We start from the raw sequence: 110,540 nt of genomic DNA on the forward strand, positions 1-110,540 counted from the left end.
AGTTTGGTTCTTGAGATAAGGGCAACTATCATAAGATAAAAAAATGCAGAATGGAAAACTTGTAACAGGAGAAAACTTGGTGTAGCCAATGGAATGTAGGAAACGGAAAAAAAGGAAACAAAGTACTGTTAATGGAAAGTCTGGAATAGGTTGGGAAATAAGCAGTCATATAATATTGCAGCAAGTAAAACTGGGATAAACACCCATCAGACAGAGCCTCTCAGATCATATTTTATTTATGTGTGTGTGAGAGAAATTTGTATCTTAAGCCGTTTTTTCAGTTTTCTGTTGTTTACAATTGAAATTGATTCTCACTTGTGTACTTCCTTAATAATCAAAAGATTTCAAGATTTTCTAAAGGGTTTTGAATAATGAAACAGGGGACACTATAGAAAACAACAAAAGAGAAACTTGTGGTAGAAGAATTCTCCCAACATTGTGAAGACTTTCAGAAATGGGTGGATACAGAAAAGAAAAAAAAAAAAATCTAGGACTGAGCAAACTGAAGACAACTTGGTCCTTCAGATTCCATGACAAGGAGATCTGTGGACGGAGAGAATAGTGTCAGCATAAGCCAACTGCCTTGCTGTACGAAAATTGAAGGAATACTTCAGACACCAGCGTATCCTTCAGACAGACTCCACGTCACACAGCACAGGATCAAAGCGGAAGCTGGTACAGTAGGAGACCTGATCTAGTGCTGATCAAAGGCTTTCATTTCTGGAAGTTACACTTTCTGGGTGTGGTAGAGACAAAGTTTCACCCTTAGGTGGCCAAAATTCAAGGGTGGAGAATGAAAGCGATTCACAAATAATACCATTTGCAGCAACGTGGATGGACCTAGGGATTATCGTACTAAGTGAAGTAAGTCAGGCAGAGAAAGACAAATATCTTATGATATCACTTATGTGTGATATAAAATACGACACAAATGAACTTATTTATAAATCATAGACTCACGGACATAGAAAAGAAACTTATGGTTACCAAAAGGGAAACAGGGGAAGGGACAAATTAGGAATTTGGGATTAACAGATACACATTACTATATATAAAATAGATTAAAAAACAAGGACCTACTGTGTAGCACAGGGAACTATATTCAATATCTTTTAATAATGTATAATGGAAAACACTCTGTAAAAGAATATATATGTATACGTATAACTGAATCACTTTGCTGTACACCTGAAGCTAACACATCTTTGTAAATTAACTATACTTCATTAAAAATAAATAAATTTAAAAAATAAGTGTTAAAGAAAAAGAGGCCGCTGTGCTGTGTGATGCTCAGAATCTGCTCTGTTTTCCTCTGCACACAATCTTCAGTGGAGGAAAGCACGCCACCGGCCATGGCTGAAATATTAAATGAAAGTTCTGTGAAACATGTGAAGCAATAATAAATAAAACTGAAGTTAAACATAAGTGAATAAATAAAGATTACTTCTCAGCTGAAGTTTTGAGGAAAAAAAAGAAGCTTCTGGAGAAGGAAGAAGTAATTTAGAATGAAAACACTTGAAGAAGGTATAGACACGTTGAAAGATGTAGGTTCTTGGGATCTGTGTGAGAACAGAAACATCAGTGTGTCTGAAGATGGCCTGCCCATCACAGAAGTAGCCGAAGAAGTGAATATCGTCAAAAATTTTGCCTCAGGGGTAACTCCAACAGAAGATACACCTCTAGACAGGGAAGACCAGCTGAAAAGTATAGTGGAGTTACCAAATCTCACAGCTGTGAAGAGGGATGTTCTTAGAATTAAAAAACTTAGTGAAAAAATATACAAAGATGCTATATTCAAGTATCTGCGGACCTTAAGTGCAGGTTAGGTTTTCATGAATTGCTCGGATTTGTACCATCTTATTTAGAATTGGTTCATTTTCCGTTTTCTTTGGGGAGTGTTCCTTTCTATAAAGAATAGAACACATCAAGTGACTGAAAAATGGTTTACACAGAGCTTAAAAATAATTTGAAAGAAAATAGAAGAAATTTTAAAAAGATTTGAACTACATGATCAAAGAAGCAAATCAGTATTTTATGAAGCCAAGACACGGAATAAGAATCTCTCTGAGGAAATACCTGGGCCTAAAAATACATTCAGAGGGCTTGAAGAAACCAGTAAAATGCTAGTGGAAAATTGAGAACTAAGAAAGAATAGAGTGTTCAGAAATAGGACAAGACAAAGTTGGGACAATCTGAGAACAAAGAAAACTGCAACAGATTGAAACACATCAAGTATATTTAAATCCACAAGTTCCTAATTACACACCCCTCCCCCCCAAAAAAATAGCCTTTATAGGTTACCATCAGAGGATGCTGGTAAACTAATCCATCATTTAGAAAACTGGTAAATAAAAGGGAAATAATCAGACATTTATTCTGCCTTTCCTATACACACTCTGCTACTGAGTAACTAAACAGTAGATGACAGGAAGTTATTTTTTAGAGAAGTATTTCAGATAATAAGCAAAGATGAAATAATTGAATTGGAGGTAATTCATTTGCAATAAATTAATGGATCTTACCATTGATTATCAGTGGCTGCTAACATTACACACAAAAAAACAATCAAACGTTATGTGCCTCTTGATGGAAGAACACAAAACATAAAGATTTACAAATAAATAAAACTTCTTATAGCTCTTAAAATACAACCAATAGAGATGTTTCTGCTTGACTAGTTTTATTTACTGTATGTAATTTGAAGGCAATTTTAAATAACAAGAAATAAGCAATACATATGAAAAATAGCTCTTCACGGTTTGAGAGCGTGTTTTCCCTGCCTCCTTTTCCTAAAAGCCTGTTATCAGCATAAATCAGTGGCTCACAGAGGGACTGGTAAAGAAACATACTTGTTATTCTATTTCTCTATTATCTGTTCCAAAAGACCAAAACAAAATAAAAGGACTCTAAAAATATTTGTTGATAAAGATAACAGCCACAATTAGACTGACAACCAGACTGAAGGAATGCAAGTCAGAACACAATGGCATGATATTTTTAAACAGCCGAAAGAAAATAACTACCAACTTAGAAAATATCCTTCAACTGATAAAGAGCAAATATTTTTAGACCAAGAAAAATTGAGACAATTGACCATGAATAGACCTGCACTGAAGGACATACTAAATGGTATTACTCAGGCAGATGAAACTATACTCCCAGGTGGAAGACCAGAGATGCAAGAAGCAATAAAGAACAATGAAAATGGTAAACATTGGAGTTAATCCTATCAGTCTTCATTACCTAAACTAATAATAATAATACCTTGTAGAATTTAAAATAATAGGAAAATTTACAACACGACAACAATGCACATACACCAAAAGGAGGAAAATGGTACTTCTGATGCTCAGGAGGTGGGTAAAAGTACCGAATGGCATTAGGTTCTGATTAAGTCTAGGACGCACGTTGCAAACTTTAGGAAACCACTAATAAAGGAGCTAAAAGAGGGTATAATACAAGGCTGAGAAATGGAAGAAGGGCTGGGGGAAAAGAACTGTAAAAAACTAAGTCAGTCCAAAAGGATGCAAGCAAGGAGGGAAGGAGGGACACGGGAAATGAAACAAATAAAAAGCAAATAGAGAGGTGGTGGATTTAAACTGAATGTACCAGTAATTACATTAAATGTAATTAGACTAGCTGGTTCAATTGAAATACAAGGATATGGAAAAAGACACTATGCTAACTCGAACCCAAAGAAAGCTGGTTACTTCTATATTAATATACGTACAAAAAGTTGATTTTTAAAGCAAAAACTCTTAAGGTAAAGAGGTTCACTTCTTAAAGAAAAATAGCAAATGTTAAACCAAGATTTCAATTTAACAGGAATACACACACACACACACACACACAATTTGCATGTAAAACATAATTTGTGAAGAACTAATAATTAGGTGGAATATAATTGTATAGAACTATATATACGTTGTTTTACTGCTCACTGGGTGGTCAGGCTGTGCCACAGGATGGAATGTTATGCTATTAGAAGTGTGGTCAAGGTTAAAAGGAGGATAAGTGCCACCCAAGGAAGAAACCAGTGCATGATTCAAAGTCCCTGAGAACAGAAAACACAAACACCAGGCTCGAGTAGTCCAGTGTTTACTTATAGCAAGAAGAAAGAGTGATAAAATGTGCACAAGATCCAGCCTCCTGCAATGCTTTGGTCCCCCATGACCAGCGGATCTGTTCTGCAGCCAACCAGGGGACCACATCATCTCCCAACCCCTCCCACTCAGGGTCTAAATACAGAAAGCTGGGGGCGTGCCTGATGGCCACTGACACACAAGCTTAAGCAGAACAAAGGAGTACATATACATCAAGCTCAGAACAGGAAAAGGTTCTCACAAGGCCAAGAGCCCAGCACAGGCTGTGTTGGCTTTTTATGTCCTAGTAAGGAAGTGTTCCAGGACCACGGCCCATTCTTACGCAGCTGAGCAGGGGCTGGCAGACTGTACGTACATGACTGCCTTTCCCAACATACACACACACACACACACACACACACACACACACACACACACACACACATAAATTGACAGAATTATAAGGAGAAATAGGCAAATCCACAATATTAGATTTTCATACACTTCTATCAGTAACTGATAGAATAGGAAGATTTTTTAAAAATCAGTAAGGATATGGTCGATTTTGAACAACACAATGAACAAACTTGACTTAATTTATATGTATATACCATTGCACTTAGCAATTATAGAACACAGTTTCTTTTCAAAAATGCAAGATGAAGTAAAAATTTGAATAGTCTTGCAATTATTAAAGAAATTCGATCCAAAATTTAAAACCTTCACACACACACATACAAACACACAACTCATGGACTATTTCAGTGTAAATCCCGATATTTCAGGAATAAATGATGCCAATATTACATGAATTCTTTCAGAGAAATAGAACAGGAAAAGAAGAACCACTCCCTAATTTTGTTTTATGAACCCAGCATCACCTTGATACCAAAACCCAACAAGGAAATCATAAGAAAAAAGTTAAAGGACAATCTTTCTCATAAAGATAGATGCAAAAAATCCTAAACAAAACAATAGCAAAGCAAATTCAGCTTTGTCTAAAAAGATGATGGATTCCAATAAATTTGTATTGATTTTCGTAGTGAAAGCTTGGTTTAACATTTGCTATACTGAATATTAAGACTTCATAAATAGTTATGACAATTTAGACAGTGCAGTGTGAGGATACATGATTTATGACAAAGGTAACACTACAGAGCAGTAGGGAAAATGAATTTTTAACAAATTATACTTAATTGGATATCTAAATTGGAAGAAAATGAAATTTAGCTCTTACACTATACTCAGTAATCAATTCTAAGTGGATTGTAGCTTTAAGTGTGAAAGGCAAAATAATAAAGCTTCTAGTAGTTGATATAGGAAAATATCTTCATTACTTTGGGATAGGGAAACACTTCTTAAAGGTGAAGCAAAAATCCTAGCCTTAAAAAAAATGATTTTAAAAGTAAAGACTTCTATTCTTCAAAAGACACAATCGAGAGAGTGAAAATTCAGTCCAAAGAGTTGTAGAAAGTACTTCAATACATATAACTGGCAAAGAACTCGTGTGCAGAATATACCAAAAAAAAAAAAAAAAAAAAAAAATTCTACAGAGTAATAAAAAAAATAGAAAATCCAATTTTAAAATGGGCAACAGGCCCTTCATGTGAGAAGATACCCAGGTGACCACTGAACATATGAAGACTTATTTCATCATTAGTGACTAGAAAATGCAGATTTAAATCACAATGGAATATCATCACACACTTTGCAGAATGATAAAAACGTAGATAACAATACCAAGGGGTCTGTAAGGATGTGAAGCAGCTGGAACTCTCATACACTGCTGGTAGGCATATGAATTGACCCAAGAATCTGTTAAACATTTTGGCATTTTCTTTGGAGGTTGAACCTATGCATACTTGATTACCCAGCACTTTTACACTTGGTACATTCATGCACCAAGAGGTCGAGATAAGAATGTTCATAGCAGCATTACTTGCAGTAGCCAAAGATTGAAAAGGACTCAAATTTCCATGAACAGTAGAATGGATAAGCAAATTTTCAGCAATGAAAACGAACAAACTACAGCTACATTCATCAACGCGGCTGAATTTCACAACTCTAATGTTGAACAAAAGAAGCCATACATAAAAGAATAAATATTCTTTTATAGGAAGTTTGAAACACAAAAACTAAACTAAAAAAACTAGTGGGAGTCAGGAAAGCCAGTGATTGGGTGGAGGCAGCAGGGAGGGCTTCTGAGGTGTTGATGCTCTACTGCTTGACTGGATGGGTGTCACATTGGATAGATGTTACACAGGGGGTTACAATGGATCCTGCTGTACAGTCATGAGGAATGTATTGTATTTTGTGTATTTTCCTCTGTATGTGAGTTATATTTTTCAATTTAAAAGGCTTTTTTGAAGCAAGAAGTTATCTCAGAAGGGAAATCTAAGATTCAAGAAGATATGAAGAGAAAGGAAAGTGGTAAAAATGAACAAACTGATGGTATATAAGAAGATAATAAGGGGCTTCCCTGGTGGCGCAGTGGTTGAGAGTCCGCCTGCCGATGCAGGGGACACGGGTTCGTGCCCCGGTCCGGGAAGATCCCACATGCCGCAGAGCACCTGGGCCCGTGAGCCATGGCCACTGGGCCTGCGCGTCTGGAGCCTGTGCTCCGCAATGGGAGAGGCCACAGCAGTGAGAGGCCCGCGTACCAACAAAAAAAAAAAAAAAAAAAAAAAAGAAGATAATAAATTCTAAATTGTAGGAGTTAGAAAAATACTAGACAATGTATGTAACACAATGTAATGTAATACAACAAAATACAATGCAATGCATGTAAGTCTGGAGGGAGGTGATTGGAGTTAATACAGTGTATTTCTTACAGATGAAGGATAAATTTTTTGATAGGGATAGCAGTACACATCTACTATCCTGGCTCAAGATATGAGCTCTTATTCTTTGCCACATGTGACTGACTGACTGCCTTACTATTCTTCAGGGCTGCACATGATGTATAAATATTACAATTTCAAGGAAAGCTACCAGGTATAGACATATACATCTTCCAATCCAGTGGAAAAGAAAGGTACAATGAGAAAACCCATAATCAATTTTTTAATAATGGACGTAAAGAGAGAAGAAGATTAGAAAAATTTAGAAAAACAAAAAACATAAAATAATTTGGTAGAAATAAATCATATCAGTAATCATAAATGTCAATGTACTTAACCGTCCAGTTAAAATGCATATGTTGTTAGATTGGATTAAAAAAATAAAAACTCCTTGCTGTTTATAAGAGATACTCCTAGTACCAGAAAAAGGATGGAAAGTAAATGACGAAAAGAAAATTGCAAGAAAATCAAAAGAACGCTAATATAGCTCTATTAATTTTTGAAAATAGAGTTTAAGGCAAAAAGGATAACTAGGTATAAAGAGCACCTATGATAATTACAAAAGGCAATCTACCAAGAGGACACAATAGTTCCAATTTTTTATGCACTCAATAACATATCTTCAAAAATCAATAGAATAAATTTCGGCAAAAGTGTAAAAATGAAAAAGTGATATATCTATCATCATAGGAGAAGATTTTCATACACTTCTCCCAGTAATTGAAAAGTCAAATAATCAAACAAGCAATAAGTAAGGGTACAGAAGAGTTGAACAAGACAATTAACAAGCTAATTATCATGAACCCTGTAGAACCCTCACCCAACAGTTGTAAAGGACACAAAGCATTTATGAAAACAGAAGATGTATTAATTATAAAATAAATCTCAACAAATTTTAGAATTGGTCCGAGAAAGACCACCTTTTCTGACCAGAATGCAATTAAATTTAGAAAACGATAACAAAAGATAGCTAAAACAAAAAATAGCATACATTTGGAAATATTTTAAAAAAATAAATTGATTTATTTATTTTTGGCTGCATTGGGTCTTCATTGATGTGCTTGGGCTTTTCTCTAGTTGCGGCGAGCGGGGGCTACTCTTCCTTGCGGTGCGTGGGCTTCTCATTGCGGTGGCTTCTCTGATTGCGGAGCACGGCCTCTAGGCACGCGGTTTTCAGTAGTTGTGGCGGCGCACGGGCTCAGTAGTTGTGGTGCACAGGCTTAGATGCTCCGCGGCATGTGGGATCTTCCCGGACCAGGACTCGAACCTGTGTCCCCTGCATTGGCAGGCAGATTCTTAACCACTGTGCCACCAGGGAAGTCCCAGATTTGGAAATTTACAAGTACATTTAAAATAAATAACTAACAGGCCTAAGAAGAAATCACACTAGAAATTTAAACTGCATCAACAGAAAGAAGTGAAAAATTACACATGAAATTTTGGGGGATGCAACTAAAGTGATGCTTAGTAGGATACTTGTGTCATTGAATTCAAACGTAAAAGAAGTAAGACTGAATTTTTGTGAGCTAAGCAGGTGGTTTCTTTGAAGAAAAAGGGTCACTTGCTAAAAGAGGTTTGATCTTCAGGCCCTGTACTGTGACCTTCCTGCTGTGAGTCACAACAGCTTCTTAGAGCATCTGAGTTAACTCAGTTCTTTGAGGAGCATTAGACCTGCTGAGGCAAAAGGCCCAAGTACCAGAACTGTGTGTATTGTAGTCTGGACTAGCTAGAGAACCTCTTTGCTCTGAGCATAAATCAAACCTGGCAGCTTTCTCAGTCACTTGGCAAATGTACTGGAGCAGGAAAAGGGAAATTATAAATGCCGCCTCCAGAATAAAAAGAGGTCCAGCAAATATTGTACCACCTTCCCTGTGGTTGTTAGTGAAAGATAGAATATCTTTCTGTGACACGAGTGAAAATACCTTGACACATTCTAACCTACTAAAGGCATAACTTTTGTAATGTGGCAGGATCTTGTATTTTCATGGATTTTTTATTTTCGAATGCTGTAAATTTGAGTCATGCAGGACATCTCGGGTGCCTGCTATTTTCAGCTCTCTGGATCCTATTGGCATGCCATCATCAATGTAGTGAATTCATGTGCAGCCCTGAAGAATAATAAGGCAGTCAGTCAGTCACATGTGGCAAAGAACAAGAGCTAATATCCTGAGCCAGGATAGTAGATGTGTACTGCTATCCTTATCAAATGCAAGCAAATGCTTCTACTGTTTCTTTTTTTTGTTGTTTTAAGTTATTTACAACCATTAAAAACAATCAGGGACTTCCCTGGTGGTCCAGTGGCTAAGACTCCACGCTCCCAGTGCAGGGGGCACGGGTTCAATCCCTGGTCGGGGACCTAGATCCCGCATGCTGCAACTAAGAGTTGGCATGCTACAACTAAAAGTCCTGCATGCTGCAACTAAAATATCCCACACGTGGCAACGAAGATCCCATGTGCTGCAACTAAGACCTGGCGCAGCCAAATAAATAAATAACTAATTTTTAAAAACCCCAAACAAACATACCATCCTTCATGATTCCCACTTGTACATTCCCTTTAAATTGGCTCATTGCAGTACCTACCTGGTTCCCTAGAACTTCACTCTCAGAGGGCACACAGTCCCAGATGGCCACAGTAATAACATTTTGCCATTTTGTACTATGAGCTGCTACCTTCCCATCATGGGATGTAAAATATGATTCTCTTTTGCTTCATCTTATCCTTATAACCAATACTGTGCTCCCCACGGTTCCCTGCAATCCAGGCTGTGGTTATGATTTTTGAATCAGTTAAAGTTCTTATGTGGCAAGCAATACAAACTGACTCTAATTAAAAAAATATGAAAGAATTTTTCTGAGATTCTGGAGAACAGCCAGCATCAAAATAAAAGATGAACAATGGATCCTTGGGGAGGATAGGAACCAGGGCAGTTTCAGGGATCGTATTCTTGGGAAGCTGTGGACCTGCAAATGACTCAGCTAAAATCACTTTTCCTCCCAGGTGTGTCTGTTTGAAAGTCAAGTTCTGGGAGACAGAATAGATTTATTTAGGATTATATGGCATAGAGAAGAACAAATGCCTGAAGGAGGTGATATTGGGCAGGGCAAAAACAACATATTATATGATACAATAATATCATAACATAATAATACATTCCAATCCAAGCCCATTTTTGGAAATACAAAAAACGTAGAAAATGGCAGCATGGGAACCTACCATGTTTCAGTAACCAAAGATATTCACTGTTATCATTTTTCTAACGATTATTTTCCTTAATAGAGTAGGAAAAACACTACGGATAATTTGAAATAATTCAAGGTATACAACACATTAAAATTGCCAATAAACCTGCAGATACAAACAATCTTACATTTTGGTGGTATTCATGCTTTCATTAAAAAGTTTAAAGTTAAAAGGTTTTTTTGATTGCAAACCTAATCCATGCTGGTTACATTGCAGAAGTTATGCAAAAGGTGAAGCAAATGTTTCTTATAATTCTGACTCCCTGGGCTTCCCTGGTGGCGCAGTGGTTTAGAGTCCGCCTGCTGATGCAGGGGACACGCGTTCGTGCCCCCGTCCGGGAAGATCCCACATGCCGTGAAGTGGCTGGGCCCGTGAGCCATGGCCGCTGAGCCTGCGCGTCCGGAGCCTGTGCTCCGCAACGGGAGAGGCCACAGCAGTGAGAGGCCCGCATACCGCAAAAAATTAAAAAATAAAAAATTCTGAATCCCTGAGATAATCACTGTTAAATGCTTGAGATATATCCCCCTCATTTCTATATGTGCATATATGTTATTAATTTAATGAAAATTGAATTCTTCTGTTCTTTCACTAAATCTTATTAAATATTTCATTAAATGTCACTTAACTCGGTATCTTGGCAAGTATTTCCATGTTAGTACGTTTACTCTGACCTGATTCTTTTCAACAGCTCTATATTATTCTATTGAATGGATATGCCATAATTTATTGAACTAATCCTATTGATAGACATTTAAGTCATTTCAGATTTTTTACTATTACCAACAGTGCTTCACTGAAAAATCCTTGACCTATGCTGGCTTAGGTCTCTGAGTCAGTCTTTCTATAGAAATACACATATTTAATAGATTGACCTCATAGTTTATGTTAATTTATATCTTGCTTTATTAGTTAGCATATCACAGACTTTTAAAATAGTATCAAAATGTGAGTTAAATGTAATCTTTATATAATATTCCATTTTATACAGGTGTCATAATTTACTTCATGTAATGCTTCCTACATTTGAGGGTTTTAAGTTGTTCCCAAGTTTGGTTAATAAAAATAATTCCGCATTGAACATTTTTGTTTCTAAAGCTTTAGCTGCATTTCTGAATAATTTTAGGGGATATTCCTTGAAGTGAAATCCTTGGCACAAATAATATGAACATTATTTAAGGCTCTTGATGTATACTGACAAATTATTTTTCAAAAATGTTGTGGAATTTACATTTACATCAGCAATATGAGTGCTTTTATTGCTGGACCCTTACCATTGATTATATTGTTAATAACTTTTTCTGTGCGTAGTTACATTGTATCATTTATTCACTTAATATAAAAAACTTGCGGAGGCATTTCAAGCTCTTCGTAAGTTTCTTTTCATGATATAAGTGAAACATGATTTGGTTCATGCCCTTGTTGTTGGATATCTAGACAATTTCTTGACTTACTCTTTTTTTTTGAAATTGGAGTATGATTGCTTTACAAAGTCATGTTAGTTTCTGCTGTACAATGAAGTGGATCAGTTATTTGTATACATATATCCCCTCCCTCTTGGACCTCTCTCCCACTCCCCCATCCCACCCATCACAGAGCACCAAGCTGAGCTCCCTGTGCTTTATAGAAGGTTCCCACTAACTAAATGATGGAGCTCTGAACATCTGAAGACATTTAAAAACGTTATTTAGTTCCTGTTGGCATGATGATTATCTCAATGGGTAGACCAGAGCTATGTCCTATGTGAGACAGTGAGAGGAGTAAGATCTCTGCAGACTGGATTCTTGCACAGACACAACCTTGAGGTAGGAAAGTGAGTGTGCTCTGGCGTCCCTGTGAAGCGAAAGTAAACAGTCAGATCAATGGCTATGATTTCAGGTGCTGGGGGAGGCTTTGATTTGCGTTAGAAAAGAGACCATATTTGAAATAGCAGTGGCAGTTTGAGTCACCACCTGATTACAGTTATGATAATCCACTCTAACTATCCTAGACGCATTTTGCACTGGCAAAAGAGGGAAGTTAAACAGGATTGTGCTAAGAATAATCAAGTCTCTGATGGTGATACAAGTCTCTGATTTCCCTAGAAATGTGGTATTGCGCTGGCTTTGTCTTTTGGCAGGAAAAGCTTCAAAGACTTCCATTTGGCCCTTCCTACAGTTATAGTATATACTTCACAGATCACAAGGTCAATGTGAAAATTCTGCCAGTGTTGAGTACTTGTGTTCCAACTATCCATTTGTTTATTCAAGAAACAACTATGGAATGGGCTAGGAGTCCCCTTGAACCCAGCATGAGGCTGACTCAGATAAAAACTCTTTAATCACCTAGTCCCAATAAAGCCCCACACTTACCAGTAGACCATAGTCTTCTGGATCCCAGGTAGTCTTTGCCGTAATTAATCCTGGTAAGTGAACACAAGTCCCTTAAGGGAAGACTTAGGGGGATAATTTACAGTATGTGCCGGTGATGTTATTGCTGGAGTCTTCTTCAAGAGTATCTTACCTCCCCTTTCCTTCAAGAAACTCTAAGTCAGTAAACTTACTCAGGATGGGAATTAGGTGAGGGGCAGTGCTATTCGATCATGGATACTTAAGTGAAGCCCCTATTTGCTAGGAAATTAGTGGGCCGTTTGGTCCTAGGGTCTATGTGATCTACAACCAGCCTGATTATTGTTCCTACCGTGCTGTCTATTTTAGTAATCATGCCCACTTTGATTTTTAAGTGTTTCTTCTGGGCACTGCCTAGGATTCCATTAACCCTGTTGAAATTAAAAAGCCCATTTCAATGGCAGAATTACCTACCTGCGTCCGCAGATTATAGAAAACTGTTACTAGATCGCTTTGAAAAGTCTGATGTATCCCTCACCGTTGTACTTCTGAAGCTGTAATCAAGAGAGTGTATTCAGACTCCTCTTACTGGATGTAAGTGAAGGATGAGTGAGTAGATACATTTGGTAAATCCATTCTAGCGTTCCTATCTCCCCTCCTCTGTTTTATAAAAAGGAATTCTTGCAACTTTACTCCATTTAGCACTGGCCACCACTGAGTTCAGGTTTTAGACAACTGAGTAAGCAAACTATTAGAATCACTCCCATCTGCTTGAGCACCCGTCAATAAATTCATTTCAGTCTGAAAGTACTCCTCTTTCCCTAGTCTGAGACTCATTGAATGCATTGTCATTGACGTCCTTCAGGTTTTTGCCGTATAAATGAACCAAAGTCTTTTGTCGTGTGCGGCTTCTCCATTAGGGTTTGACTTTGTAACTGGCTTCTGGGTGGCTGCTGGGATCTGACCCTGTTTGTAGACACAGAGGCAAATGAGAAGTGATAGAAAGGAAGGATGAGGCAATTTGGCCACCACTTACAAGGTGACTGTCTGAGGCAAGTTCGTTATGAGATCTCCAAGCAAAGCAGGAACATCTCCATCAGATGTGTGGGGTGGGACACTCCACTTCTGCTTGGAAGGAATGCTCAGTGGAGGGCGGAGTAGCCTAAGCCATCCCATTGCTCTCCTATTTTCCCATTTCAGTTATGGGGTCTTCCATTCTGTCTCAGTTAATGCCCTAATATTGCATGAAGTCTGCTGATGCTGTAAATGCAACTGAACTTTGCAATTTTGCAATCCACAGGATCAAGTTTTATTTTTTTAATGTATTTTTTATGTTTCTGGTGTACAGCAAAGTGATTCAGTTATATATATATATACACATGTATGTGTATATATCTATATCTATCTAACATCTATCTATATACTGTGCTATACCCTGTTGCTTATCACAGGATCAAATTTTGATTCTGATTTTATGCAACCTGGGTTCTGAGGCTAATAACCTAATAGTCCTCATAGCACAAAGACAGTTCCTGGTTCTCTACTCTTAGCCAAGAATTCGATCTTAAGCCTGTCATTATCTTTCTTTTACGTTCTTCAGCATTTAAAGAAGGGGCTTGTTGCCCAAAGCCTTCCTTTAACGGACACTTCATAGGTAATCACTTAAGTAACTCTTTGGCCTCTGCATGCCTTAGTCTACCTGGGAAATACTCACTGAATCCTCAGTGCCTTCAGATCCAGCTAAGCCCAATAGCTTTTTCCTTGAGGATCTGTGACCTACAACTATTCATCAGAACAATGTCTGCAATCAGAGTTTTTCTTTGCAACTGTACAATTCCTTCCAACTAGTTTATCAGAAAAGGAAATTGTTAAGGGATCCTGGACTGGTCTCCAAAATTGAAGGAGTAGTTTGTGTAAGAGGAAGATACTTTTTACTCAGGCACAACCCTTGAAATCTGCGTGATTTCATGCTTAGAGATTACCCTGAAAATGCAGCTGTTAGCTCCTTCCCCTTCCCCCAAACATTGCAAAACACATTTATTGAGTAAAGTCTATTCTTCATTGACGGTCTTCTGAAAGTGTAAAATACTCCTACCTGATTTGGGCTTTATTAACATTGACTTTTTTTTCTGTGAAAGTTATCAATGAGATTCTTAACTCTCTTTGCCTATCTATCTGCAGATACTATTTTTTTGTCTTCTGTTCTTTTTTTTGTTTGTTTTCTTTTCTGCAGCGAAAGCGCGGAGTCCTAACCACTGGACTGCCAGGGAATTCCCTGTCTTCTGTTCTATCCAAAGTTTGTGATTTCTATTCTTAGGCACCTAGAGAGATGCAATTTCTCAGGAAATTCTTATTTTGAATTTAATTTTTGTGCCACTTGATAGGACCAGGAATAAAAAATATCTCATGTGACACTGTGGGCCACTGTTCTCTGAGTCCAGGATCCTCTTAGGTCATTTCTACCGTTCATTGACAAGTTCATGGTCAATACCTTCTCCATACTTGTGGAAAAACAATAAATGTAACAACCACCATTACACCGTAGATGCGATAGCATGGGTAAAGGAAAGGAAAGAAAAATTTTTGTATAAGATACGGCAAGCCAGGAGGTAGAGGTAGAGCCCACAGTGCTCGCTTCGGCTGGTCTTGCCATTTTCCTCCCCGCCACTGATTCCATGTTTTGCCTTTCTTTGACTAACACTGTAGTTGGCTAAAGTTCTCTGCCAAATGGGGCAACCTACACCTTTATTTCTGGGGGGCTTAAATCCTTAAATCCTTATTGGTCCTGCCTGTAAATTTAGTCTGCTGATAATTTTGACCCTTGCACACAGTATACAACAAAGGACCTCTGGGGATCTCCTGTGTTCCTGCTGTACTTTCCCAACATCTATTGTGAAACAGCAACCCTATTTCCTTTTGATAGTCAAGGTCAGTTAGTAGAACTGTGCCCCTCCCCCATCCCCCTGCACCTGTTTGTTTAGTGCTGGATTTCTCAACCTCTGTACCGTTGACATCTTGGACTGGATAACTCTTTGCTGTGAGGAGCTGTTCTGTGCATTGTAACATGTTTAGCAGTATTCCTGGCTTCTACCCACTAGATGCCAGTAGCAACTATACTCCCACCCCTCAACCGTGACAACCAAAAAGGTCTCCAGACATTGCCAAATACTCCCTGGGAGGAAAATCATCTTTCTGTTGAGAACCATTAGTTCAGTGGTTTGAAGAGCCCCCAAGGGACAGGTGAGAGTCTCAGCCTTAGCGATGCCGAAGGTCTCCCTTCGTGAGTGCTCTTCTCTCGTTACTATCACTGCTTGACCAGCAAAACCTATGCTTGGAATGTGGAAGATCCTCCAAATAGCAGCCACACCGCAAGTGTTGGAGGGCAATTTACCACTGGAGTGTGAAGGGGTAATGCACGCAAGGGACGCTGGGCAGAACAAAGGAATACAAGTTCATTGCATCCATTTTACATTAAGCAATGTACTTGTTATAGTAAATTTGAAATATACAGAGAGAAGGGGAAAAACCTCCACACACCAATATTTGAAGACAAATACTATTAATACTTTTAAAAATAACATATTCTCCCTTATTATAAATATATGTATATTTGCCATAAACAGTTTGGAAGATGAAAATGAAACTTCCCAGAATCATATCATTCAGAAAAAAAAACCCACATTTAACACTGAGATATATTTGCTTCAGTCTGTTTTCTTTTTTAATTTTTAAAATTTATTTATTTTTGGTTGCATTGGGTTTTCGTTGCTGTGCGCGGGCTTTCTCTAGTTGCAGCGAGCGGGGGCTACTCTTGGTTGCGGTGTGTGGGCTTCTCATTGCGGTGACTTCTGTTGTTGCAGAGCATGGGCTCTAGGCGCACGGCTTCAGTACTTGTGGCTCGTGGGCTCAGTAGTTGTGGTTCGTGGGCTCTAGAGTGCAGGCTCAGTATTTGTGGCACACGGGCTTAATTGCTCCGCAGCATGTTGGATCTTCCCGGACCAGGGATCAAACCCGTGACCCCTGCATTGGCAGGCAGATTCCTAACCCCTGCGCCACCAGGAAGCCCCTCTATTTTCTTTTCTATTACAAAGTCATACTTGGTTAATGTAACGAACATCCAAGCATTAGAGAAATTTATACTTTAGAAAGTGAAAATTCTCCATATTTCTGACTCCAGATATAACCTCTGTTAACATCTGGTGTATTCTTTCTCATATTTTTTCCTATATATAACCCAAATTACATTTTTTAAAATTATGAAATAGGATCTCACTCTAAGTACTGTTTTGCAAACTTGCCTTTTTCTCCTGATGATATATCTTGAATATCTGTTAATGTAAATACGTAAGTCTATCTCATTCTTTTTAAAAGTTGACAAACTATTCCATTGTATGAGTGCATCCAAATTTAGTTAACTAACATACTGGTGGACAATAAAATAATTTCCAATTAAAAAAATTTTTTTATTGAAGTATAGTTGATTATTGATATAATAATTATATAAGTTACAGATGTACAACACAGTGATTCACAATTTTTAAAGGTTATACTCCATTTATAGTTATTATAAAATATTGGTTATATTCACTGTGTTGTACAATATATCCTTGTAAGCTTATTTTATACATAATACATGTAGTTTGTACCGCTTTATCTCCTGCCCCTATATTGCCCCTCTCCCCTCCTCTTCCAATTTTTTTTTTTTTTTTTTGTGGTACGCGGGCCTCTCACTGTCGTGGCCTCTCCCGTTGCGGAGCACAGGCTCTGGACGCGCAGGCTCAGCGGCCATGGCTCACGGGCCCTGCCGCTCTGCAGCATGTGGGATCTTCCCGGACCGGGGCACGAACCCGCGTCCCCTGCATCGGCAGGCAGACTCTCAACCACTGCGCCACCAGGGAAGCCCCTTCTCTTCCAATTTTTAAATATAAACAGTGATGCCAGGAGCAGCTTGCATGCATGTATATGTATGTATACATGCATGCACACAAACATATATTTGCACAGATCCTGGTGCTTCTTAACTAGTCTTTATAAACATACAAACATATGTTACACCAGTTGTCTATTTTCCAGGGTTGTGTTTCAGTGAGTAAACTTGAGAGATGACACAACATCTCTAAGAAAAATGCAAGCTTGCTTACTGCTTGCTATAAAAGCAGTGGAGTCTCCAGTTCAGTGTTCCTCAGCTGTGATAAAAATCCGCTATGTGCACAGAATCCATCTGGGCTCCTCTGTGTTTCTCCTATGTAACTTGGGGAGCAAGGGAAACCAACGTGACACGATATGTTGCTTGTTGTAATTCAGGTCTTTATCTCTGACCTACGAGGCTTACCTTCGCTGCCAGCATCCATGAAATAGTAAAAGGCTAACATTAGCTTGTAAGTAAGGTAAAATTTCAGGCCCTGACAAAAGTAGTATATTGTAACTGTGTCAGAAAAACACTAAAGTATTTTTGTCAACTGTGTTTATAATGGTTACATAATTACCCTCCAGATGGATGCATCATAATTTATACAACTTAACCTCACCTATTCTTATACAGAAAATTGTTTCCAAATTTTGGTAATCTCTAGTATGTTGAATTCATATCTAAGTCTTCGTCTACATTTCTGAAAAGCTGCCTAGGATAAATTTCAAAAAGTAGAATTGCTAGGTCAACTGGTATAAACATTTTGGTCTTTTTTTTTTAATTGAGGTATAGTTGATGTACAATATTAGTTTCAGGTGTACAACATAGTGATTCAATATTTTTATGGATTATACTCCATTTAAAGTTGTTACAAAATACTGGCAGGCTTCCCTTGTGGTGCAGTGGTTGAGAATCCACCTGCCAATGCAGGGGACATGGGTTCGAGCCCTGGTCTAGGAAGATCCCACATGCCATGGAGCAACTAAACCCGTGCACCACAACTACTGAAGCCCACGTGCCTAGAGCCCACGCTCCGCAACAAGAGAAGCCACCGCAATGAGAAGCCCGCGCACCGCAACGAAGAGTAGCCCCCACTTACAAGCCCACGTGCAGCAATGAAGACCCATCACAGCCAAAAATAAATAAAACAAATAAAATATTTAAGATGTTAAAAAAAAAAAACGTGCCCTAATCAAACTTAAAACAAACAAAAAACCAAATAATGGCTATATTTCCCTGTGCTGTACAATATGTCCTCGTAGCTTATTTTATACATAGTAGTTTATACCTCTTAATCCCCTTCCCCTATCTTGCCCCTCCCTCCGACTCTCTCCCCACTGGTAACCACTAGTTTTGTTTTCTTTTCTTAATTGAGGTGTAGTTAAGTTACAATGTTGTGTTAGCTTCAAATGTACAGCAAAGTGATTCAGTTAAATATTTTGTTCTTTATATCTGTGAGTCTGTTTCTGTTTTGTTATATTCATTTCTTTTTTAGATTCCACCTATGTGACAATATACAGTATTTGTCTTTCTCTGTCTGACTTATTTCACTGAGCATCATGCCCTCCAAGTCCATCCATGTTGTTGCAAATGGCAAAATTCATTCTTTTTATGGCTGAGTAATATTCCATTATATCACATCTTCTTTATCCATTCATCTGTATTCTGTGTTGATGGACATTTGGGTTGCTTCCATATCTTGGTTATTGTAGATAATGCTGCTATGAACAGTGGGGTGCATGTATCTTTTTGAATTAGTATTTTCATTTTCTTTGGACATATAGCCAGGAATTAGATTGCTGAGTATATGTCATATGGTCATTAAATTTTCAGCTTTTTGAGGACCCTCCATACTGTTTTCCATATCGGCTGCACCAATTTACATCTCCACCAACAGTGTATAAGGGCTTCTTTTCTCCACATCATTTTTAAAAGTCTTAGTACAAATTGCCAACGTGCTTTCTAGAAGACTTGCTCCAAAATATATTCCCATTAACTTTATTGTCTCCAACTCAATACATACGTGTGAGCAACACACATTAACGTTTTTCTGTGTATTTTTTAATACTTAGTTGTGATCAAACTAAATACAACTTTTTTCCACTTAACTAATCATACACTTCTCTGTGTTACAATATCTTAATGCCATTTCCAAATACCCACTTTAGTCATTCATTTATTGTTAGACACTCATTTTTTCCCTCTGTTGTAATGTAGCTATAAACATCTTAAACATCTTAAAAGTGTATCTTTGTGCATAATACTACCCTTGATACTGCACAAGATAACTACACAGACTTAGTATTCAGGCTTTGCTGGCTCAAAATAATATCTACTAGTTAGATAACCAATTTAATACATAAAAAATAGAGATCCCACTCATAGTACTTCCAAATAAAAACTATAACGAACCTAGGAATAAATCTAATGAAAGTTAAGCGAAAGTCTATTTATGAAGAACTTAAAAAAAGGAATAAATCAGGAGAGATTCCCACAGTTTACAGAGCTAATAGAAAACTCATTGCCATAAATTCTTCCCCCAATTACTCTATACATTCAGTGCATTTTAATTAATAGATTGACAAGGTTTTTCATAGACCTTGGAAAGCCAATTCCAAAATAGGTAGGAACCAAACGACCTAGCAGTTCTGCTCCTAGGTATATACTGAAGAGAACTGAAAGTTTATGTTCACACACAGACCTGTAGGCAGATGTTCATAGCAGTACTACTCAGAATGGCCAAAAAGTGGAAACCACCCAAATGTCTATTAACTGGTGAATGGATAAACAAAACATATATCTTTACAAGGGAATGTTATTCAGCCATGAAAAGGAATGGAGTACTGATATATGCTATGAGGTAGATGAATTTTTAAACATTATGCAGTGTGCAAGAAGCTAGACATTAAAGGCCACATATTGTATGATTCCGTTTGTATGAAATGTCCAGAATAAGCAAATCTGCAGAGACAGAAAATAGATTTAGTGGTTGACAGGGGCTGAGGAGGGAGGATGGGGTATGACTGTAAATGGGGTTGGGTTTCTTTTTGGGGTAGAGAAAATGTTTTGGAATTAAATAGATGATGTACAACCTTGTGAACATACTAAAAACCACTGAATTTTACACTTTAAAAGGGTGACTTTTATACTATATGAATTACATCTCAATTTTAAAAACTGTTAAAACTGATAAGAAAGAGTAAAGACCACTTGCAAAAACTGTGAAGAATATTGTAGGGAGAGGAGGCTAGGGGAACTTGGCCTTCCTGAGATCCAGCCATAATACAAAGCTATAGTGATTAAGAGAATGTGCTATCGGTATATAAACAAATAGACCAGTGGAACAGAACAAGAAACCTAGAGACAGACCCAGGCATATATGGAATCTTGATATATGACCACTGTGGTGTTCTAAATCAGTGGAGAAATGATAAAAGAGTCAATACGTGGTTGTGAGATAATCATTTATTAATATACACATTGATTCCAGGTAGATTAAAAACCTAAATGGAAAATGCAAGTTTTATACTTTTACAAGAAAGTATATGGCGATATTTTCATAACCTAATGTAGGAAAGGCTTTATTAAACAAGGCATCAAATACACAAATCTGAAGGAAAAAGTTGATAAATTTGACTATACTAAAAATTTAGGGGACTCCCCTGGTGCTCCAGCAGGTAAGAATCTGCGCTCCCAATGCAGGGGGCCTCGGTTCGATCCCTGGTCAGGGAACTAGATCCCGCATGCGTGCTGCAACTAAGAAGTCCGCATGCTACAACTAGGAGTCCTCGTGCCGCAACTAAGAGCTTGCGTGCTGCAACTAAAACCGAGAGCAGCCTAAATAAATTAAATAAAACAAAATTTAAAAAATGAAAAAGAAGCTACATGGGCTTAAGAATCTTTAAAAAAATATTTAAAACTTCCTTTCAACCAGGTACTATAACAAAAATAAAAGGTGATCTACAGATGGGGATAATGTATTTGCATACCATTTGCTCAATCATTCAACAAATATTGAATATCCATGATGTGCCAGGTGCTATATGACACCAAGTTTCTATGGTGATGGGAATGATGCAGAAGAAAACAAACAAATAAAAAATATATGTAGGAGTGAACAGGGAGAATTACTGGCACACAGGGCAGGGCAAATACTCCAGATATTTGCGTGGCCCACTTGTTCCTCCTTCAGATCTGTGGCCACATGTCTGCTTCCCAGCAAGGCCTTTTCTGACCATCCTCTCTCAACTGCAACTCTTACCCTCACCGCAGGAAACCTCACCCTTCATCTCTTTTTCTTTCCTTCACTTTATTTTTCTTTATAGCAATGATCATTTTCTAATGCCAAATACTTTACTTATTTATTTTGTTCTTCATCTGTCTCCTCTCACTAGGAAATAAACTTCGTAAGATTAGGGATCACCAAGGCTTAGAATAGCACCTATGACATGGTAGGTACTCAATAAATATTTGTTGAATAAATAAGAAAATAGTTGTGCCCTTAATGGCACAAATCAAATTGCCAGGCATAAACTGTTCACAGAAGTATTTGTTGAAGATTATATAATCTGTAAAGGAAAAATACTTTATATTTTATTACAGATTATTAAAAATTAAGGTATTTTGCTTAATGCTTTTCCCTAATAACATTGAAGTATGTCTATATACCTACATGTATATATTTACTGGATTTGAAGATTGTTTCCCTTCACACTTTAAAATTTTTTAACAGCTTTATTGAGATATAATTCACCTATTTACAGTTCATCCAATTCAATAGTTTTTACCACGTTCACAGATATGTGCAACCATCATCCGTCAATTTTAGAACATCTTCATCACCTCAAAAAGAAATGCAATACCCTTTAGCTATCACCCTTCTATCCCCTGTGCCCCATTGCTCTCAGCCCTAAGTAATGAAACTTTGTCTCTATGGATTTGTCTAGTCTAAACATTACAAATAAATGGAATCATATATGTGGTCTTCTGTGAGTGACATCTCTCACTTAGTATAATGTATCCATATTGTACCATGGATAGTATTTCTTTTCTTTTTGTTGCCAAATAATATTCCATTGCATGGATATACCATATTTTGTTTATCCAATCATCTGCTGGTGGCATTTGGGTGGTTTCCACCTTTTGGTTATTGTGAATGGTGCTGCTATGAACATCTGTGTACAAGGTATACATCTAGAAGTAGAATTATTGGGTCATATGGCAATTCCATGTTTAACTTTTTGAGACTGCCAAACCATCCTCTACAGTGACTGCACCATTTTACATTCCTACCAGCAACATATGAGTGTTCCAATTTCTCCGTATCCCCACTAACACTTGTTATTTTCTGTTACTTTTGATTATGGCCATCCTAGCGGGATGTGAAGTGGTATCTCATTGTGGTTTTGCCCATCCCTTTTTACTTCCTCAAATACCAGCTTCCTTCTCCAGTAAAAGATCTGGAACATCAATTTTCTCCTACTACGTCCTAGCATTGCTTAAAAAATAAATCTGTGAAATGGTATGTGTACACTTCACAATACCTCTTCCGACCCTACAGGTATCTTTTAAATATTATGGTTATCATTTTAGAAATGGTCACTCAAGGTTCTGGCAATTTCTCATGATTCCCTGTGCCCGCCCAGCTCCCTGACACCCCGTCCCCAGTTTATGTAATAAGTACATAATAAAGTAAATGCTAGAGCAGAAAATCTCTTGAGGGCCTGTATTTCTTCTCTTACTTGATTATGTGCTTTTTAAAATAACCAAAACCAATTTCGGTATTGATTTTTTTTCTGTAAAGGTGACAAATGTGAGGATTTATAGACTGAATAAAAACAGGTGCTGTTAGAAGGCGCAGAGCTTTAGTCAGAGTCAAATGTGGGCAATCAGAATGCAACGTGAGGAGGAAAAAACACCATCCCAGAAGTGGAATCTTACTGAAAACCTTTACCTTCCTCTCCCCACCTTAAAAACAAAAGAAAATACGTTCCACCAAATTCCGAAACGTACATGTGTGCATTTGAAGCAATACAACAAGGAGACAGGGTGGAGATGCATTCTGCAGGTTGCCACACAGGTTGAAAGGCATTTCCTGACAAAGGAGTAGCTACCGTTGGGCCACCTGGGTAACTGCATATGCAAATGAGTGCTGGGAAAGTGTTCGTGGGCCTCACCTCCATTAAGTATTGATACTTTGCGGAGTCATTACAGGTTGTGCAACTTAGTGTTCTAGGCCTAATACTTAGGGGAAAGCAGTAAAAAGCAGTTCAAGAAGCACAGCCGTAGATGGACAGTTGAACAGGAGTGGTAGTTACTGAAGGAAAATAATGACGGATCCAGGGTTTGGAAAGTTGAGGTCTTGAGAGCTGCTATACGAGTAGAGTGAGGGAAAATACCCTTTTCCCAGACTACAGTTAAAGTAAGCATTAACTCTCAGAATGTTCATAACTTACTGGCTTCCTTGAATGTAAAAGGAGTCACATTACAATGATTACAATTATATGAAAGTTGTCTTTTTTTTTTTCTCCCATGGTCACGTCACCTCTAAGCAAAGAGTAGAAGACCACTGGTGGATAAGGGGTGAGCAGGGTCAGACCTCCTACAAACTGAGAACTTTATGCCCAACATCAGCAAAACAAGAATTCAGCCCAGGTCCTCTGGAGCCTGATTTATCCACAAGGAATCTGGCTAATCAACACATGTATGCAAAGAGCTGCAGAGATGTAATGGGTGGTGCTTCGCAAGCTTCTGGCTCGAGTGGGAAGAGACCCTAAAGATTACCTAGAGCAAACTACCTTCCTATGACACAGGCCTGTCAGGGGCTTGAAATCACTGCCATATTCTAGCCAAGTTGTTTCATTTACTGGGCCTTTGTTCCTAAATTTACAAGGAGGAAAGACTGCGTGTACAAGTGCCTACAATATGGAGTCTATTTAGGGAAAACGTAATAAGATATAGTATTTGTGTTTTCCCAACCAGCCCTAGGCCACCCAACTAACGAAGCCTCCGCCTGAGCTTTTATCTAGAGGATGCTGGCGCGCCAGTTAGCTGCCCATCTTGAGCATGTTCTTTCTGGAAAGCGACGGTGGGACAAGGGTATCATAGCTAGTATTTAACTGAGCCTTTACTATACCAAAGACTGCGCCTTAGTGGTAACTCATTTGGTGATCCAATAATCCTACGAGGCGGGTCCTACTTTACCGCTATTTTACAGATGAAGAAATTGAGCTAGGAGTGAATTACTTTCTCAAGGTCACACAACCACTCAGCGGCGGAGACCACCGTAAAGGTAGGCAGTCTGGCTACGGGGAGGCGGGAGAGGAGCCCAGCGGAGGACGGAGGAGGAGGGAGGTAAAGTGGGACAGGGCGGAGCGGGGGGGCGGAAATGGGACACAGCGGAGAAAGTACCAGCAACGCCTTCCACTGACTGATTTGCGCATTTCCATCACCTAAGCTTCTGGTGTCACCGCCAGGAATGGAAAATTAAAGACTCCTAACTCTGTAAGGTTCCGCCTCGATCCCAAGAAGACCATCCCACAGGACACGCGACGCTGATCCCTTCCTCACCTACCAGCCCCGGACGCTGCAGGGCCGGCTCCAGCGGCAAACTACAACCCCCCACTATGCACCGCGCGGGAGGCGGGGGCCACGCCGAGGGAACGCGAGGGTGCTCCAAAGGTGCCTTGAGAAAAAAAAAAAAAAAAAATCACGTACATCTTTCGTCGCTTTCCCGCCTTCACACTGCTCTCACCCTCAGGGGGATGCATCGTCTTTTTTAATGGACGGCTCATACAGAGAAGCGTGTAAAGTCGTTTCTATCTTCAGGCACAGCAGAGGGCAGGCGTGACAACGGCTCGAGGGCGCGAGGTCCCCCGGGCCACGCGCGGGGCGGAGCCAGCGGAGGCGGGACTGGGACGCGGCCGGAAGTGTATGAGGAAAAGGGAGAAGCTTGAGTGGCTGCGGGCGTGCGCTTCCGGCCGGGGCGTCGACGTCGGCCGGCTGCGCAGGTTAGCGCTTCAGGGTCTTCGGCCGCTGCTGTACGCATCGTGCACGCCCCGAGGCGCGGAGTGTCGTCTCTTCTCGCCGTAGGCCGTGACGACATGAGCAGCAAAGAAGGTGGCGTCCTCAACGGCTTTGGGCGTTATTTATTTATCTCATCCAGCCTTTTGGTCGCGTTTTCCACTTCCCACCCCTTAAAGGTGCCCTCTCCCCGCGCAGGCTCCGGGAGGGGCGGCGGCCCTGGTGATTTCCCGGCCACATTGGCCCTGTTTGCGCCTCTCTGTTTTTAATCCTCGAGCCGTTTTTATCTTAGTTCGGTAATTGCCCCACCTTGTGCCAGATCAAGGTACTTGTTGGGGGAGGCCTGGGTGAGCGTAAGGTTTGGGGGGGAGAAGGCAGGGTTGCTTTTCTGTCGTCTGCTGAGGAAGCCTCTGTGGCGAGGGCCTTGGGGGTGCCTGGTTTTAAAGGAAGGGAGGGGTTTGCCTGTGTCATGTTTTGTCAGCTCCTTGGCGATGGAAGAGCCTTGTCCAACCTTTTTCTCCTTCTCTACGTAAGGATCAGGAGGGTTCAGGAAAAGGAAGCATGACAATTTCCCACATAACCAGAGAAGAGAAGGGAAGGATGTTAATTCCTCTTCACCTGTGATGTTGGCCTTCAAATGTAAGTTCTCTTGTCATGTAAGCTGGCGAAGGGAAGAGAACTAAAGAGTTTGTAAGAAGGATCGATTAGCCATGTTATGCACGTGAAAACAGCCTCTGAGAATTTCCCCGGGGGCTTTGCCATAGTGCTGGGTCTGCCCTCAGAGTTGAGATTACAGACGTCTTGATTCTTTTTCCCATTACAGTTTCGCAGGTAAACATTAGTTAATTAACATCAGACGTGCCACGTAACTAAAAATTACTGTGGACCTGATAAATATATATACTCACCCCCCCCCCAGGGGTGTGTGTGTGTGTGTGTATGTATCAGGTATATATGTGTATTTTCATTAGGTGTATGTTTAAAGTGTATATATATGTGTATATGTATCAGCTATGTGTGTGTGTGTATATATATATATATAAAACAGATGTTTATGTACGTGTATTTAATTTTTCAATTTTTAACGTGTATTGGTTTTGTTTTCCCAGCTAGACTTTTGAAGACAGGGCCTGTAGTTTTGTTTTGACTGCAGCACTTTGCAGAGAGTGGGAATCCATGTACATGTAAATCGTACATGTACATGTGTTCACAGCTCCCCTTTTCTCAGTATATTAACTTGGGCAAGCTGTTGCAAAACTCAACATAAAACAAAATGCACCTAACTCTTCTGCCCAGCATCCTATTTTTTTTTTGGCCATGCCGCATGGCACGCAGGATCTTATTTCCCTGACCAGGGATCGAACCCATGCCCCCCTGCCGTGGAAGTGCGGAGTCCTAACCACTGGACCACCAGGGAATTACTCCAGCACCCTGTTCTTTACAGTTTCTGTAGTTCAGGAATCCGAGAGGGGGCTTAGTTAGCTGTTGGTTCTAACGTGCAGCCATCTGAAGGCTTGAATTGGGTTGAAGGATCCACAGCTATCGGCAAGGTAGGCCTTCTGCCAACAGCCAGCTCTGGGTTCCTCTCCACATGGACCCCTCCATAGTACTGCTTGAGTGTCCTCGTGGCATCTGGCTTCCCCCGGACCGAGGAAGAGAAAGAGACCACAATTCTCGTATGTCCTGATCTTGGACATCATACACTGTCACTTTTGCTACAGTTCTTTTGTTACAAATGAGGTAGTTTTAAAACTCTGCCTCATATTTAAGAGGAAGGGAATTAGGTTCCTCTTTTTGAAGGGAGGGGTATCAGGTGATTTGTGGACATATTTTAGAACTGCCACAGCACATACAGTGATCTTCAGGGGTGTAAGACAACTAGTTGTAATTGAGCAGAAAGCATATTGATAGAGCTATATACTCAGTGGAAAAACTATCGGTACACTGGGGCAAGTATTGAGTTGGCCAGAAAGTTCATTCGGTTTTAAGTAACTATAAAAGGCATTTTTCATTTTCACCAAGAACTTTATTGAGCAACGTATTCATTAACCGAACGAACGTTTTGGCCAAGCCAATATTCCCCACCGGTATGTTCTCACACACCCCATACTGAGCTGCTTGTTTCCAAGCATATTTTGCTGTTTTATGTTTCTACCTGCCTTTGTGCACATAGTTCTTTAAGCTTGGAATTGCTTCTAACTTGGTGACCCGTTGCCCACCTGGTGTACTGTAGCTTTCTTCAAGACCCAGGTCAAGTAGCTTCTTCCCTTTGAAGCCTTTCGGATTTTCCTCCCGAGCAAACTTGGTGACAAACATTGCATTCATTGAACGTCCATCCATTCAGTCAGGAGATATTTATTGAGCATCTATGTTCTGGCATGTGTTGATAGTGAACAAGAGAAATGTAGTTCCTGCTTTACTGAACCTTTTCTATATATTTATTATAGCATGATTACATTTAATTCTTTGTTTACATCTCTGTCTCATACTGGACTGAGCTCATTGAGGGTAGAAATTGCCTTAACTTTGTATTTATAGTATATAATTCACAGTGCTCATTAATGTAGTCAAAATAAATAGTGAATACATTTCATTGTCTTGAAATATTGGGCAAAATCCTAGCCTAATTATTATCTCAGTAATAAAAGACCAGATGTATTTAGGTCTTTGTCAACTACTAATTTGGTTCATAGTTAAGTCAGGTTCTGAATAAACCTTTGTATTCAGAATTCCTCTGTGGATTGCTCCCTATAGGACAGGCAACTTGCTAGGTCTTTGGAGTGACAGTGCTTCTAAAATAAAGTGGTTATTAAGATAAGTAAGTGGTTTATGGGTATTTCAACAACTAGGGCTTGAGAATTCAGAAAGTTGATGTTCTTAAGGGGTTATAAACTTAATTTTATTTTATTTATTTATTTTTTTTTTTGCGGTACACGGACCTCTTACTGTTGCGGCCTCTCCCGTTGCGGAGCACAGGCTCCAGACGCGCAGGCTCAGCGGCCATGGCTCACGGGCCCAGCCGCTCTGTGGCATGTGGGATCTTCCCGGACCGGGGCACAAACCCGTGTCCCCTGCATCGGCAGGCAGACTCTCAACCACTGTGCCACCAGGAAAGCCCTATAAACTTAATTTTAAAATTCCAGTTTATTTTTTGTAGATATTTTTATTGTATATGGTAAGGTAATTAAAAATAACTTTACATAACCTAGCGAGGTAGTTGAAAGTAGTTTTCGTAGGTAGTTATGTGATAATTTTGTGGTAAAAGTCTCATGTTTATTAGAACAGATACTTGTTACAAAATACATGTCTCACTGTGAGCCTCTGAGTGGTAAAATCCAGCGAAGGCGTGCCTCTACTTAAAGAAAAAATACCTCGGTTAGTAGCAGTCTTTGATTTCCAAGTACTTTAAAAGTATATAAGGTGGTTTCTCCAATATTGTTTGATAGGCTTCAAGTGCAGAATAAGCATGCTTATGTTCATAATAATGTGTTCTTAGCATTTCAACAGGAACTTGATGCAAGACATGACAAATACGAGAGACTTGTGAAACTTAGTCGGGATATAACTGTTGAAAGTAAAAGGACAATTTTTCTCCTCCACAGGATTACAAGGTGAGTAAATATCTTCAAAATTTGTCACAGTTGGATACAGTTTCATACGTGTTTTATATATATCGTATTTAATATATATCGTAAGTCAGTGGACAGTAACTAGCTGACTTTTTTTGAACACTGGGGTCAGAGGACGTTAGTAGCAGGTAGATTTTAAGAATAAACATTTTAATAAAAATAGGGACCAATTCTTATTTTCAGAACAGCTAGGGATTTATGTTCTGTTAAGGTCGTTCACCAAGATAGAGCTACTGTTTGTGAAATATTAAATTTTTAATGGCTTACTAGCACCTGTTACATTAAAGCTTTCCTTGGATGATGTGTGCAGAAATTTTAATATTAGATAAATGTTATATTCTGCTTAACTTACTTTCCCATTCATTTTTCAGATCATTGCGCTGTGGCTTTCTGCCTCACAGAATTGAAATTGCCCTTGTTACTTTCACATTGCTGAGTCTAGTACACACTCTTCTGCTTTTTTTCTGACTCACATTTTTGCAGCATGTGATAGTGTTGACTACTTAATTCTTTGAAAGTTCCTCTACCTTCAGCTCTGTGACATTCGTTCTCTAGGACTTTAATATTTTTCTAGGTAGGCTCTGTATATTTAATAGATTTCTTTGTTGCAAGTAAAAGAAGCCAGCTTAAAGTAGCCTAAATTAAGAGGAAGGGAGTGAATTAGAAAGAAGATTCAGGAATATTATATGAATGCAGTTGGGTATCTCCATCTCTTATCGTGGTTTGCTTCATATTTCATTTGACTAGCTTTCTTTGCTTCTCTGTTCTACGTGGGGGTAGAAATCACCCACCCTGTAACTCCCAAAGAGAGATTCTTGTTACATTACCAATTCCAAATGCCTGTAGAAGGATGGCAATGATGGGCTTCCCACCATGTGTCTTTTAAGTATTTAAGAAAGACCAAATATAATTTATGAGCTTTTTATTATTAAAATATTATTGAAGTATTCTATTCACTTATAACTTTTAAGGTAATTCTGAAATGCTTTAATTTTTATTCCACTAAGTGGAAGCAAATTTGCCATATATAGGTTTATTGGAATGTGGCACTGTTAACATTTTCTTTTTCATCCTTGACTCTAAAATTAGTTTTTGCTTGTTTTTTGAACCAGTTTTCACATAGCTTGTACACACTTGAGCTTGTATTATGGAAAGAAGCAACACTGATCTGGTTAGTTATGAACACTTTTTTCCACTAGAAATTGCAGTTTTAAAACAATTGCTCTCAATATTCAGCAGTTTAAAGAAATAGTAGAACTGTGACAGGAGAACTTAATATTTTAGAAAAAGCCATGTTATTGTGTACAGTCATCTTGTAAATATTTGTCCACCAAAAAATAATAAATATGCATTATGGTAAACTTAGAAAATAGTAATCTTTAGAAAAATACAAAATGACAGAAAAGTAAAGCTACTGAGTGAAAGAAGTCAGTGACAATACACTAGGATAGCCACTATCAATGAGCAGATTTCATATTTTATACTTTTTTATCATAATTGTGTCCATATTATACATATATTTTGATTAGTAAACTGAGAAAAGGGTAAACTTCAGAAAAATTATAAACTACAGAAAGTAAAAATACTTTATGAGAGAAATCAGCTAGAGTACATAAAGATAACTACTGTTAATGAGCAGATTTCATATTTTAACTGTACTTTATTTTCTTTAATAGATGTAGGTAGATATCTCTGCTAGTGAGCTTTGGTAGTTTGGTCTTTCAAGGAATTTTTCCATTTCATCTCATAATGTTCTTTTATTATCCTTTAATTTCTGTAGAATCTGTTGTAATGTTCTCTCTCTCATTCCTGAAGTTGGTAATTTGTATCCTCTCTTTTTCCTGATCTGTCTGGCTAGAGGTTTATCAATTTTATTGATCTTAAAGGACTGCTGTTGATTTCATTGATATTCTGTATGTTTTGGTTTTCTGACACATTGATTTCTGTTATTTCCTTCTTTCTGCTTACTTGGGATTCATTTACTCCTTTTCTAAAGAGTTTCTTAAGACAGAAGCTGAGATCACAAAGAAGAAACAGATCATTTCTTCTTTTCTAATATAGGCATTTAGTGCTATAAATTTCCCTTTTATGGCTCTAAGTACACTAGCTACATTCCACGAATTCTGGTATGTTGTTTTTTCATTTTCATTCAGTTCAAAATGCTTTCTAATTTTCATTTTGATTTCATCTTTGACCCATTGGTTGTTTGGATGTTATTTTGTTTCCAAATATTTAGGAATTTTCCAAGCATAGTTTTTATGATTTGAATTCTTTTAAATTTACTGAAGCTTGGTATTGGCTCAGAATATGGTCTGTCTGGACCTTGTACACTTGAAAAGTGTATGTATTCTGCTATTGTTGGGTGTAGTGTCCTATAAATGTCAATTAAATTGGTTGATGATGATGTTCAATCATCTGTGTTATTACTGATTTTCTGTATACTTGCTCTACAATTACTGAGAGAGGTTCAGATCTCTTGATGATACTTGTGGATTTGTCTATTTCTTTTTGCCCTTTCATTAGTTTTTGCTTGATGTATTTAAGCTCTTTTATTTGATGCATTAATATTTAGGATTGTTCTGTTCACTTGATGAATTGACCCTTATTTTTATGATAGTATCCCTGGAAATATTCTTTGTTTTGAATTCTACTTTGTTAATACAGCTACTCTAGTTTTCTTTTGATTAGTGTTAACAGGGTATATCTTTATTTGTCCTTTTGCTTTTAATCTATTTGTGTCTATATTTAAAGAGGATTTTTTGTCTTTCTTGCTTTTTTATCCATTTATCCATTTTATCCAGTCTCTGCCTTTTATGGAGGTGTTTAGACTGTTCACATTTAATGTGATTATTGATATGGTAGGAATTAAATTTATGATCCCTTTTCCACTTTTTTGCCTTATTTTGGGTTGAATATATATTTTTTAAATTGGGGTATCATTGCTTTACAATGTTGTGAAGACTATTTTTTATAATTCCATTTTATCTTATTTGTTGGCTTATTAGCTGTACCTTTTTTGTTTTATTTTTATAGTGGTTGTTTTATGGTTTATAATATATGACTTGTCACAGTCTGCTGTCCTTACTTTGCACAATACTGTGTTAATTGAAACTTGTGCATCTCAGAATCATGTCTGTCTTTTGCATGGTTCTGTGGTAACATTTACTTTGCAAATTGAGGTCATAATATTGATAAGCACACTTTTCAGTTAATGTGATACTGTACAAGGTAAGGACAGCTTGCATATCACTTTGCCTATAGTATATGAACCCTATAATAGTATACTTCCTTTTCCATTTCACCTCTACAGGCTTGGCCTTTGTGCTACTTTGAAATATATGCTACTTCTATATTATTTATAATCCCCATAATACATTATTATTTTTATTTAAACAATATGATTTTTAAAAAATTACAAAATTATATTTTTATATATATATTTCCCATTTCTGGTGTCCTTTATTCCTTTATGTACAGATCCAGATTTTCATCTGGTACCATTTTCCTTTTGCCTAGAGAACTTCCTTTAATACTTTTTGTAGTGTCAGTCTGCCAGTGATGAATCAACTATTTCTGCTCTTGTGTGAGCTCTGTATATCATTTTGCGTGCTCACTTAGGGTGGTTCATTTTTCAGCCTTGGGTAGTTTCCTCACAAGTCTGCACTGATCAGAGTTCAGCTGCAGACTTGAGTGGGTCCCCTGTGTAGATCTCTAAAAACTCTGTGTGTACTTTTCTCCTTTGTTACTCTGCCTTGCAAGTTTTAGCCATCTTTACCAACCTGAACTCCCACTTCCTCCCCCTCTGCTCAGGGAGACTCCCAGGGTCCACCTAAGTTTCTCATCCCTGCACTGTCACTGCACTGCAGGCAGTTAGATGGGACAGTCATAATAAGGCACATGTCCTTTTCTTCACCCTTCTCTCAGGGATCACTGTCCCATGCTGCCTGTTGCCCAACGTCTGAAAACCATTTTTTTTGTATATATGTATTTCTCTTTAGTTGTTTAGTTTTATGGTGGGATGATAAATCCTGTCCATGTTACTCCATCCTGACTAAAAGTAGACGTCTCCAGATGTCATATTTTTATGAACGTAATTTTTCTTGTAGTTATGGTCATATTATAAGTACAACTTTTTATACTTCTCTTTTCACTTAATATTATAGCATTTTTCCGTGTTTTTATTTTTTAACCTTTTTTTAGTAAACTATAGTTGTAGTTTTGCGTTAGAAGTTTCCAGATACATAGGATATTTATTTAGCCCTATGTTAATTGATATGTAGATTGTCTCAGTTTTTCACTATCAAAACATCTGACTGATGTTTTAAAAGTTCCCAATATCTTGATTACAGTGCTCCTTATATGGACGAAATACTGACTGAAGCAGAAATTAAATTGGATGGTGTCAGACAAAAGATATTGCAGGTAGCCCAGGAGCTCTCAGGAGAAGACATGCATCAGTTCCACAGAGCCATTACTACAGGTGAGTCTAGGTTCATTGTAGTGGTAACATTAAAAAAAAAAATAGTTCGTTACATGATTTATGTGCATTGCCTGAATTTTAATTGATGCTTGGTGAAATATTACTGGCTTTAAAAAATTAGAACTTCTGAATAGTAATGTAAAGGTAATCTAAAAATGCTTAATGGGCTTTATTTTTCTGTGTAGTGTCAGTCATTGATAGATTTTAATAAAGTAACTGAGGACACAGACTTAATAGATGAACTTTATTCTTGAGTGAGTAGGGTGTATTCAGACAGGGCATAACTCATTTCCCACTATGGGTATATCTCACTTGTGGCTCTAAGTTTCAGTCATAGTAAGTTCATGAAAGAGAATGTATCACTTAGCCAGGTGGACCAGAACATCTCATAGTGTGACTCCATACTGGGAAGTTTAGGGTAGTACTGGGTTTTTTTTTTTTTGGGGGGGGTATGCAGGCCTGTCACCGTTGTGGCCTCTCCCGTTGCGGAGCACAGGCTCTGGACGCGCAGGCTCAGCGGCCATGGCTCACGGGCCCAGCTGCTCCGCAGCACGTGGGATCTTCCCGTATCGGGGCACGAACCTGTGTACCCTGCATCTGCAGGTGGACTCTCAACCACTGCGCCACCAGGGAAGCCCAGTACTGGGTTTTATATATTCATTTAAAATGTTTCATGGAGTACTGGATCTTGGTGATTATCACCATTTGGAAATTAGTTGGCACAAATGTTTAAGGTACTTGATCTGATCCTCTTCATCCTTTTCTTATTGTGAGTTCACTGTGAGGAGAGATATGTATAATTCAGACATACCCTGAAATTTGCAGAAAGACAAAATCAAAGGCTGATGCATATTTATAGAAGTAAATGGAAGTTCTGTATTCCTTTCTATCAAATAGCTGATTCCACTGAGCTCAGGTAAGTTCAGTAGTAGGAAATGAGTTCATTTGGTACCTGGTCAATATATGTTCAGTTTTAGTCTGGTTATCATTTCAGCACTTGTTTTTCAGAAATGTCGACCTGTGGTTGTTGAAACGTGTTGATATTAGTAAGAGAAGGTGCCTGCGTGTATCGGTTAAAACTGGAGGCGTGTTATTATAAACTAAAGTGATAACACATTTCCATGAGGAGTCATTATAGTATATTCTGAAAGGGGGTACATTCCCATCCTCATCATTTATTATTTACTATCAGGGATTTATTTGATTTTCAAAATAATAGCACATATAATAAAAATTCATGAATTCAGTTTATGTTGCCACATGCAAGCACAGCCTTGCATGTGACAGATTTGGCAGGGTTGGGAGAGAAGATCAGAGATAATGGGAGAAAGAAGGGTGAAGTGAAAGCTGAAACAAGCCTCTAGAAGAAAACATACGAGAGTATCTTCGTGACCTTGTGGTAGGAAAGATTTTTTTTTTAATGACACAAAAAAGCATTAACTGCTAAAGGAAAATTGGATCAACAGCTACTGAAGCCCGTGTGCCTAGAGCCTGTGCTCTGCAACAAGAGAAGCCACCGCAGTGAGAAGCCCACGCACCGCAACACAGAGTAGCCCCCACTTGCCACAACTAGAGAAAGCCCACGTGCAGCAATGAAGACCCAATGCAGCCAAAAATAAATAAATTTATTATAAAAAAAAGGACCATAAAAGGTGAATAGGGGCCTTAAAAATGTGAATATTCAGATGACTGAATGTTCACTAAACGGTGTTCAGCATGATTATTCACTAGAGTAATGTAAAGTGAAACCACGGTGAGATACCATTCACTCACCAGCATGACTAAATCATAAATACTGCCTGTACCATTTAAAAAAACTTTGGTGGCAGTATCTAGCTGGGAATGTGTCTACTATATGATTACTTCTGGGTATATACCCAAGAGGAGTGAGGCTTATGTCACCAAAAGACATGTGCAAGACACCTCATAACAGCTGTAATCACAATATCCTAAAAGTAAAAGATGACCCAAATGTCTGTCAACAGGAAAATGGGTACATTGTGGTGTAGTTGTACAATGTAGTACTACATAGCAGTAAAAAGTAACCGTATGCGACAGCAAATATGAATTTGACATTGTGTTGGGCAAGATAAGCAGACACAGAAGAGTATCTAACTGTATACTTCCATTTGTGTGACGTTCAAAAAGCACAGTTAATCTAGGGACACTGATCTTTGCTTTATTTGGCCCAGTCATTTATTTTGTAGGTCCTTCATGGATCAATGAGTAAAGTATAAGGAAAGGCTTTAAATAAGAGCAAGGACCATATGGATAATGACACTAAAAGAAACCTAGGAAGTCATACTTGGCTTTTAGAATAAAACAGAAATGGAGAAAAAGAGGCAAAGGGGACATTTCATTGAGTCAGTAGAGTGTTTCTTAAATCAGGAAGGAAGCACTACATTCTTGGAAAAAGTTTAGATAGGACGTTAGTAAAATGGGAGCAGTCTTTCTTCAGATATTCCTGGTTCACTATCATTGAGGATTGTTGTAAGCACCATATTCTGTTTAAGGCCTTTGTTTATGATTTGTAAGTTTTCTTTGAGATTACCTACCCATGAATTAAAAATTTAAGGATTCTCTGTGTCTCACTTTTCTGTAGGAAGTCTTTAAAATTAAGTGAGGTTCTTTAAATTGAAACAATAAAGATTTTTTTTCTTAAAGTTAAGGAATAAAGCAGTCAAAGAGGTGTCTGGGACTTAAAAATTTGCTGGCAGATATTTTATTTGATAAAATACGGTTATTTATAATTAGAGTAGCATTAACAATGTGACACTTATGAATAGCTTGCTGCTTGTAATTGTTAAATGCTTGTTTTGGTGTTACTCCAAATAGTTGTTCTTTTGACTTGAAGATAAAACAATTCTGGCATTGAACTAAAGGAGTTCTGTGCTTTTCCCCATTAAGAACAGTGCCAATGGCACGCAGAGCATGTCCCTAAGGGATACTTGTGTGAGCTCAAACATTGAGTGTCCTACTAATAATTGAACAACAACAAAAAGCTAGGTCTGTTTTCTACACATTTCTTATCAGAGTGGGTTACAGATTGTCCCAAGGGATGGTTAAACAAATGACAGATAATTAGTTACTTGAAATAAGTCACTTAAAACTTTTTCTCGTGCCCTGCCATGTTTTTGGTTTGTTTTTTTTTTTTCTCGTTGAAAAATTAACAGTTGGGGGAAATGTCCTCCATCTCAAAGAAAAAAAATATTTCTTCCTTTTTTTGGTTTATATCGCTGTGATAATACTAAAAATTGTCATTTAATTTTGAGACATTCAGGTGTGCAAAACTCACTTCAGACCCTAACTAATATTTTAATTCTCTCATCTGAGAATGTGAATGATGGGTTAAGTGAGTGTTTTAGGCCAGTTACAGATTTTTTTTAAAGCCATTGTTCTTTATATATTAAATATTTATATTTATATAACCTTTGCAGTATCCCTAAATCATAAATATTATTTTTACCACTTCATAAGTGGGGAAATTGAGACTCACAGGAGTTAAGCAACTTGTCCAAGGTCATAAGCTAGTAAGTGGAATCATTGCTTTCTTATTATATGGATTTAATTTACCTGTAGACTTCAGAACCTAACCCCGAGTAAAGGCTTTATCTTGCTTAAATTTCTCTTTGCTTAAATATGAAGGTGTTTCTTAAAAACCCAGCACACACAGCTCTTGTGTTGCTCTTTTTATTTTTCCATAGCACTTAACACGTTTTGACTTACTCTGTAATCGCCATATTTATTATGTTTCTTTCTTTATTATTTCTCTTTCCTCTACTAGAATGTGGACTCGACAAGTCTCTACAAAAGTTTTTTACTATTAACTGATGTATCCCAGACACTTAATAACTGTTTGGTAAATGTTGACAGAATGAAGAGCAGAAGTATTTTAAAAGGGCTTTTTTTGTTGTTCAGTCAAATCTTTTATTTGATGATTTGCTTTTGCGAATTTTTGTTTGACTATTTTTTGTTCCTTCTAAAAGGAAGCATGTTTCCAGGGGCTGTTACTTAGACATAAGTGCAGAAATAGGATCAATGTTAATATTTAGGGGCGTGCTAAAGCTCATTATATCAGTACAGAGAAATTTGATATCATTTCAGCAGAGGAGCAAAATTGAGAAGGCTCACTGAAAAAGTGAACTAGGACGTGAAGATCTGTAAGCCTTTGGAATTTAGTGAGGGGAGAGAGATAGCTAAACACTGAATTTTTCTGTTTGTAAGTGAGATTAAATTGTCAGCAGACATGTTAGTTCAGGTAAAGCTAAGTACTGGAACAAATGAATAAACCTGTGACATTTTGGTGGCTTAACAAAATAGAAATCGTTTCTTTCTCATTTAAAGTCCCGGCTTTGTGATGGTGTCTTGAGTGTGCTCTTTGCACTTAGTCATTCAGAGCCCCAGGATCTTGGGGCTCTGCTACTATCAGTACGTGGTTTCCAAGATCAGTCAGGACATCAGCATACAACTGGCAGGTTGTGGAAGAGAGGAGTGCAGGGTCATGCCTGAGGTTTTTATGGGCCAGCCCTCCAAGTGGCATCGACCACTTCTGTCCACATTTTATTGGCCAGTCCACACCTGATTTCAAGGGAGAATGGGGAATATGGTCTCTGTGCCAAAGACAATGAAATATGTTTGAGGAATAGTTAATTTTTCTCTGCCCACTACAGTAGTTTGGTGTCCATTTGGTTTAGTGGGAAATCCAGGCATATGCATGTTGATGGATGTAAATTTTTTTCTGAATGTATTTTTTTTTTTTTTTGTGGTATGCGGGCCTCTTACTGTTGTGGCCTCTCCCGCTGCGGAGCACAGGCTCTGGATGCGCAGGCTCAGTGGCCATGGCTCACGGGCCCAGCCACTGCGCGGCATGTGGGATCTTCCTGGACCGGGGCACGAACCCGTGTCCCCTGCATCAGCAGGCAGACTCTCAATCACTGCGCCACCAGGGAAGCCCCTAAAAAAGTTTTAAATACTATCGAACAAAAATTAATGCCCATCATTCTTATTTTAATAATTCCCACCTCAGTTTAATTCAGTAGTTACAGAGGGCCCTTGTACCAGACACTGACATTATTTTATATAAGTCCTACAATGTAGGTAGATGTTTGTACTTTACAAACGAGGAAATTGAAGTGCAGTAACTTAATAGACTTCCTGGCTTGGCCAGCTGGTTGAGTGCAGATGTTATTTGTTAAGGGAGGAAATGGAAGACAGAATGGGTTTTGGATGTGATTGGTGTGGCATCCAAGCAGCTTCCTAGTAGCAATTGAATATATTGGTTTCGAGAACTCAGGGTACAGTTGTAGCCTTGAAGGCTTCAGCTTATAAGCTAGAGTTGAAGTTATAGACATGGATAAAATGGTCCGGAGAGAGTGTAGAGTGAGAAGAAAGCCGAAGACTGGGTCCTCCGGACCTAAACCAAAGGGAATAGAATGGAATCTTTGATGGAATAGGATCCCTGAGGAATTGGGAGAGGGTGGGTTCTGTAGCATAGGTAAATTGACAAGCCTTGTATGCGATGAAGGCCACCGCTTTGGAGATTGGCATTTCAGGAGGGGTGTAGAGGCCAGCAGGGGAGGACATTCTTGGTCAGAAACCTCTGTCTTCCAGTCGCGTGCTGAGAACGGGCCGGAGGTGGAACAGTAGTTTGGAATTCATGGGGGCCTGGAGATACAAGAATGACTCCAAGGGAGTGGGGGTGGGAACTTAACCAGCAGCATTTAATAGTTATTACTAATGATTTTGGAAAGTTTACCTGATTGATAAATGTGATTGGAATGAATGAGGTAGGGAGTTAGATTCATTCCTGGCTAGCATTTTGCTAGTTAGTTGTAGCACGATAGCAGTGGGAGAAGTCGGGCAAGATATTCAGCTTGACACACTATTATGACCATTTTGGTTGTTAAAACATACTTTTGTGTCTGTTGATAAGTAGTATGTTATTAACTGTGATTAGTCAAATTAATTAATAATACAGATTTCAGCATATCTGATTTATCTCAAAAGCCAAGCATACACTGTGATTCCAAGATGCTATATTAGTTTGCTGGAACTGCCACAGACTGGGTGGCTTAAGCAACAGAAGTTTATTTTCTCCCAGTTCCGGAGGCTTGAGGTCCGAGGTCAAGGTGTCGGCAGCGTTGGCTTTTCTGAGGCCTCTCTCTCTAGCCTAAAGATGGCCGCCCCCAGTGTCTTCACGTGGTCTTCCCTCTGGGCATCCCTGGTGTCTGGGGTGTCCTAATCTGTTCTTATCCAGACACCAGTCAGGTTGGATTCAGGCCCACCCTAATGTTCTTGTTTTAACTTAATCACCTTTAGAGGCCCTATCTCCAAATATAGTCACATTCTGAGGTACTAGGAGTTAGGGCTTCAACATACGGCTTTTAGGAGGGCATAATTCAGCCCGTGACATACTTTTTGGTTTGTGCACTGCAGCTAGGGGACAGGCTGCAGATAATACATTATTTTGGGTGGGGAGACTGGGGAGTTGCTTTTTTTTTTTTTTTTAACGTCTTTATTGGAGTATAATTGCTTTGCAATGGTGTGTTAGTTTCTGCTTTATAACAAAGTGAATCAGTTATACATATACGTATGTCCCCATATCTCTTCCCTCTTGCGTCTCCCTCCGTCCCACCCTCCCTATCCCACCCCTCTAGGTGGTCACAAAGCACCGAGCTGATCTCCCTGTGCTATGCAGCTGCTTCCCACTAGCTATCTGTTTTACATTTGGTAGTGTATATATGTCCATGCCACTCTCTCACTTCGTCCCAGCTTACCCTTCCCCCTCCCCATGTCCTCAAGTCCATTCTGTAGTAGGTCTGTGTCTTTATTCCTGTCTTGCCCCTAGGTTCTTCACGACCTTTTTTTTTTCTTAGATTCCATATACATGTGTTAGCATGCGGTATTTGTTTTTCTCTTTCTGACTTACTTCACTCTGTGTGACAGACTCTAGGTCCGTCCTGGGGAGCTGCTTTAAGTCAAGTCCAGGAGTGGAGTGGGGTGGGTTTGTGTGGTGCAGCTGAGCTGTGCCCCCAAATAAGTGCCCTGTGGGGAGAAGCAACCAGTATTTGGGAGGTCTCCTGGGACCAGGGATATAAACAAGTCTTTCACACCGAGCACATTCCCTCAGGTTGCAGTTAACAGGCTTTGAGGTGGGTTCAGGGAGCTCTGCTTTGTTTGAGACACCCCCCTTGGAGGAGAGGGTAGCGACTGTCTCTGCACGTAGGAAAGAGGTCTGGGGAGGGCGCTCTGCCCTGGGTCTTACTGAAAGACCAAAGGACAGCACACACGCCCAACAAGTGACATCACGAACCTCCTTTTCTCTTCTCTTTCTACTCTCTTCATCCCCCAGTGGTTAGAGGAGAGAGGATGATGAGAACAGAGATTTGTTGAACGGTGGGGAGAGTTGGAAGCTGAAATGGAGGCAGGCCTGTGAATCCCCACGTGGCAGGATCAGTCACCTAGTGACTGTCATTTTAATGGAAGAAGTCATGCGACGTTTGATGATGTTCCCAGTATCAAATCATGGCTCAGTCAGGGGCATCGTGTAGCTGCGGAAAGACAAATCAAACGAAAGATCCTTCCAACAACATCTAAAAATCAAGAAATGATTTGAGAATTAGCAGAATGATTTGATGGATAATTTATGCTGTATCTTAAATCACTTGGGAAGCAGGTTTCATAATAAATGTAATTTGATATCATAAGGGAATGGAAGAATATATTTAAAATGCTAGATTTATGTAATAATTTATATTCCTGTTAAAATATTTTGAATATCACTCCAGGGGACAGGGGAGCTGACGGTGCTGACCAGAACTGTTCCAGGGGTGACTCTGTAGCGACTGAGACAGGAACAGTGTGGTCCTCTCCCCAGGATCCCAGAGTCAGCTCGGGGGGATTTAGAAGATCCCCAGGTGGCTATTAAGTTTTCTACTCATTCAGGTTTGCTTTTAACAGGTAAAATTTACTGAGTGAGGTGAAGCAGAAGAGACTTTGCTGCCGTACAGACCTGGGCTTCTCTGTTTGCTGTGATATTCCTTAGATCTGTAACCTTGGAACATGCGGCCTCTTTCAGTTTCAGCTTTCTCAGCCTGTAACGCGGAAACAGTAACAGCTGCCTCGTGGACTGCTTTGAAAATTAAACGGAATATGTTCGTGGAAAGCATTTCTTAGTCTGGGACATAGCTGTTAACAAAAGTTTGTTCTCTTCCCTCTGGAATTTAGCAGAATTAATCTGTAAGAGTATGCTAAATTCTAAAATTTGTTTTCATGTTAGATAAAAACTCAGGAATACTGATTTGCCCAACATACACTCTTTGGTGCTAAAGTAAAAGCCTTGCTCAGACAAAGTCCAACTTAGACAAAATCCAAAGCAGTGGAATTGCATTTGTTTTACTATTGGTAGTATAATTGCACACACTTATTTTCTATGTACGAGTTATGTGTTTGAGGGTACAGTTTTTAGCAGAGTGGGCTGTGAATCAAACCTAGACATGATTATACTTTTACATTTCAGTGATCTGGTAAAGCTCACTTCTGCAGAAATTCAGGTGGTGTTCTTACAAATAGTTATAAATGCAGTTTTAAAAATTGAGATATAATTTACATGTCATAAAATTGACCCTTTTAAATTGTACAGTTCTGTGGTTTCTAATATAACCACAAGGTTGTACTGCTGTCATCACTGGATAATTCCAGAATATTTTCATCACCCCAACCAGAAACCCCTTACCCATTAGCAGTCACTCCCCAGCTCCCTTCCCCCACCCCAAGGCAGCTACTAAGCTGCTTTCTGTCTCCATGGATTTGCCTGTTCTAGACATCTCGTAGAAACAGGAGTGTGCAATGAGCGGCCTATTTTGACTGGATTCTTTCACTTAGCATAATGTTTCAAGGTTCATCTGTGTCATAGCATCTGTCAGCACTTTACTCCTTTTTATGGCTGAATAATATTTTATTGTCCATATGTACCATTTTGTTTATGCATTCGTCAGTTGATGGACATTTGGGTTGTTTCTACTTGGCTAAAAATAACACTGCTGTGAACGTTCGTACAAGTCTGTGTGTAAACATACACTTTCAGTTCAGTTCTCTTGGGTATATACCTAAGAGTGCAATTGCTGGGTCAAGTGTCAGATAGTATTCTAAAACACTAGAAGCCTGGGAAGAAAGTTGAGACTTGTAGATCGAATTTATGATGAAACCTCTGTATGGTTTTCTGTGGAGTTTTGGATGGGATATATACCGCTTAAATATTATAAGAATAAGTAAAAATAATCAGAAGCCTTTAATTGGGTTTCCCTGTATATGTTCTAATAGTAGAAGAAGGAGAAAAATAACAAATTACATAAAACCAGTCTACAAACTTCTGTCTTACTGGCAGCTGATTTTGTAAATAATTCTAATTGGATTTCATCCAAGCAGAAGCAGAAGCAGAAGGGGAAGCCATTGTTTGATGGAATATGGCAGTAGATTGAAAATTTTCACCTTGGGGATTATTCACTGAAAATAGCGGATGTCCTTTTCATCAAGTTGAAACATAACTTGTTTAAACATCCTTTTACCTAGATGTGACCAAAAATGCTTTCGGTGTTTGGGGCCAGATGTCGTTGAACTTTCTCTATGGTATATACTGAAACCTAATTTCTATGGAGTAGAAATGGCACCGTCATGTTTGGGGTAACTTAATCAAACACATCCCAAGGACAACTTAACTAATGACTTTAGATATACTGGAAAACGTAATATTTGACAGCCACCCCCCTTAATAGAGATTGATAAAAACAGATGAATTTTGAGGGCTCTTGTTCCGTATCTTCTTTTTTCCCCTATAAAAAATAAACCAGATAACCATAAGACCTCTGATTCTGAGCTTCATCAGTTTGAACTCCAATCTTGTAAAAATATGCCTTTCTTAGTGGACTTAAATCCAAAGTACTATAAATAAAGGACAATTAGATAGTTCTGAACATTTGAATACCAAATTTTAGAATAGTTTTGGCAAAGCACCTAGAGTTTCATAAAGCTAATGAGGAGGAACAGGGAGAGATTATTTTAAGCAATTTACTAAGCATTTGAATCTCTTCTGTATGTGAAGTGCTGTCTTTGGGAATGGAGGAAGGAGCAAAGTTGTAACAAAAGGATGATTCTTGCCTTCACAGTTCCAGGGTGCAACATTGGTGATCATACAGCTTTTATAATACAGAGGTTCTGAAACATTTAATTGTAGTATAAGCTTTATGTAGTGGGTTTGAAGAAATGAGTGCTGCCTTGATTGGAGTGTATCAAAACGTTTAAACTTTTTTTTACAGGTAGAAGAAGCTTTGAGAGAGGGCAACATAGGCTAGGCACAGACTAGCACAGAATCACGAAAGAATACAGTATCAGAGACTAGAGAATAAGGTGAACGAAGCATGGAGAAAAGCTGACCTAGGGATTTAGTGGGGAAAAAAGTGAGAAAAAGTGAATATGTTTTATATAGAGTTGAATGTAAAGAAGCAGGCAAGGTGGGAAGGGCTTGATCTTTTGAATTATAGAAATGTTTTTTCACCACTCCTTATGTGACCTGGGTGAACTTCTGAATTTCTTAGAGCCCCAATTTGTTCATCCATAAAGGAAGGATAGTATAACCTTGGTTACATAAGGTTATAATGAGCTTTAAAAAGATGGATGTAAAGTATCAGATACATTGTCTTACATATAATTGGTAGTACCTAAGTCAAGACTTAAGTACTACCAATATTTTATTTATATATTTTAAGAAATCTTGTTGGGGGCTGCTGAGTATATACCCCAAAGAATTGAAAGCAGGGACTTGAGCAGATATTTGCACACCCATGTTCATAGCAGCATTAGTCACCATACCCAAAAAGTAGAAGCAACCCAAGTGTCCATCAGCAGATGAATGGATAAACCCAGTGTGTTCTATTCATGCAGTGGAGTATTATTCAGCCTTATAAAGGAAGGGAATTCTGACACATGCTGCAACATGGATAAATGCTCAGTGAAATAAGCCAGTCACAAAGGGGCAAATACCATATGGTTCCATTTATATGAGGTCCCCAGAGGAGTTCAATCCATAGAGACAAAGTAGAATGCTGGCTGTTAGAGGCTGAGGGGCAGGGAACGAGAAGCTATTTAATGGGAATAGAGATTCAGTTTTGTTTTTGTTTATTTGTGTCTTTTGGGGCCACACCGCACGGCTCGTGGGATCTTAGTTCCCTGACCAGGGATTGAACCCGCGCCCTCAGCAGTGAAAGCACGGAGTCCTAACCACTGGACCGCCAGGGAATTCCCGAGATTCAGTTTTGTAAGATAAAGAGTTCTGGAGATAGATGGTGGTTTTGGTTGCACAACAGTGTCAGTGAACCTAATGCAACACATCTGTACACTTAAAAAATGGCTAAAATGGTAAATTTTATGTTCTTTACCCTATTTGGTGAATTTAATATTTTTCATGTGCATTTATTCATGAGACTGCAAACATTTTAGCAACATCATTCAGGAGTGCTTTGTTGCAGAAGCAAATGGCATTCCTGTTTGCCATATAATTTAGTTTCACTAAGGTGGATTTTTTTGCCATTTCAATAGGAAGAATAGTTCATACCAATCTAAATCTGAAAAGTACCACGGAGATTGTGGTGTCTAGTACTTTTGTTTTATAGTTGAGGCACAGTCCTGGAAGTTGGTTGTACTTAGTTGATTTTATTAACTACAAATCATTTTTTAAAATATATTCATTAAAATGATTTTCCATGTTTTGAATTGGCTCATGTGGATAAAACAATTCTACAACTAATGAATTCAGCCAGATACCTTTTTCCATTCACAAAGAAGTGATGTTTTACCAATATGCTCTCCTGTAGGTAGCATCTTTGTTAAATAAAGTTCATTCAGAATCAGGAATAGTATTAAAAATACTGTCTTGCTTTTTCACTGCTTGTTTTCTTTTTAAAAATTCTTTCTCTTCCATTGCTGAACTTTGAAACTTGAAATTATTTCTTTTTAATTATGCAGGGCATTTCAACTCTGTTGTCCCTGCCCTAAGCTGAGCTCCATTTCTCCCCTTGCACATCAAACACTCCTTAAAGGACTCTGTTAAGCAAAGGTACATCTACTCTGGGATACTTTTCTTTTTTTTTTTAACCGGTACGCGGGCCTCTCACTGTTGTGGCCTCTCCCATTGCGGAGCACAGGCTCCGGATGCGCAGGCTCAGCGGCCATGACTCACGGGCCCAGCCACTCCGCAGCATGTGGGATCTTCCCAGACCATGGCACGAACCCGTGTCCCCTGCATCGGCAGGCGGACTCTCAACCACTGTGCCACCAGGGAAGCCCTTTTTTTCTTTTTTTTTAGTGTAGTTTTTAGCACTTGTTATAATTGGTGGACTTGTTTTTTGGTCTAGTTGCATTCTTCTTTCCTTCTTTTGATTACATTTAAAATTTTTTTAAAAATTATTTTTATTTTAATAACTTTATTTTATGTTATTTCATTTAATTTTAGTTTATCTTTTCCTTTTTTTCTCCCTTTTATTCTGAGCCATGTGGATAACAGGGATATTGGGATACTTTTCTTAAGCATTGTGGGATAGGTCCTGGAATTTAAGTCTTTCCTTGAATGCAATCAAATTCTTAGACATAGTTTTTCCCCAGTGATCTCTGTAAGCAGAATAGCACAGTATAACAGTACTCCCACTAGAATGGTTTAAACCAGCTTGCTTAGAGAGCTGAGGTAATAAGAATCCTTTTGATGTTGTTTTAAGTTGCAAGTTTTTCCTGTTTCCCACTGTCTTTATTTATAATCATAGTGTATATATTATGTTTTAATTTTTACTTATTTCTTTATTATATTTTGGGTTTTTTCCAAAATGGTCATTTTCCTATTTATTAAATGTCCCTATGAAACATAATTTAAAATTACTAAATAGTTTTTCAAAAATGGATCTGCCTTATATAATTATGTTTTTGTGCCTGTTACATTAGGAACAAGGGATAAGCAGTGAACAAGGTAGTCATCATATTGCCCTCCTAGCAAGGGATAGAAATGGATGGTAGATAAGGAATTCTATGTTAATTTTTTAATACTTTAAAAATTTTTATTTTATTTTATTTTATTTATTTATTTCGGTTGCGCTGGGTCTTAGTTTGGCACACGGGCTCTTAGTTTCGGCATGTGGGATCCAGTTCCCTGAACCCGGGCCCCCTGCATTGGGAGTGCAGTCTTAACCACTGGACCACCAGGGAAGTCCTGGAATTTTACATTATTTAAATGCAACTTTGACCTAAATGTCCATCAACATTTAGATGAATGGATAAAGAAGATGTGGCACATATACACAATGGAATATTACTCGGCCATAAAAAGAAATGAAATTGAGTTATTTGTAGTGAGGTGGATGGACCTAGAGTCTGTCATACAGAGTGAAGTAAGTCAGAAAAACAAATACCATATGCTAACGCATATATATGGAGTCTAAAAAAAAAACTGGTACTGATAAACCTAGTGGCAGGGCAGGAGTAAAGATGTAGACATAGAGAATGGACTTGAGGACACGGGGAGAGGGAAGGGTAAGCTGGGACGAAGTGAGAGAGTGGCATGGACATATATACACTACCAAATGTGAAATAGATAGCTAGTGGGAAGCAGCTGCATAGCACATGGAGATCAGCTCAGTGCTTTGTGACCACCTAGAGGAGTGGAATAGGGAGGGTGGGAGGGAGATGCAAGAGGGAGGGGATATGGGGATACATGTATGCATATGGCTGATTCACTTTGTTGTACAGCAGAAACTAACACAGTATTGTGAAGCAATTATACTCCAATAAAGATGTATTTAAAATAAATAAATAAATACAACTTTGATTAGTGCCTCAGAGTAAAGGTACATGGTACTAGGAAAACATATAATAAGGGCTTGACTTAGAATGGGATGGTGTCAGACAGTTTCTTCAAAGGTTCTGTTTGATGGAACATGAAAGGATTAGTAGTAATTAATCAGGTGAAAGAGGGAGGAGGGCATGGAGGGAAGGCTGAGGGCCAGCAAACGAAACCCCTTGAAATCAGAGAAGGCGCAGTGTACGTGTGGAATGAAAAAGGGAAAGCACGGAGAGTCAAGGAGAGGAGACAGGTGTGTGCGTTGTATGCGCACTTAGGTTATGTGAGCACTCTGCCTCACGAGACATGCCGTTCCACTGTTTGACGTCAGGGTTCTCCAGAGAAACCGAACCAACAGGAGTCATGGGGGTGGGGGAGGGAGTGGGATAGGTAGGAAGTAACTTATTTGAAGGAATTGGCTCACATGATTTGGGGGCTAGGAAGTATGAGATGTGTAGAGCAGGCCAGCAGGCTGGAATTTCATGGAAGAGTTGATGTTGCAGTCTTGAGTCTGAAGTCTGCAGGCTGGAGGCTCAGGCAGGGTGTCTTTGTGGCAGTTTTCCCAACCGGTTGCTTGGTTGGGAAGCCTCATTCTTTGTTCTTAAGGCCTTCAGTTGATGGGATGAGTGTCTCTCCCCGCCCCACCCCATTATGGAGGGTCATCCGCTTTACTCTGAGTCTGTTGATTTAAGTGTTAATCAGTCTAGAAAATCCTTCCACAGCCACATTTAGACAGGTGTTTGACAGAACAGCTGGGCACCATAGCTAGCCAAATGGACCGCCACACATAGTGTTACCATGAGAGAATAGATGAGAGACGGGTTCAGTTTAAGTGATACCCTCACTTCTGACTGATTTCTTCTGCCTTGAACTACACACTGGAATTTGCACTTTGTCTGTCAAATCAGCTTGAGATTATAGGTATATAGATACGGCCATCCTCCATCTGTGGGTACACTGGCTTATACCCATTAATCTTGATAATTAATGTTCACATGATGAAATCATCGAGCCTCACCATGAAGCCCTGGGAAAGCTTGTGTGCACCACCTTCAACTGATAGAACCTTAGTTTTTATGCTCTCTCCCCCATCAATTACCACATGTATGACAAGAACCTTGATACTTGTATTTGATTCCAGCATTTAAAACACTACTATTTTTGCTCGACGTGGCTATGAAGTGTAAGCCAACTGTAGGAACTTGGGGGCAGGATTATGCCTAGAAATATTGAAGAAGTAGTGTTTTATATTAACTGTAGGAAAATTCATATTATACAGTACATACAAGCCTTGTACTGTTGTTAATTTAAAGGATATTTATATGGGTTTACATACCCACCTTTGAAATGTATTACTACGTGAGTTATAACTTGACCATAGCGTGAGTTGAGGCTGATGATGGTTGGTGGAGGGTGAAATTAAGCAGGTGTTTATAAACCACGTTAATGGTTTTGCTCCGTATTCGGAGAGCCATGGAAAGCTGTTGAGGCTTTAAGTGGGGGAGTGACGTGGTCATAGTTATTAAAAAGGCAAACAGTCTGTGGTGTGAGAGTGGATAAGAAGAGGGAAGAAAATGGATGGAAGGAAGGGCGGGCAGGAGGCTGTTAGAACTGGCAAAACGAAGAGGGCTAGGCTGGGAAGGAAGATTGTGAACGCCTTGTGGGACATGTTGGTCTTGAGGTCCTCTGATGGGATTGTCAAACACGCATTTGGATACGTGTGACTCGAAGCCAGAGATGTAAAGTTGAGGGATTGAAGCCAAGTATAGGTAAATTTGAGAGCCTGGGATTAATTGAGGCAGAGACTAAGAAGACATGGCCAGAGAGTTAGAAAAAAGGGGAACTAGGAGATGATGCCATTCAAAGGAACCAAAGGGGAGTTTGTTTAAAGAAGGGAAAAAGGGGTCAAAATGCTGAACGCTGCTACAGTTAAGACTGAAAAAATGTCCATTAGACTCATCAACTATGATAACTTGAAGTGAAAGCTGTTTTGGTGTAGAGATGCATTCAGGCTAGAAGGAAGTAGGCTGAGAAGTGTGAGGTGAGCTTACTGAAATTTAACTGAAGGCGAGGAGAGAGTTGGGGCAGTAGGTGTGAGGAAGGTAGGGCCAGTGGATGGAAGAGATCTGAGAGAGTCGATGCTGATAGCGTCCAGTAGGGGACATCAGGTGGAAAACCTCATATGTGGAAGGGAGAATCCACGTTAAGGTTCCTGCTGGGATTGTATCTTGATTCTGAGGCTAGGCTTGCTGGCTGGCCTCAAAGGATGGAACACCTCGTCCATGGTAATAGGGGTGAAGGGGATACGATACCATTATGTATTTTCCTAAGTCCCTGTTGTATTCATCAGTGTCCTGCATAGTGATTTGAACAGAGAAAGTTTAATATAACGAATTAACTGTGTAGGGGACTGCCTTATAAGAGGAAACATGAACTCTGAAGAGTACAGGAGTATCAGACAGGAGGCATCCACTACCCCAGGGCAGAGGCAGAAACACATCTCGAGGAGTCGCCCCTCCCTCCCCCCCTGAAGTCGTGGGCCATTGGATGGCTGAAATGTCGTGCTGATGCATCACTGGGAAGCTGTCCGTGGGGAGGTGCTGGGCCGGGAGACTCCTTGCCCAGGGAGGTGGCTCCCTGGGAGATGCTCTCTGGGTCACAAAGGGAATCTGCCCCCAAAGAGGGGCCTCGTGCTGCTGCCCACCTGGAGCTGCAGGTTCCCCACGCTTAGAAGGCTGCCAAAGACGGGCACACCAGAACCCGGAAGAGAGCTTTCCCTCCTTTGCTGTCCTTCCAGGGCCCTCTACCAGCAAAGCTCACTAATGTGCCAGCTGGCAAAAGAGAAGCGTGTTAGGGTCCACCTCCATTATCTGCACTGATGGAGCTGAGGGACAGTACGTTGACGAGTGGCACTTCTGTTATTGACCTTTCAGGTTTTTTCAGTTTTTGTTGTTGTAGTGATTGTGATGATGAATATCCTTGTCCATAAATCTTTCTGCATATCTTCGTCTTTAGCTCTCATTCTTAAGAGCCAGTCACGTTAGAGCATATTTAGAGATGTGATGAGTGGTTCTTAAGTGTTGCTGTTTGCTTTTGTATGCCTGAAGTATTTCTGGAAGGAAATGAGAAATACAGATTGTCGTTAGGGAAGGGAACTGGGTTTTATGAACCTATTCATAAAACTAAAATGTTACAGAAATTTAATTGTAAATGTTAAGGGGTGTTATCTGTTTTGTTAAACTCAACTTTACTGTTTCATTTCTCAGCATGTTAGGTTTATTAAGCAAAGTGTCCTATCATGTCTTACTCTGTCAGCAGGAGACACTTATTTTCTAACCTTACTTTAGCATCATTTGCTGCTCAAAATGAGTCAGGGTATTTTCATTTAGTTGTTTCCTCTTATTGCTATAAAAACCAGGTCATGCATTTCCTTTTGTGTCTTTGACCCTAGTGTGGCATTTGTGACAATACCACAGTGGCCAGCCTTCTCAACACTGTTGCTGCCAGGCCTGACTTTTAGTGTCAGCTTCTGGGAGGCTCTGTGAGTGCAGGACTCTGTCAGGAGAAGTGTTAGAGAGAGAACTTGAATACTGATGACCCTACCAAGTTCTGAGTTTTCTTTCTGAATTTGTTCCCCTCTTCCTGTTTTTACAATAATGCCTTTAAAAAGAAGACTGAGTTTCTTAACCTGACAGTAATGATAATCATTTTGAGAGAAATACTTTTTCCCTGTGTGTATTACCTTATAGATTAAGACATAATAAAGTAATGCTGAAAATTGTGACGATAAAATTTGGTTGTTTTAAAACACTTGAAAAAGTATTTATAGTACTATTTTCAACCTTTACTGAGCTTTTTTTTTTTTTTTTTTTTTCCCCCCTTCTCCGGCCTTCCTCTTTTTGTTGTGTCCTCTCTCGTTGCGGGGCACAGGCTCCGGACATGCGGGCTCAGCGGCCGTGGCTCACGGGCCCAGCCGCTCCGCAGCATGCGGGATCCTCCTGGACAGGGGCACGAACCTGTGTCCCCTGCATCAGTAGGCGGACTCTCAACCACTGTGCCACCAGGGAAGCCCACCAAGATGTATTTTTAATTCAGTGAGGACTCTGTAGAATTTACATCTGGTACATCTGGTATTACTCATTAGCTTTTTTTTTTTTTAAACGTAAACTACTGAAGCAGAAAGGATTGATTTTGAAGTATGAGGAAAACAGTATTCTGAATTTTGACACTTTAGTCTGCATTATTTACTGTGTTTTTTTACCTATTAAAATTTTAGGAAAGAGCCAAATGATCTTTAATTTTGTCTCATTTGATTGAATCATTGTCTATTTTGCTGCTGAAGGGAGCAAAAAATAATCTGTGTAGTTTCTTCTAAAGCCTATCAGAATTTTTGTAATAGCCCTTTCTTAAATTCTTCAAAAAATATTTCTCTGGGGCTTCCCTGGTGGCGCAGTGGTTGAGGGTCCGCCTGCCGATGCAGGGGATGCGGGTTCGTGCCCCGGTCCGGCAGGATCCCACATGCCGCAGAGCAGCTGGGCCCGTGAGCCATGGCCGCTGGGCCTGCGCGTCCGGAACCTGTGCTCCGCAGCGGGAGAGGCCACAGCAGTGAGAGGCCCGCGTACCGCAAAAAAAAAAAAAAAAAATTTCTCTGAAAATCTTTGCCATTTCTCGTCGGAAAGAGTAGATTTTTAAGACAAATGGGCTCATGAAGCACGAAGAAGAAATTGAACACCTTTGTACTTGAGCTGTCTAAAGTTCAGCCACAGAAGTGTTTGCGTGTTCAGTGTAGTCCCCACCATCTATTCCCAGGTGGTCCCTTGTGTTCTTTCTAAGACCTGAATCTAGGACTGATATTCATAGGAGGCACCCATTAAGCTTTTGTTGAGCTAGGTGATGATTAGTTTGAAGTTCTTTATTATGACTTCCTTATTATTAATTCAGTGGTTGTTCCTTAGTAATTTCTTGGTTGGTTTTTCAGGACTGCAGGAATATGTGGAGGCTGTCTCTTTTCAACACTTCATCAAAACACGATCACTTATCAGTATGGATGAAATTAATAAACAATTGATTTTTTCAACAGAAGACAATGGGAAAGAAAATAAGACTGTAAGAATTTAAAATCATATTTCACATTTATTACATAATTTATGTAACAGTATAATGATTGTAGGCGGTTTATTGGCTTATGATGCTAAGAATATTGAGATGGGAAGGTTCTTTCTACAGTGTGATTTCATAGATTCCCAACTAGGGAAATGGTCTTTTTAAATATTTTAGTTAGTGGCTCAAACAACCGTGGGTATGTTGGGGGAAAACATTACTCTTTACATAAAGCATTATTGAGTAATTACGTTAAGTCCACCTTTGGTTTTATGGTGTATTTTACTATGTGCCCTTTATAAGCACTGTCTCATTTAATCCTTTTTTTAACCTTATGCGGTAAGAATTATTACCCTCATTTTTCAAAAAAGGCCTTTAGGGAGTTTAAGTAACTTACCAAAACCTAGTTAGCTAGTAAGCATGACAGGTAACTTTGAAACCAGGTGTCTCGCATCCAGAGTCATGAGTGTCCTTGTCCACGCTGCCGGTGTTTCTCACCATGTGCCCCAGGGACCCCTGTGTCAGGTGTCTGCCTCAAAGGAGTGTTTTAAAGGATTTGATTTAAAGGTTTTAAATTAGGTAGTATACAGCACATGCCACATAAGTGCTCAGTAGTTAGTTGTCATTATCAGTGTCAATATCAAGTTGTTATTACATAGTGAGAGATATTAATTACTGAGTTCATAATGCTTTTATCTGAAATATTACATAGCTTCTCTAAATTAAGAAAAGAGAAACTTTGGCAGTTCAGCTTTTAAATAAATACTATTTTTTCCCCTGGGTTTCAAGATACAGTATTCAGGCCATGAGGTAAAATTTTGACTATTTGGTAACCTCCTGAGATACCAGTACACATAAAGATACAATTAAACAGTTTTTTTCCTTTCTTTATTTTTCATCAGTTTTTCTTTCATTATTATTTTTTTAAAAATCACTCAAAGAGTTAGGATAGGCAGGCAGAAAGTGGAAGAAGCTATGGAAATCATCTTTTCTTGAATGTTAATAAAACATTAATTTTGAAAAGTGAGATATAATTTGGCATGACAGATATAACTTACTTCAAGGAAACCATGTATTGTCTCAATTTTAAAAATCATGTGAAGTTTATTAAGGAGGAAATTCATCTTGAGAAGTAAAATTCCTTCATACCTTTTATTTATTTAGTAAAGATTGAATTACGGAAAGAAGTAAGGTAAGCCTGTTTGACCCTGCTTCTTTTTTTTTTTTTTTTTTTTTTTTTGTGGTATGCGGACCTTTCACTGTTGTGGCCTCTCCGGATGTGCAGGCCCAGCGGCCATGGCTCATGGGCCCAGCCACTCCGCGGCATGTGGGATCTTCCCGGACCGGGGCACGAACCCATGTCCCCTGCATTGGCAGGCAGACCCTCAACCTCTGCTCCACCAGGGAATCTCGACCCTGCTTCTTAAATATATCAGGCAAATTACCATGCCTCCCTTTCAAAGTTCTCTCTAGTTCAGAATGGAAATATAAAGGCAAAAGGTAGAGAAGCTGAGAGTTAAAACACTATTCTGAGGATTTAGGTAGTAAATTATTGTAAGATTAAGGTGTCATAATATTCATATACATATAGTTCTCAAAATGTGAGGACCACATTCATAAATAATTTTTCCCTTTAGTGCTAAAGTTTGTTCTTGGTGCTGAAAATTCTGGAAATTCAGTAGGGGAAGGTATTTTGCTCTGACATGCCTATTGAGAGTAGTGTCAAAACCATTTAATTTTTTTTAAACTTTTTATTATGAAAAATTTCAAATACACGAAAAAGTGGAGAGAATAGTAGCACATGAACATCCATATACCCACTACCTGGATTCAGTAATGAACATTTTGCCGTATTTGCTTCATCTAAATGTTTTTTGCTAAACTGCTTTAAGTTATGGATGTCACGATGTTTTACCCCTAAATACTTCAGGTCCATCTTGAAAAACTGCTTTTTAAGTAATTTTCTTTTCCCTAGTTTCTAATATGTATTATCGGTAAAGCAGAATTTATTTCCTTGACAATTAGTTGAAATTTGTTCGTTTTTTAACACACTTTTTTCTTCAAAATCAACTTCTTAGTTTATAATCAGGGAACTCCTTCTGTCTAATGAGAGAAACAAAGAACATTAATGTTTTCTTAAGCAAAAGTTACTTTTATAAATGACTTTATGAAAATGCCCGCCACCTCCCCCCCTCCTCTACCCTCACCACCCACAGTCTGTCCTTTCCAAAAAGATGCCAGTTCTCTTAACAGTTAATAGAAACAACACATAGCAGGTCAGGATAATTGGGAATTATGTCAGGATAATTGGGAAGCTGACTTTGTATACTTACCCAGTTCTACCATTAACTAGTTATATTACCTACAGTGTTTCTTGGACCTCATTCTTATACTCTACATTGAGAAGGTTGGAACAGATGGTCTCTGAAGAGTCCAGCAGTGCTAGGATTTATATATTGGATACAGAGCAACCAGAGTCATCTTAATAAAACCTAAATTTGACTCTGTCATTTCCTTGCTTAATTCTCAACGACTCTGTTACCTATAGGTAAAGTTCTCATTTCTTAATGTGACTTTGTCCCCTCGCTCTATCTTTCTAGACTCATCCTGTACCACTTCTTACTTTAAATTTTACTCCAAAGAAATACCTCACTAGTTCCTCAAATATACAGCTCGATTCTCACCTGCACGCCTTTGCAGTTCCCTCTGCCTAAAATGTCCTCCAATATAATTGCACCCCACCTAGCTAAGTCTCATACAGACTTTTAATAACAATTTAGACATTGCCTCTTTTAGACAGAATCCAGTAGAGAGAGAAATTGATGTGGAGAGAGGAAACTGACATAGTGATGGTAATGGTGATACCAGCTAACATTTATTGAGTATTTACTTTGTGTTGGGCATTATGCCAAGAACTTGGTAAATGTTATCTCATCCTTAAAATAAACCTCTGAGGTAGGTACTGTTATCCCATTTTACAGATGAGGAAACTGAGGTTTAGAGAGATGAAATAACTTGCCCAAGGGCATACACCTTATGAAGCAAGGTCCTGGAAGAGGTGGGAGGAGATGGGTCAAGGTCATTTGGAAGAGTTAACCTCAAACAAGAGGAGGGACAACTCATCATCTGAGACTGGAGGATAGAAGGTAAAGATGGATGTGGACATAAATAAGTTTTTTTGTTTTTTTTTTTTAGGGATAAGGTAATTGAGAGAGCTTGTGCCAGGTGGTCTGGCAGATAACGAGGCCAGTGAAAGTAGGCAAGGTTGTTTACTGAGAGTGAAGAGGTTTGGGATTGAGTAAGGGCTGAGGAGGAGAGTGGTGAAGGTTTGGAGTAGTGTTTGAAGAGACTGGAGACAACCATCTAAGAAATAAGCAAAAGGACTGGTGAGTAATTTGTAGTGGTACAAACGCTATACAGTTGTGAGTGTTATCATTTTTTAGCCCAGTGGTACTCAGCCACTTGAATAAAGCACTGTCAAGAGTAGATTTTTATTACTGATTTAGGGTTGTGTTTTTGCTGGGCAGGTGCAGTAGAAAAATAGGAGCCTAAAGGAACTGAGGCGGGTGTAGCGAGAGAGTAATAAATCCTGATGGCTAGTGCCGAGGGGGACAGGAGAGAGGCCAGAAAGGGACTAAGTGATTGAGGAAAACATGACTGGATCCTGAACCTGGAGGGCTTTATGATTTGTCGTTTAAGTAAGTCAGTCATTGTCTTGCAGTAAAGTCAGTAGGCCTTGTTTAAGAATGTTTTGATTTTATCTTGTATGTCAAGTGAAATTGGAAATGGTTGATTTTATAATGATACAATATTAGATGTCAAAAATATCTTGAAGTCATAAGTTCAACTCCCTACTGAGGGCATGAATTCGTCTTGTAATGTCTCAAATGGTCCTTTAACAAAACGGATCATTTTATTTAGAGAAGATTAGTATGATTGGCCTGCTGTTGATTTTGTTCCTTATATGAGATACATGCATAGTCACTCTTTTACACAGTGTATTTTCTTTGTGTGTGTGTGTTCTTTTTTTTTTGTTTTTATTTTTTTGTTTTTTTTTTTTGTTTTTTACCAGCCCTCTTCTGATGCACAGGATAAGCAATGCGGTACCTGGAGACTGAAAATCACGCCTGTTGATTACCTTCTGGGAGTGGCTGATTTAACTGGAGAGTTGATGCGAATGTGTATTAACAGTGTCGGGAATGGGGACATTGACACCCCCTTTGAAGTGAGCCAGTTTTTACGTCAGGTTTATGATGGGTTTTCATTCATTGGCAATACTGGACCTTATGAGGTTTCTAAGAAGCTGTATACCTTGAAACAAAGTCTGGCCAAAGTGGAGAATGCTTGTTACGCCTTGAAAGTCAGAGGTTCAGAAATTCCAAAACACATGCTGGCAGATGTCTTTTCAGTTAAAACAGAAATGATTGATCAAGAAGAGGGCATTTCTTAGAGTAACATTACTCAGTTTTCTTTCTCTTAAGAACTCCTGAGAGAGACCAATTTGTAAGACTGTTATTTAGTATATCATTTGACTTTATTGTGGCTTTAGAAATGTTTTCAGTTGTACTTGTTTTAAGTTGTATACAGGCTGTACATAAAATTACCGAAACAAATCATTTCTTATATCTTACTCGTGAAAATTTGCATACAGATGTTTGCTTATATGCCTGTTTGACTTTCTGCTGGCTAAACCTCATCATTTATCTTTGTAAATGTGAACATGCTTCAGAGTGCACTTTCTGCCGTACCTGTTTTAATTTAGTGTGTGTGAATTTTGGAGCGGTAATATTTAGTGAAAGACAGTTATAGTTTAAGTTGGTGATTTTTAAAAAATATATATTTAGTTATACATCTGGACTTGAGCTTCCTGTTTAAATTTCTTGATAATATTGTGCCAAGCCTCCAAAATAGGCTTAATTCATAGACCAAGAGTTTAAAATCACATTACCAGTATACTTCATGAAGTATTGTAGTGAGAATTCTGTTATATTCTGGCTAATTTTAGGTCATTTTGAATGCATATGAAACAGCCTTCCAGAAAAATTGACAGGTACCCAGATGTTAGTTTCTACATTTAATTTTTGTCCTTTATCACAGAAAGTCTGATAGAGAATTGGCACGAACATTGTAACATTGTAATATCTTCACTGATGTTTGAGTTGAGTTATATACTTGCACATACAACTGAAAAGGTAGTGATTATTTAGCAGTTTTTGTTGTTGTTATTATATTTAATTAGGCATGTTTGGAGGCTTTCCTATTCTAACATCTATCAGAAATTACATCTAAATAATTATAATGAAGTTTTGAAAATTCTGAAATATTAAGTTAATCCAAATCTTTATAGTTGTCCAGTTGTGTTAATGCATAGTATGAAAAGTTGCCAAAGAAGATTTATCACGTACAATTCAGCAATAAGACAGTTGTCAACACAGTTGGGAATAGCAAGTAGTATCACTAGTAGTAGAAGTAGTCTCACTATTAATATTTAGAATTGGAATTTGCCTACTGAAATTAGTTATTTTAGGAATATTAGGAATTAGTTATATTAGGAATTTGCCTACTGAAAATAGTTATACCATTCACTGTGGTGTGAAACTGACTTGAGCATGGCACTGTTGGCTGACAACTAGACATTTCCATTTGGTTTTGTGAGTTTTGAGAATCTGGATACTGGATTTTATTTTTGGAAAGATTAGCAGCTCTGTTTGCAAGGGCTTATTCTTGGAAAGGATAATTTTCCAAAAATGATCACCTAAAGGAAAATAAAATATATACATGCCTAATAGATTAGGTTTGTTTGTTTGTTTGTTTTGGTGGTAGTTTTTTCCGTTTCCCTACTCGAAGGTATACAGCTGAAATATAGTTTTATTACATATTTTCTTTCCTCTGCCACTTGAAGTTAAATTTATAATGTTAAAAGTAAAGTAATAATGGATTGATGAATGTCTTACAGATGTTTAAAACTGAACTCTTTGAATAAAATATTAAAATACAAAAGTTAAGCTTATTTTTTGATCAGTTGAGAAATACTTAATCAAACTGTTATAGACTTTTTAGCCTAAACAGGAAACTTGATATAGACTCGCTTAATGTGGAGATTTATGATTTCTTAAAATGGGTCCAGAAGTAGGGAGAGTTCAGAAAAGACATCTTTTCACATCTCATTGACCTAGACTGGGTAACTTTCCAGTCCCTCAAAACCAGTTAGTGGAAAGGAGGATGAGATCACCTTGATAGATCAAAGTGCCCTTTATCTGAGAGAAGAGCAAACACAAGAAACCGAGTTAAGGTGTTGCCATCTTCGGGGAAGGGGAAATGGCCTTTAGGTCCGCAGTCAGCAGTATCTGCTACAGGTGGATTGGTGCCGGGCCTACTGATACATTTCTACATTGCATGTTATACTAATACAGTGGGTGTTAGACCAGGATGGTAGAGGATCTCTAAATGTATCCTGAATGTTTCAGTTTTAAAGTGGTTGCTCTCATATCATCACCTGTGGTGATGTTTTTCATCTTTATTATAAAAAGAAATTGGTTCTAGGTAACATGGCAAGTTCCTGAGAAATTGTAAAATAAAATTGGGTTATTTCCTTCATAAGTAATTGCTGCATTTATGAAATCATTGTTTTTTCCACCATACACATTGCAGAGCCCTAGGGCTTTTTTTGAAGGTGATCAAAGAAAGGTGTTATTTAAATGAGGGATTGGTGGAATGGATTTAAAAACTTAATACAAACTCTTTGCTGTCTGCAAAAGACTCACTTTAGATTCAGAGACACAAATGGATTAAAAGAATGGGAAAAGGCATTCCATGCAAACAGTAACCAAGAGAGCTAAACAAATAGACATCAAGACCTTTTTTCTTTTGGCTAGAGACAGAGAACAACATGTAATGGTAAAAGGCCCAATCCATTGAGAATGCATAGCAATTACAAACACATGTATATTGATATATAAAACAGCAGAGCCCCAAAATACATGAAGCAAAATCTGAGATAACTGAAGGGAGAAATGGACGATTCAGTAGTAATAGTTGGATAATTTAATACCCGACTTCCTATAATGGATGGAAGAACAAGACAGATCAGTAAGGAAATAGAGGACTTGAACAACACTGTCAACCAATTAGACCTGACACCCGTATATAGAACACTCATCCCAACAAGAGAAGATATATTTTTCTCAAGTGTGTGTGGAACATTATCCACAAAATGTCAGGCCACAGAACAAGTCTCAATGCAATTAAAAAGGTTGAAATTATACAAAGTATGTCCTCTGACCACAATGGAATGAAGTTAGAAATTAATACTAGAAGTAAATTGGGAAGATAAATGAAGCAACATACCCCTAAATAGTGGGTCAAAGATGAAATCACAGGGAAATTAGAAAATATTTTGAGAAGAATGAAAACACAGTATACAACTTACGGTGTTCAGCAAAAGCAGTGCTCAGAGGGAACTTTATAGCTTTAAATCCCTGCATTTAAAAAGAATGATATCAAATCAATAACCTAAACTTGTCTTAAGAAACTAGAAAAAGAATAGCAAAGCAAACCACAAAGCAAGCAGAAGAAAGGAAATAAAGATTAGAGCAGATATAAATGAAACAGAGAATAGGAAAACAATAGAGAATACCAGACAGTGGAGAATATCAGTTGGTTCTTTGAAAAGATGAACAAGATTAAAGAAACCTTTGGCTAGACTGACCAAGGAAAAGATGATTCAAATTACTGAGATCAGGAGTTAAAGAGGAGACATTACCACTGACCTTACAGAAGCAGAAAGTTTATAAGGGAACACAATGAACAATTCTAAAGTTACATAACCTAGATAAATGGACAGATTCCTAGGAACGCACAAAACTGACTCAGGAGGACACGGAAAATCTAAATAGAACTATAGCAAAGAGGTAAGGTTACTAATAAAACTCCCAGTGAAGAAAAGCGCAGGACCAAATGGCTTCACTGTTAAGTTCTACCAAACATATAAAATTATCACCAGTCCTCAAGTTCTTTCCAAAAAAGTAGGGAATAGTTTCTAACTCATTTTATGAGGCCAGTATCATTGTCATACCAAAGCCAGACAGAACTACAGACCAGTGTCCTTCGTGAATATAGATGCAAAAATCCTCAACAATATACTAGGAAACCAAATTCAGTCACAAGTAAAAAATGATTGTACACCATGACCAACACCGTGGAATTGCATCTCAGGAATGCAAGGTTGGTTCAACATGAAAATCAAATGTAATACGCCATATTAATAGCACGAAGAGGAAAAAACCATGGTTTATCTCAGTAGAAACAGAAAAGTCACTTGACAAAATCCAACACCCTTTCATGACATAAACACTCAAACTTACAGTAGAAGCGAAATTTCTCATCCTGGTAAAGGGTATTCGAAAAGCACACAACATTGTACTTAATGGTGAAAGAACGGAAAGCTTTCCCTCTAAGATCAGGAACAAGACGAGGATGTCCAACATTGTACTGGAGGTTCTAGCTAAGGCAATTAAGCAAGAAAAAGAAACAGGGCCTCCAGATTGGAAAGAAAGATGTAAAACTGTCTCTATGTGGAGATAACATGATCTTATATATAGAAAACCTCTATAAAGAACCCTCAAAACCCCCCAAACTATTAGTAATAATTAATGAATTAAGCAAGGTCGCAGGATACAAGATCAATACATAAAAATCAGTTCTGTTTCTCTACACTAGCAATTAAAAATCAAAATCAAGGCAATAATTGCATTTACAATAGCATTACAAAGAATGAAATATACAGAAATAAACTTACCCTAAGAAGTGCAAATTGTACACTGAAAGCTATAAAATGTTGCAGAAGAAAAAGGCATCCTGTGTTCGTGGAATCTATGGGTTTGGACATTCTATGGGTTTGGACAGGTCAATTGATTTTTGACAAAGGTGCCAAGACCGTTCAATGGGGAAAGAATAGTCTTGGACAAATGGTGCTGGGACAGCTGAGTGTCCACATGAAAAGAATGAAGTTAGATCCTTCAAATCATATACAAAAATTAATTTAAAATGGAGCGAATACAAATATGACCTAAAACTATAAAATCCTTAGAAACAGGTGTACATTTTCTTGACCATAGATTAGGCAGTGGTTTCTTAGGTATAACATCAAAAGCACAAGCATCCAAAGAAAAAAATAAATTGAAACTTCCATCAAAATGAAAAACTTTTGTACATCAAAGGACACTATCAAGAAAGTGAAAAGTCAACCCACTGAATGGGAGAAAATATTTGCAGATCATAATCCGATAATATAGTGATATAATGATAATAGATATATGTATCTAAAATATGAAAGGAACTCTTCTTAACAACTTAACAGTAAAGAGACAACCCAGTTTAACAGTAGGCAAAGGATTTGAGTAGACAGTTTTGTAAAAATGACACGCAAATGACCAATAAGCACACGAAAAGATGTTAAACTTCATTAGCCATTAGGGAAATCAAAATCACGAAGTACCACTCTACACCCACTATATATATACATTTTATATCTATATCTTTTATATAATAAAAGAGAAAGAAGGAAAGGAAGGAAGAAGAGGGAAGAAGGGAGAGAAAAAGAAAAACAGAAGGAGAGGGAGACTTGTGCATGAATGTTTCCAACAGCATTATTTATGGTAGCCAAAAAGTGGAAACAACGCAAATGTCCATCAGCTGATGAATGGATAAACAAGGTGTGTTATACACCTGCAATGAAATATTATTCGGCCATAAAAAATTAAGTGCTGTTACTTGCCTCATGATGAGCCTAGAAAACTATGCTAAGTGAAAGAAACTAGATACAGAAGGCCGCATATTGTATTATGTATTGATATGAAATATTGGTGGCATTGGGGTGCTTGAGGGGTTTGGAGTGACTAACAATGTGGGGTTTTTGATGAGGTGATGGAAATGTTCTGGAATTAGTGGGACTGTGCAACCTTGTGAATATATTAAAACCCACTGAATTGTGCACTTTAAGATGGTGAACTTCATGTTATGTGAATTGTATCTCTATAATAGTATTTTAATGTTTTTTAAAAAGTGGATTTATTGTTTCCTTGAAAATTTGCTTGAAATTGCCTGGTATTTTGCTTATGGGAAGACTTCTTTTTTAATTATTCAGTTTCTTTAATTGTATAGGGCTATATAAGTTTTTCATCATTTCTTAATGGCAAGTTTTGATAAATTACATTTTTCACAGGATTAGTCCATTTTGTCTTCATTTTCAATTTTTTTTTGATACAGTGTTGTTAATATGTTATTATATTTATATCCTGGCTATATATGTATTCATAGTATATATTTGTGTTGTCTCTCTGTATAGATGTTTTTAGTCATTCTTGCCAAATGTGTCTCCATTATGTTAGTATTTTTAAAGAATTAATTCTTGCTTTATTTGGCTTTGGCTTTTTGCTAGTCTGTTTTTTATCTCATTGATTTATACTCTGATTTATTATTTCCTTGTATACTTTTTGGGGGTTTATGTTCTAATATTTTTATAATACATTATATTTTTTACATTTTTGCTTATTTTTAGACTTTTTCCACTGGGTCTTGAACGTTGGTTTTATAATTAATTTCAATAAATGTGGAGTACTTTTATTAGTAAGATATTGTGCTGACTAGTCTACTTTCTATATAATCCTGTACTGATCTACCTTGATCTCTTATTTTTAGGGGACTAAGGGATCCCGCCCCCTTCTCGCAAATCTGGGAATTAGTAGGTACTTGATTAGCTTCTATTTGTTAATTCTGTGGTTTCTATTGGTATCACCTTTCTATCTTTTGACAGTTTCAAAAAAATCTATTCAAAAAATACCATTGAAATCTTGTGGAAGTTCTGCAGTTTATTGTTTTTAAAAAATTTTTTAAAGGTATTTTTATTTACTTATTATTTTTTTTGCCTGCATTGGGTCTTCCTTGCTGTGCATGGGCTTTCTCTAGTTGCGGTGAGCGGGGGCTACTCTTCGTTGCAGTGCGCGGGCTTCTCATTGCGGTAGCTTCTCTTGTTGCACAGCACAGGCTTTAGGTACACGGGCTTCAGTAGTTGTGGTGCATGGGCTCAGTAGTTGTGGCTCGCGGGCTCTAGAGTGCAGGTTCAGTAGTTGTGGCACACGGCTTAGTTGCTTCGCGGCATGTAGGATCTTCCCGGGCTAGGGATTGAATCCGTGTCCCCTGTGTTGGCAGGTGGATTCTTAACCAGGGAAGTCCCCCTGCAGTTTATTTTTGAAGAAATACTTTGAGTCTGTCTTTCTTTGAGTGCACAGTTTGTTGCATCCAGAATTGTGAATGTGGTAACTTGCAGCCTAGAGCAGTAGCATTGCAGCCAAATCAATCATCTGTTTATCTTCCAGATGATCTTGCTAAAGGAGCCCCTGTTGGTTCCTGATTCAGAGTGGCTCTCCAAACAATAGATCAGGTCCTGATTTCCATCAGGGTTGGTGAGGTCTTCAGTATCCCTGTTCAGCACACTCTCATTTGGGGCTCTGTTGATCCCTGGAGGGGTTATGGACAGGACCAGTGTCCTTGGACCCTCTATACTTAGAGCCATCCAGAATTCTAGAAAGTACCTCGTGGTCAACAATTTGTTCATGTTGATGGGGTGTCACATTTGCAACTCATAATTTTTTTTTGAAGTTGAGACTTGAAAGTTTTTAGATGATTTATACATTAAATTACAACCCACAGGTTAACTATAGGACTTTCTTACATTTTGTCTAAAAGTGCATTTGTGTAAATTCAGCTGATTCTTAGAGCTCTGAGGTAGGCAGGGAATGGTAATATTCCCTCCCACTGCCCCCTTTATATGTAAATAATGTAACTGAGACCTAGAGAGGCTAAGTAACACGCTCAAGGTTACCTACCACACTAGACAAAGATTTGGGATTAGAAACTACGTCTAATGAAACTTAGATGACAGCCTTTCTGCAATGACACACCACTTTTTGTGGTTCTTAATATTATATGTGACCTTGAACAGGTTTACCTTAAGCCTTATTCTTTCTGCACCTTAGTTTTATCATCTGTTAAATAATATGTGCCTCACTTTTCTCAGGTGTTTTTATGATTGAGCCATATAATCTGTGTGAAAAAGCATTTCAGGGCATGAAGAACCCAGGAATATAACTTACTGAATAGACTCTACCTGCAAAATTTTGCATGTAATTTAAGGAGATGGCATGGACCTTCAGAAATCCATCTATGGATGCTCTAAAACTAAGTCCCTGAGACCCAGATTAAGAGACCTTGTTGGGGCTTCCCTGGTGGCGCAGTGGTTGAGAGTCCGCCTGCCGATGCAGGGGACACGGGTTCGTGCCCTGGTCCAGGAAGATCCCACATGCCGCGGAGCGGCTGGGCCCGTGAGCCATGGCCACTGAGCCTGCGCGTCCGGAGCCTGTGCTCCGCAACGGGAGAGGCCACAACAGTGAGAGGCCCGCGTACCGCAAAAAAAAAAAGAGACCTTGTTATTGGAGGAGTCCAAATATGTGTTTCACATCGTACACTTGTATAAGCATGCAGTTTCCATGGTTATACTCTGACAGGGGCAGATACGCAATTTTGTTATAGTTGTGTGAGTGAAATGCTGATATTATGTTAGAGAATTTCTCTAGTTAGAAATGCCCACGACTTTCATGTCATTCTGAAATGCGTCTTTGACCTTAAAAAGCCAAGAATCACCGGTCTAGATGATTTCTTAAGGTCCCATGCACCATCAAAGACTTTATAAGGGACTTCCCAGGTAGTGGGGTTAAGACTCTGCACTTCCAATGCAGGGGGCCTGGGTTCGATCCCTGGTCAGGGAATTAGATCCCACATACATGCCTCAGCTAAGACCTGGCACAGCCAAATAAATAAATAAATAAATATTTTAAAGATAATAATAAAAAGAAGTCTTTATAAATCCAAGGATCCTAACTAGATGAAGCAATTTCTAGGATTTATGAAGTAGTGGGCTTTTCTTCGGTTCGTTTTTTTTTAAACAATAAGTGAAGTTCTGTTGAGTGCATGTTCCAGCGTTGTCCCTTCCCTTGTCCCCTAATGCAAGTTCTCATTTGGTAGAAGCACACTGATATTTTAATTCAGAGACTACCTATTGCGCTTGTTCCTTATGCATCTATAATTGGTGTGTTTCAAGAGAGAAGGTTTTTGCCTTGTGGAATAAATTACACATAGTTAATTTTCAGTCATACCGTCTTCAAATTTTAGGGTAAAAGTGATTATTTCTTTTTTTAACCTTTATTCAATATTTTTCCGGCTTAATTTTGATATACTTGACACATGACATTGTGTAAGTTTAAGATGTAGAATGTGTTGATTTGAAACATTTATAAATTACAAAATTACTACCAGCCGTCATACTATTAGCTACTGCCTCTGTTGATCCCCATCCCATCACATAGTTACCATTTCTTTTCTTTCTTTCCTTTTTTTTGTTACTTCTGTCACTGTACATAGAGACAAGCCATTTCTTTTTGGTGGTGAGAACATTTAAGATCTACTCTTTGAGCAACATTCAAATATATGATACAGTATTATTAGTTATAATCACCATGCTATGGATTAGATCCCCACACTTGATAATTTTATCCCGGGGAGGGTGTACTCTTTGAACAGTATCTCCCCGTTTCCCCTACTTCGCAGCCTCTGGCAACCACTACTCTATTCTCTGTTCCTCTGAGTTTGTCCTTTTTAGATTCCACCTATAAGTGACATCATATAGTGTTTGTCTTTGCCCACCTTATTTCACTAGTACAATGCTGTCAAGTTCCTTCCAGATTGTTGCAAATGACAGGATTTCCTTCTTTCTCACGGCTGAATAATATTCCATTGTATACAGTCAGTCCTTTGTATCCTCAGGTTCTGCATCTGTGGATTCCACCAAGTGCAGATCAAAAATATCAGGGAAAAAAATTGCAGAAAGTTCCAAAAACCAAACTTGAATTTGCTGTATACTGGCAACTATTTACATTATATCTACAACTATTTACATAACATTTACATTGTATTAGATATTATAAGTAATTGAGAGGTGATTTAAAGTATGTGGGAGGATGTGTATGGGTTACGTGCAAATACTACATTTTTTTATATAAGGGACTTGAGTATCCATGGATTTTGGTACCTGCAGGGTAGGTCCTGGAACCAATTGTCCTTGGATACTGAGGATGACTATATATACCACTCTTTATTTGCTTATCCATTGATGGACACTTAGGTTGTTTCCATACCTTGGCTATTGTGAATAATGCTGCCATAAACATGGGAGTACAGACATCTTTTTTTTTTCTTTTTTTTTTTTGGTACGCGGGCCTCTCACTGTTGTGGCCTCTCCCGTTGCGGAGCACAGGCTCCGGACACACAGGCTCAGCGGCCATGGCTCACGGGCCCAGCTGCTCCGCAGCATGTGGGATCCTCCCGGACCGGGGCATGAACCCGCGTCCCCTGCATTGGCAGGTGGACTCTCAACCACTGCGCCACCAGGGAAGCCCCAGACATCTTTTTGATATCCTGTTCTCATTTCCTTTGGATGTATATTCAGAAGTGGGATTGCTGGATCATACGATAGTTCTGTGTTTAATTTTTTGAGGAAACTCCATACTGTTTTCTATAGTGGCTGCACCATGTTACATTCCCACCAACAATGCACTAGGGTTCCCTTTCCTCCACACCCTCGCCAACACTTGTTATCTCCTGTCTTTTTGATAATAGCATTTCTAACAGGAATGAGGTAGTATCTCATCGTGGTTTTGATTTGCATTTCCCTGATGATTAACGATATTGAGCATCCTTTCATGTACCTGTTGCCATTTGTTTGTCTTCTTTGGAAAACTGTCCAATTCCTCAGCTCATTTTTTAATCAGGTTGTTAGTTTTCTTGCTACTCCTTATATATTTTGAATATTAACCCCTTTTCAGTTATATGACTTGCAGATATTTTCTCCCATTCAGTAGATTGCCTTTTCATTTTGTTGATTTCTTTTGCTAAGCAGAAGCTTCTTAGTTTGATGTAGTCCCACTTACTTGTTTTTGCTTTTGTTGCTGTGCTTTTGCCATAAAAATGTTTATTTTTTACTGGTCTACCTTTTGGGGGGAAAATCCTATTTGTAACCCATCTCAATGATCTTTTGAATAGTATAAGCAATTACATATGCCAAATCCCAAGTCTTGCTTTAAGAAACATGACAGAACAGCATCTAGGAAATACAAGAACACAGGACTCAAAGTCCGGAACTTTCTTCCATATCATAATGTAAATAAAAGCCTCCAAAACTCTTTGTCTACCTAACAGAACCCACACGTACACATGCGAGCCTGCGTGCACACACACACCCACAGTAGTTTTTCTGGATACCTCTTAGTACTTCCCTGCGTGGAGGGAGAATGGATAGAAGGCTTTGGCAGCGTTGAAGAGGCAGAATCCTAATGGCACTGATCCTTTAGCAGTCACGATTTGAGCCACGCACCAGGTAAAGCATCTCAATTAACTGAGGTTTTGACTCAAGGCACAGGGAACATAGAATAAATAGTAAAAGAAGAAAATTTTAAATATCAACTCTCACCTTGGGAGCAGTTGCAGAAACAAGGACTTTAGTGACAATGCATATTTTCTCATTGCTTTGTAATGTATCTTTTATATTTTAATCAGTTGTGCCTTTTTTTTTCCTCCCCTTTTCCTCGTTATTTCATATAGGGCATGTTTTTGTTGAGTAAACTTTTAATCTAGTCTTCAAGTTACAGGATGGCAAAGGCAAGTTGTATTGAACCAAAAGAGGAATGAAGATCAGAGGTGGGTAGTGACTGATAGGACTTCCTCTCTCCCCTCTTAGGAAGAAAGTGAACAGCCTTGGTTGTGGGGAGGATCGATGCATCCTATTCGGTGGAAGCATGAAGTCGCCTGGAGGTTTAAACCTAGCTGGAAAGGTGTGAGTGCCGCCTAGCCAGAGGAGTAGACCGTGCCGGGCACTGCCTGCTGATACTTGGTACTAGGCCTGCCTCCTAAACTCTCATTCTGCATTGTAGGAACTGGAAGCCTAGAAACCACACTTCCTTGATTCCCTTGCTAAGAGGGTTTACTTGCAGTCTCCCAGTGAGAGGCACATGTAATATTTGAAAAGCAGAAGAGAAACAAAAGCCTTGATTGCTCCTTCAGCATCAGAGGCAGGGTCAGGCTTGCTCAGATGGCATACGTGAGGTCTTGCAGGAGCTTCCACACTCGACTGATACCTGCTTCAGGGCTGCCGGCAGCTGAGATCATCAGCCGTGGTTTCCTGCAATTCCTGTGACTTCTGGGTTTCCTGAATTCACTGGCAGCTTTCCCTGACCTTCCTTTCACCCAGCCCTTCCAAGGTTTTGGAAGCACCTGTGTTAAATCCTTTCCTGTATGCTTTCTGTTACCTCGAGTGCTTTCTGTTTTCCTGACTGAATGCTGACTTCAGGGAACAAGTGGTTCTTAAGCCTGAGAAGAGGTGCCCGATCTCTCTCGTTGAAGAAATGCAAGTTAAAACTACAAGTTGGCCCTTTTCACTTATCAGATGGGTTAAGAGTTGAAGACTGGGGCTTCCCAGGTGGCGCAGTGGTTGAGAGTCCGCCTGCCGATGCAGGGGGCGCGGGTTCGTGCCGCGGTCCGGGAAGATCCCACATGCCGCGGAGCGGCTGGGCCCGTGAGCCATGGCCGCTGAGCCTGCACGTCCAGAGCCTGTGCTCCACAACGGGAGAGGCCACAACAGTGAGAGGCCCGTGTAACACACACACACAAAAAGAGTTGAAGACTGGTAACACTATGTTGATATGAGGGAAACGGGGACTCAGGCTGCTGTGAAAAGTAGAAATTGATATTGATCTATGAAATTGACATTGATCTCTACGAGGGGTGTTTTGGTAGCATCTGTCAAGTTTATTCATACATTTGTGAAATTACATATTCAAAATATACTCATTATAGCAATGTTTTGAATATTAAAAAGTCAAATGTGAGTGTCCTTCCATGAAGGACAAATTAAATCAATTATGGTGCAACCATAAAATTAGATGCTATAAAGCCATTAAAAAGAATGAGATAGGGCTTCCCTGGTGGCACAGTGGTTGAGAATCTGCCTGCTAATGCAGGGGACACGGGTTCGAGCCCTGGTCTGGGAGGATCCCACATGCCGCAGAGCAACTAGGCCCGTGAGCCACAACTACTGAGGCTGCGCGTCTGGAGCCTGTGCTCCGCAACAAGAGAGGCTGCGACAGTGAGAGGCCCGCGCACCGCGATGAAAGAGTGGCCCCCGCTTGCCACAACTAGAGAAAGCCCTCGCACAGAAACGAAGACCCAACACAGCAAAAATAAATTAATTAATTAATAAACTCCTACCCCAACATCTTAAAAAAAAAAAAATCAGACAGCTCTGCATGTCCTGTTATGGAAAATTATCCATGGTGTTTTAACTGAAAATAGCAAAATGTAGATATGCCACTGCTGTGGAAAAGGTTAAAATAATATGTCCATATGCTTTTGTTAATGTGCAAACTATTTCTAGAAAAATACACACAAAATGACAAGAGTGCTTGCTGGTGCCCTCCTTCCACTCGTGAATCAGTGAGCAAGGGTACAAAATAGGTGGCACATTTGTAGGCTGTGATGTAAAGCAAGCGTCCCCAGCCTCCGGGCCATGGCCCGGTACCAGTCCACGGCCTGTTAGGAACCGGGCCGCACGGCAGGAGGGGAGCAGCAGGTGAGCCAGCCAGCGAAGCTTCATACGCTGCTCCCTGCCGCTCCCCATTCCTGGACCCCCAACCCCGTCCAGGGAAGAATCGTCTTCCACGAAACCGGTCCCTGGTGCCGAAAGGGTTGGGGACCGCTGATAAAGAGCTCGAAACCAAGGATAATATTGGTATTATTATTGGGTTTTTTGTTTGTTTTTTACAAGGTCTGTTTCTTCTACCTTTTGGCTCTTTTTTTCTCCAGATATCTGTACTCTATTTCCCTCATCACTTTTAAGTTTGTGCTAATAGGCTACTTCCAAATGAGGCCTGCCTTGATTTAATTTAAATCTCCATTTGCCACTTATTCCCAACACACTTTCAGAGAGTGGCATCTATAGAGAATATACTATGAATGGTCTCCCTGACACTATGGAAAGTACCACTCCCTGCTTACATAAGTAACATGGAACCAACTCAAGTATTATGCTTGCCAGTTGTCTCCCATAACTAATACATAAGCTTTCCAGGAGGAGGAATGTCTGTATCCCCTGGTCTATCCCGACACATTGAACAACCCATGGCACATAATGGGTGCGGAGTGAATACTTGTGGAACGAGTAGACAGGTGGATGGTTTTCAGTTCTGTGATGTTACAAATAACATGGGAGTGAGTGCCTGTGATGATTAACTTCACGTGCCAAGCTGACCAGCCGTTGGAATGTCCCCGCATTTGATCAAACATTATTCTGGGTATGTCTGGTGAGGGTGTTTTTCGATGAAATTCACATTTGAATTGGTAGACTGGTAGAGCAAATGGCCCTCCCTAATGTGGGTGGACCTCATCCAATCAACTGAGGATGTGAATAGAACAAAAAGACTGAGTTGGGAATTTCTCCTGCCTGACTGCTTAAGACATTGGTCTTGTCTGGCCTTTGGACTCAGACCGAAACATCAGCTTTGATTCGTTCTTGAGCCTGCTGGATTTTGAATTGGAGCTTTACACCATTGTAAGTTGCTGTAATTGGCTCTCCTGGGCCTTCAGCTTGCCAACTGCAGTTCTGGGACCTGTCAGTCTCCATAACTGCATGAGCCAATTTCTTCTCTCTCTCTGTCTCTCTCTCTCTGTCTCTCTCTCTCTGTCTCTCTCTCTCTGTCTCTGTCTCTCTCTCTCTCTCTCTCTATATATATATATATATGATTTTTTCTCTTACTGCTACTAGTTTTACCTATATAAAATTGCATTTTTTTGTGAGCCAAAAACTATTGAAATTGACAGTTTAATGTGGTCTAATCTAACAGTGACTATCTCTACAATTAAAACTCTTTGCCACTCATATTCTTTCATAAATTACTTATTCATATAATTTTGACATTTTTCTGTTAGGTCATTTCCCCCAAACCCCTCGTGGCTGCTCCCCTAATTTTGTAGTTCTTCTTTATATAAATACCTTCTCCTGATCTGTGGTTGGGCGTGCATTTTCTTTTCTCATGCAGAAATGTGTTATTTTAATGACATCAAATTTACCAGTTTTGTATGCATTGTGTTTTTATTGTCTTATTTAAGAATGTCAGCCATACCCTGAGGTCATAAATAGCCTATATTTTTGTCAGTAAGTTTTTAGAAATTTGAAAGTTTTGCTTTTTTCCATTAGGTTTGGAATCAATCTGGAAATTTTTTGGTATTCCAGAATATGGTGTGTAGTATGAAGAAGATGTCTTCTTTTTCAACGTGGATTGAAAACTTTTTCGATCATCAATTTCTCATAAGAAATATGGGTTTCTTTCTAGGGTCTCTGTTTTCTATCTCACTGGTCTATTTGCCTATCCTTGTACCAATAACATGCTTGTTAATTACTATGAGTTTACAATGAGTTTTGATAAATGAGAGGACAACTACTCCCACCTCATTTTTCTTCAAAATTTTCTTAATGTTCTTGTATTATTTTTTCTTTCAATATTTGATAGAATTCTACATTGTGTTTTCTTTTTTGTTGTTTTTTTTTTTTTTTTGCGGCACGCGGGCCTCTCACTGTTGTGGCGTCTCCCGTTGCGGAGCACAGGCTCCGGATGCACAGGCTCCGGATGCACAGGCTCGGCGGCCATGGCTCACGGGCCCAGCCGCTCTGCGGCACGTGGGATCTTCCTGGACCGGGGCTCAAACCCTTGCCTCGTGCACTGGTAGGCGGATTCTTAACCACTGCGCCACCAGGGAAGCCCCTGATATACTCTTTAAAGAAGTTCCCTTCTCTTTCTAGTTTGCCAAGACTTTTTCTTTTTAAAATCATGATTCTGTCAATTCAATCAAATCTTTTTCTTGCATCTGCTAAGAAGATCTTATAGTTTCTGTACTTTAATCTGTTTATATGGTGGATTATGTTAATGGATTTTCTAACGTTAAACTATTTGTGTATTCCTGGAATAATGCAAGGATGTTTTCCTTCCTTTTTAAAAATACACACTTCTGGTTTGGTTTTGCTAATATCTTATTTAGGATTTTTGCATCCATGTTTACAAATGAGATTGACCTGTAATTTTTCCTTCTTGTGCCGTCCTTCTCTGGTTTTGTTATCAAGTTTATTCTAGACCTGGTCCATAGCATGGGAAGCTTTTCCATGATTGTTTATAATGATTTGGGGGATGGGGTTGTGCCTCTGAGTCGTCTTTGCCTGGCATTAATTTAACTATAGCACCTTATTTTGTTTGCTGTTAGATTTGGATTTTTTTCCTCTTCTTACTTTATGTTTCATATCTGCCAAGTCTTCTCTTGTAGTTGTTCATTATGTTGTTCCTTATTTCCTGTCTTGTTCTCTTTTTTAAAAAAAATTTATTTTTGGCTGTGTTGGGTCTTTGTTGCTGCACGTGGGCTTTCTCTAGCTGCAGCGAGTAGGTGCTACTCTTCATTGCGGTGCGCGGGCTTCTCATTGCGGTGGCTTCTCTTGTTGTGGAGCACTGGCTCTAGTCGTGCAGGCTTCAGTAGTTGTGGCACACGGGGTCAGTAGTTGTGGCTCGCGGGCTCTAGAGCACAGGCTCAGTAGTTGAGTTGTGGCACACAGGCTTAGTTGCTCTGCGGCATGTGGGATCTTCCCGGACCAGGGCTCGAACCCATGTTCCCTGGACTGACAGGCAGATTCTTAACCACTGCACCACCAGGGAAGCCTTTTCCTGTCTTCTTAAAGTCTAAGGTTAATTAGTGTTTCTACCCTCCTTCGGAATGATATAAGCCCCTAGGATGCTGTAACCCTAGCAATCCCTCATTTTATATGTTGTTACCGTTGTCCAGTCTTTTAGTTGCGCTTTGTTCCCGCCCGTCCCCTAGATATTGTTGTTTAGTTACAGTTGGTGCTCATTTAGGTTTACACACAGGTGACCAGATTCTTTGTTTATCATTGCTTCTTGCTCCCATTTCTTTCTTCTAGGGTTGATTAGTTTCCCACTAAGTTCTGTAGATGTTAAATTGTTTTAGTCTCTTTGTCTTTAAACCTTTTGATTTTGTTCTTACTCTGGAATAACAGTTTACCTGAGGAGAGAATTTTAATTTGATAGTAATTTTGTGGAAGCACTTTGAAAATAATATTTCATTATCTTCTGGCCTCTATTGTGCTACTTATATTTTTCCTTTGTAGAAATTCTTTTTTTCCCCCCAGTTATTTTTAAGATTTTTTTTCTTGCCATCCTGCAATGTCATTAAAATGGGTTTAGAAATTTATTTATTTATTTTTTGATGTGGACCATTTTTTAAAGTCTTTATTGAATTTGTTACAATATTATTTCTGTTTTATGTTTTGGATTTTCAGCCCTGAGGCATGTGGGATCTTAGCTCTCTGACCAGGGATCAAACCCACACCCTCTGCATTGGAAGGCGAAGTCTTAACCACTGGACCGCCAGGGAAGTCCTTCTTTTTGTTTATATTTCTTTGGACTCATTGGGATTCAATGGATATGTGGATTCATGCCTTTCATCAACTCAGGAAACCTCTGAGCCTATTCTCTTAAAATACTGCCTTTACCTCATCATCTATATTCTTTCCTTTTCCTTTTTGTATGTATCTTGGACCTTTTTATTTTATCCACTATATCTCTTAGCCTCTTTTTCACATTTTCTATTATCATTTTGGACTCTTTCTGGTTAATTTTCTCAATGCTGTCTTGCAGATCTCTCATAATCTCTTCATTGGAACTTAATTTACTATTTAATCCTTCTTTTAAACTTGTTAGGAGGAGAGAATCTATATTTTTTTGTTTCAATAACTATTTTTAATTTCTGTAAGTTTTATCTATTTTTCAAATCTTCCTGTTCTTTTTTTGTAGTGTCTTATTCTTTCCTCATAGTTTCTATTCCTTTCTTTTTAATATCTCTCTAATAATTTTAAACATGCTTATTTCATAATCCCCTTCAGACTGTTCTTGAGGGGCTAATCCTGCTGCATGAATGGGGGTCATTTGTTCAGGTATATTATGTATTTTTAAAATTTGTGGTGGACCACTTAACCTAAAGTTTCATCTCCTGTCCTTGTGTGTCGTTAAAATCCAAGCTCCTGGTGTTTAGGTACTTACTGCTGGGTCCCTTCTCTATGGTGCCTTCAACCATGAGCATGGTCAATTCATGTGCATCTCATTCTGGGTTTCAAATTTCTCTCTATTTCTGAGGGACTTGTTTTCTTTTTCTATCTTCCTTGTATGTGTTATTTCTCTGGGTTGGTAGTACATGGCATTCTACTTTAGGTCAGTCTTCCATGTTGTCAGATCTGATAGTCAAATTTTAGAAAGAAAAAGAATTTTTTACATAAGTTCTGTATGTACATTATAGAAAAATCTAGAGGCAAAAAAATTATTCTACTTAAAGAGATAATTACTATTAGCATTATGTTAACTCTGTATCTTTCTAACCTTGTTTCTCTGTGCATATGTGTATGTGTGTGTGCAGGTGTAAATACACTAATATAGTTAAAGAGGAATTATCCTCATTGTACTATCTTATAACATGATTATTTTTACTAAAGATAATGTCAAAACATTTACATATTAATATATTCCCACTAGGTGCATTTTAAAGGCTACAAAGTATTTCATCATGATGCTGTAATGTAATTTATTCAACCAACTGTGTTGTTGAACATATAAAAAATGTTTGTGGTTATAAACGTGACTGACACAAATGACCTTAGAAGTGTATGTTTGCCTGCATCTATGTTCACTTATTTAGGGTAAGTTGCTGAAAGCAGAATAGCTGGGTAATATGAAGGTTTTTGTTATTTACTGACAAATTGAGTTGTTTTCTTCTGGAACAGTTATCAGCCAGACTCCCTTTCCTAAATTCTTGTTTTCCAGGTATCAAAGATCTAACTGACATGAACATATATTTATATGTATCTCTTCCCACAGCTATAGGCATAGCACTAGCATTTTCTCCCAAGGTCACTAAGAGGTGGTGTCTGGCATGTCTTTCCTACCTAACTCCACCCTGTCATAGTTAATAGGAGTTCCATGTGTCACACGTGCTCTGAAGTATCAGTACGTGCGCTGAAGGAGAAAGGGTTCTCTGTGATTACTTTTCAACGTGAAGAGCAGTGTACATGCCTCACATTTGTGTGCTCCATTTACTAGCATGCAGCCCCATCCTGCCTCGGTGAACTTTAATGAGGTTAACAGATGCTGTTTCTTTTATCTTCATTAGAGCCCTGCCAGGTAACAGCACCATTCTGGGGTTACTAGAACTGAAGCATAGAACAGTGATGAGATGGACTAAAATTTAGAGGAGAATATTCCTCAGGTCTTCCAGTTACAATCCAGCTATACTTTTCTCTAAAGCCATTTATGTAACGGAATGCTGTATCAGAAACCTCCCAACTGGAACTGGTTTATTATTCAAGTATTCTTTTGGTTAAATTGTAGATTATATAAAATCTTGCCATTTTTCTTGCTTAAAAACATTGAAAAGAGACATGATATGATTCTAAGAAGTTATCATTAATTTTGTTAAGTTTCATAGTAGCATTATGTCATAGAAATATATGCACATGTATTTTATTTACTTATTTATTATTTTTTTTTTTTTGCGGTACGCAGGCCTCTCACTGTTGTGGCATCTCCCGTTGCGGAGCACAGGCTCCGGACGCGCAGGCTCAGTGGCCATGGCTTACGGGCCCAGCCGCTCCGCGGCATGTGGGATCTTCCCGGACCAGGGCGCGAACCCGTGTCCCCTGCGTCGGCAGGCGGACTCTCAACCACTGCACCACCAGGGAAGTCCTATGCACGTGTATTTTAGACGGCATATCAAAGCACACGAAGTCTGGGATTTGCCTTAAAATTCAATGGCGTGGGAGGGAGGGAAGGAGAGAGGAATGGGTGGATAACTGAAGCAAGTATGGCAAAACTTTACAGGGGCCCATTACAGTATATTATTCTCACTTTGTGAACATTTGACATTTTTCATAATGTAGTAAAAAGGTGTTTTCTTTAACCTAGGGCAAGAGAGAGGAGAGGAGAGAGATTGAGAGAGAGCGATTGAGAATCCTGTTGAATCTCTGAGGTAAAAAGTCAAGGGAAACCTTTCTGACAAAGAGAGAAGCCCGGCTGCAGCCAACTTTGTCACGAATTAGCTCCCTGCTGCCATCTAAGGGCACAGATAGAGGTATGGCTGTGTCTGTGTCACTACATAGCCCACTTCCCTCCCCGCCCCCATACACATACACAATTCCCACTGCTCTAAACCTGTGCTGTAAGAATTCAATTAATTTACTTCCTTTGGTTAGGATTTAATGGTGGAAGGAATATTAAAGACCATGTAGTCTGCCCTTTCCCTGGAGTAAATGAAGAAATCAAGTGAAGCACACACATTCCTGCGCAAGCATCTTTTAAAACCTCGTTTCATTTACCCTCACCACAGTTTTGAAAGGTAAACGACGGAGATGTTTCTCTGTTTTTAGACATGACAGTGAGACCTTGTATGTGTGTATGGCAGGGGCGGGGTGGGTGGGGGATGAGTGGCTTTGCCGCTTAGAAAAGTCTAGATTGAAATGACCTATTTCCCTGAGTCTAGGCCTTTAGACGTCCATCCCAGAACTCTTCTCCTGTTGTGCTTCCTAGAGCACTAGGACTAACAAGCGCTTAAAAGAGAAGCAAAAAAGTTATTATTGCTGATAAGTGAGTAGGGAAACTTCTGATGCTGTCTTATTTAAAAAATTTAAGGCCTGAATTTTTATTCTGATATCATAAATTCCATTCAGTGGCTATAAAACTGAGAATGTTCAAGTTCAAAATGCAGTAGTGAGGGCTTCCCTGGTGGCACAGTGGTTGAGAGTCTGCCTGCCTATGCAGGGGACATGGGTTCGTGCCCCGGTCCGGGAGGGTCCCACGTGCCGCGGAGCGGCTGGGCCCGTGAGCCATGGCCGCTGGGCCTGCGCATCCGGAGCCTGTGCTCCACAACGGGAGAGGCCGCAACAGTGAGAGGCCCGTGTACCGTGAAAAAAAAAAATGCAGTAGTGAAATGGTCAAAGCTGGGTTCAGCAATTATGTTATGCTCTGGATAAAAAAAATGAGATTTTATTTATAAGACGTGCATAGCTGGGTGCCTTATATACAGAATTACAGAAATAATGTCATAATTCAAAATACATTTTCCCAAACCTACAATACTCATCTCTGACATCTCTAATACTACCTCTGCCAGTTCCCCTGACCCCCTGAAGGTTCTAAAGCTCATGTCAATTTCCCAAGTGCTTTTAGTGTTTTTCTGTCTTGTTTTTCCTAATGCTCTTTCCTTTTCTTCGAATGTCTTCTCTTTAAGTCTGAGCTTGGATTCTGCCTCCTTCGTTTTCTATGAAATCTTCCTTAGTAGCCTGACACAAGAACTCTCCCTGTTTCCTAGGGCCGCTCTAAGAAAGTAACACGAACCGTGAGAGGCTTCAGTGACGGAAATTTGCGGCACAGTTCTGAGCGCAGGATGGGCTCTTTCTGAGGCTATGAGGAGGGCTCTGCTCCAGGCCCCTCCCCTAGTTTCTCGTGGTTTGCTGGTCATCTTTGTTGTTCTTTGGCTGTGGAGGCGTCACCCCGAGTCTCTGCCTTCATATTCATATGGCACTCTCCCTGTGTGCATTTCTGTCTCCAAATTCCCCCTTTATTAAGGACACCAGGCACATTGGATTAGGCCACCCTAGTCCAGTACGACGCGATCTTAAATAATGACACCTGCAACAGCCTATTTCTAAATATGGTTACATTCCGAGGTGAAAGGGGTAAGAACTTCAACTCGTGGATTTTGGTGGAGACCACGATTCAACCCATAAAATTCCTTCTTTTGAAGTTCTTCCCCTACTTCACTTATATTTTGTTCATGGAACGTGTCACATTCTATGTGGCTGTGTTGCCTCTCCTTCTAAACTGCAAGATCCTTGAAGTCTGGTTCATCTTCATATAACCTGAAGCGCCAAGCGCAGAGGATGGATAAATGTTTGTCAGGGGCCTTACGTATTTTTCGCTATGGCTGTCATCTCTGGTACGTAGGTTGGGCTATACCTCCAAATGGCAAGAGGCAGGATTTTATTAAAATGGAGGCAATACAGACTTTTTCTCTGTACCTGTCTGCATGCAGTTACGTTTGTGTGCCCTTGTTGAAGGCAGGACAAAGTGATTGGGTTTCAAAGTCAGGCAGACGACCCAGGCTATGACAGTCCACGGCATCAGCCAGGAATATGAGGAAGGGAAGAGAGAGAGACAGAGAGGCAGAGACAGAGAGAGAAGGAAACAAGTATGCCTTTCAGAGGTCCTGCAGGGTATGAAGGGAGGGAGTGAGCATGAAAACAAAACCAATTACCGGTAACCAGGATACATGGTAAAGGGGCAAAATATCTGTGCCAGTGTCTGTGCCAGCGTCTATGCCAGCCCAAGGGTCTGGGCGACACAAGCACACGTGCCAGAAGCAAGAAGCGAATTTGATGATGAGCCAGGCCGTTGCCTTTTTCCAGAAAGCTTGCATCACTGTGAAGGAAGTCCAGCCGATCTGGGCCCCTCAGCGGGAGGAGGGGAAGCATGTGGCTGGAGCAGGGAAGGTGGCTCATCTTGCCCCCGCCAGCCTCAGCAGCCGGTGCCTGGCTCACAGAGGGGTGGCCTTCATTTGCTGTTCATTCAAAGTACTGAACTAGACAACTAGAAAAGAAGAATTAAGTCATGGTCCCTTCACTCGAGGCTTACAGATTTACAGGGAATAAAACACAGTCAAGAAAAAGTAAACAGCCATCCAGTGGTTGCCTGCTAAGTACTAGGAAGTTCCAAAGTTAGTGGGAAAGGGGGCCTCTCTGGTGAGGGAGAGTCTATCTCAAAGTGTGGTCCTTGGACGGTGGCATCCGTGTCACCGGGAGCTTGTTAGAAATGCAGCTTTTCAGGCTGCACTCCAGACTTCCTAAATCAGGGTCTCTGGAGATGGGACCAAGGAATCTGCATTTAAGCAGTGAGGGGGGTGGATTCTTAAGCTTATTGAAGTTTAGGAGGCACTGCACTTAGGAGTAGTGGGCACGATGGGAATCGAACCAGGAGGCAGGAAGGGAAAGGGGGAGATGCAGATAAAGAGTAAGTGAGTAGGAGAGTGATGTAGGGGTCTGATGGCGAACTTAAAACTTTCAAAGCCTTTGTTTAGGAACTCAGGAGTCTGCAGGAGTAGCGAACAGGGTGAGTAGGAGAGCAGCACGCATCTCTGGAATGCCAGAACTTGGCTTTATCATTTCGATTAGCATTTCCCAAAAACCTATTCCTCAGAGATGCTCCATGAAGAAAGGGTTCCAAGAGCAGATACATTTGGGAAACATTGGATTCTGTTCATGCCTCCTGGAGATTTACAGTACACGTGAGCACATTAAAGGCATTAAAATTCCTTTAAAAAAAAAAAAAGGGCTTCCCTGGTGGCGCCGTGGTTAAGAATCCGCCTGCCAATGCAGGGGACATGGGTTCAAGCCCTGGTCCAGGAAGATCCCACATGCCGCAGAGCAACTAAGCCCATGCGCCACAACTACTGAGCCTGTGCTCTAGAGCCCGCGAGCCACAGCTACTGAGCCCACGTGTCACAACTACTGAAGCCCGCACGCCTAGAGCCCGTGCTCTGCAACAAGAGAAGCCACCGCAGTGAGAAGTCCGCCCACCGCAACGAAGAGTAGCCCCCGCTCGCCGCAACTAGAGAAAGCCCATGCGCAGTAACGAAGACCCAACGCAGCCAAAAATAAAATAAAAAAAAGAAAAAGATATGTTTAACCAGTTTTGATCCTTTGCTCACTCAGCATGTGGTCTGCAGACCAGAAACATCAGCACCACCGGCAAGCTCGGTAGAAAATGCAGAATCTCAGGCTCCACTCCAGAATCAGAATCTTCATTTCACAAGGTCCCAAGGTGACTGATAACACCGATTAAAGTTTGAAAAGTGCTGGTTTAACCCGTGGAACCTCTTTTCATGGAATAAAGCACAGCTGTTCTGTGGAATTCACTTTGGAAATGCTGCTTTAGGCAACGAGAAGCCAATGATTTTGAGCAGGAAAGCACCAGGATGAGAGCAGCCTTGTCCTACACAAAGCATGCTCTCAGAACCCCCTGAAGGAGTCTTTCCCTGTCTCCTCTTCATGTTCACTCCTGGCGAGAGCTTCCTGTCTTTCTCCTCCACTGCAGGAGATCTCGTTTAGGAACAAAGCTCAACAGAGACTCTTCTGGGTAGAGCCACGGTGGCGACCTGTAAACCACTGATCCGTGAGCTGCTTGGTCTCACGAAACTCAAACGCATTTCACTGAGCTGCAAGCCCAGCCATCCAAGCGTTCAAAGCATCATTGCATCCCTGTCATTTAATGGTCTATATTTCTGTGCAGCTTTTAGGTAAGATCTCCCACAGTAGCCTTGTTGTCAGACATGGTTGTTTCATTACACTTTTATTTTTTATTGTATTTTTAAGTGTTTTTTATTTTATTTAGATTTTTTTTCTTGATGTGGACCATTTTTTAAAGTCTTTATTGAATTTGTTACCATAATGCTTCTGTTTTGGTTTTTTTTGGTTTATTTATTTATTTATTTATTTATTTTAACATCTTTATTGGAGTATAATTGCTTTACAATGGTGTGTCAGTCTCTGCTCCACAACAAAGTGAATCAGTCACACATAAACATATGTTCCCATATGTCTTCCCTCTCGCGTCTCCCTCCCTCCCTGCTTCTGTTTTATGTTTTGGTTTTTCGGCCCCAAGGCATGTAGGATCTTAGCTCCCCTTCCAGGGATGGAACCCTCACCCCCTGCACTGGACGGCGAAGTCTTAACCACTGGACCGCCAGGGAAGTCCCTACACTTTTATTTTAAAAAATAACTTTAAACATTATTGTCCTAAAATGTCATCCTGAATTATTCACTAGTTGTTGCGTGTGCTTAGTCTTTCTGAAAGCAAGAAATCTTTCTAATCCCCCTTTGAATCCCCCAACAAGAAGTTAGGGGTTTACTGAGTAACAACAAATGGCGGGAAAGCATAGGATTTCCTGGAGCCATATGAGGTGGAGATCTGGTGGTGGCACTCAAAAGAAGCCTGATTGTTCATCACATTCCAAAGGTATGAGCGAAGCAAAACCTCATTTTATTTATTTTTATTTTTTAAATAATACTTAAAAAAAATAAAATAAATTTTATTTTATAATAAATTTTTATTATATAATAATAAAATAATAAAATAAATAATATTTATTATTATATAATAATAAAATAAAATAAAAATAAAAAAATAAAATTTATTATTTTATAATAAAATAAAATAAATAAAAAAAAACTTTTAGAAATCTCATGTAATGTCTGAAACATTTATGTTAACATATTTCCATACAAATAACCTGAACAAAACCTCATTTTAAATGGGGTTAGGTGAGAAAGTGCCTCGTCATAAAAATACATTTGGTTTTTAGGATGCCATATTGTTAAAATTAGATAACTTACATTGAGTAAACGAATGCATTTTACTGGTAACAAATTTCACCACATTTACCAGTTTTAACACAGGTGGATACAGAGCTTCCATTCTCTAGTCATTCCAGGTGGATCTCTGAGTTTTCTATTCTAACTTTTAATACAGTTTTTGAGTTTTGTGTGACTTGAAGTTTTAATCTTTCTGTAAAATACGTAACTTAATTATATGTGTATCTTTTCTTCAGATACCAGATTTGATGTTAAGTGTTGTAACATAGGTGTGTAGATAGTTGCTTGGGTGAAACTGGCTTCTTTATGGAGAATATCATTCTGCATGAGGACTTAATGGATCCAAACCTGTGTCATGCCTGTGTGCATACCCAATTAAACCCTGGAAATAAAAACTGTTTTGGTGAAATAAATAAATAAAGGGGGTTAGCTGAGAAGGTGACAGTGGAAAGACACTGAGAGGACAGAAATTGTGGGCATATAGCGGCCCGTAGGAGAGACTCGGGGAGAGGGCACATCCAGGGCTAGGGACACCGCAGGTGGGGACTCACACAAACGAGCGAGGGTCAGGGCAAGAGACCCGAGAACACAGGGGGCTGCCAGAGGAGCGCTGACAAAGCCATGCGGAGTCAACCTGAAGCCAGGAAGTGGAAGACCTCAGGACGTCCCCGTCGGCATCTGCCAGCTACGCCTGCCTTTGTGTGAAAAGGAGGCCGGAACGGGGAGCAAGCTGAGGAATGGGGACCAGTTTCCTCTCTTTGTGCCCCAGTTCCCCCTCCTTTGTATACACCCTCCATCCTGAATAAACTCTGGTTCTCAGAGCTCAAATGCACAGCATTCATCCTGTGGAGAAGCAAACACCGCCCAGAAGAGCAGAGCGTTAAGGATACCCAGAGTCAAGAGGTGAGAATCCCCAAGGTAACACTTGGGGGAATCGAGTCTCTAGAAAAGAACCTATTGGCCTAATGAGGCCGACACGGAATTAAAGAAAGTTGTGGGTTCTTTCTCTCCCTCTCTCCCCATCTCCTCCTCTCTCTCTCTTTCTCTCTTTCTTTCTCTCTCTCTCCACTCCTCCCTCCCTCCCTCCCTCCCTCTTTATTCTCTCCTTTTCTTTCATCATGAGGCAGAACGTTGAGAGAAAAGCGACTCGGTGACATGGTCTTAAACACTGAAGCCGAGGCGGCCACAGTCGGGCGGGAGCGGTCCCCTCCTTGGGCATTCTGGGACTTGAGGCATTTCCTGGGCGCTTCTGCCATCTAGCGCCTCGCAGGAGGGGTCACCACGCCTGTTTATCCTGGCTTCCTCGGTAAATGTACGCATGTTGACTCAGTGTGAGAACATTCTAAAATCAACCGGCTGGAGCCGAGTACCGCAGGTTCATGGCAAATTCTGTAAAGATCGATGAAAATCTGGGAGGATACAGTCAAGTGGACCCCAAAGCGTGTGCCCACCAGCTCTTCTCCTTTCCCGGCCCGGCCTTCGCCGCCCTAGGGGTGCCCGTTGGGGAATGGGCTTAGGTAAGAAATTCCAGCACGAGAAGGCAAATCACCGCAAGAAAGGAGAAAGGGGAACCATCGGGAGCCGAGCGAGGACCGCCCCAGCCCCGCGGCGCTCGCACCCGGCTCCCCTCTCGCCGCGGCTCGGCGCGCGCAGGCCGCCCTCCCGCGCATGCGCACTGTCCGCTCGCCGCGGAGGGGTGTGACCCGCGACCCCAGGCGACCGCGGGATGCTCGGGGCGCGGCCGCCGGGCCGCCCGCACGTGCGCGCTGCCCCAGCGCCCTGGCGGCAGCGAGAATCCTTCACCACCACATCTGGCAGCTCTGTGACCGGAGGTCAAGCAGAAAATAACCTGTTTAGATTACAAATCCATTCAGTTGTTTTTAAATACAGAAAAGTTAAAAAGAAGAAAACAAAAATGTCTCGTAATCCTTGCGACCACCTTTCTGGACTTTAAGGAAAAGACAGACATGGGCTTAAAACACGCAAAACAGCATAGAAAGGTTCAAAATGAAAAGTCAATAGCCCTCCTTACCAGCAATCCCTCTTTCCAAAGGTAACCAATATTATGTTCCCCCCAAATATGTACATATTTATATATGTTTGTATTCTTACCTTTTTAATAGTTATACAATATGGATTTTTACTGATCATTCTTCTGCTCTCCCCCCCGCCCCCCTTCATAGTTCTTAGGGATATTTCCACATTTGAACATCTAAATCTAGTAATTTTTAAAGATGCATAGAGTTCCATTTGTAAAGTACCATATTTTATCTAATATAAAGAAATTTTTAAATGCTACGTTTTTGTTCAAGTGCTTGTCACTCAACTCACAAATCTAGAACACAACTAATCTACAGATCTAAGTATTCACAGCTAGGCGAGTTTTCGGCTTGGTTCTTGGTGCTCTGGAAGCAATTCATTTACAAAAGTGCCACCAAAACATCTTCGTGACGTCATTTAACTTAATGCTACCAAACATGGACCTCTTAAACCTTGGAAACAAAACTAAAATCTTCCTAGGAGTGGAAATGCTAAGTCCTAAACTATAGAACTACACTTTAAAGAGGTATTGGTAGATTTTGTTCAATTGCCCTTTTAAAAAATTGCACAAATTTATACCCTCACCAAAATGTGAATGAGGTTGAACACCTCTGTATATGTAAAATGACAGTCAGTATTTCTTTTTCTTTGAATTGCTTATTCACATCCTTTGCATTTTTCTTACTGATTCAGCTGGGCTTTATAAATGAAAGAAATTATCCTTTTGTCTGTCATTGTGTTCTGCAAATGTTTTCCCAATTTGCCTTCTGTGTTTTAACTTTGTGTTTAATTATTGGTTTGGTTTTGGTTTGGTTTTTGCAACAGAGAACTTTTAACAAATTTTACAGATTTTAACAAATTTGGCAGAGTGCTTTTATGCTTGTGGGTTGTCCATCTAATTTTGAAACGCCTTCCCCACTACAATCAATCCATCAATTAATTATATCCAGTCAATGAACTACTTACTACTACTTACAATCAATCAGTCAATCAATTCACCCATGCCTTTTATTTAAAACACACACACACACACACACACACACACACCCCTTTTATTGTTAGGAAAGTCATATGTTCAATGAAGAAAGTTTGTAAAATACATATAAGCCAAAAGAAAAGAGTCCTAATTGCCAGAGATAGTCACTATGAACATTTTTTTTTGTTTTTGTTTTTTTTGCGGTACGCGGGCCTCTCACTGTTGTGGCCTCTCCCGTTGCGGAGCACAGCCTCCGGACGCGCAGGCTCAGTGGCCATGGCTCACGGGCCCAGCAGCTCCGCGGCATGTGGGATCTTCCCGGACCGGGGCACGAACCCGTGTCCCCTGCACTGGCAGGCGGGCTCTCAACCACTGCACCACCAGGAAAGCCCACTATGAACATTTTGCCATAGAAAGTTCCAGTCTTTAATTCTGTTTGATAATTAATTAAGGCTGTGTTTTGATTATGTCAGGAGCTATAATTGTTAAATATTTAAATTATATATATATTTAATTAATTAATTTATGGCTGCGTTGGGTCTTCGTTGCTGCGCGTGGGTTCTCTCTAGTTGCAGTGAGCGGGGGCTACTCTTCCTTGCGGTGCGTGGGCTTCTCATTGCGGTGGCTTCTTTTGTTGCAGAGGATGGGCTCTGGGCGCGCGGGCTTCAGAAGTTGTGGCTCACAGGCTCTAGAGCGCAGGCTCAGTAGCTGTGGCGCATGGGCTTAGTTGCTCCGCGGCATGTGAGATCTTCCCAGACCAGGGCTCGAACCCGTGTCCCCTGCATTGGCAGGCGGATTCTTAACCACTGCGCCACCAGGGAAGTCCTTGAATTATATTTTAAAGCAGCTTTATTGAGGTATAATTGTTATGCCATAAAAATCACTCATTTAAAGTAAGTGATTTTCAGTAAAATGACAGTTGTGCAATCATCACCACAATCCAATTTTAGAACATTTTCATCACCGCAGAAAGAAGCCCTTTCTTTCTATTTGTGTCCATCTGCAGTCACTTTCCACTTTCACCGACCAGCCTAAGGCAACCGCTAATCAACTTCCTGTCTCCATGGATTTGCTTTTTCTGGACATTTCATATACATGGAGTCATACAATATGTGGGCTTTTGTGTTTGGCTTCTTTCACTTAGTATAATGTTTTTGAGGCTCAGCTATATCATAAATTGTATCAATACTTCATTGACTTTATTGCTGAATAGTAAGTAGTTCATTGGCTGGATATCACACATTTTGTCCATTTGTCAGTTGATGGACATTTGAGTTTCTTCCGCCTTTCAGCTATTCTGAATTATGCTGCTATGAACATTTGTCCACAAGTTTTTGTGTGGACACGTTTTCATTTCTCTTGGGTGTACAACTAAGAGTGCAATCGCTGGATTGTATGTAAACCCTGTGCTAGCATTTGGATTCTATTTCTTGAGGAGCTTACCGGGACCAATCTGTACCGAAAACCTCCACTGGAAAAAGGAGTCATGAGCTTTGGAGGCCTTTTCACTCAGGCCCCTTTTCCCTGAGTGACAAGACCTGTCTGGAATAATGTCTAAAGTTACAGGACTTTGCTTAGAGCTTAAGGTTACCTTTGAGTCTTACTGTAGCAGAATGTTAAGATGAATTTCTTCCTGAGTTTTGACTGAGGTACCAATGCAATGGGCATCAAACACCAAAATGAATGTGAGAATGAAACCTACATGGGCAAAATTTAGAAAAGTTCAAGGGTATAAAAGGGGAATCAGAACAGATATTTACACACCTATGTTCATAGCAGCGTTATTCACCATAGCTGAAAAGTGGAAGCAGCCCAAGTGTCCATGGATGGATGAATGGATAAACAAAAGGTGGTCTATCCATACAAGGGAATATTATTCAACCTTAAAAAGGAAGGAAAGGGCTTCCCTGGTGGCACAGTGGTTGAGAGTCTGCCTGCCGATGCAGGGGACACGGGTTCGTGCCCCGGTCCGGGAAGATCCCACGTGCCGCGGAGCGGCTGGGCCCGTGAGCCATGGCCGCTGAGCCTGTGCGTCCGGAGCCTGTGCTCCGCAACGGGAGAGGCCACAACAGTGAGAGGCCCGCGTACCGCAAAAAAAAAAAAAAAAAAAAAAAAAGGAAGGAAATTCTGACACATGCTACAACATGGATGAACCTGAAGGACATTACGCTGAGCGAAATAATCCAGACACAAAAGGACTATATGATACTACTTATAAGAGGTACCCAGAGCAGTCAGATTCATAGACACAGAAAACAGAATGGTAGGTGCCAGGGGCTGGGGGGCACGGGGGTGAGGACTTATTGTGAAAGGTACAGAGTTTCAGTTTGGGAAGATGAAAAAATTTTGGAGATGGGTGATGGTGATGGTTGCACAACAATGTGATTGTACTTAATACAGTTGAACTGTACACCTAAAAATGGTAAAATGTACGTTATGTATATTACAATAATCAAAAAAGAAAAAGGGGGATCAGAGTGTGTCCAGAGGAGGGGGCTTCATGCCATGCCCTATCTCCAAATCTGCTCCCACCACCCCGCCCAAGGTTAGGGTCAGGAGTTTCATGGGGTCACTCTGAGAGCTCCACGTGTGTTTACTGAAGTTGGAGCCCATTTGGAACAGGGTCTGACACTTCCTAGGAAATGTAGAGGGTGAGAGGCAGGTTCACTACCAGTGGCGGAGTCAGGTCTGTGCTGAGGCCTTGGGAGCTTCAAGGCCAAGGATCCCTGAGTATGTCCTGCTGACCGGAGTGGGCCACACAGGGACAGAGCTGTCAGGAGGTGTTTATAAGTCCTGCCCAGGAGAAGCTTCTGGAAAAAGTCTGCAGCTGCATGAAACTGTGTGGAGTGGACAGGGCAGCAGCCTGGGGGAACAGAGTGCAGGATTCAAAGCATGAGAATTAGGTGAGAGGCCTCAGGAATTAAAACAAAAGCTCGTGAAATGGATTCTTGGAAGAAAGAGTTTGCTTTCACTATGTGTCAGGCCCAGAGGACAGGAAGCCACCCACCAGGGAAAATCCACTCCCCTGCAGGGCGGAGCTCCAGCTGCAGCTGGTGAACGAGCAGAGGAGGTTATCACACCTTCCTTCCCAAATCGGAGGCCTGGCTCAGTTAAGCAAGGGAGAAAGGGAGGACTCTGAACGGGGGCTGAAATCTTTGTCCATCTCTTACCGTGGACACAGATTACTAAACACCTTGGCTTTGTGATGTAACAGTGTACAGCCGTCTGTGATTGAAGAGTGAGCAGAGGGGTCATGGGCTCTGGCCATGTCTCCATGCAGAGATGGGGGAAGCTACTTCCATAAATGTAGTTTGAAGGCACCATGGGAGACAAAATAAATAAGTAAAATAAAGGTGTGTATTGTATATATGGACCACATCTTCTTTGTCCATTCATCTGTCGATGGGCATTTAGGTTGCTTCCATGTCCCGACTATTGTAAATAGAGCTGCAATGAACACTGGGGTGCATGACTCTTTTTGAATTATGGTTTTCTCAGGGTATATGCCCAGTAGTGGGATTGCTGGGTCGTATTGTAGTTCTATTTTTAGTTTTTTAAGGAACCTCCATACTGTTCTCCATAGTGGCTGTATCAGTTTACATTCCCACCAGCAGTGCAAGAGTGTTCCCTTTTCTCCACACCCTCTCCAGCATTTATTGTTTGTAGATTTTCTGATGATGGCCATTCTGACAGTGTGAGGTGATACCTCACTGTAGTTTTGATTTGCATTTCTCGGCCATAAAAAGGAACGAAACTGGGTCATTTGTAGAGATGTAGATGGACCTTGAGTCTGTCATACAGAATGAAGTAAGTCAGAAAGAGAAAAACAAATATCGTATGTTAACACATATATGCGGAATCAAGAAAAATGGTACAGATGGACCTATTTGCAGGGCAGGAATAGAGACGCAGACATAGAGAACGGACATTTGGACACAGGGCGGGAAGGGGAGGGTGGGACAAACTGGGAGATTAGGACTGACATACATACACCACCATGTGTAGAATAGATAGCTAGTGGGAACCTGCTGTATAGCACAGGGAGCTCAGCTCCGTGCTCCGTGATGACCTAGATGGGTGGGATGGGGGGTGGGAGGGAGGGGATATATGTATCAGTACAGCTGATTCACTTCACTGTACAGCAGAAACTAACACAACATTGTAAAGCAATTATAGTCCAATTAAAAAAAAAAAAGGTGTGTATTAACTTTGCTACAAATCCTGGTTGTATGCCCAGTCTTTTTTCCCTCCAAATATATCTTGTTTTTTTTTAGTTATGTATTTTCGTTTATTAAATGATTTAAAGCACAATAAAAAGAACATCATTTTCAAACCTGCTGCGCTTGGCCCAAAAACCAATTACGTTTTTGTCTATGGTATATAGATTTTAAAGGCTTTATTTAGAGTCAGTGACAAATGTGCCATCTATATGTGATAAGATATAAAATGTTTACCTTAAACAGGAAGGTGCTGTAATGTCCCCGTCTCCTTCAACATAATCATATTACAAATTCCCATCTCTTTTTTTGGGTCATTTTTTTAAACATCTTTATTGGAGTATAATTGCTTTACAATGGTGTGTTAGTTTCTGTTTTATAACAAAGTGAATCAGCTATACATATACATATATCCCCATATCCCCTCCCTCTTGTGTCTCCCTCCCACCCTCCCTATCCCACCCCTCTAGGTGGTCACAAAGCACTGAGCTGATCTCCCTGTGCTATGTGGCTGCTTCCCACTAGCTATCTACCTTACGTTTGGTAGTGTGTATGTGTCCATATCACTCTCTCACTTCGTCCCAGCTTGCCTTTCCCCCTCCCCGTGTCCTCAAGTCCAATATCTACATCTGCATCTTTATTCCTGTCCTGCCCCTAGGTTCTTCAGAACGATTTTTTTTTTTTTAGATTCCATATATATGTGTTAGCATACGTTATTTGTTTTTCTCTTTCTGACTTACTTCACTCTGTATGACAGACTCTAGGTCCACCCACCTCACTACAAAAACTCAATATTGTTTCTTTTTATGGCTGAGTAATATTCCATTGTACATATGTGCCACATCTTCTTTATCCATTCCTCTGTCAATGGACACTTAGGTTGCTTCCATGTCTGGGCTATTGTAAATAGAGCTGCAATGAACATGGTGGTACATGACTCTTTCTGAATTATGGTTTCCTCAGGGTATATGCCCAGTAGTGGGATTGCTGGATCATACGGTAGTTCTATTTTTAGTTTTCTAAGGAAGCTCCATACTGTTCTCCATAGTGGCTGTATCAATTTACATTCCCGCCAGCAGTTTAGGAGGGTTCCCTTTTCTCCACACCCTCTCCAGCATTTATTGTTTGTAGATTTTTTGATGATGGCCATTCTGACTAGTGTGAGGTGATGCCTCATTGTAGTTTTGATTTGCATTTCTCTAATGATTAATGATGTTGAGCATTCTTTCATGTGTTTGTTGGCAGTCTGTATATCTTCTTTGGAGCAATGTCTATTTAGGTCTTCTGCCCATTTTTGGATTGGGTTGTTTGTTCTTTTGATATTGAGCTGCATGAGCTGCTTGTAAATTTTCCTCCAAATATATCTTCATATCTATTTTCTACATAAGAGCATTCACTTCAAAGCCTCTATCAAGACTTGCATTACAGTCGTGCATGTGCTTTCACTTGTGTATGGGAAGTAATCTGGAGTGAGAGTCAGAAATCGTCTGTCTCACAGGCTCAGTCTTCTCATTGGGGGGAAAAAAAGGAATAACAATACACTGCTTGCCATGTCACAAGACGATTATAAAGATTAAATAATATAAACAGCAGAGGGCTGTTTTGGGGGGAGGTAGAGGGAATAAAGTCCATGTTTATACTTCTAAAAATTGTTAAAGTACATTTCTTAATGGTTGAGCTGCCTTTCCTTTCTTTATTTGCTTTGTACATAATATAGTCCCGAAAAAATGGATCATTTAATATTTTGGCACAAACATAGCCTTTCTTAGTCAAGGTTCAAACAGCAAAAACCATTTGGACGTATTTTAATCAAGAAAGGGAAGTGTAGAAGGCTGGGGAAGGACAGCTGGGTTCCCGGCGCTGAGACCTGGAGAACAGGAGGACATCGGGGGCTCCCAGACCTTGCCGGCTTCATCTTTTAGTGCCAGCCACATACAGAGAATCACAATTCCAGATTCCCAAGGAAAGAACTGGGGTCCGGGAGGGAGGTTCCTTAACACAGACAGGGCCGCCAGGAGCTCAGCTGTGGGCTGGTGGGGATGCGCCAGAGAAAGGTCATCATTGGGACTTCCCTGGCGGTCCAGTGGTTAAGCTTCGCCTTCCAACGCAGGGGGTGCGAGTTCGATCCCTGGTCGGGGAACTAAGATCCCACATGCTTCTCGGCCAAAAAACCAAAATATAAAACAGAAGACATATTGTAACAAATTCAATGAAGACTTTAAAAAAAAATAAAGCTGTCAGCATAAATGCACCAAAATGTTAAAAAATAAAAAAGTTCATCGTGTGCTGGGTCCACTCTAAAGGAACATCGCCAATTGGCTGCTTGGAAATGAGGCTCCAGTGAAGGTTTCCTGCTTATCCACCAAAACCCCACCACCCCCTACACGCGGGCTTTGTGAATAAACTTCCATAATAGCAAAAGCAAAAAAGGTATTACAATTTCTCGATCTTTCCTGAATTCAGGACAATAGGCCAGAAATTTAGTATTCGGGTGAGTTATAATCTGAGTCCTTGCTCAAGGATGAATGGCCTGTGAGCATTCTGCAGCATTTTGAGAAACTCCAGAAGGAAATTCTAGAATCTCTCCCCTGACGACTAAGAGGACAATGGATGCCTGCTGAGCAGACTCATTTTAATTTTTGCAGACCTTGTACATTTTGGAACTTTAGATACATTCCCCTGAGAAGACATAAAACTGGACCAAAAAAATTTTTTTTAAACCTCTCTGTTTTAGATAACTCCACGATATGTAAGTCACATTCTCTGGGGGAAAGACTCAGAAGCCCACCCAGTTTTTTTTGTTTTTTAATTTTTGGCTGAGTTGTGTCTTCGTTGCGGTGCGCGGACTTCTCACTGAAGTGGCTTCTCTTGTTGCGGAGCACGGGCTCTAAGTGCATGGGCTTCAGTAGCTGTGGCTCGTGGGCTCTAGAGCACAGGCTCAGTAGTTGTGGCGCACGGGCTTAGTTGCTCCGCGGCATGTGGGATCTTCCCGGACCAGGGCTCGAAACCGTGTCCCCTGCATTGGCAGGCGGCTTCCTTAACCACTGTGCCATCAGGGAAGTCCCCTGTTAGGTGCTTTCGCTCCCTCCTGCAGCCACAGGGGCCCCAATAAACCCTCGCCTGAATTTCTTGTCTGGCCTCTAGTTAATTTCTATGGATTGGGGGAGGCCAGGAACCCTGGTCATTATCAGTTCCTTCTAAACAGTGAAATTTGCCACTTCTCCTACCTTCTGCACACTGTGAGATTCTGTAGGGTCAGAAGCCTGTGTCTGGGGACCAGCCAGGAAACAGATCTCTCTGTTGGGCTTTTTCAGCTTCTGCTGCCCTTTGGTCTTTGTGGAGGTCCTGGGATTGCAGGTCTGGAGCTAGGCCTGGGAAGCTCAGTTTCCTTGCCAAAATACATGCAAATAACAACTAGAAGTGGACCACTTTTCCTTTTTTTTCTAAAGTATGAATTTGAGTGTGACTCATCCTCCCATACAAACATTGGCATAAGTGACTTATTTTCACCTTGGGGGAGCGTGCTCTAGCCTCTGACTGCCGTGAGAGCCCGGACCCTTCCGCGGGTAACCCAGCTCCTTACCTTGCCCAGGAAGGACATTTGTATATTTATAAACATTTTATTACAGATTGAAAACTTTAAGTAAACACTGTGGTGGCAGAGTTGAGAGCAAATTTATATTACTATGGTTTCAAAATAAATAAAATATACTTTAATTAGTAAAGGAAAATGTAATAATTCTGTTAAAATAAGTTTTACTGCTATAGCAACGATAAAACACAAAGACACCAAATAAAAGATAACCGTAGTGTGACACTATATCACGTCGTTTGTACCTGACATGAGATTGGGGTTGAGAGATTGAATTCTTAGTGATTGTTAGGAAAACACAGGGCTTCGCTCAACTTCTGGGTCTTACTATTGGCATACTGTTATGGAGAAACATTATCTTGCTTATTTTTTTTGCCTTTTAGTGAGCTTAATTATATTCATGCCTAAAAAATTAGTAAACCTACAATGCATTATTTATCATTTTTCATGTCTTCAAAATGACTTTCACTATAGATAATAATCTAAGAAATTAATATGTAATAATTAACTATTAATCATTGGATATCTAAGTATGTATTTCCACGTTTTCCTTTTGTAATATTTTGCCTCTACTGAAATATTTTCTTGCAATAAATTTTGGGGAGTAAGATTCTTGGGTTAAAGGCTTGTTCATATTTATTTATTTTTCTTCTTTAAGCATTTTTTTCTCTTTTACTTGCTTGACTGTTTTTGTTCCCAATATTTTTTTAGAATCATGAAATATTTGGGTTATAAAGAAATGTATACAGAATGTTCTCATTTCGTTTATCTTTGAGACCTTTTCCCCTGTTTGTTTAGGCGCTGTGTTAGCTTAAGGAACATCTAATGAATGTAAAATTACTCCTTCAGTGCTTTAGGAATGTGGTTTTGAGATCAAGTCAAAGCGACAGGTCTTTATTGAGCATTTACTATGTACAGTGAACACAGACCAAAGTGCAAAAGAGATTCTAGAAACTTTGACTTGAATTAACTCACTTTCTCCAGTAGTCCAGAGGCTGTTGTTTGGAAGTTTCCTTCCTCCTGGGCCAGAGGTGGCCCTGCACTGACAGCTAGTCTGTTACGAGTGGCACCTTCACTTTGGTAGGATGGGGGCGGGGGGCATGCAGGCCATCATCTGTACAGAGCATACCAACATCTGGACACGCTGCGCGTGATAGAGCGTGCCTGTCTCATCCTTTCACGTTGAAAGATCTGCCTTCACAGCCTTGTCGGGCTCTCAGGGCAGGTGAGATGTAGGTTCTCTCATCTCCATTTGTGCAGAGTCTGAAATGGCCCCGGGACAACCTAAAGCAAGGGGTCTGGAGGAGGGGAAGTTGGATATATTAGGAGAGGACGCTGGAAAAATTCTTTCTCACATGGGCTTCTTAAAGGAGCAATCGTGAGGGCAGTACGTCGTACGGCATTTTCGGTCGACTTCCACCACCTAGTGGTCATTCCTGAGAAGCTCTTTTCCCCTTTATTTATTTTAAAAAGTTTGGTGTATGCCAAGACATTCGTATCTCTCCATCCATGTTTTCTTTAGTAACGTTAACAGCAAAATAACACAGTACCACAAAGGGAAGCAACCATCACAAGCCCTAACACTCAGAGGTGCTCTGAGAGGGTTCTCGGGGCAGGCACACGTGTTTTAGTCTGTCCTTTCTATACTACAATATTTGGATTTTTACTGTCATGTGTGTATGATACTTTTATCATATGCGATTTAAGTTTTTAAATTGAAAAAACTTTTGGTCAAAATATAAATGGGAGAGCTCAACAAAAAGAAAACAAACAGCCCAATTTATAAATGGGCCAAAGACCTTAACAGCCGCTTCACCAAAGATGGCAAACAAGCATACAAAAGATGCTCCCCATAATATGGGGAAAATGCAAATTAAGATGAGGTACTACTACATACCTATTAGAATGGTGAAAATTTAACACTGTGACAACACCAAATGCTGGAGAGAATGTGGAGCAAAAGGAAACCTCTTTCATTGCTATGGTAACGCAAAATGGTGTAGGCACTTTGGAAGACAGTTCAGTGATTTCTTATAAAACTAAATATAGTCTTACCATATGATCCAGCACTTGCATTTGTTCCTTGGTTAAATACCAAGGAGTTGAAAACTATGTTCACATAAAAACCTGCTTATGGATGTATATAGCAGCCTTATTAATTACTTTTATTTATTTTAATTTATCTATTTTATTTATTTCATTTTTGGCTGTGTTGGGTCTTCGAAGCTGCACGCGGGCTTTCTCTAGTTGCGGTGAGCGGGGGCTACTCTTCGCTGCAGTGCGCGGGCTTCTCATTGCGGTGGCGTCTCTTGTTGTGGAGCACGGGCTCTAGGCACATGGGCTTCAGTAGTTGTGGCATGCGGGCTCAGTAGTTGTGGCGCGCAGGCTTAGTTGCTCCGCGGCATGTGGGATCTTCCCGGACCAGGGATCGAACCCGTGTCCCCTGCATTGGCAGGCGGATTCTTAACCACTGCACCACCAGGGAAGTCCCATTAATTACTTTTTTTTGTGTGTGGGGGGGGTATGCGGGCCTCTCACTGTTGTGGCCTCTCCCGTTGCGGAGCACAGGCTCCGGACGCGTAGGCCCAGCGGCCATGGCTCACGGGCCCAACTGTTCTGCGGCATGTGGGATCTTCCCTGACCGGAGCACGAACCCATGTCCCCTGCATCGGCAGGTGGACTCTCAACCACTGTGCCACCAGGGAAGCCCTCCATTAATTACTTTTAATTACCAAAAATTTGGAAGCAACAAGGATGTCCTTCAGTAGGTGAATGGATTAAGAAACTGGTACATCCAGAGAATGGAATATTATTCACTATTATCATTATTCAATATTATCATTATCATGATAAAAAGGCAAGAGTCATGAAAAGACATGGAGGAACCTACAATGAGTATTACTAAATGAGAGAAGTTAATCTGAAAATGCTATTTATACATACTGTGTAGCATAGATTCCAACTCTATGACATTCTGGAAAAGGCAAAACTATGGAGACAGTCAAAAGATCAGTTGTTGCCAGTGGAGATGCATAGGAAGAGCACAGAGGATTTTTAGGGCAGTGAAACTGTTCAGTATGATACTGTGATGATGGATACATTTGTCCAAACCCATACATTGTACAACACCAAGAGTGAACCCTAACGTAAACCATGCAGTCTGGGTGATTATGATGTATCAGTGTAGGTTCACTGATTGTAAGAAATGTAACACTCTGGTGGGGGGGGTGTTGATACTGGCGAAAGCTGTGCATGCGTGTGGGGAGGGGTATATGGGAACTGCTGTGAACCTAAAATTGCCCTGAAAAAAATACAGTTAAAAAAAATATATAAATAGGGGACATTTTGAGGAAGAATACAGTTTGGCAATTAGGGCAAAAGGAGTATTAAATATGAATGTGGAAAACGGTTAAAAAGAAAAACATTTAAACTGATTATTTTTCAGATAACCTTCGTATAACATGAAAAATAAACATTACTTAAAAATTCAGGGCTTCCCTGGTGGCACAGTGGTTAACAATACGCCTGCCAATGCAGGGGTCACGGGTTCGAGCCCTGGTCCGGAGAGATCCCACATGCCGCGGAGCAACTAAGCCTGCGAGCCGCAACTACTGAGCCTGCGAACCACAACTACTGAAGCTTGCACGCCACAACTAATGAAGCCCACAGGCCTAGAGCCTGTGCTCTGCAACAAGAGAAGCCACAGCAATGAGAAGCCCGTGCACCGCAATGAAGAGTAGCCCCTGCTCGCCACAACTAGAGAAAGCCCGCACGCAAGAACGAAGACCCAACGCAGCCAAAAATAAATAAAATAAGTAAGTAAATAAATAAAAAGAATCTGAATTTTCCGATGTGGGGTCAGAGTCGCACAACTCATCATCATAGAAACATCACCATTTATAAACAAAACATTAGTGAAATCAGTAGAATTTTCTTTGCTTGAAATACCTGTTGCTAAAAGAGCAGGTTGTTTTTGTAAAATGAATATTGTATTTCTGAAACTCAGAGGAAGCCTGGAGCAAACCTCCTGGTTCAACAGAGGGTCTTTCTGTTGCGCAGGTTCTGGTGTCTCACCAGCTGAGTTCTCATCTTGGCTGTGACTCCATCTTTGTGATCTAGGACCAGAAATAGGCCCCTCAGCCCCGATTTCCTGGTGGGTTAGTCTGCTAGGGCTGCCATAACAAGTACCACAGACTGGGTGGCTTAAACAGCAGACATTTATTTCCTCACGGGGTGCAGGTTTGGAAGTCCAAGACCGAGATGTCGGCAGGGTTGCTTTCTTCTGAGGCTTCTTCTCCTTGGCTTGCAGATGACTGTCTTCTCCTTGTGTCTCTTCACATCCCCTTCTTTCTGTGTGCATCTGTGTCCAAATCTCCTCTAATAGGGACACCAGTCATGTTGGATTAGGGCCTACCCGAATGACCTCATTTTACCTTAATTACCTCTTAAAGGTCCCTTCTCCAAATACAGTCACATTCTGTGGTTAGAACTTCAGCATACAAATTTTGGTTGGGGGACACAGCTCAGCCTATGACACCTGGTTCGGGAGCGTAGCTGGGGATTCCCGCCCTGCAGCGTCGTGCGGCTGTGAGGTCACGTTTAGAAAGCTCCCGGTGCAATGCCGGGCACACCCCCGGCACACCACACAGTAGACGCTCAGTGAGCGAGCTGTTACTTCTACTTCTTAAGTCTGGATACGGAATGTCAGATTTTCTTAAAGCGAGAGGCACCTATGACAGAATCTGGGGTTTTCGATATCGGGTCAGAATGCCATTCATTCAGTTAGGCTCTTGCATGATCATACTGCTTACACACTGCACACGTAACCCCCCTTTAACGCGATACCCTCTGATAGCCTCTTTCCTGGTATCCGTCCTGCTTCACCTTTCACACCAAAACACTGCATGCTCTAAACCCACCACTTCGGGGAATGCTCCCTGACTGATCTTTCTGGTTCCAGTTCCTCTGGTCCCTCCAGTTCCCCCGAGGCAGTAAGCCAGCATGGGTTCTGGAGTCCCACGGTGTCCATCTCCATTGCTTACATCCTGTGTGTGGGCGTGGCATTCAGCCTCTGTAAAATGGGGTAGTACTGTACGTAATCTGCAGGCGTGTTGTGAGAACCAGATAAAATGCCAAAATAAAGCCCTTAGCATAACGGCAAGAAGCCCTTTAGGTAAGCTCTTCATTTCTGTCAGCTTTTCTTATTCTTTTTTTTTCCTTTTAAAATATTTATTTATTTATTTTATTTTGGTTGTGCAGGGTCTTAGTTGCGGCACGCGGACTCTTAGTTGCGGCATGCACGCGGGATCTAGTTCCCCGACCAGGGATGGAACCCGGGCCCCCTGCGCTGGGAGCACGGAGTCTTAGCCACTGGGCCACCAGGGAAGTCCCTCTTATTCTTTCTGTTTGCCTCCCTATACCCGTTGCTCTCCAGGTGTCTAGTTATAAGAGGAGCATCTTCTCAGTTGGCCCGTCTAGACTATTGCAGTTAATGGGCTCCCCTGTGGTATTGATGGGAAAGGACAGCTGGGTGACTAATGGCACCTACCTGCTCCAGCCCCCATCCAGTGTGGGAGGAACCCAGCCTGCACGCCTTTCCCTGCCTCCTGGGCTTGCTGGGCTTTCTCACCTCGTCTCCCCTCTCCTATGCCTCACCCCAGCAATCCCATCATCTTTCTTTTCCTCTCTTTAATGGCTCTTTGTTTTATCTCTTTCCTCTCTGCCTTTTTAAAAAAATTTTTAATTATTTACTTATTTATGGCTGCGTTGGGTCTTTGTTGCTGTGCACAGGCTTTCTCTAGTTGTGGCGAGCGGGGGCTACTCTTCGTTGCGGTGCACGGGCTTCTCATCGCGGTGGCTTCTCTTGTTGTGGAGCACAGGCTCTAGGTGAGCGGGTTTCGGGCACGCAGGCTTCAGTAGTTGTGGCTCGCGGGCTCTAGAGCTCAGGCTCAGTAGTTGTGGCGCACGGGCTTAGGTGCTCCGCGTCATGTGGGATCTTCCACAGACCAGGGCTCGAACCCGTAACCCCTGCACTGGCAGGCGGATTCTTAACCACTGCCCCACCAGGGAAGTCCCGTCTCTACCTGTTTATAAACATGTTTACTCTATCCTGAAAGAACCTTCTCTTTTTCCTGCTTCCCACTGAAGTTTCCTTCCCTAAACGTTCCCTCCCTTCTCTGCAACACTTCTGCAAAGAGGAGGCTGTACATCTGGCTTTTGTTTCCTGCTCCAGGATCTCCAAGAAGTGCTCCCCCAAGCCATCTTCTCTCCCGTCCTCATGATTGTTCGGGCTTCAGTAGTTGTGGCTCATGGGCTCAGTAGTTGTGGCTCGCGGGCTCTAGAGCACAGGCTCAGTAGTTGTGGCACATGGGCTCTAGATTGCAGGCTCAGTAGTTGTGGCTCATGGGCTCAGTAGTTGTGGCTCATGCGCTCTAGAGCGCAGGCTCAGTAGTTGTGGCGCACGGGCTTCGTTGCTCCATGGCATGTGGGATCCTCCTGGACCAGGGCTCAAACCCATGTCCCCTGCACCGGCAGGCAGATTCTTAACCACTGTGCCACCAGGGAAGGCCCTGTCCATGTCTCTTTCTTGCTATAAACAGTCGGGTCTAAATCACACTGTGCGTCTTTGAGTGTTGCTTGAAAAGAACAATTGCCAAGGACGGTGGCTCCTGAAGCCCCAGGACGTAAGAAGATCACCAGCTGGGCACAGGGAGGCAGCTCCTCCTGCCACGCTGCCCAGATGACGGGGCCCCGGAGCAGCAGATTCCAGCCATCTGTCAAGGCGTCTGGCTCCTGCTCTGGGAGGCGGCTCAGATTCCAAGCTGACAGCACACCTCTGACGCAGGCATGAACCTCAGGCTCTCAGGCACCCTGAGGACGATGAAACAGGACGTTCTCCTCCCGGTGTGGCCCTGACACTCACGCATCCTCCATCACCACTGGACCAGCGGGATGCGGGAATTCCACCTCTGCTCACTCCACGTGCCACCACCGCCAAATGGTCGCTGTTGTCCTTTCTCAGACTGGCAGTCAGCTGGTCTTCTCGCCTCCCTCTTTGGCCCTCGTTTCCTCCTCTCCATTTCCCCCGCGTTAGGATTAAAAACGACACACTGGTTTAACTTTATTTAGATACGTGCAGTGCTTGACAGCTCTCGAGCCAAGTTTACAGAGTTATTCTTCGTCAGTCCTCACTGAAGTAACTCTCATGGTCCTAGAATTTCAAATGCAGAGAATTAGAAGAGGTGGAAGGAATGATTGCACGTGGTGCCTGAACCGCATGGCTGCAGGCCTACTTACCTGCTGCCTCATTGCATGCCCTGTTTGTTTTGCGTGGGCCAATCTTGTCTATTCAGCAACCTGTTGACAAATTTTTAATTGATGGACTTCATTTTTTTAAAGAGCAGTTTCAGGTTTGCAGAAAAATTGAGTTGAAAGTATAGAGTTCTTATATACTCCTCCCCGACCCCCGCCCTCACACAACACTTCCGCCTCTTATTAAACATCTTGCATTTGTTACAGTTGGTGAGCCAGTAGTCCTACATTATTATTACCCCAAATCCATAGTTTATATTAAGGTTCACTCTTTTTTTAAAAAAAAGTTTATTTATTTATTTTGGCTGTGCCGGGTCTTAGTTGTGGCGCGCGGGATCTTTTTCTTTCTTTCTTTTTTTAGTTGTGGCATGTGAACTCTTAGTTGCGGCACGCACGTGGGATCTAGCTCCCCGACCAGGGATCAAGCCCAGGCCCCCTGCATTGGGAGCTCGGAGTCTCACCCACTGGACCACCCAGGAAGTCCCAGGGTTCATTCTTCATACTGTATATCTTATGCGTTTTGCCAAATGCATAGTGACATGTATCCACCACTACAGTGTCATGCAGAGTAGTTTCACGGCCCTAAAATCCCCTCGTGCTCCATCTATCCATCCCTCTCCCCCTTCCCCCATCCCCAGGCTGCCTGTGAAATTTTCTGTCCTCTACAGGGCCCAGCGCTGGGCTGTGTACCCAGGAGGTGCTAATTACACCCACATTGGCTGGTTAGCGGCAACAGTAAACCATGGATTGAGTGTCTGTGTGGCTATCAGTACACACTCTTGTGTGCACAGGCATTGCTTCTGGGACCACAGTCTCTAGCAAATCATGGGATGGTCTCAGCTTTTCATGAGCAGGAAGGTGGGAAGCCACTGGATTAGGACAAAATCTTCTTGATGGAGAAAGTGCTTCAGTCAGCATCTTTAGGGAAGGGCTGTGGTCTGAGCTCGGCGTGCTGTTTAAAGGGCCCATGGAAAAAAACAGTCAGAGGAGCTCCTGGCATTGGCCCTGGGCCAGAGGAGGAGCTGGATTGTCAACAAGCTGCCCGTGTTTCAGCGCGGGCTCTGGCAGGTGCCCAGGGCCCTCGGGTGGCTCCTGGCAGATGTGACAGGAGTGAAGCAAAGCCTCTTTCGAAAGCAGCAGTGAAATTCAGCACCAGTCACCCCCCCCCCCCAACCCGGACCACTAGCTCACTCCGGGTCATTTCCTGGAACGGCAGGTAAAGACAATAGACGAGTTTGATTTGGGGGGATGACTTCCTTTGAAGAATGAATGGATGGCGATGTCTTGCTAATAAGATGGTCAAGTCTCCTTAAGATGCTTCATGTGAACTTCTACTGGACCGTCTCATTTCTCAGTTGGGGTAGTGAAATGATTAACAGCAGAATAGGCGAAGGGAAGGTAGAAAGTAGCAATGATCGACCCCTATTACGTGCCACCCACTTCAAATAAGTTATTTCCTTAGAGTCCGTTCTTGTAAATATGCATGAATGGGAGGAGTCTTTCACACAGATAATTTCCAAAATGTCTACTTGGTTGTAGCATTCACATTTAGTTGCTTGCATAGAAGGTAGGCAGCTGCAGATTTATCGATTCCATGTGAACCAGGATGGTCATAAAGCTGCTGTCGATCTCTAAGCAAACCCCAGGGGGTGGGAGGGCGTGGGTAGCCAAGGAGCAGGGAAAATCCTTGGTGAAACTGGAAACTATTCCCAAGCGATCACCACCAGCTCTGTAGCCCTCCTCCTCCTGGGAACCTTGTCTACACTGCAGGCAGCCAGGACTATCACACTGTGACACGGCCTGAGCCTGTCCCTCTTCTCATCCTCTCCCCAGGGAAATCCTTGTAGAGGCGCCTCACCACTGTGGTCCTTGGGCAGGTATAGTTCTCAATCAAATCATATACTGAAGGGTTAAGAGCCTAGACACTAAACAGGTCCTAAGAGAGTAAAACAGGAAGCTGCTTAATATTGCCTCAAGGTTCTATTAATTTCACACGGGATGTTATCAGACCTCTGCATTTCCCTACGTACTACATAGGCATACTATACACACTTGGGTTCAGACTTCACACTTCTGGGTTTCTAGAAGGCCAGGTGAACATTAATGACTAATTGGTCTTGGAGAAAGCACAGAAAGCTAGTTGGAGTCAAAGCAAGAGAAGCAGAGGTGGCTTTTTTCCTCTTTTCTGCTCTGGGGGAAGGGAAATGGGAATCATATCCTCAGAGGTTTCATGCCAGAGACTTTGAGATGCCAACCTATTGAGAAGAGAGCGTTGGGTAACAAAAGTCCTCAAAATCCCACCAAGATGATCAAAGCAACAGTTTCTTAGCCATCCTCCCCTGGCCCTGGGCAGGGTAGCTGAGACTCAGACACCTGAAGAACAGTCTGGAACCCAGGTGACACCTCATGCTCTGTGTTCCACATTAGTGGGCTAACGGTTTATCCATTAATAAAAAAAATACATCTCCTCAATGGATTCATATTTCTTTCAAAATCAGTTATATACATTATTTTAAAACTATAAAACCCCTAAAACAGAAATTAAAAAAGAATGAGATACATGATATTTAAAAAAATAATTTTAAAAACTTATATAATAGATCGAGATTTGGCTTCATATAAGAAAAAGGTAAACTGATAGTAGCACAAGCAACATAACAGTTTTTCCTCTGTCACATAAAGGAAGGCAGTCCAGGGGTGGTCTGGCAATTCCACAAGGTTGTCAAGGAACCAGACTAATTCCATTTCTCTGCTTTGCCATCCCTAGGCTGTGGCTCTTGTTTGCTTGGTCCAGAATGGCTTCCAGAGCTCCAGCCATCGTCTCCACAATTCAGGATGCAGGGTGGATGAAAGGAAGAAGGCTCTTCCCTTTCCTTTCAAGAAATTCTGCTTGAAGTCCCATAAAGCACTGCGAGACCAGACTGGAAGCTGTTTTAACCTTCTCATTCCAACCCAGAGCAAGGAGTCCTCCGAGGGAGGCTCTACCTGCGAAACATCCTCCACCAGTGCTGCCAGGAGACTGTTCTGGTGTGCTTTTGCTATGGCCAAGACTACGCCTTCATTCCTGGAGGAATGCCTTGCTAAATACTAGAACACGTTTAGTTAGAATTTGGGGGACTCCGCACTATTGAAGAAGGTGAGTATTGTTGGTGACAGTCTGAAGGTGGCTCCCAGCTCCAGAATCATCATCTGAGACATCACGTCGCCATCCAGGTAATAGTCTTTGGTGTGCTAGGCTGTCCTGTGGCAACAAATGATGCCCAAATCCAAAGAGCTTAATTCAGTGTAAGTTTTTTTCCTTGTTCATGCTACCTGTTCTGTGGGGTCTACAGGGGGGACTCTTGTAATGGAGTCACCTTGGGACCGAGGCTAACAGAAGCTTCACTTCAAGACAGGCTCCCATTATCCAGGGTGCTACCCCAGACAAGAGGCCACTGGTTTTGACTGCTTCTACCCAGATGCGACACGTGGCACCTCTGCTCAACATTCCATTGACCAAACAAGTCACTTGGCCACACTGGCTTCCAAGGGGCTGGGAAGGGACTCCCACTGGGTGCCTGGAAGGCAGCTCAGCACCATTTGGGGAATGCCACCGCGAGTACTACTAGCTTAATTCTACTCCCAGCTATGTGCCAGTTTTGTCCTCCGAAAGCCCAAACCTGAAGTTCAAAACTTTATGAACAGGGCTTCCCTGGTGACGCAGTGGTTGAGAATCTGCCTGTCAATGCAGGGGACACGGGTTCGAGCCCTGGTCTGGGAGGATCCTACATGCCGCGGAGCAACTAGGCCCGTGAGCCACAACTACTGAGCCTGCGCGTCTGGAGCCTGTGCTCCGCAACAAGAGAGGCCGCGACAGTGAGAGGCCCGCGCACCGCGATGAAGAGTGGCCCCCGCTTGCCACAACTAGAGAAAGCCCTCGCACAGAAACGAAGACCTGACACAGCAAAAATAAATAAATTAATTAAAAACCAAACAAACAAACAAACCTTTATGAACAGTTTTGTACCTGAAAAATAGGCAAACAGTTTCATCACATGAAGCCTAATTATTGATATATTCATGGACTTATTGTTGTAAATTGTGCATCACACTTAAAAGAGAGGCTCTCTGGGCTCCTGAGCTCAGACATTAGTCTCATTACTTGACCCCTAAGAGACCACTTGGAGGCTGGTCCTACCTACCATGGAAGTTTCACTGGGTCAAGGCGAAATGAGAACAAAAAAACCAGGATAAAGTAATGAATTTTTCCAAAAGCAAAAATTCATTCCATTTAAGGGAGTGCCCTGTATTCTGATATCATGTCTTTATTTTTTTTTGAGGCTAAAAAGGCTTTTCTTTATGAAATAATGGTGAGGGAGGTTGGCAAAAGTTTTTTGAAAAATAAACTTCCTTAAAATAAAATGTTAGTAATATTATATATCTGACCATCTTATTTTTTCTTAACTTTTTACCCATCATTTGCAAACTCTGACCATCTGATAGCCGCTCATCTGGTTTCCCTCTTGTTTGCAAAGAAGGAAACTAGGAAATAAAACGATTTGCGTCCCCAAAACACACATGTAATTGGAGAAAGAATCCTCTATCGATGCTTGGATTCAAATTTCAGATTAGCTAAATGATGTGCGCCTTTCTTTCCCAGGAACAGCCTTATAGAGACGTGACCATTGATGCTGTTTGCCAGAGAAGTTTAAAGAACACATTTACTGAACTCATCGTGAAACACATGCAGGCAAAGCGTTATCTAGGAAAGCATTTTAGGGGTGGCCAACTTTGGGCACTTTATGAATGAGGCTGCCTTGTCACTTTGGACCCTTGCCGTCCACTTTGGAACTGCTGAGTGATGTCCTGGGATTTGCTGAGCTGCGTTCTCTACGAACGTGCCTTGTCGATGGGGGGTTACAAGCTCCTGAAGGCTTTGGCGTGTATCCGTTTTGGGGGGTGGTTGCCTTTCTCCCATTAGGAAAAGGTGAGCCAGGAATGGATTCTGATCAGACAACATGGAAATCAGCCGTGAGAGAATTAGACCAGTTTTGCCACGGAGACGGCCAGCAAAGTTCTCCTCATCACGGGGAGGGAAGATTAAAAGTCGGAAAAAAGAAGCCTTGGGGTGGCTGAGCTTTTCAGTGACAATGAGGTTGCCACGTATTACTATGGTGGCTAATGTTGTCCCTTGTGTATGAGAACTCCGAGAGTAACAGTGCCATCTGTCCGGGGTCACACGAGACAGTCAACCTGAAAGAGACGGGGGGCAGGGTGGTAGCTGTTGAGTGGATGTAGCAGGTGACGAGGCTGAGCCAGGAGACTACTGCTCTAGTGAGAGGCAGTGAGGGCCGGGGGGCAGGTGTCTCTTTCCCGGAGGAAGTTGGAATCGGTGTAGATACTGAATTTCTAATGGAACAACGTCTATTTATTCAAGGCAGAAAGCAGCAAGGGGAAGACCACGCCTCGATGAAGAATTTACCTGTGAACGAATCTCTGAGTGGAGAGATTCTTGTCAGTGGTGTTAGCTCTTCCTACATTGTGCGTGTGGGAAACTGAGGCCAGAACAGGTTAGAGAGACACCGAGAGGTGGATGTTAATGCAGCATAAAATCAGGCAGCCTTCCTGAATGGCTTTAGCCGTTTGACATAGAAGCCCATTCTGAATGCCAGCTCTCCAGTGGGCACAGATCACTGCAGATGACGATGTGCCTCAGCTAGGGGTGTCTCAGGACGGCACGTCTAGAACGAGCTCCCACACTTCCCATGTATTATCTCACTATGAGAGCTTTCAGACAATGTGCATTGCAAAAGGAAGGTTATTTATATTATATATTTAGCCTAAAACTATGATAACATCCTTTGGCATGGCCTTTATCTGATGGTATTTGAAACTGAACCAACTTCCTGCTTCCAGGCATTAACAAATGAGGGGCTTCATGTTGTCTAATGTTATTTCCTGAGCTGAAGATAGATTTATTTTCTCCAATGCATTCAAGTTTATTTTTTTTAAAGAAAAGATCTCCTTTAGACAATTAAATTTCCCAGAATTGTTTAAGCATTGTTTTTGTTCTCAATGAGAATATTTCCTATTTAACTCCAGCTATGTCACCTGATGGGAATTCTCGTGACTCTCACTGCCATGCTCAGATACTTCGCAGGAGACGGGAGAAATAAATCCACTAGCCTGTCCAGTGTCAGAATCCCAATTTAGAACATTCAGTCTAATAAGTTTCTGGCCAGAGGATGCAAGGATGAACAAGGATGACGTTTGCCCTCAAAGAGCTTACGATCTAGAAGGGGAGATGCAAAGGGACATTAATTACATAGGAGACTGTCATGTCCTAACTTCTCTCCTCTGACCCACTTCTGGGAATGAAACCAAGGGAAGGGTGGGATGAGGGAATATTGTGTATGAAAATGCAACCGTATGAAGACTTACTACCTAAGTATGTCTCACTGTATGAAAGGAGAGTGGTTGTTTGTTCTGAGGCCTCAGAAAATGTCATTTTTTTTTTTTTTTCTTTGCGGTACGCGGGCCTCCCACTGCTGTGGCCTCTCCCGTTGCTGAGCACAGGCTCCGGACGCGCAGGCTCAGCGGCCATGGCTCACGGGCCCAGCCGCTCCGCGGCATGTGGGATCCCCCCGGAGCGGGGCATGAACCCGTGTCCCCTGCATCGGCAGGCGGACTCCCAACCACTGCGCCACCAGGGAAGTCCAGAAAATGTCATTTTTGTCTAGTGAGAGACAGTATATCATCGTGGTTAGGAATGTGGACTGTCCATTGAGGTTGCCTGGTTCAAATCCCTCCGCGGCCACTCACTATGTTTGTGATTTGGGGCAAGTTCTAAACTCTCTGTGCCTCAGTTATCCAGTCTGAAAATGGGTGTGATAATTGGGCTGTTGCAAAGGTGACATAAGGTTAACAAGTTTAAATTGCGTCGAACAGTGTCTGGCTGGTGGTAAGTGCCCAATAAACAGTAGCTATTATTAGTAAACTTCTAAGAGACTCCCGTATTCTTAAACACAATTTTTGAATTTCACTGCTTTGGCAAAAGAGCCGTACAGTTTTTTTCCTCTGAGGCCCTAGCTTTTTGTTATACATTTACACCTGCAGTATTTAATGTTCGTTGTCTACGTCAGTGCAATCTGTAGGTATGTGTAATTTCAATATAGCAGAAGTACTGATGATTCTCTCAGCGGAGCCGGGACTCTCGGGCTACAGCCTCAGATTGCATTGGCATCGATGATGCTACTCCATTTCTGCTCTGCTGAAGAGTCTGGTAGTACTTACGAGGAAAAACTTTCCAAAAATTTAAATTAAAAAATATTCCTAGCCCAATTATCCCATCATCCTTTGCTCTCAGTTATTCTTCCTGTAAGACACCCTTTACCTATCTCAGTATCCAGAACTGACATCCATGGCAAACACTGCTAGGGAATAGCCACGATGGAGACACAACATTAAAAGCAAAGGGAAACTAAAGGGGTCACTTGTTTGCTCATACGCAGCGGCATCCTTGGCCTGAGCCTCATTTGAAGGAGACACATTTTGGGGTGGCTGTCCATCTCACAGTGGTCCCCACCCTGTCCCTTCCCCTGTGTTCAGAGGTGCTTTCCAGGGACTATGCTCGTGTGTGGGCCCTTGGCTACTCTTGATGGCAGTGACGGGGCTCCTGACCTATTCAGGATCTCAGTTGTAGAGATTCAGAACTGGCTCCACGAGGGTCAGGCTTTCCACGTGGCCGACTTGCAGGATCTCAGTTCCCTGACCAGTGATCGAACGCTGGGCCCCCTGCAGCGGAAGCGCGGAGCCCTAACCACTGGACAGCCAGGGAAGTCCCCCAACTTTCTTTGTACTAAAGTTAGGGTATATTGGTTTTGGTTAGTTGTAATCAAAGAGCCCTAACTAATTCAGCATCGTGTGGGAATGAGAACACTACAGGAAGATTTCTGCAATATCTGTGCCAGAGATTTGAAATCAGTAGGTTTGTAAGTGAGGGTTTACTTGGAGAAGCAGAACCTCCATGAGTGCTGTGGAACAGGGAATATATTATAGGAACCAGAGCTCACACAGCTGTTGGAGAAAGGGTGAGGCTGTGGCATGGGTGAAGGAGTTGGCGTGTGCAGGAAACCGGGGAGCTGTGCGTGTCCGGCTGTTAGAACAGGGCTGTGAAGGGCTTGATATGGAAGGTCGATGCCCCTTTGTGTCCATGAGTGCACAGAGAAGTATCCGGTGACGAGCCTGGGGATTCTGTTGGCTGGCAGGATTAGTAGTTGGGAAGGATACCCAGGCATTAGACGGGGAAGAGAAGGGACAAGCCAGAACTGGCCAGCACCCCTGCATCCGTCTCTGCTGCCGCTGACCAACAATGACCTTTCAAGTCAGATGGCTGCTGCTTCACTGCCTCTTCCCAGGTATCACACTTTTGGCCAAGGATAACGGGGAACCATCCAGGGAAAGGCATGTGCAGAACAGAGTTCCCAGAATAATCGAGTTGACGACAGAACACTCCTGTACACAAGTCTTCGATAGACTAGGAATATACAATCCCGCACAGTAGGTAAGATATAAGACTAGGAAAAATATTAAAATTTCCTAAGTGATTATAGTGAACAAACATATTTAGGAACCACAGACTTAGGGTACCACCATCTGCTCAGCCCGGTCAACTGAGTAAAAACTGGAGTCATCTTAGATGCCTTCCTGTCAGCTACCCTCAGCAGCCAGTCACCAAGTTTTACAAACTTTTTCTTCTTGAACGTGGTCTCTCTTCTCTATGCTCATTGCAAATGTTCACGATCTCTTACCTGGACTGTTGTCTCTTTCCTAACTGGTCTTTCTGTATCTTCCACAGACCCATCTATACTACCATTACATCAGTGGTCTTAACCCTGACTGCACTTAAATTTTTTTTTCTTATTATTTATTTTTTGGCTGCGTTGGGTCTTCATTGCTGCGTGCGGGCTTTCTCTAGTTGCGGCGAGCGGGGGCTACTCTTCGTTGCGGTGCGGGGGCTTCTCACTGTGGTGGCTTCTCTTGTTGCAGAGCACAGGCTCTAGGCGGGAGGGCTTCAGTAGTTGCGGCACGCGGGCTCAGTAGTTGTGGCTCGCGGGCTTAGTTGCTCCGTGGCACGTGGGATCTTCCCGGACCAGGGCTCGAACCTGTGTCCCCTGCATTGGCAGGCGGATTCTTAACCACTGCGCCACCAGGGAAGTCCCTGACTGGACTTTAGCATCACCTCGGGGACTTAAAAAAAACCCCAGTGTTAACTCCCCACCCCAGACCATACATCAGACCCTCTCACAACCACCTGATGTGGTACATCCTATCATTAATTCTGTTTTGTAGATGAGCAAATTGAAGATTAGCAAAGTTAAATAACTTACCAAGGTTTAAGACTAAGAAGTAGTGGGGCTTAGATGTGAACGCATTTATCTGAGGGCAGAGCCTGTGCTCCTAACCACGTGTAGAATGCCTTCCAAACTGTGCTGCTGGGCTGATTAGAGGGATGGTAGGGCCAGCAGGTGAAGTGAGGTGGGGAGAACAGTTGGAAGTGTAGGGTTGAGGGGAAGCTGATGAGGACAGCTCTGAACTTGGGTGGCTTGAATGGCTTCTTAGACATCCAAGCGGTGACGTTCAGGCAGCCGTTGAAAATACAATTAGGGGTGGCAGGGGTGGAGAGCAGCAGATGGACACAAAGGACAGCTCTAGGATAGAAGGGACAGGATGCAGTGAGCACCAAGGACGAGGTGGAGGAGTCTGTAGCATTGTCTCCCGGGTTTCCAGTCTGAGAGGAGGGGTCAAGGGGAGAGTAAAGCTACCTTTGGAAAACAGTTAATGCTGGGAAAGCAGCAGTTTGGGGAATGGGCAGGAGAGGGCAGTGAGAGTCCTTTTGGAGTTACTACATTTGGGAGACCAGCAGAGCCACTAGATTGGATATACGAGTCGAGTTTGGGAGAGAGGTTGCTGTGAAAGATGCCAGTCGAGGTGGTATCAGAGTAGTTGAAACCGTGGAAGTGGATACAATAGTCAGGTGGAGACGAGGGATGCTCAACAAAAGAGGAAGACCAAGGGCGCGATGCTGGGGAAGATTCAAAGAAGGGATGGGGGGCTTCCCTGGTGGCGCAGTGGTTGAGAGTCCGCCTGCCGATTCAGGGGACGCGGGTTCGTGCCCTGGTCCGGGAAGATCCCACATGCTGCGGAGCGGCTGGGCCCGTGAGCCACGGCCGCTGAGCCTGCATGTCCGGAGCCTGTGCTCCGCAACGGGAGAGGCCACAACAGTGAGAG

At 41.0% G+C, this 110,540-nt stretch overlaps 1 protein-coding gene across 6 annotated transcripts; it reads left to right on the forward strand.

Moving 5' to 3' along the window:
* Positions 1-25,385: 25,385 nt before the first annotated feature.
* TSNAX (translin associated factor X) lies at positions 25,386-80,084 on the forward strand. Of its 6 annotated transcripts, XR_003430245.1 has the most exons (8): positions 25,386-25,517; positions 25,956-26,060; positions 28,918-29,032; positions 33,400-33,530; positions 52,385-52,512; positions 68,354-68,506; positions 76,677-76,842; positions 78,079-80,084. XR_003430245.1 is itself a non-coding variant. In XM_027094084.1 (6 exons), the coding sequence occupies exons 1-6, from the start codon at positions 25,502-25,504 to the stop codon at positions 68,462-68,464; spliced, it is 606 nt and encodes a 201-aa protein (XP_026949885.1). In that variant the 5' UTR covers positions 25,386-25,501; the 3' UTR covers positions 68,465-69,143. The 6 variants fall into 6 exon arrangements, 4 of the variants coding, with proteins under 4 accessions (XP_026949885.1, XP_026949882.1, XP_026949883.1 ...); XR_003430246.1 differs by lacking the exons at positions 68,354-68,506; positions 76,677-76,842; positions 78,079-80,084 and adding exons at positions 55,488-55,652; positions 56,579-56,688; XM_027094084.1 differs by lacking the exons at positions 76,677-76,842; positions 78,079-80,084 and having other exon boundaries at positions 68,354-69,143.
* Positions 80,085-110,540: the final 30,456 nt, after the last annotated feature.

The sequence above is a fragment of the Aethalodelphis obliquidens genome, unplaced genomic scaffold, assembly GCF_003676395.1.
Source record: "Aethalodelphis obliquidens isolate GAN/ISIS:26980383/991018 unplaced genomic scaffold, ASM367639v1 scaffold87, whole genome shotgun sequence".
NCBI lineage: Eukaryota > Metazoa > Chordata > Mammalia > Artiodactyla > Delphinidae > Aethalodelphis > Aethalodelphis obliquidens.

Excerpts from the sequence above, each read along its gene's own strand:
- TSNAX (XM_027094081.1), top strand. Across the intron at positions 26,061-28,917 it reads TGTGATGTTGGCCTTCAAAT|CATTTCAACAGGAACTTGAT; the intron begins GTAAGTTCTCTT and ends ATGTGTTCTTAG. Across the intron at positions 52,513-56,575 it reads ATGGGAAAGAAAATAAGACT|CAGCCCTCTTCTGATGCACA; the intron begins GTAAGAATTTAA and ends TTTGTTTTTTAC.